The following is a 144179-nucleotide window of genomic DNA, read 5'->3' as shown; positions in this document are numbered from 1 at the left end:
GACAACATACAAAAACACAGAGTTACACATGGAGTAAAACAACATACAATCAATGATGCAGTAGAAAAAAATAAGACTATATACAATGTGAGCAAATGATGTGAGATAATGGAGGTAAAGGCAAAAAAATGCCATGGAGGCAAAGTAAATAAAGTATGGCAAGAAAAACACTGGAATGGTAGATTTGTAGTTTGAAGAAAGTTAAAAGTTAAAATATAAATAATATGGTGCAAAGGAGCAAAATAAATAAAATAAATAAATACAGTAGGGGAAAAGGTAGTAGTTTGGGCTCAATTAAAGATGGGCTATGTACAGGTGCAGAGATCTGTGAGCTGCTCTGACAGCTGGTGCTTAAAGCTAGTGAGGGAGATAAGTGTTTCCAGTTTTAGAGATTTTTGTAGTTCGTTCCAGTCATTGGCAGCTGAGAACTGGAAGGAGAGACGACCAAAGGAGGAGTTGGCTTTAGGGGTGACCAGAGAGATATACCTGCTGGAGCGCGTGCTACAGGTGGGTGCTGCTATGGTGACCAGTGAGCGGAGATAAGGGGGGACTTTACCTAGCAGGGTCTTGTAGATGACCTGGAGCCAATGTGTTTGGCGACGATTATGAAGTGAAGGCCAGCCAACGAGAGCATACAGGTCGCAGTGGTGGGTTGTATATGGGGCTTTGGTGACAAAACGGATGGCACTGTGATAGACTGCATCCAGCTTGTTGAGTAGGGTATTGGAGGCTATTTTGTAAATGACATCGCCGAAGTCGAGGATTGGTAGGATGGTCAGTTTTACGAGGGTATGTTTGGCAGCATGAGTGAAGGATGCTTTGTTGCGAAATAGGAAGCCAATTCTAGATTTCACTTTGGATTGGAGATGATTGATGTGAGTCTGGAAGGAGAGTTTACAGTCTAACCAGACACCTAGGTATTTGTAGTTGTCCACAAATTCTAAGTTAGAACCGTCCAGAGAAGTTATGCTGGATGGGCGGGCAGGTGCAGGCAGCGATCGGTTGAAGAGCATGCATTTAGTTTTACTTGTGTTTAGGAGCAGTTGGAGACCACGGAAGGAGAGTTGAATGGCATTGAAGCTTGTCTGGAGGGTTGTTAACACAGTGTCCAAAGAAGGGCCAGAAGTATACAGAATGGTGTCGTCTGCGTAGAGGTGGATCAGAGATTCACCAGCAGCAAGAGCGACATCATTTATGTATACAGAGAAAAGAGTTGGCCCAAGAATTGAACCCTGTGGTACCCCCATAGAGACTGCCAGAGGTCCAGACAGTAGGCCCTCCGATTTGACACACTGAACTCTGTCAGAGAAGTAGTTGGTGAACCAGGCGACGCAATCGTTTGAGAAACCAAGGCTACTAAGTCTGCCGATGAGGATGTGGTGATTAACAGAGTCAAAAGCTTTGGCCAGGTCAATGAATACGGCAGCACAGTAATGTTTCTTATTGATGGCGGTTACGATGTCGTTTAGGACCTTGAGCGTGGCTGAGGTGCACCCATGACCAGCTCTGAAACCAGATTGCATAGCGGAGAGGGTGCGGTGGGATTCAAAATAGTCGGTAATCTGTTTGTTGACTTGGCTTTCGAAGACCTTAGAAAGGCAGGGTAGGATGGATATAGGTCTGTAGCAATTTGGGTCAAGAGTGTCACCTCCTTTGAAGAGGGGGATGACAGCAGCTGCTTTCCAATCTATGGGAATCTCAGACGACACGAAAGAGAGGTTGAACAGGCTAGTAATAGGGATTGCAATAATTTCGGCAGATAATTTTAGAAAGAAAGGGTCCAGATTGTCAAGCCCAGCTGATTTGTAGGGGTCCAGATTTTGCAGCTCTTTCAGAACATCAGCTGAATGGATTTGGGAGAAGGAGAAATGGGGGAGGCTTGGGCGAGTAGCTGTGGGGGGTGCAGTGCTGTTGAATGCAGTAGGGGTAGTTAGGTGGAAAGCATGGCCAGCCGTAGAAAAATGCTTATTGAAATTCTCAATTATAGTGGGCTTATCGGTGGTGACAGAGTTTCCTATCCTCAGTGCAGTGGGCAGTTGGGAGGAGGTGTTCTTATTCTCCATGGACTTTACAATGTCCCAGAACTTTTTAGAGTTGGAGTTGCACGAAGCAAATTTCTGTTTGAAAAAGCTAGCCTTGGCGTTTCTAACTGCCTGTGTGTATTGGTTTCTAACTTCCCTAAAAAGTTGCATATCGCGGGGGCAGTTCGATGCTAATGCAGAACGCCACAGGATATTTTTGTGTTGGTTAAGGGCAGTCAGGTCTGGGGAGAACCAAGGGCTATATCTGTTCCTGGTTCTAAATTTCTTGAAAGGGGCATGCTTATTTAAGATGGAGAGGAAGGCATTTTAAAAAAATAACCAGGCATCCTCTACTGACGGGATGAGGTCAATATCCTTCCAGGATACCAGGGCCAGGTCGATTAGAAAGGCTTGCTCGTTGAAATGTTTCAGGGAGCGTTTGACAGTGATGAGTGGAGGTCGTTTGACCGCTGACCCATTACGGGTGCAGGCAATGAGGCAGTGATCGCTGAGATCTTGGTTGAAAACAGCAGAGGTGTAATTAGAGGGCACATTGGTTAGGATGATATCTATGAGGGTGCCAGTGTTTGCGGCTTTGGGGTTGTACCTGGTGGGTTCATTAATAATTTGTGTGAGATTGAGGGCATCAAGCTTGGATTGTAGAATGGCTGGGGTGTTAAGCATGTCCCAGTTTAGGTCGCCTAGTAGCACGAGCTCTGAAGATAGATGGGGGGCAATCAGTTCACATATGGTGTCCAGAGCACAGCTAGGGGCCGAGGGGGGTTTATAGCAGGCGGCAACGGTGAGAGACTTGTTTTTGGAGAGGTGGATTTTTAAAAGTAGAAGTTCAAATTGTTTGGGTACAGACCTGGATAGCAGGACAGAACTCTGCAAGCTATCTCTGCAGTAGATTGCAACACCGCCCCCTTTGGTCGTTCTATCTTGTCTGAAAACGTTGTAGTTAGGGATGAAGATTTCACAGTTTTTGGTGGACTTCCTAAGCCAAGATTCAGACACAGCTAGGACATCCGGGTTGGCAGAGTGTGCTAAAGCAGTGAATAAAACAAACTTAGGGAGGAGGCTTCTAATGTTAACATGCATGAAACCAAGGCTATTACGGTTACAGAAGTCATCAAAAGAGAGCGCCTGGGGAGTAGGAGTGGAGCCAGGCACTGCAGGGCCTGGATTCACCTCTACATCCCCAGCGGAGCAGAGAAGAATAAGTATGAGGGTACGGCTAAAAGCTATAAGAATTGGTCGTCTGTGACGTCCAGAATAGAGAGAAAAAGGAGCAGGTATCTGGGGGCGATAAAATAGCTTCAAGGTATAATGTACAGACAAAGGTATGGTGGGATGTGAGTACAGAGGAGGTAAACCTAGGCATTTAGTGATTATGAGAGAGATATTGTCTCTAGAAACATCATTGAAACCAGAAGATGTCATAGCATGTGTGGGTGGAGGAACTGAGAGGTTGGATAAGGTATAATGAGCAGGGCTAGAGGCTCTACAGTGAAATAAGCCAATAAACACTAACCAGAACAGCAATGGACAAGGCATATTGACATTAAGGAGAGGCATGCTTAGCCGAGTGATCAGAGGGTCCAGTGAGATTCAGACAGCTAGCCGGGCCATAGGTAGCAAGCTGGTGGAAGATGGGAGGGAGGTCTGTTTTTAGCCGCCTCGTGCGTTTCCGTCTGTGGGTTAGTGGGGTTCCGTGTGGAAGGGGGGACCTGTCCAAGTTGGCAAAATAGTTAGTTATAGTGGCCCAAGAAAAGTGTCCGACAGACCTATTCAGATCGCAGCCGAAAAGACAGCTAACGATTAGCTGGCCGCAGATGGGCGATCAGGTTACGTCGCGACGGAGGGGCCAGTTGGACAACTCCCTCGGGCAGATAACGTCGGTGATCCAGTCGTGAAGACCCAATGGGGCTCCGCATCGGCAGTAAAACGGGTCAGGATAGGTGAGTTGTAGCCCAGGAGACACTTCAGCTGGCTAGCTCAGGAATAGCCCACGAGTGGCTGACGGAACTCTTCAGCTGGCTAGCTAGCAAGCTCCGTAATAGTGTGTGTTAAATTCCGTGACCGACGTTGCCAATAGTCACTCAGGTAGCAGCTAGTTAGCTGCAAGATCCAGGTGTAAATGTCCAGAGCCTGCGGTAGAAATCGAGGAAAGGAGAGAGAATAGGTCCGATATGCTCTGGTCTGAGTCGCGCTATACAAAAACTGGCGATAGCTTTTCGAGCTAATGGATAGCTGAGGACAGCTAACCGTAGCTAGCTGAACTTCAACGTTAGCCAGTGAAAATGGCTAACCTCTGGCTAGCTTCTGTCGTGGAATTCAGATGAGGTAAATAATACTTTCTTTTTTTTTTAAATTGATGAGGCGGGTTGCAGGAGAGTGCTTTGAGGTTGAGTATTTAGAATAAAAAAAATGTAAAAAGCTAAGTGAAGAAAAAAATATGTAAATATATATATATATATACACGGGACACGACGTCTGAACTGCTACGCCATCTTGGATGTAAGTATGTATATTGCATAGTATATGTATATTGCATAGTTTTGACTTGTGGCACACGCAAAGCTGATTTTATTTTTGTATGTTTGTTTATTTTTTAAATGGGGGGGGGTTACTGCTTACATAAGCAAAGGGATAAGTGTATGGCAAAGGACAGTGTGGTTGCAGGAGTAGGGAGATAGAACAGGACTTAAGTCCGAAATGAGATGCTCAGAGATATAAGCTTTTGCGCTGGGCAGCCAAAGTATCTAATATGGGGGGGTTTACTGTAGGCTGTTGACTACTAGCCTGACAACTCATACTAAATTCTTCCGCTGCTCTGTCGTTCACTACACAGTTAGGTCTGAGACTGACAAAATTGTAGTAGTTTGTGGTGACGAGGGGCATGTGGGGTGTTGTACAAAAACAAAGTAATCAGCCAATTGGATCGTCCCTAACCAATCATAGTACCAAAGCCAATGACAAATTTTAAAACCACCACTTGTGTTACGGCTCTGGCCCTACCCATCTGGCCCAACCAATTGGTTTCTAGACCAATCAGACTGCCCCGAATGTGTTCGCATTCTGGGAAGGGTCGAAGAGGTACTCAGGTCCAGACTCATTGCGGAGAAGAAACTAATGTCCGTGGGCATAGCGTAGCATTTGGCCAGAGCAAGGAGTCTGGGTAGCCAGGCAAGTTGACTACCAGGGTGGTCTACTACAGTATGCCCTGTTATGGCTGTGCTTGTACAGCTCAACTGTTGTTCTAGCCCTGTCTGTCAGTCCCCTAATTCCACAATCCCTTGCTCTATATTAGGGTAGAAGAGGAATATGATTCATTCAATGGGAACAATATTGTATGATTTGTTATTCAAACACATACAGTGCATTCAAAAAGTATTCGGACCCATTCATTTTTTCCACATTTTGTTACGTTACAGCCTTATTCTAAAATTGATTAAATAAAAAATATACCTCATCAATCTAAACACAATACCCCATAATAACAAATTGAAAACAGGTTAAAAAATACATATATACCTTATTTCCATGTATTCAGACCCTTTGCTATGAGACTCGAAATACAGCTCAAGTGCCTTGTGTTTCCATTGATCATCCTTGAGATGTTTCTACAACTTGTTTGGAGTCCACCTGTGGTAAATTCAATTGATTGGACATGATTTGGAAAGGCACACACCTGTCAACATAAGGCCCCACAGTTGACAGTGTAAAAACCAAAAAAGAACCATGAGGTCGAAGGAATTGTCCGTGGAGCTCTGAGGCAGGATTGTATCGAGGCGCAGTTCTGGGGAAGGGTACCAAAAACATTTCTGCAGCATTGAAGGCCCCGCAAGAACACAGTGGCCTCCATCATTCTCAAATGAAAGGAGTTTGGAACCACCAAGACTCTTCCTAGAGCTGGCCGCCCGGCCAAACTGAACAATCGGGAGATTGACCAAGAACCCGATGGTCACTCTGACAGAGCTCCAGAGTTCCTCTGTGGAGGTGGGAGAACCTTCCAGAAGGACAACCATCTCTGCAGCACTCCACCAATCAGCCCTTTATGGTACAGTGGCCAGATGGAAGTCACTCCTCAGTAAAAGGCACATGACAAACCGCTTGGAGTTTGCCAAAAGGCACCTAAAGGACTCAGACCATGAGAAACAAAATTCTTTGGTCTGATGAAACCAAGATTGAACTCTTTAGCCTGAATGCCAAGTGTCACATCTGTAGGAAACCAGGCACCACTGATCATCTGGCCAATACCATCCCTACGGTGAAGCATGGTGGTGGCAGCATCATGCTGTAGGGATGTTTTTCAGGGGCAGGGACTGGGAGACAAGTCAGGATCGAGGGAAAGATGAACGGAGCAAAGTACAGAGAGATCCTTGATGAAAACCTGCTACAGAGCGCTTAGGACCTCAGACTGGGGCAAAGGTTCACCTTCAACAGGACAATGACCCTAAGCACACAGGCAAGACAATGCAGGGGTGGCTTTAGGACAGGTCTCTGAATGTCCTTGAGTTGCCCAGCCAGAGCCCGGACTTAAACCGATCGAACATCTCTGGAGAGACCTGAAAATAGATGTGCAGTGACGCTCCCCATCCAACCTGACAGAACTTGAGAGGATCTGCAGAGAAGAATGGGAGAAATTCCCCGAATACAGGTGTGCCAAGTTTGTAGCATCAAACCCAAGAAGACTCAAGGCTGTAATCGCTGCCAAAGGTGCTTCAACAAAGTGCTGAGTAAAGGGTCTGAATACTTATGTAAATGTGATATTTTAGTTTATAATTTTACATTTCATTTTGCAAAAATGTTTGCTTGGTCATTATGGGGTATTGTGTGTAGATTGATGAGCTTTTCTGAACGCTGTGTCCCCTGCTCGCCTAGCGTAGTAGTAACAATCGAACAGCACCCTGACTCACCTATTGCTGCTCTTTTGACCCTATGATCACTCGGCTACACAGCTGATGCCCCCTGGACTGTTTCAATAACATGGTACCTCATTTTGTTTACCTGCCGGTCCCAGCCTCGAACTCAGTTCCTGTATGGACCTAACTAACCCGCTCTGCCCATTCATCGCCATTTACCCGTTGTTGTCTTAGCTCTCCTGATCAACACCTGTGATTGCTTTATGCCTCTCTCTAATGTCAATATGCCTTGTCTACTGCTGTCTTGGCTAGTTTATGTTGTTTCATTTCACTGTAGAGCCCTCAGTCCCGCTCAAAATGCCTTAGATAGCTCTTTCGTCCCAACCCACACACATGTGGAGACCTCACCTAGGTTAACTAATGCCTCCAGATACTAAACCTCTCTCATCGTCACCCAACGCATAGGTTTACCTCCAACGTACTCACATTCTACCATACCCTTGTCTGTACATTATGCCTTGAATCTATTCTACCATGCCCAGAAATCTGCTCCTTTTATTCTCTGTCCCCAACGCACTAGACGACCAGTTCTTATGGACTTTAGCCGTACCCTTATCCTACTCCTCCTTTGTTCCTCTGGTGATGTAGAGGTTAAGCCAGGCCCTGTAGCCCCCAGTTCCACTCCTATTCCCCAGGCGCTATCATTTGTTGACTTCTGTAAACATAAAATAATTGGTTTCATGCATGTAACATCAGAAGCCTCCTCCCTAAGTTTTTCCCCCCAATGCTTTAGCACCTCCGCCAACCCTGATGTCCTAGCCGTGTCTGAATCCTGGCTAAGGAAGGCCACCAGAAATTCTGAACTTTCCATCCCCAACTCCAACATTTTCTGCAAAGATAGTACTGCCAAAGGGGGTGGAGTTGCAATCTACTGCAGAGAGAGCCTGCAGAGTTCTGTCATGCTATCCAGGTCTGTGCCCAAACAGTTCGAGCTTCTACTTTGAAAAATCCACCCTTCCAGAAATAAGTCTCTCACTGTTGCCGCTTGTTATAGACCCCCCCTCAGCCCCCAGCTGTGCCCTGGACACCATATGTGAATTAAATGCCCCTCATTTATCTTCAGAGTTTGTACTGTTAGGCGACCTAAACTGGGATATGCTTAACACCCCGGCCGTCCTACAATCTAAGCTAGGTGCCCTCAATCTCACACAAATGATCATGGAACTTACCAGGTACAACCCTAAATCCGTAAACACAGCCACCCTCATAGATATCACCCTGACCAACCTGCCCTCTAAATACACCTCTGCTGTCTTCAACCAGGATCTCAGCGATCACTGCCTCATTACCTGCGTCCGTAATGGGTCCGCGGTCAAATGACCACCCCTCATCACTCTCAAACGCTCCCTAAAACACTCAGCGAGCAAGCCTTTCTAAATCGACCTGGCCCGGGTATCCTGGAAGGATACTGACCTCATTCCGTCAGTAGAGGATAACTGGTTATTCTTTAAAAGTGCTTTCCTCACCATCTTAAATAAGCATGCCCCATTCAAAAAAAGACTTGACTGCCCTTGACCAGCACAAAAACATCTTGTGGCGTACTGCATCAGCATTGAATAGCCCCCGCGATATGCAACTTTTCAGCGAAGTTAGGAACAAATATACACAGGCAGTTAGGAAAGCAAAGGCTAGCTTTTACAAACAGAAATTTGCATCCTGTAGCTCAAACTCCAAAAAGTTCTGGGACACTGTAAAGTCCATGGAGAATAAGAGCACCTCCTCCCAGCTGCTAGGAAACACTGTCACCACCGATAAATCTACGATAATCGAGAATTTCAATAAGAAATTTTCTACGGCTGGCCATGCTTTCCACCTGGCTACCCCTACCCCGGTCAACAGCTCTGCACCCCGCACAACAACTTGCCCAAGCCTCCCCCATTTCTCCTTGACCCAAATCCAGATAGCTGATGTTCTGAAAGAGCTGCAAAATCTGGACCCCTACAAAACAGCTGGGCTAGACAATCTGGACCTTCTCTTTCTAAAATTATTGTTGCAATTGTTGCGACCCCTATTACTAGCCTGTTCAACCTCTCTTTTGTATCGTCTGAGATCCCCAAAGATTGGAAAGCTGCCGCGGTCATCCCCCTCTTCAAAGGGGGAGACACTCTAGACCCAAACTGTTACAGACCTATATCCATCCTACCCTGCCTTTCCAAGGTCTTCGAAAGCCAAGTTAACAGATCACCGACCGTTTCGAATCCCACGTACCTTCTCCGCTAGGCAATCTGGTGACCGAGGTGGTCATGAGTGCACCTCAGCCACGCTCAAGGTCCTAAACGATATCATAACCGCCATCGATAAAAGACAATACTGTGCAGCCGTACTCATCGACCTGGCCAAGGCTTTCGACTCTGTCAATCACCGCATTCTTATCGGCAGACTCAACAGCCTTGGTTTCTCAAATGACTGCCTCGCCTGGTTCACCAACTACTTCTCAGACAGGGTGCCACAGGGTTCAATTCTCGGGCTGACTCTTTTCTCTGTATACATCAGGGATGTCGCTCTTGCTGCTGGTGATTCTCTGATGCACTTCTACGCAGACGACATCATTCTGTATACTTCTGGCCCTTCTTTGGACACTGTGTTAACAAACCTTCAAAGCTTCAATGCCATACAACTCTCCTTCCGTGGCCTCCAACTGCTCTTAAATGCAAGTAAAACTAAATGTATGCTCTTCAACCGATCGCTACCTGCATCCGCCCGCCCGTCTTGCATCACTACTCTGGACGGTTCTGACTTAGAATACCTACAAATACCTAGGTGTCTGGTTAGACTGTAAACTCTCCTTCCAGACTCACATTAAACATCTCCAATCCAAAATTCAATCTAGAATCAGCTTCCTATTTCGCAACAAAGCAACCTTCACTCATGCTGCCAAACATACCCTCGTAAAACTGACCATCCTACCGATCCTTGACTTCGGCGATGTCATTTACAAAATAGCCTCCAACACTCTACTCGGCAAATTTGAAATCGTCTATCATAGTGCCATCTGTTTTGTCACCAAAGCCCCATATACTACCCACCACTGCGACCTCTATGCTCTAGTTGGCTGGCCCTCGCTTCATATTCGTTGCCAAACCCACTGCCTCCAGGTCATCTATAAGTCTTTGCTAGGTAAAGCCCCACCTTGTCTCAGCTCACTGGTCACCATAGCAGCACCCACCCGTAGCACGCGATCCAGCAGGTATATTTCACTGGTCACCCCCGAAGCCAACTCCTCCTTTGTCTGCCTTTCCTTCCAGTTCTCTGCTGCCAATGACTGGAATGAATTGCAAAAATCACTGAAGCTGGAGACTCATATCTCCCTCACTAACTTTAAGCATCAGCTGTCAGAGCAGCTTACAGATCATTGCACCTGTACATAGCCCATCTGTAAATAGCCCACCCACCTACCTCATCCCCATATTGTTATTCTTTTTTTTCTCCTTTGCACCCCAGTATCTCTACTTGCACATTCATCTTCTGCACATCTATCACTCCAGTGGTTAATTGCTTGCCACGCCTCTGGTCTACCTCGAAGGGTGCAATCCACCAAATGTGTTACAATTTTGGGCTTAATTACAGCAGAGCTCTCACTCTTTCCCTGGCTGATTCCTCGAAAACCTATTCAGAGTTAAATACAGTGCATTCAGAAAGTATTCAGACCCCTTCACTTTTTCCAAATGTTGTTACGTTACAGCCTTACTCTAAAATTGATTAAATTGTCCCCCCTCCCTCATTTATTTTTATTTTTATTGTATTTCACCATTATTTAACCAGGTAGGCCAGTTGAGAACAAGTTCTCATTTACAACTGCGACCTGGCCAAGATAAAGCAAAGCAGTGGAGCCACAAACACACAGAGTTACACATGGAATAAACAAACATACAGTCAATAACACAATAGAAAAGTCTATATACAGTGTGTGCAAATGTAGTAAGATTAGGGAGGATTAGGGCAATAAATAAGCCATAGTGGCAAAATAATTACAATTTAAGCACGGGTGTGAAAGAGGGAAACTAACTGTGTGTGTGTGGGTGTGTGTGTGTGTTTTTATTTAATCTAGAGTAAAAACTGTCACATTTATTCATTTAGTGATGTAGTAATATAGAGGCATTTATGTTGGATTCCATGTATGGTGTGTATGTGCATGTCTGTGTACTGAATATGTGTGTGTGTTTGTTTTAGTGCATTCAGTCCTGTGCAGAAACTGTCACACTTTTTTTTTCTTGACACGTTTTGTGGTTCAGTAGAAGAGCATTTATTTGTTTATAGTGGATTCTGTTGAGGCCCCATGTCACAAGAGTCTGTACACAATTCCTGGAAGCTGAAAATGTCCCAGTTCTTCCATGGCCTGCATACTCATCAGACATGTCACCCATTGAGTTTGTTTGGGATGCTCTGGATCGACGTGTACGACAGCATGTTGAAGTTCCCGCCAATATCCAGTAACTTTGCACAGCCATTGAAGAGGAGTGGGACCTTTTTAAAAGGTATCTGTGACCAACAGATGGATATTTGTATTTCCTCTATTATTCCTCTATATAGTTTTGCATCAAGAACAGTTCAATCCCTTTTATTGTCACTTTGACTCACCAATAATATCTACCATTATTGTCAGTATCTGTGTGGGAGAAGCACCAGCACCACCAGTATAATGATACAAGCTGTGGTGTTTGTCTATGAGGCCTCAGTGTTAAAATAGCAGGACACTGAAATACTGTATGTTCAGAAGTGGACACAGAGATAACTATACTGAACCAAAATATAAACGCAACATGTAAAGTATTGGTCCCTTCATGAGCTGAAATAAAAGATCCTCAAAAATGTCCATACGCACAAAATGCTTATTTCTCTCAAATTCTGTGCACATATTTTTTTACATCCCTGTTAGTGAGCATTTCTCATTTGCCAAGATAATCCATCCAACTGACAGGTGTGGCATATCAAGAAGCTGATTAAACAGCATAATCTTTACATTCTGTAGGTGCACCTTGTGCAGGGGACAATAAAAGGGCACTCTAAAATGTGCAGTTTTGTCACACAACACAATGCCACAGATGTCTCAAGTTGAGGGAGCAATTGGCATGCTGACTGAAGGAACGTCCACCAGAACTGTTGCCAGATAATTTAATGTTAATTTCTCTACCATAAGCCGCTTCCAGTGGCATTTTAGAGATTTTGGCTGTGCATCTAACCGGCCTCACAACCGTAGACCACGTGTAACCACGCCAGCCCAGGTCCTCCACATTCGGCTTCTTCACCTGCAGGATCATCTGAGAGCAGCCACCCGGACAGCTGATAAAACTGTGAGTTTGCACAACCAAAGAACTTCTGCACAAACTGTCTCAGGGAAGCTCATCTGCATGCTTGTCGTCTTCACCAGGGTCTTGACCTGACTGTAGTTCAGCGTTGTAGCCAACTTCAGTGGGCAAATGCTCACCTTCAATGGTCACTGGCATGCTGGAGATGTGTGCTCTTCATGGATGAATCCCAGCATCAACTGTACTGGGTAGATGACAGACAGCGATGGCATCGTGTGGGTGAGCGTTTTGCTGATGTCAACGTTGTGAACAGAGTGCCCCATGGTGGAGGTGGGGTTATGGTATGGGTAGGCATAAGCTACGGACAATGAAGACAACTGCATTTTGTCAATGGCAATTTGAATGCACACAGAGATACTGTAACAAGATCCTGAGGCCCAGTGTCGTGCCATTCATTTGCCGCCATCACCTTACATTTCAGCATGATAATGCATGGCCCCATATCGAAAGGTTCTGTACACAATTCCTGGAAGCTGAAAATATCTCAGTTCTTCCATGGCCTGCACACTCCAATTAATCATGTTTGGGATCCTATGGATCGCCGTGTACAACAGCGTGTTCCAGTTCCAGCCAATATCCAGCAACTTCTCACAGCCATTGAAGAGGAGTGGAACAACATTCCAAAGGCCATAATCAACAGCCTGATCAACTCTATGTGAAGGAGATGTGTCGTGCTGCATGAGGCAAATGGTGTTCACACCAGGTACAGTATCTGTGACCAAGAGATACATATCTGTATTCCCAGTCATGGGAAATCCATAGATTAGGGCCTAATGAATTTATTTCAATTGACTGATTTCCTTACATGAACTGTAACTCAGTAAAATCTCTGAAATTGTTGCATGTTACGTTCATATTCCTGTTCTGTATAGATTTCTTTATGTTGGATTCCATGTATGGTGTGTGTGTGCATGGCTCTGTACTGAACGTGTGTGTTTATGTTTTAGTGCATTCAAATCTGTGTAGAAACTGTCACATTTGTTTTGTTGACACATTTCATGGTTCAGTAGAGGAGCGTTTATTTGTTTATATTGGATTCTGTTGAGGTTTAACTAAGATCTTCTCACTGTCCAAAACAAATTCCACTGGGGTCATCAACACTAGCCTCCGGACTCCAGTCAAACAGCATGGCCTCTTGTCTCCCATCCCGTTATAAGTGACCTTAATACGTGAAATAAACAAGGCAAAAAAAATCTGGTTTTGGACATGGGATTTTCGACAGAATTAAAGGTTATTTTCTCAGGCCACACACTACAGTACTTATACATGTCTTAAGTGCATCCGGAAATAATTTCAGTACATCGCCTGGAAATGTCTGTCCTATCTGAATGTGTGGGTGTGTGTCTGTGTGTGTCTGTGTGTGTCTGTCTGTGTGTGTGTTATTGTATTTAATTTAGCGTAGAAATTGATGCATTTATTTAGTGATATTGTAATATACACTGAACAAAAATATAAACACAACATGTAAAGTGTTGGTCCTCTGTTTCATGAGCTGAAAAAAATATCCCAGAAATGTTTCATACGCACAAAAACGTTATCTCAAATGTTTTGTTTACAAATTTGTTTACATCCCTGTTAGTGAGCAGTTCTCCTTTACCAAGATAAGCCATCCACCTGACAGGTGTGGCATATCAAGAAGCTGATTAAACAGCATGATCATTACACAGGTGCACCTTGTGCTGGGGACAATAAAAGGCCACTCTAAAATGTGCAGTTTTGTCACACAACACAATGCCACAGATGTCTCAAGTTTTTAGGGAGCGTGTAATTGGCATGCTGACTGCAGGCATGTCCACGAAAGCTGTTTCCAGAGAATTTACCATAAGCCACCACCAACGTCGTTTTAGAGAATTTGGCAGTACGTCCAAACGGCCTCACAACGTCGTTTGGGCGAGCGGTTTACTGATGTCAATGCTGTGAACAGAGTGCACCATAGTGGCAGTGGAGTTATGGTATGGGCAGGCATAAACTATGGACAACGATAAGCTACAGAAAACAAACACAATTGCATTTTATCGATGACAATAGAGATGCACAGAGATACTGTGATGAGATCCTGAAGCCCATTGTCGTGCCATTCATCCGCCGCCATCACCTCATGTTTCAGAATGATATTGCACGGCCCCATGTCGCAAGGATCTGTACACAATTCCTGGAAGCTGCATCGCAGTGCTTGAGGCGTCACTACAGACCCGGATTCGATCCCGAGCTGTGACACAGCCGGCCGCGACTGGGAGACCCATGAGGCGGCGTATAATTGGCCCAGCGTCTTCCGGGTTAGAGGAGGGTTTGACCGGCCGGGATGTCCTTGTCCCATCGCGCTCTAGCGACTCCTGTGGCGGGTCGGGTGCATGCACACTGATACTGTCACCAGTTGTACGGTGTTTCCTCCGACACATTGGTGCGGCTGGCTTCCGGCTTAAGCGAGCAGTGTGTCAAGAAGCAGTGCGGCTTAGCAGGGTCGTGTTTCGGAGGACGCATGGCTCTCGACCTTCGCCTCTCCCGAATCTATACAGGAGTTGCAGCGATGGGACAAGACTGTAACTACCAATTGGATATCACGTAAAAATAATAAATACATTGCCTGGAAATAAAGTTTTTCACCTGAATCTTTCTGGATGACATCCTGAACTGCAATTACCACACACTAAGCATTTTATAGCTCTCTTTATTGGGAAAGTACACAGACCATGATGTGTTGAAATGCCCACCTGCTGATTAAATCTTCTCCCATCATCTCTCAGTGGAGCGGTAAGTCCTGGATCAGTCCTGGATGATGAGAACAGATACCACAAGGCTTGAACAGCTCCTCACATTCCCACACAAGCTTCCCTCACAACCTTCCCTCTCCTCCCCCATCCAGAGCATGTGCCCCTCATCTCACATGTGCTCAGCCTACTCCACATGAACCATGCTTTAACTCTCTCTCATCACCGCCTGGCCTTCTAGGATCCCATGGGCTGTGTGCTGTTGATACATTCTCCTAACCCAGAGAGACTTCAGTCTCTTTGGGTGTAATAGTAAACTGATGTGAACGACAGTACACGAAAGTGAAATGTGAAATGAAACACCTCATCAGTACAGATGGAGAGATGGATCAGATGTATTACAGTTCTGGCCCAGTAAAGATAATGTGCAGCTCATCACTGTACCCCCTACAGTGAGGCCCCAACCATTGACAGTATAAAAAGGCCCAACCCAGAGGCCCTAAGCTATCGGGATGACATCATGGGGAAGTCCAGGAAACCCCCATAGTGGGACTAGTTTCTAAATGGTGTGGAGTTAATGGGCCTACAGACAAGGACTGGCAGTGTCGGGAACATGAGCACACTACTCCTATGTCCAACGGTTCATTTCCACATTCAGACATCCCATCTCTTATTATAGCATAGCTATGGGTTTGGGGACCGAGGACTGGGTGACTCGAATGTGTAACTAGGGAAGAACTGGGACAAGGAGGCCAAAGACTGAGATGAGGTAATTGGGGATTTATTGGGATTCAGTGACTTCTGTTTCTTTACTGACATTGTTGCTCGAATAAAGAACAGAACAGTAAGCCCAAGTATGAATAATAGAGAAAACTATTAAAGAATCAATGGTTTAAAACGTTTAGTGTCCTAAGCAATCAAATACATAACTGGGTTCTGGGATATGTCTAGAGCCCAAGTTTAGGTTCATGTCAGGTAAACAAGCTTTATGGGACCCAAAAAGAAACACAGTTGGTTATAACTTCCAACATATTTTCTCCCCTGCACAGGAAAGTGTATTTTGACTCATCCAACATACCCAGTTACCAGTTTTGATAGGGCCCCACTGTCTGGAAAAATGGTGCTTGTGAAAGGGCATTGCATCCAAGATGTATTTTTTTAAGTAATGTAGAAAAGTATACCAATGTCACTGGTAACTGGTCCCTTTGGAGATGAGCTAGCTTGTCTTGGACACAGGGAGCAAACAAACATGGCTAGTGTCTGAGTGTCCATGGGGAATACCCAGTTTAGATGATGTTCTAATTTTAACCTCTGAACTTTCACAGGCCTTCCAATCATACATGGGGAGAAACAACTATAGCACACTTACTGGGGCTGGGAACTTAAGCAAAACAGGTTTTTAACATTTTCTCCATATAAGCTTAAACTAGGATCCACTGTCAGTTTTACAATGGGTGGATACACAATCAAAATAACAGACTGAAGAGACACTGGTCTCATCTGCCAATAACTATTTCAGGGGTCAGGACACACCATGGATATGGAAAAGTGGGCGTCTCAAACCTCCTGCTGCAATATTGCATATATAAATATAACATATTTTTAATTCCCCCGCATATATGTATATGCAGTATATTATAATATATTAGTTTTCCGTATGGCATAACACTGAGAAACACTTTTTACTATAAGGTGACAATGGTTTCCTCTCTCACATTACTACCTGTATGGGATGATATGATTTATATTTACAATTTGAGTCATATAGTAGAAGCTCTTATCCAGAGAAACTTGGGTTAAGTGCCTTGCTCAATGGCACATCGACAGATTTTTTACCTAGTCGGCTCGGGAATTTGAACCAGCAACCTTAACCGCTAGGCTACCTGCCACCTCATTTCACAGACTGGAGAACACATCATTGCCTAGGGCTAAGGCACTGTAGCCGTCAGTAGAAAGACAGTGTTGTCGGTACTGTACTGCAAGTTCTAGCTGCTTCTGTTCAGCAGCAGTCTTCACCTGGCCAACGTCAAAGACATAGATGGCGACAGGTGTGTAAGTGAAACCAGACAACAGGAGGTCTACCACATGAGGCCTCCTTTCCTGGAATCAGTCCAACATGCTGTTCACTGGGTGGAAAGTGGAGACAGATGAAGTCCAGATATATGAATTCTTTCTCCAACTGTCCTCCTTAAAGTCCTCAAATTAGGTACGACACAGTGATAAAAGCATCACCGAGGAGCCCCAAATCCACTCAATAATGTTAAGCTTCCTTCTCACTCACACGCATAACCTTTAACATTGTCTTGGAGGACTACTGAATTATTACCATAGGCTGCAAGACTAATGCATATATATGCAATGGTTTATTTTTGCTCTGCAGAGAATGAATGACTTCTTTTGCTCTCAACTGAGAAACTGTTCATAGACTATTAACCAGGATGTCTGTGAATCATATACACTTGTTAGTATGTTTATTTTTTGTTACTATGACAATATTGACACCTCACCAACCACAAACAAACCAAACAAACAAACCACAAACAAATCCCAGCTGCAACTTCGCTCATTGTGCCCTTGGCAAAGAGTAAAGTGGATTTAAATCATCAGCCCTGTAAATCCCTAGGTGTGGACAAAGACTAAGAGAAACCCATTAGAAAATGTGCTGACAATCAGAACACCACAGAAACATTCCCTCAAGGTCTTGGGAGAGCAGGCAAGAATGGTTTGGAAAACGTTGTTGTGCTGGAAATGCTGAAAGGCTCTGTGTTACAGAGACGCTGTCCTTAGAGTTCCTTTTTATGTCTCTATTTTGGTTTGGTCAGGGCGTGAGTCGGGGTGCGCATTCTATGCTCTATTTTCTATGTTTTGTATTTATTTGTTTTGGCCGGGTATGGTTCTCAATCAGGGACAGCTGTCTATCGTTGTCTCTGATTGGGAACCATACTTTGGCAGCTCTTTTTCCCACCTGTCCTTGTGGGTAGTTAACTTTGTTTGTGGCACTTTGCCCTGTAAGCTTCACGGTCGTTTTGTATTGTTTATTGGTTTTGCTGGCGACACTCAATAAAGAGGAAAATGTACGCTCACCACGCTGCACCTTGGTTTACTTCATCCGACGGTCGTGACAGAACTATCCACCACCAAAGGACCAAGCAGAGTGGCCAGGAGAGGCAGCGGCAAGATTTTTTTTGGGGGGGGGCACACGGGACGGTCGGCGGAGCCGAGGATGGAACCAGAGCCAGTCGGGGTGAAATTGGAGGTGAGCGAAGGGAGCGAAGCAGACAGTGAAGGAGTTGATGGGGAGATTGGAGGAGAGAGCTATGAGAGAGCTGCTGTGTTGGTGCATGAGGCACGACATTCGCCCTACGGAGCGTGTCCTCGAATTGATGTCACCTGAGTCAGCTCTCCATACTTGTCCTGAGGTGCGTGCTAGCCGTCTGGTGAAGACTGTGCCAGCCCCACGCACCAGGCCTTCTGTGCGCCTCCCCAGCCCTGCACGTCTTGGCGCTCCAGACCTCCAGTGCGCCTCCACAGCCCGGTGAGTCCTGCGCACGCTCCACGCACGGTTTCCCCAGTTCGCCTGGAGAACCCAGTTCGGCCTGAGCCAACTCCCCGTGCCTACCGTGGCGAGCATTTGACTGGTCAGGCCCCGTGCTATGGGGTGATGCGCACGGTGTCGAGGCCGAGCATCCACAGGCCGGTGTGCTCGGTGCCAGCGTCCCGCATTTGCCGGGGGGAAGCGGGCACCCAGCCAGTATGGGTGGTGCCAGTCCTGCGCTCGAGACTGCCAGTCCGCCTCCACGGCCCAGTGTATCCGGTGCCTGCTCCCAGAGCCAGGCCTCCTGCAAGTCTCCCCAGCCTGGTGAGTCCTGTGCCTGCTCCCAGAGCCAGGCCTCCTGCATGTCTCTCTAGCCGGGTGAGTCCAGTGCCTGCTCCTAGAGCCAGGTCTCCTGCAAGTCTCCCCAGCCTGGTGAGTCCTGTGCCTGCTCCCAGAGCCAGGCCTCCTGCATGTCTCCCCAGCCGGTGCGTCCTGAGCCAGAGTCGCCCGCCTGTCCGGCGCAGCCAGAGCCGCCCGCCTGTCCGGAGCTCCCAGAGTCGCCCTCCAGTCCAGGGCCCGCTGCGAGGGTCCCCAGTCCAGGGTTGGCGGCGAGGGACCCCGCTCTAGAGGCGCCACCAAAGTGGGGTGAGCCAGGGGTGGAGATGGTTCTGCGTCCCGCCCCTGAGCCGCCACCGTGGATAGATGCCCACCCGGACCCTCCCCTATAGGTTAAGGTTTTGCGGCCGGAGTCCACACCTTTGGGGGGGGGGGGGGGGGTTACTGTCATGCCCTGACCTTAGAGTTCCTTTTTATGTCTCTATTTTGGTTTGGTCAGGGTGTGAGTTGGGGTGGGCATTCTATGTTCTATTTTCTATGTTTTGTATTTCTTTGTTTTGGCCGGGTATGGTTCTCAATCAGGGACAGCTGTCTATCGTTGTCTCTGATTGGGAACCATACTTACGCAGCCCTTTTTCCCACCTGTCCTTGTGGGTAGTTAACTTTGTTTGTGGCACTTTGCCCTGTAAGCTTCACGGTCGTTTTGTACTGTTTATTGGTTTTGCTGGCGACATTCAATAAAGAGGAAAATGTACGCTCACCACGCTGCACCTTGGTCTACTTCATCCGACGGTCGTGACAGACGCTTTTATCCCAATGCACTAAAACAAAATATCATTACTGAATCCATTCCAGAATTACAAGTCTTGTATATTCATTATAATGTATTGAGATAGAAGTTAGGTTACAAGAGATTAGTTGGGGATGAATTGTTAGTTGGGGATGAATTGTTCCCAGGTTAAACTGTCCCTCTTGCATTGAAATATTCCCATCTAGTTAGATTGACACCAGAGCTCTAATCAAAGTGACAATCCAGTTCCATCCACTGTGATCCTCTAATCAGGGTCGCTCTGTAAACTCAGCTCGCAACTGGTTATGATCATCACTGAAACCTTAGCCAAACATTTACCCTTCAGGTATTAGGCCTGATTACTGCCCACTGTCATTCTCACAAACACAAAATAAAGGCAGACATAGTAGATCACAATGTATACAGTACTGCTTCCAGTGACAGGATCATGTTGTGTGATTATATGTATATGCATATACATGTGTAAATCTTTGATATATAAGTGTTGGATTGTTTCTATTATGATATTGCATTGAAATATGTTTTTAATACCTTTGCAAAGCAAAAAAGCTAAACATATTCACTTTTCTTTTTTGAATGCACTCATACATACATGTTCTCATTGTATCAGGCATTTTAACAAAATATTTTGTGTTAAAATAAAGAAAATGGTATGTGCCTAATTTGCATAATATGCTGGTTGTATTTGCATATATGAATGAATTAACATAAAGGGGTTGAACATGGCTGCAACCCCCAAACACTTGCTCTGTCTACCCTACCTGCACTCACCTGTGCGGTCTAGACTGCCTCATTAATTACTGTTGTTGTCACATTATGTTGCATAATTCAACAAGTGCCAATTGCAGGATAGCCTTGGATTAAAAATCAATACCTATTTTTTTTTTTTTATGTCACGCGCCGAATACAACAGTGAAATGCTTACTTACAAGCCCTTAACCAACAATGCAGTTTTCAGAAAAATAAGTGTTAAGAAAGTATTAACTAAAATAAAGTATGAGAAAAATTTAAAGAGCAGCAATAAAATAACAGTAGCGAGGCTATGTATAGGGGGTACTGGTACAGAGTCAATGTGAGGGGGCACCGGTTAGTCGAGGTAATTGAGGTAAAATGTACATGTAGGTAGAGGTAAAGTGGAACGGGGGGGACAATGCAAATGGTCCGGGTAGCCATTTGATTAGCTGTTCAGGAATCTTATGGCTTGGGGGGTAGAAGCTGTTAGGAAGCTAATCTTGGTGCTCCGGTATCGCTAGCCATGCAGTAGCAGAGAGAACAGTCTATGACTAAGGTGGCAGGAGTCTTTGGCAATTTTTAGGGACTTTCTCTGACACCGCCTGGTATAGAGGTCCTGGATGGCAGGAAGCTTGGCACTCCGTAGTGCCTTGCGGTCGGAGCCCGAGCAGTTGCCATACTAGGCAGTGATGCAACCAATCAGGATGCTCTCAATGGTGCAGCTGTACAGCCTTTTGAGGATCTGAGAACCCATGCAAAATCTTTTCAGTCTCCTGAGGGGGAATAGGCATTGTCGTGCCTTCACAACTGTTTTGGTGAGTTTGGACCATTATAGTTTTTTATGATGTGGACACCAAGGAACTTGAAGCTCTCAACCTGCTCCACTACAGCACATCGATGAGAATGGGGGCGTGCTCGGTCCTCCTTTTCCTGTATTTATACATACTTTACACTGTTTGCGAGATCTGACATAATATCGCTATAATCCTACTCAGTGGCAATTTTAGCATGTAAATCTTGGTGGAGCAAAAAATAAAATACAATTGGGATGCATGCTAGCAAAGCCACAACACAACATTAAACAATACATTAATTGCACTATAACGTTGACAAACGGTGCCCACAAACTGTTAGGGCCTACATAAAGGTGTCCCAACAGCAGTCCCAACATCTTACCACTGCTACACCAGGCTATCAGCGGAGCCTTGTCTGGCAGCGGAACAGCTCATTCAGCATCTGCCTTTACTGCCTTTTAAAAAAACATAGCTGATATGGCTTAAACAAATGTGGTTTCTAGTGACAATTGAGATGTACAAACTATGGCATAAGGCAGGGGTGGGCATCTCCAGTCCTCGGGGGCCTGATTGGTGTCACACTTTTCCCCCATCCCTAGCAACATCTCCATAGATACACAGCGTCAGTGTTCAGTCTGTGTATGTATTGATAGTGTTCTGACAGACATGTTCAAACATCACTATACTCAAACATCTGCATTTCCTACGTGTTTGCAGGCATGCGTGTGTAATGCTCCAGAAATGAAGTTTCATCTTCTTTTGCAGATGTTGTGTCTTGGTGATTTAGGTTTAAGGATTGTGCTGCATCTACTGTACTATGAGTCACAGCCAGCTGCACTCTAACTGTATGCATTTGATTTTAATTAGGATTTTTAATGAAATGAGCCAAAGAGAAAGGTTTAATATACTTCAGAGACCAAAGTCTGTTTCTATCAACAAATAGGAGGTACTCTGCATGGTTACCAAGGCCAACATCCTAGTTACAAAGACCAACATCCTGTTTCCAGAGGGGATCCCTCAGAGCAATACCTTCACATCCACAGCCACAAAATCAGAACACTGCATTCCTTCTGATTCAGTACTCACACAGGGGTGGGGTGGAAATTCATTTTGTGCATTAAAGCAATATCAAAACTCTGTTGGCTTTAGTTTCATTGTAAGAGCCTGTTGTTCTACCTCTGCCTGTGTTCTCTCAGCCCAGGACTACCGATGCACTCTGCAGCAGAGCTAGGGTGACTCCCAGGAACAATGCCAGCGAAGTGGGAGGGAGAGGGATGCCAGATAGCAGTTCTCTGGGTAGACTGGAGAACAGCCTGTTACTACACCTGGGGGAGGAGGAGGGAGCAGAGGTCTGGGCCATGGAGCTGAAGTCAGGTACAGGACTAGTAAACACCCTCGCCTTAGTAGAAAAATATTGAATATATTCCAACAGTCACATTTTTTCTGACATGCAAATCATATGATGTTCTTCTGTCAGGGCAATAAATTACAGGATGTGCAACTCTTTCCAGCGTAGACCTGCCATGGCTCCTCTCCTCTTACCTCCCCACCAATGTAAACATTGTTATCAGCTTCAGAACTAGATCTCCTCATTTTTCATCTGTTTCTATTCCGCTTGCTTACACAGTCCCTTAATCCACAAAGCAAACATGGAAGGCACGCTAGCTTCTTTGCGTGTAACAAATCAAACAATCTAAAGCCCAATTACTACTGCTTAAGTGGCTAACCTGACCCAGACTGCAGCATCTGCAGCTAATGTATAATCATCCCTGCCATAATGGGCGACTGAGGCTGCTGTTTACCCTCAGTGCTAACCACTCAAAATGCCCTTTGATCAGAGGGCTGTCTTGAGAGTCAACACTAGAGCTAGACACAGGCTTCCATCTGCCTCACAAATCCCCATAAACATAACCAAACAATGAACATTTTCCCTTTCTGACTTCAGTCAAAACAGCTGTGGTTCAGTTGTGGTTTCCCTAACAAATAATCAACCAATTTTATTACACTCACATTAAGTTGTCTGTGTGTGTTAGTTGTGCGGTGGTGTGGATTTTTGAGCTGCAGCTTTTGTTAATGACCTTCGAAATCTTCTATCGATAATGGTCACACTGTCTTAACACTGCTTCAGATATAGTCATGCTCAATCTCTTATACACTGACCATGCTAATTTCAAGATGTTGTATTTGGGACATCAGCCAGAAGTGAATTTCATCAAACATCTGCAGCTGTAGAGTAGCTGTTGACACTCCAAAACCACATCCCTCACATTCAGACTGATTGACTTTGAAACACATTTCTTGTAAGAATGTCCCAGAGTGCCCTGCAATGCCAAACATGACAACACTCATGGACAGCAGCAAGACACGTGGTGTGGAGAAGGCCTTTCTCAGTATCATTCACACTGCGTCTTTATCTGCCCTCGTCATCGTATTATGAGGATGAAGTGCAGGAGATAGAGATAGGGATAGAGTTGGAGAATAAGGAGGATGTGAGGTATGGTTTCAGTTATGAATGTTATTTCAGTTATGGGTGTTATTTCATACATACACATTATACGTAAGCATCTGACCATCTGCATTGTTATTATGGGTGGTTCCTCAGATAATATATTTCCCGTCATAGCTGTGCTTTTGCCCTCCTTACAGAAATAACTGCCCTGAAATAGATCTCATTAGTGATGTCGCTGAGTGGGTGGGAAGACAAAAAAGCTTTTGATAGAAACATGCAGGGAACACCACATGAACAAGTTTGCCCATAGGCCCTCAGCAGGAATTCATGAGAATGTGTCATATCTCACATGGTATCTTGTGTAGAAATACGATAACCACTGATCAAATTACAGCAGAGGAACACATATGGTGAGAAGTTTCGCAGTACATGTTAACTTAGTGAGGCCAAACTAAACATTTGTCATCCATTTACATTCTAATCATCATCTGTTTACCACAGGCCTATAGTAAAAAAACAACAGCCTACAAGACACCACAGACATCATCAGAATGCTGACCACCTCAAAAGAGTTAACTACGCAGAACCCTATTAACAACAATAGTCTACAATTGGATCATACTGAAACCGTCCAAATTCAGGAGGCCCCTACATTAAACCCCAGTCTACAGGGCCCGTCAGAGGACATCATCAGGCCACAGGTCCCTACAGAAGACATCAGCTGTATGGATCCCACTGACAACTCAGGATAAGATAATATATTGCAGAACAGCTGGCGTTGTGGTCCCAAAGCAGAGGGCACTTGGACAAGACATGGAACAGGAACAAAAATGCATCCCTCTCCAAATAATGCCTGCAGCTGTTCATTACTAGAGGGGCCCTACGTCTGTTAGGCAGCATGTGGTCAGACTCCCCAAAATAAAAACCACCAAGACCTTTTGTATGGTGCATCTCTGGACCCCTGGTGATTAAGAGTGTATCTGTTCTGCAGAGCCACTTTGGCAGATACACAACAAATCAGACATGATAACAACATTCACATCAAATCCCTTGTCAATCCATATCTTATGTTGGAATATCTTACCTGCCAGTGAGACCAAACAGATTCATTCCAACCATAAGAATGAGTCAGCTGAAAGGTTAGACCTTACATACAGAGGGAGCTGTGATGGCATAAAAACACAGTCTCACATAACCTGACCAACAGGAATGCCAGAGGCAAAAAAGATATTATGATCTTACTTCCAGTTCAAGAAAAGGCAAATATTTGTGTTGGTCTCTTTTTGGAGTGGAAGAGGGTGTAGGTTTCCTTATGATAAAGCATGTAAACACACAGTGGATTCGGAAAGAATTCAGGCCCAATTACTTTTTCCCGATTTTTTTACATTACAGTCTTATTCTAAAATGGATCAAAATAAAAAACAATCCCTCATCAATCTACTCACAATACCACATAATGACAAAGTTAAACTTATAAACATGTTTTACATAAGTATTCAGACCATCTGCTATGAGACTAGAAAATGAACTCTGGTGCATCCTGTTGCTATTGATCATCCTTGAGATGTTTCTACAACTTGATTGGAGTCCACTGGTGGTAAATTCAATTTATTGGACATGATTTGGAAAGGCACACACCTGTCTATATAAGGTCCCACAGTTGACAGTGCATGTCAGAGCAAAAGCCAAGCCATGAGGTCGAAGGAATTGTCCATAGAGCTCCGAGACAGAATTGTGTCAAGGCACAGATCTGGGAAAGGGTACCAAAACATTTCTGCAGCATTGAAGGTCCCCAAGAACACAGTGGCCTCCATCATTCTTAAATGGAAGAAGTTTGGAACCACCAAGACTCTTCCCAGAGCTTGCCCCCTGGCCAAACTGAAAAATCGGGTGAGAAGGGCTTTGGTCAGGGAGGTGACCAAGAACCAGATGGTCACTCTGACAGAGCTCCAGAGTTCCTCTGTGGAGATGGGAGAACATTCCAGAAGGACAATCATCTCTGCAGCACTCCACCAATCAGGCCTTTATGGTAAAGTGGCCAGACAGAAGCCACTCCTCAGTAAAAGGCACATGACAGCCCACTTGGAGTTTGCCAAAAGGCACCTAAAGGACTCTCCGACCATGAGAAACAAGATTCTCTGGTCTGATGAAACAAAGATTGAACTCTTTGACCTGAATTCCACGCGTCACATCTGTAGGAAACCTGCCACTATCCTACGGTGAAGCATGGTGGTGGCAGCATCATGCTGTGGAGATGTTTTTCAGTAGCAGGGACTGGGTGACTAGTCAGGATCGAGAGAAAGATGAACGGAGCAAAGTATAGAGAGACCCTTGATGAAAACCTGTTCCAGAGCACTCAGGACCTCAGATTGGGGCAAAGGTTCACCTTCCAACAGGACATTGACCCTAAGCACACAGCCAAGACAATGCTGGAGTGGCTTTAGGACAGGTCTCTGAATGTCCTTGAGTGGCCCAGCCAGAGCCCGGACTTGAACCCGATCAAACATCTCTGGAGAGACCTGAAAATAGCTGTGCAGCGACGCTCCCCATCCAACCTGATAGAGCTTGAGAGGATCTGCAGAGAAGAATGGGAGAAACTCCCCAAATACAGGTGTGCCAAGCTTGTAGCGTCATACCCAAGAAGACTTATGTAAATGTGATATTTCAGTTTATTTTTTTTTACACTTATAAAAATGTCTAAAAAACATTTTTTGCTTTGTCATTACGGGGTATTGTGTGTAGATTTATGGGGGGGGGGGACTATTTAATCAATTTTAAAATAAGGCTGTAATGTAACAAAATGTGGAAAAAGGGGTCTGAAAACTTTTCGAATGCACTGTACATATATATTACACACTTAGCTCTGGGCTAAAAGAGACCTGGCTCATGTTATCATATGAGATATCATGAAAGTATGCAAATAGATCACAAACAAAAGGGCATTGTGTCATTACTGGGTTCTTAAATTGTCCAGATCCCTTTAGACATAATATAAATAACATTAAAATAATGGTATAGCGAATACAGAACTGAAACAAGAGACGTAGGAAAATAAAAATGTCTTCCATGGAAAACAGCAAATGGATGGGAATCACATAATATTGTGTTCAATCTCACTGTTTCTGTGTGCCATGGCCAGCAGCTGAGACTTTTCCCATCACTGTATCAGCAGAGCAGTGGAAAATTCAGGCAAATCAAATTCCTTAAGCTACTGACTTAGTAATGCCTATTCCCGGAGCCCCTTATTTCAGCTTTCCTTATCCAAATGTCACACTGGCACAAATAACATTACTTACTACCTTACTTTGGTTGATACCTTACAGTAGAGTAGGCCCTATCGCCTAGTTACATCAAAGTATGTGTGGATACATTTTGCCCCCTTGTGGTGGACTATGTACATGCAGCCTAGAGTAAATCTTGGTGGGGGAAAAAAAACAAAATGTGGGATGCATGCCAGAAAAGCCACTACACAGCACAACACAAACAATACATTAATTGCACTATAACGGTGACAAACGGTTCCCACAAACTGTTAGGGCCTACATAAAGCTGTCCCAACACCTTTCCCCTGCTACACCTGGCTATCAGCGGAGCCTTGTCCGGCAGCGAAACAGTTCATTCAGCCTCATTTTAAAAAACATAGCTGATATGGCTGACTTGTAGACTTGCTTATGTACAGCGACAGAATTCAGAACATTGGCCATTCTTACAATGTGCTCCCTGTACACCAAGTCAGAACTGTAGGATAAATAAAGGGGGCATATAAGCAGACAATGAAAGCTCTTAAGCAGGTTATAGGCTATATGTGCACCACCAAGTTAGAACAGAAAACTAAGAGGTGAAAATAGACCAAATTACTATGGTGAGGGACGTTGAATGCCGTTTGGATCTTTGCATGTCAAAAAAGATACATGTCAAAAAACACTATTTGACACGTTAAATAGTTTTTGATTTGACACGTCAAATAACACAATTCTATTATAAAATGTTGTGTGTGCTGAATTTGCACGTGCTAGCCAAGCACCAGTCTTGCCAACTTAGGGACTTTGTCGCTATATTTAGCGAGTATTCAGACCCCTCTAGCGACACATTTTCAAAAAAGTGACTAGCGACAAATCTAGCAACTTTTTCTGGTGTTATTGGAGACTTTTGGAGACTCTGACGTGAAAGCACGTATCGTTCTTACTCTTCTCAATGAGCAATGGGTGCTGCCCTGGGCCCTACCCCCGTCCCAAAGCACTCACAGGCGGCCCAATCCTCGCGCAGCAGTCCCTCCCAGCTGCAGTCAGAGCAGGAGATGTTCACCCCTCCCCGTCCAGACTGCAAATGAATCGCGCACTGGCTGATCCCGCCCTGGCTTACATTCAGGACAGGATGTAAATGTAAAAAAATAAAATAAAAAAATAAAAATAAAATAAAAGACTAAGTAACTCCGCCAGAGTGTCTCTTTTGGGTCACTTTTGTCGGTCCCAAGCCTGGATAAAGGAGGAGGGTTGGAATTGTGACATAAAAAAAAAAAGAATCGACAGAAAAAAGTTCATTTGTAGTTCAATACATATTTAGGGTGTTTTTTACTCACTTTTTGTCTCTCCCACGACATTATTCCTCTCTCCTACAGCGTCCATCACAATTACATGCACATGGCCAATTATGCAAATTGGGTGATGACGTCATTTAGCGACTTCTAGCAACTTTAAGGACAGCCAATAGCTACTTTCCTTACTGAGGAGTTGGCAACACTGCCAAGCACCACCACTGTCAAAGTTGTACAAAAAAAGTCTGCAAACAAGCACACACCGGCCACAAACGATGTGTTTACAATACCGCATTGGTCAAAATAGACCAAATTATTAGGGTGAGGCACATGGACATTTTTGGACTCACCTTGTGCTGTGCTCACTTAAACAGGAAGGTGGCGCGGCGGTCCTTTGTGGGCAAATTTTTTCATCAAAGTCTGGCATTCTCTGGACACAGGCACTCCACTGAATAGCAGGCTAGTGGTTGCTTTGCAATGCTTGCAGTTAGCCACTGATTCCTTCCAAAGCACTCATTGTTGAATTTGCGATTTCCAACTTGCTGTGTAATGTTAATATCCAATAGCCGATGAGCACTGATACATTGATTGTATCGATAATTTCTCTTCATATGACAAGGATTAAAAAGGATTTGCCAGTAGATTGTCAGCTTGATTCATGATGATGACTGCTAGCTAAGATTTTGAAAGTAAGATGTTGACACGATCAGTCCAATCAAAGCTACTGTACATATAACATGATTTGACGTAATTGTATCTGTGGCCAATGGCCTTGAGCCTTCTTGGAAGGGCTCTTCTAATGTAACTCTATGGCAGGACTCAAATTGCTTAAGTGTTCGATGTCTACGCTTACTAAGGACTTACACTTGGCCTGTGACGTAGTGTCCCCATGAGTAACAGAACACTGAGCCAATCACAGCACAATGCTCCTATTTTCTGCAAACTGATATGTGACTCATATGAATGCCAAAATAACATGCAAAATGTCAAAGTGGAATTATGTTTTCCACATTTTTCCTAATTAATGAAAAGCTGAAATGTCTTGTGTTAATAATAATCCAACCCCTTTGTTATGGCAAGCCTAAATAAGTTCAGGAGGGAAAAATAGCCTAAATAGTCACATAATAGGTTGCATGGACTAACTCTGTTTGCCATAATTGTGTTTAACATGATTTTGGAATGAATACATAATCTCTGTACCCCACACACACAATTATCTGTAAGGTCCCTCTGTCGAGCAGTGAATTTTAAACACAGATTCCATCACAAAGAAGGGCACCTATTGGAAGATGGGTAAAATATTAAATAAAGCAGACGTTGAATATCCCTTTAATTATGGTGAAGTTATTAAGTACACTTTGGATGGTGTATCAATAGACCAATTCACTACAAAGATACAGGTGTCTTTCCTTACTCAGTTGCCGGAGAGGAAGGGATTTCACCATGAGGACAATGGTGAGTTTAAAGGCTGTGATTGGAGAAAACTATGGATGGATCAACAACATTGTAGTTACTACACAATACTAACCTAATTGACAGAGTGAAAAGACGGAAGCTTGTACAGAATAAAAATATTCCAAAACATGAATTCTGTTTGCAACATGGCACTAAAGTAATACTGTAAAATGTGTCAAAGCAATTCACTTTTTGTCCTGAATAAAAAGTGTTATGTTTGGTGCAAATCCAATACAACACTTCATTGAGTACCACTCTGGATATTTTCAAGCATAGTGCTGGCTGTATCATGTTATGGGTATGCTTGTAATTGTTAAGGACTGGGGTGTTTTTCAGAATAAAATAGAAACTAAATGGAGCTAAGCACAGGCAAAATCCTAGAAGAAAACCTGGTTCAGTCTGCTTTCCACCAGACACTGGGAGATAAATTCACCTTTTAGCAGGACAGTGGTAGGCCTGGCCGTGTGGTGCCAGGACAACAACCTATCCCTCAACGTGATCAAGACAAAGAAGATGATTGTGGACTACAGGAAAAAGAGGACCGAGCACGCCCCATTCTCATCGACAGGGCTGCAGTGGAGCAGGTTTAGAGCTTCAAGTTCCTTGGTGTCCACATCACCAACAAAATAACATGGTCCAAACACATCATGACAGTCGTGAAGAGGGTACGACAAAGCCTATTCCCCCTCAGGAGACTGAAAAGATTTGGCATGGGTCCTCAGATCCTCAAAAGGTTCTACAGCTGCACCATCGAGAGCATCCTGACTGGTTGCATCACTGCCTGGTATGGCAACTGCTCGGCCTCCGACCGCAAGGCCATATCTACAATGGAGTTGCTTACCAAGAAGACAGTGAATGTTCCTGAGTGGCTGAGTTACAGTTGACTTACATCTGCTTGAAAATGTATGGCAAGACCTGAAAATGCTTGTCTAGCAATGATCAACAAACAATTTGCCAAAGCTTGAAGAATTTTTTAAAGAATAATGGGCAAATGTTGCACAATCCAGGTGTGGAAAGCTCTTAGAGACTTACCCAGCAAGACTCACAGCTGTAATTGCTGCCAAAGGTGATTCTAACATGTATTGACTAAGGGGGTTGAATACTTATCTAATCAATATACACTGCTCAAAAAAATAAAGGGAACACTTAAACAACACAATGTAACTCCAAGTCAATCACACTTCTGTGAAATCAAATTGTCCACTTAGGAAGCAACACTATTGACAATAAATTGCACATGCTGTTGTGTAAATGGAATAGACAACAGGTGGAAATTATAGGCAATTAGCAAGACACCCCCAATAAAGTAGTGGTTCTGCAGGTGGGGACCACAGACCACTTCTCAGTTCCTATGCTTCCTGGCTGATGTTTTGGTCACTTTTGAATGCTGGTGGTGCTTTCACTCTAGTGGTAGCATGAGATGGAGTCTACAACCCACACAAGTGGCTCAGGTAGTGCAGCTCATCCAGGATGGCACATCAATGCGAGCTGTGGCAAGAAGGTTTGCTGTGTCTGTCAGCGTAGTGTCCAGAGCATGGAGGTGCTACCAGGAGACAGGCCAGTACATCAGGAGACGTGGAGGAGGCCGTAAGAGGGCAATAACCCAGCAGCAGGACCGCTACCTCCGCCTTTGTGCAAGGAGGAGCAGGAGAAGCACTGCCAGAGCCCTGCAAAATGACCTCCAGCAGGCCACAAATGTGCATGTGTCTGCTCAAACGGTCAGAAACAGACTCCATGAGGGTGGTATGAGGGCCTGATGTCCACAGGTGGGGGTTGTGCTTACAGCCCAACACCGTGCAGGACGTTTGGCATTTGCCAGAGAACACCAAGATTGGCAAATTCGCCATTGGCGCCCTGTGCTCTTCACAGATGAAAGAAGGTTCACACTGAGCACATGTGACAGACGTGACAGAGTCTGGAGACACCGCGGAGAACGTTCTGCTGCCTGCAACATCCTCCAGCATGACCGGTTTGGCGGTGGGTCAGTCATGGTGTAGGGTGGCATTTCTTTGGGGGGCCGCACAGCCCTCCATGTGCTCGCCAGAGGTAGCCTGACTGCCATTAGGTACCGAGATGAGATCCTCAGACCCCTTGTGAGACCATATGCTGGTGTGGTTGGCCCTGGGTTCCTCCTAATGCAAGACAATGCTAGACCTCATGTGGCTGGAGTGTGTCAGCAGTTCCTGCAAGAGGAAGGCATTGATGCTATGGACTTGCCCGCCCGTTCCCCAGACCTGAATCCAATTGAGCACATCTGGGACATCATGTCTCGCTCCATCCACCAACGCCACGTTGCACCACAGACTGTCCAGGAGTTGGCGGATGCTTTAGTCCAGGTCTGGGAGGAGATCCCTCAGGAGACCATCCACCACCTCATCAGGAGCATGCCCAGGCGTTGTAGGGAGGTCATACAGGCACGTGGAGGCCACACACACTACGGAGCCTCATTTTGACTTGTTTTAAGGACATTACATCAAAGTTGGATCAGCCTGTAGTGTGGTTTTCCACTTTAATTTTGAGTGTGACTCCAAATCCAGACCTCCATGGGTTGATAAATTGGATTTCCATTGATTATTTTTGTGTGATTTTGTTGTCAGCACATTCAACTATGTAAAGAAAAAAGTATTTAATAAGATTATTTCTTTCATTCAGATCTAGGATGTGTTGTTTAAGTGTTCCCTTTATTTTTTTGAGCAGTATATATTAGTGTTTGTTTTTCATACATTGTGTACAAATGTTAGAATATTTCTTCCACTTCGACATTACAGAGTATTTTGTGTAAGTGGTTGTCCAAACAATTAAATCAATTTTAATCGCACTTTGCAACAGAACAAAATGTGGATAAAGTCAAGGGATGTGAATACTTTCTGAAGGCACTGTATGTGTGTGGAGCTGAGCTATGTCCCTCATAACCAATGTTTTAGGTAGCCTAGTGGTTAGAGCGTTGGGCCAGTAACCGAAAGATTGCTGGATCAAATCTCTGAGCTGACAAGGTAAACATCTGTAGTTCTGCCCTGAGCAAGGCAGTTAACCCACTGTTCCCCGGGCACTGTGGATGTTGATTAAGGCAGCCCCCTGCACCTCTCTGATTCAGAGGGGTTGGGTTAAATGCAGAAGACACATTTCAGTTGAAGGTATTCAGTTGTACAACTGACTAGGTATCCCCTTTCCCCATAGTCTATGACCTACACTCTAAGTAACCTGAGGTCACTCTCCTGCTGGGACTGCCCTAGACTGTAATCACAACCCACTGTAAATATTGGCCAAATAATCATCCTACCTGACTTCCAAAGGACTATGTAGCAGGTGATCTGTAGGACTTTTTTCCACATTCAAAATAAACAATTATGTGTTGGAAAGATCTAAGTTTGTAACAGCACTTTCACACTCTCCCCTTCACAACCAGACAACCAACCATTCCACTACTTGAGTATCCCCAGCATCATTCAGGCTGAGATAACGTTCCAGTTCGTTGGCATGCAAGCTGCATCTGCTAAGTGCCTGCACACAACTGTTATTGAAACAGAAACTGATCACCACACTGCCCTGAATATCCTGCCAGTCATACAGGAAGGATACTGCCCTTGTCAATGCAGCTTGCCCAGAATGACCAGTTAGCTGTGCGACCTGTTCAGGCCCCAGAACTACAACCACTAGTGGCTACTGGTCAGGCCCCAGAACTACAACCACTACTGTCTACTGGTCAGGCCCCAGAACTACAACCACTACTGGCTACTGATCAGGCCCCAGAACTACAACCACTACTGGCTACTGATCAGGCCCCAGAACTACAACCACTACTGTCTACTGGTCAGGCCCCAGAACTACAACCACTACTGTCTACTGGTCAGGCCCCAGAACTACAACCACTACTGGCTACTGATCAGGCCCCAGAACTACAACCACTACTGTCTACTGGTCAGGCCCCAGAACTACAACCACTACTGGCTACTGATCAGGCCCCAGAACTACAACCACTACTGTCTACTGGTCAGGCCCCAGAACTACAACCACTACTGGCTACTGGTCAGGCCCCAGAACTACAACCACTACTGTCTACTGGTCAGGCCCCAGAACTACAACCACTACTGGCTACTGATCAGGCCCCAGAACTACAACCACTACTGGCTACTGGTCAGGCCCCAGTACTACAACCACTACTGGCTACTGATCAGGCCCCAGAACTACAACCACTACTGTCTACTGGTCAGGCCCCAGAACTACAACCACTACTGGCTACTGATCAGGCCTCAGAACTACAACCACTACTGTCTACTGGTCAGGCCCCAGAACTACAACCACTACTGGCTAATGGTCAGGCCCCAGAACTACAACCACTACTGGCTACTGATCAGGCCCCAGAACTACAACCACTACTGTCTACTGGTCAGGCCCCAGAACTACAACCACTACTGGCTACTGATCAGGCCCCAGAACTACAACCACTACTGTCTACTGGTCAGGCCCCAGAACTACAACCACTACTGTCTACTGGTCAGGCCCCAGAACTACAACCACTACTGGCTACTGATCAGGCCCCAGAACTACAACCACTACTGGCTACTGATCAGGCCCCAGAACTACAACCACTACTGGCTACTGATCAGGCCCCAGAACTACAACCACTACTGTCTACTGGTCAGGCCCCAGAACTACAACCACTACTGGCTACTGATCAGGCCCCAGAACTACAACCACTACTGTCTACTGGTCAGGCCCCAGAACTACAACCACTACTGTCTACTGGTCAGGCCCCAGAACTACAACCACTACTGTCTACTGGTCAGGCCCCAGAACTACAACCACCACTGGCTACTGGTCAGGCCCCAGAACTACAACCCCTACTGGCTACTTTGTCTCCTCCCCGTTAGGACACACTCATGTCCAAAGACTTTGAATCAACCTTGCACACTGTTCCAGTGGAGTAAAGAGGGGAGATGTTAGAGCTGTACATATACCCTACATGAGTGGCTGGCTGCTGCATTACTATTGCTTTCCTTTAACTTGGTTACACCCCAATGCACTTGAATTGTGAAAAACATGAACACACATTGAAAAGGTAGTTGGCTTCAACTTCAAAATCAAGAGGCATCCTAGTGTCACTCATAATCCTAGTTATACCAAGAGATCGTATGAAACCCTTTTAAAGACAGAAAAATGCAATACAAAATAAATCAGGGCAATTTATATGCAGGCGAACGTGTTTGAGTGAAATTATGTAGGCCTTATTTGATTCAGAATAAAATTGATTTACACCAAAACAGTCTTTATGGGCATGAGTGTTGTACACCATTCTGAAAAATGCCTCATCTACAAAATTCATATTTATACAGGATTTGACCACCATCAAACGGTATTATGGCAGCCATATTTTATGCTAAATTGCAAGAGTAGGGGCAAAGCTACAGAATTGTTCAAGGATGTAATTTAGATGTCTGAGCTCACTTGTTTTCCTTAGTGCAGATTACAATAGCCACAACATCTCTTCATGCACCGTGGGAAAAATGTTTTGGCATGCCAAATTCAAGCTTGACATTGGTCTGCATTGATGTCGTCGCATGCATGATCCATGGCCAGAAGGAGGGTGGCACGCTCGTGGGGATGGCGACCTTCCACCTTCATGCTGATAAAAAATTCTCAATCGTGTTGAGGAAAGGAGAGGATGGGGGCAGGTATAGGATCACGAACCAGGGATGGGCCTGAAACCTGAAATTGTCCCACACAATGACATAGGTGACCCCTTCACCTTGACAGGCCTGCTCAATTTCATTGAGAAACACAATGAGGTGTGCAGCGTTGTAGGATCCAAGTAATGGCCGACGTCCTATCGCTCCATCTTCAGAGATAGCTGCGCACATGGAGATGTTTCCCCACGTTGCCCAGGCACTTAGACGGTCACCCGTTGGCCGATGAGGTTCTGCCCACAGCGTCGAGTTTTGGCCAGATTGTAGGCCGCTTCATCAACGAAGATATACTTGTGATGGTTCACAGCAGCATCAAGCACCACCCTCTGGTTAGTTATTTTTACAGTATAGTTCCAATATGATATTGTGAAGGAGCTTGTTCATCAAATAGTAACAGTATTAAAGCATATAGTGCTGTACCTGAACATAGTCAGCCCGAATATGCTTCACCCGGTCGTTGTTTCTCTCAAAAGGCACTAGGTAAATGTGTTTCATAGATATCTGGTGCCTCTTCAAAAGGCAGGTGATTGTTGGTAGGCTGATGGATGCCACATTGGCAAAGGTGTCATCCTTCTCTTCAATGTCCTGCTTTATTTCAGACAGCCGTACGTCATTCCTGGCCCTCACCATTTCCACCACTGCCCACTCCTGCTGGTCGGTCAGCACACAGCCACGGGAACCACCATGGGGTCTTCTGTCAATTCTGAGGGTAGAACAGAGTATACTGTCAATAGATCATACTGTAAGAATACTAACATGTTTTGTGAATTTAGATGCATTACAATGTGTCATTTACTATAAATGTAATGGTAAAGCAAAGTGCATATCCTGCAGACTTACCAGTTTTCTTGGTGAAATGTTCTCATGATCGAATTGACAGTGATCTTTTCAGATTGGGGTGAACTGATCTGGCAGCCTCTGCCATGGTAAATTGGTCAACGACGATGGCCCGGACTTCATTAGACAACAGTTCCCTGCCGTCTGCCTGTCTCTCTCTGATGTCCACTTTTTTGACGGGGCCCATGCCCACATCTTTGACCTCTTTGACGGGGCCCATGCCCACCTCTTTGACGGGGCCTATGCCCACTTCTTTGACGGGGCCCTTGTCCACGAGCTCTTTGATTTCTTCCTCCCCATTGCTGTCTATCCTGCTCCATGTTCACACACACCCTTTTATATGGGGACCAATTGTGGTTACCACTATGTTAAATCAATCAGCAATAACAAGTAGTCATTATGTATGGTTATATATCATACATGTCATTTAGATGTTTATACTTTACAAACATATTATTTCTATAGTTCTCAAAATCCATATATAGTAGACAAACCAGTTTAAAATCTATAGGTTTACCAAACAGTTAAGTGATTAACCGTTAAGCACAGTTGGATTAAGTGATGGTCAAATGTATTTAAACAAATGAGAAGAGAATCATATGAAAAGTATTGAGAGCATTGCATTGTGAAAGGCAATGACTTTATATGAAAGGTATTTCTAGATGAAAAATTAATGAGGTTTGATGAAAAAGGTACGGTATGTTGTATTTAGTCAATTAAAAATCTGGTACAAGTTTTGAAAAACAGCCTTTTTGATAATCTGTTTTGTTTTTACCACATACTTGTGAAAGTACCAAAGAGATAAAAAAAATCAGTAATAGACAACTTTCTAAGTCTGATGTATTCTCATTGAGTGCTGTATGGTCCTGCACGACAAATGTATTTTGATGTTACATTTACATATTAGTCATTTAGCAGACTCTTATCCAGAGCGACTTACAGTAGTGAATGCATACATTTCATACATTTTTTCCCCTTCGTACTGGCCCGTGGGAAACGAACCCACGACCCTGGCGTTGCAAACACCATGCTCTACCAACTGAGCTACAGGGAAGGCTGCTTATTAAGAGATTTAAAATGTGTGGATCTGCAAATGTTTTCTCCTGAACACATGAAATCAGTTCCGTGTTCCCAGATGTCACATGACATTTTATGGCCAACTGTAATATCTGCTGTGTGGTCTTCATTGGACGACAGACAGGACACATTGCTCAACAGATTTACCAAAGTCAAAATGGAAAACAGTGCACTATACAAAAGACAGGTGTGGGATGCATGTTGTCCTTGCAGACGAATGTCTGACGTTTCCCCAACAAACTTCCAAGTTTTCTGGTCCCCCCCCAAAAACATTCTCCCTACTTCCAATAGAGTAGAGATATTGCACATACAATAGATAGATGTATAAGACAGGAAGTATGGTACCATGCTTGTTCATATAACCCTAGGATTTCGTTCATCATCACTTCGTACCTCAAGTACACAAACCAACCGTAACTGAAGACCCCCCCCCATTTTATAATTGGAATGTGATACAGAAATAGGCAATAGTGTGCTTTAGGACAACGCGGACGCCTCCGAGTGGTTGGGTAGGCTGTTTGGAGTGTTTATCCAACTGGATATTTTATTTTTAATGTCCCCCCACTTCTAAAACCAAAGTTGCGCCCCTGTAAATGAGTACATGCCAGATCTTTACAGTCCTGTTATGAAATACAACATTCTTCAAATCAGTATTTTAGCAAAGGCATTGCTGCTGTCCCAATAGCACAACAGGATCCTCGTCAGGATACATAACATCCATTATCAGTGCATATTAACATTGCAAAGCAGATATAAGATGTCTCACCAAATAATTACTCTAAATGTTTGCAATCAATATTCCACGTGTTCACTGAGGCAGATATATTACCACACTAATGAGTCACAATTTGGAGTGCCATCCCTTTACAGAAGACAACATACTTATTTTTAGTCAATTTATTTGTACAAGAGAAACAGCCTTAAGCCTTGACAGCAAATTTGCGAATGGAATACAGGCGGTCCTTCCTCTGCATCTTCTTGGTTCTGAGAGATTCCTCATGCTTGTTAAGTCTCCTGCGGATGGCACGGGTCTTCCTGGGTCTCAGATCCAGGGGCTTGTACTTTTTACCCTGAAATGACATTCACAATCAAATTAAAATAAACACTACATGGGCATTCAAACTAATACAAAAAAAACCAAAAAACAGAACTGTTGCTGCTATTGCATTTTGTTCAATTATGGTCTTCAGCACTTAGATGGGCTGAATAGTCAGGGTTGGCACTCATCCTAGTTCTCAAATATTGAGGTTACATGGGTCACTTTACAAACTAATCTGCAGAATGTTTAACATTTGGTCAAGGTTGACAAGACACCATAACCCGCACCAAACGCAGCAGATCCCCTGTTGGGTATTGATGAACAGTGGCGAGTCAACATGTAGAATCATTGGGAAATTAACAGAATACGACAGCCGATGTTCTGTGGTCAGACGCCTGCCCGTTGCTTTTGACTGTTCATCAGCAGGTTCTGTTTTGCTTAACGGATTTCTTAAATACGTGTGTCTGGATGGCATTGCTCTTACCTTGTAGAACTTCCTCAGGTTCTCCTTCTGCGTCTGGTTGATGACAGTCAGAACGCGGGCGATGGACTTGCGGACGACACAGCTAGAGGAAACAGAACCAAAAATAAGGGTTAATTAAAATGCAAGGATAAGAAGCCTCAACTTAAAGGGCGTTTGAGATCCGAGCAAAAAGATTTGAGATTCGAGCAAAAAGAGAAGCACATTTATTGCCCTACTATACCTAAAAACCTTGACTAATAAATACAAATTGAATACCAATTATTGGAATACTGTCAAACAAAACACTGCAAAATCGTGGAGATTTTAATTTCAAGCTTGAATATTGAATCTAATTACTGTGTGCTGTGGTACTTTAGTTGCTTGAAATTTGAGACAATATCCAATCGCCTGACATGCACAAAACCATGGTAGTATGCATGTACTTCAGTCTTGTGCACGTGTCTTCGGTCATGAGCAAACATCTCGATTGCCACACAGATCCAGTCTGAATTCTGTTCAATAATACTTTGCTGGGGATATTTAACCTCACATTTTGACCACTTGAATGACCAAAACCACAGACAATCGGCAGAGTAAGTTCAAATATAAATCTATTCAACATTCGTGACACACGGGATGTGCCGTGCTTTTTATCTCCAATGTAAATGTGCGTGGCGTTGCCTACACAATTGAAGGCATGCCATCTTCGGTGACTAAAATCTCTGCATACCAATTCAATAATATACCCATCGCCGTACTCTGATTACAACTGAGAAACCACTCAATTCTCCACCATGATGTAGCCATAGATTGTGTGACAGTGATAACTACAGCCCACTCAGAACCCAGGCTAAACTCTAACTACGACTTCTGCAGTCCAAATAATACTCACATCTTGGAGAGCTTGGAGGCAGCTCCACCAGTAACCTTGGCTACGCGGAGCTGGGACAGCTCTACCTTCAGGTCATCTAGCTGCTTGAGCAGCTCCTCCTTCTTCTTGCCCCGCAGATCTCTAGCCTTGATCTTGCCCTGTGAAGATTAAATATATTAAGTTATCTTTGAAAATGTAACGTTACTTAACTAGCGAACTAACCATTTTGTCCACAAAACGTCAACGTGGGCTGAAAATGAATATAACTATTCTGAGTGGCAACATACAACGTTAACTGCATCGAAAGCATTGTTCTGAAGTGTTTGGAAGTTAACCGACGTAACTAGTTAGTTAGCGAACAACCGTTTCATTTGCAAGTAGTATGCCTAGACACGTTTGATAGTTAGCCGACGTAGCTAACTAGACATCCATGCATTTGCTAGTAGCGGTAGCTTTTATCTTGCTCGTGTTTGGTTATTATGGTGGCAAGTGACAGATGAAGGACCTCTATCGAGCATTCACAAACAAGTGGCAAGACAAGATATTTATGCTCATGGATGTTATCAACTGTGGTCGTTTTATGTGGACTAGACAGCGCAATTTTACTGAATTGAACGACAGACGCGAGCCTCTCACCATGTTCCTCGTTGCTGCCACAGGAAAAGAAAGACCGATAACGTGTTAGCTCAGAAGCTATCTTCCGGTCCGAGGCGTTCCGTTTGTTGCGTATCGGTGAAAATGCCCACAGCGCCACTCAGTGGATTCAGTTGGGAATTATTGTTGCTTACTTTGTTCTGCTGCATCTCTGCTTAGAATCACGTGGAGTGCCCAAAAAACATGTCCCCAAGAAAAAGTAATGAAAACAAACTTTTATGCTTAACATTTATTTATTAACAAGAAATGAAGACAAAACAAAATAACTTGTAGTGGTAGCACTTGTTAAAATGAGAATTAATAGAATCTGTTGTGATTTATTAGATTGTTTGTTAAAAACCAGAGTTGAACACAGCAGAATCAAACAGAAGTGACAAAAAAAAAGTGCATAAGGTATTTTTATGGTGACCTTGCAGTAGAGTCATAGCCACCTGTGCTTATTGTAGTTCTATGGAAATATACTAAATTTGTGGTACCAGATACTATTCAATAACAGGTCACTTAACGCAGTGTGGTGTTTTGACATTGAATGTAGACCGTGTCCATTTTATGACAAAAGTTTAAAGAAGGGGAGGACCTTGTTCACACAATAGATCATTGTCTCCTTCCTCTTCGACCTCCCAGCCCCAGAGTTGACTGACCGCACAAACCCAATGAATGTGACATCAAATGCTACAGTACTGTAACATAACCAGACACATGGGTATTTCTCACATGATATGGGAGTATAATTCAGAGTGCAGACTGGTGTGTTGCTGCCTCACACCTTAGCCATTAATATGGTTCACATTCTATTCAGAATGTAAGGAGACAGGTTTTCCCTCTCTGCAGAGATCCAATGCATTCTGCTATAAGGCATGCATACTTGTATTAAAGGGTCTTTCCTCCAGTACATTGTTAATGCCCTCACATTGTAAGCACACACAAATGGTCACTTAGTTCTGACAGGATGCCAATGAACAGTGAGACAGAGCATCAAGCCAAGACTGGCTACATAGACAGGTAAAACATGGTGTAAAATACTGCAAGAAGTCAGACAAAATTATTTACACCCAGTGATTTATAAAGTTCTCAATGCATATGTACAATTATCATATATAAATAGACATGGAATGTACTGTCATTTACACAAACACAAGGCAGGTAAAGGTAGAGCACATCCTTCGATAATTGTGATTTAGATAGCTTTCAATAATTATTTAACATATTTAAAAAGTACTCTTCTGTCTACATGACATAGATTTTCTCCATTGATATCAAAGACATTGATGTATGACTCTCACCTCCCCTTCAGAGACATCTCAAGTTCTGATTTTAACATGGATTTTTCCTACATAAGCCATCTGAAGTTATATTTTTAATGGAAAGAACCAAATTAAAGACTGTTGTGAAGGGTCCATCAGAAATCTTGGGGCGTTCCATTGAAGAGGGGTTGATTGGGGTGGTAGCATTTTCTAGATTCTTGTTATCATGCACTCACAATTCAACAAAATCCCTTTCCCAAACATAGAGAAGGGATCATCAACTGGATCCAGCCGCAGGCAGATTTTTTTGGATGGTCAGGGGGCTGGAACATAATTACAAATATTTGTAGACTGCAAATTGACCGCAAGAATCCCAAACAGAAATAATATTAGACTAAAACAATCATTTCAGGAGGATATTTGTGAACAGATGTCCAAAATTAAAATAACTTGGAGCTGATTTTCTGGTGTTTTTACAGTCTTATGTCCAACAATATATAAAAAAAGAAGAAAAAAAAGTGTTTTTGCTCAGAAAACATTGGGGGCCAAATAAAACCACAAGTGGGCCAAATTCGAACCACGGGCCGCTAGTTGAGGAACCCTGCCATAGGTAGTCATCGGCAGTAAATACCGTTTTCTATGTCTAAATTAAAGAAAAAAAAACATTGGAGCAGAGACATAAATAATCTTCTCTGTCAAAAAGAGTTGTGACAATCTGGTAGGCCTGACCCATCCCACCTGGAGAATAAGACATACACCATATATACACAAAAGTATGTGGACACCCCTACAAATGAGTGGATTCGGCTATTTCAGCAACACCTGTTGCTGACACACAAACTCACAGAATAGGACCACTGAGTGCTGAAGCGCATGGCGTGTAAAAATCGCCTGTCCTTGGTTGCATCACTCACTACCAAGTTCCAAACTGCTTCTGGAATCAACATCAGCACAATAACTGTTCGTTGGAAGCGTCATGAAATGGGTTCCCATGACCGAGCAGCTGCACACAAGCCTAAGATCACTATGCGCAATGCCAAGCTTTGGCTGGAGTGGTGTACAGCTCGCCGCCATTGGACTCTGGACTAGTAGAAACGCGTTCTCTGGAGTGATGAATCACGCTACACCATCTGGCAGTCCGACGGACAAATCTGGGTTTGGTGGATGTCAGGAGTACGCTACCTGCCCGAATGGATAGTGCCAACTGTAAGTTTGGTGAAGGAGGAATAATGGTCTGGGGCTGTTTTTCATGGTTCGGGTTAGGCCCCTTAGTTCCAGTGAAGAGAAATCTTAATGCTACAGCATACAATTACATTCTAGACGATTCTGTGCTTCCAACTTTGTGGCAACAATTTGGAAAAGGCCCTTTCCTGTTTCAGCATGACAATGCCCACGTGCCCACGATGAGGTCCATACAGAACTGGTTTGTTGAGATCGGTGTGGAAGAACTTGACTGGCCTGCACAGAGCCATGACCTCAACCCCATCAAAAACCTTTGGTATGAATTGGAACGCCGACTGCGAGCCATGCCTAATCACCCAACATCAGTGCCCCACCTCACTAATGCTCTTTTAGCTGAATGTAAGCAAGTCCCCGGCATCAATGTTCCAACATCTAGTGTAAAGCCTTCCCAGAAGAGTAGAGGCTGTTATAGCAGCAAAGGGGAGGACCAACTCCATATTAATGCCCATGAATTTGGAATGAGATGTTTGACAAGCAGATGTCCACATACCTATTGGTAATGTAGTGTACTTGTACTGTGTCCATGACAGAGCTAGATCTAATGTTAACCTCATTCCAAGGGGAGGGAGGAGGGTTTCTCTTAAGGTTAACATTTATCAATTGGGTCAACACCATGTCTGCTTTAACCATTTTACTTGTAAATAAAAATCAGACCATATTAGACCATATTAACAAGACTTTGCCCCTCTTAGTCACTGTAGAGCCATTGTCTTTTCTCTTGAAGATGAAGAAAAAAACATTTTCTCAGGAAAGATTGAGGAGCTACAGTACATAGGAATCTGTGTCATGTCAGAAACCATTTTAAAGCTTGGGTTGTGTCCTCTTTACAATGTTCATTTGGTTGCCACAGTGGTGGGAGAAGTCATGCAAACACATGATAAAAGTTATGTGTGTCTGTCCCCTCTTCCTCTCTCGGGCCCCTCAGCTCCAGTGAGCAGGTGCCCCTGAAACTGATGGCCGGACAATACCTTTCGGAGAAGGCTTGGATCCAAACCAGGACATCTGAAAAACACAGCGATAGTTACAATTATATCAAATGAAATATCATTGGACTATTAAAACTAGTATTACAACTGGTGAAGGGTCTATAGGTAGCAAAACATGGGTTTGAATGTTATAGTATCCTCTATAAAAATAACAATTTCCCTCCAGATGCAGCTGAAGTCATTCTAAAAGAAACAACAGATAGCTCGCACATTTAAGAAATGACAACATTTGAGGACAAAATAGGGTCATGGCCTATTTCATGTGATACACACTGGCTGTGGTTCAGGCCATAACATCCATTCATTTGACATGCGTTTCAGGGAAACGAGGTGTGAAAGGAGAAAGCCACCTTGTACTCCAGAGTCTGCTTCAACATGTCCTCTTCCTCACCAGTGAAGTTCAGCAACACAGACACCGCTCTGATCAGCTGATAGGCCTAAGATACAGAGAGAGGGACACACAGAGAGAGAGATTTAGACTTCAGCCATGACCATAGACATCAGATACCCTCACCGGACATTTTATTAGGTACACCCATCAAGCACAGTCACTTGTCAGTTGAATCTGGCGCACCTGGCACCGACGATCATACCATGCTCGAAGTCGCTTAAGTCACTAATTTTGCCCATTCTAACGTTCAATCGAACAGTAACTGAATGCCTCGACGCCTGTCTGCCTGCTTTATATAGCAAGCCACAGCAACGTGACTCACTGTCTGTAGGAACGATCCATTTTCGTGAATGGGGTGGTGTACCTAATAAACTGTCTGGTGACTGTATACCAAACATTAGGAGCACCATCCTAATATTGAGTTGCACCCCATTTTGCCCTCAGAACAGCCGAAATTCATCAGGGCATGGACTCAACAAGGTGTTGAAAGTGTTCCACAGGGATGCTGGCCCATGTTGACTCCAATGCTTCCCACAGTTGTCTCAAATTGGCTGGATGTCCTCTGGGTGGTGGACCATTTTTGATACACACGGGAAACTGTTGAGTGTGAAAAACCCAGCAGCATTGCAGTTCTTGACACAAACTGGTACACCTGGCACCTACAACTATACCCTGTTCAAAGGCATACATATTTTGTCTAGCCCATTCACCCTTTGAATGGCACACTTACACAAACCACGTCTAAATTTATATTTTATTTAACTAGGCAAGTCAGTTAAGAACAAATTCTTATTTAAAATGACGACATACCCCGGCCAAACCCGGACGATGCTGGGCCAATTGTGCGCCGCCCTATGGGACTCCCAATCACAGCCGGATGTGATACAGCCTGGATTCGAACCAGGGACTGTAGTGATGCCTCTTGCACCGAGATACAGTGTCTTAGCCCGTAGCACCACTCAAGCATTAAAAATACTTATTTAACCTGTCTCCTCCCCTTCATCTACACAGATTAAAGTAGATTTAACAAGTGACATCAATAAGGGATCATAGCTTTCACCTGGATTCACCTGGTCAGTCTCATGGAAAAAGCAGGTGTTCTTAATGTTTTGTACACTCAGTGTATATGGCCTAGCTGTGTATATGGCCTAGCTGTGTATATGGCCTAGCTGTGTATATGGCCTAGCTGTGTATATGGCCTAGCTGTGTATATGGCCTAGCTGTGTATATGGCCTAGCTGTGTATATGGCCTAGCTGTGTATATGGCCTAGCTGTGTATATGGCCTAGCTGTGTATATGGCCTAGCTGTGTATATGGCCTAGCTGTGTATATGGCCTAGCTGTGTATATGGCCTAGCTGTGTATATGGCCTAGCTGTGTATAACAGGGACTAGGTGGACTGCTCTCACCTCAGCCTCTCTGGATGACATGAATTTTAGCACCACGTGTTTGAGGTACTCAAAGTTGATCTCTCGTGAGTCATTGAGATCAGATGTGTTGGTGACAGTGGTGTTTGGGCCCGGGGACGGTCCTGGAGTGGGCTCTGTAATGATTCTGTCTGGCCTCTCTTGCCTCTCTCCTCTCCCTTCTTGGGCCCTCTCTTTCCCATCGGACTCTGTTTCAGGTTTCAGCTTCTGCACCAGAAACACAGACACAAACCATCACAAACAGAACAATATTTTAATGAACTGAATCTTTTATTTTTTTATTTAAATATGATACCCATACTAAGTTATCGAAATGTCTCACCAGCTCCTTCTGCAAGGTCCTCTTTAGCTCTGCTAGCCTCTGCTGCAGCTGCTTAATGGTCTGTAAAGCAACAGTCATCCAATCAATAACAGCACAAAAAACACACAGGAATAATGAAATGGTCCTGCTCCAGCTATTTCAGACAAGCATTAATTATCTGACCATGCCTGTGTGGTGATCATGGTTTCTGGTTCGTCCAGTACTGACCTTGTTCTTGTCACTGAGCTGCTGCTCCAGGTCTCGGTTGGCCTTCTGCATGTGGTCCAGGTCATCCACCGTCACAGTCCCATTCTGGTCCAGTTCACACAGCTCTGGAGTCTGCTGCAACGTCAGAGTCTCTACCTCTACCTCCAGCTCCGATACCTGGGAGGGACACAGACAGAGGCAGTCAGACAACGCAGGCAAAGTCAATCAACAACAGACATGCAGACCTAACTTGATATGTAATGACAGACTTTGGACTTATGTACAGTATGTGAGTTAAAAGCTTAATGACTGTGCTCCCTGTGTGTGTTCTGACCCGTAACTGGCAGGAGTCCAACTGCTCGTTCTGGGTTAGGAGCTCCTGCCTCAAGCTGACCAGCTGGCTGTCCTTCTCCTCCTGCCTCTCCTGGGCTGCCACCTGCAGCCCCTCCGCCTCCTCTTGCAGCTGGGACAGGGAGCTCTGGGCGCTCTGCAGCTCTGCAACACAAACAGCGTGGAAGGGAACATCAGACAAACTACAACTTCTGAATTCACATAGCATGGGAGATAGAGGAAAAGGGCACCTGTCGACAGAGAACGTGTTTACCATTGCGAAGTGTTTGGAGTTCCTCTTCTTTCCGCTTCAGCTGCTCAGTGACGTGGGCCAGTTCCTGCGATGTTGTTTGAAGTGACGCCATCATCTCTCCTACCTGGAAAAGGAGACAGTAACATTATCATCTATTTACGAGCACATAATCAACACAAGCTGAATTCATGGCTTTGTAACAGATAACGCCCATTCTGCCTGAGTATGATTAAGGCAAATGCATCTGCAATTGTTTTAAACCTCGTTCCAACACAGTGTAAAGAATCTTGTTTGTTATTTCAAAGAGTACAGTAAAAATGTATGATGTGAGAGTAAGTATGTATCATGCATCTCCAGACCTGTAGTTGGAGCTCCTCCTTCTGTCTCCTGGTGTCCTCCAGAGCCATGGCTATCTCCACACTCACTGTCTGCCTGCTGCTCAGCTCTGACTGGGGACACATATAGGGACACCATTACCCCGTTTGTACAGGCAACAGGACAATTTTTGGGGAGTTGTAATGTAGGAATGCAGTTCTCACAGAAATGGTGTGGCACAGTATGCAAAACATCTGGAGTGACTGAAGAACGCAATTTAATTAAAAAAATATCTTGTTCATCAGGAAATCTGTGACTTCCTGTTTTCAACTGACTGCCTAATATAAAGCAGGAAGTGTGTCTTACCCTGGCCTGCTCCAGCTCCTCTGCCTGCCTCCTCATAGCCACATCAGCTTTATCCCTCCCCCTCAGCAGAGACACTCTCTCTTGCTCCAACTCACTCTGGGAAATACAACACAGATGGGTGAGGGAGCGAGAGAGACAGAGCGAGAGGTTGGTGAGGGAGAGAGAAGCAGAGACAAAGGGATGTTTGAGAAAGAAAAGCAGAAATTAGAATGCATAGGAACACAGTCCAATATCGATAGATATATATTTGATGGCCTTGTATGAGAGTCCAGTTTCATGCCAGCCATGTAGCAGAGATAAATTACATGGCAACCGATAATGGACAATCCACAGAGACCAATGGATAAGCTGATCAAAATCTGCATAGAAATGATCAAATACCAAAGATACAGTTGACCTTAATATTCAGGTTACAAAACTACGCAGCACATTACACTAACAGTTTTGTGAATTAAAATGTACAGAGCAAGTGAGAGCTGAGAACTGTAACTCACAATCCTGGCTTGGGCAGAGGTGTGTTCGGTGTCTCTCTCTGTCTGCAGTGCAGTGAGCTGCTCCTCCAGCCGACCTGCCCTCTCCTGGCCCTGTTGCCGCTCTGCAGACACCTGCTGCTGCAGACTGTCCCTCTCCACACTCCACTCTGCCTGCTGGGGGAGGGACCACATGGGAAAGGGCCGTCTTAGCATCACACACTCACATTAACTGTCTCTGCCATATGAGAGATGAAAGTCTACTCAGCCTATAGAAAATAAATTCAATTAAACAGCATTTGCTCCAGCCTCATGTTCAACTTAATCCATGAACAGTGGCGGTAGAGCATCTTTCACCGTAATCTGACATTTATTTACCAGTTTGTCTAGATGTGCTTGTTTGTCAGAGATCTGCTGCTCAGTGTTCTTGAGCCTCTCATTGCTCTCCTGCACCTGCTGTTCCAGACCTGCTATCTGAGAGAGACATGGGGCTGTGTGAGAGACTGAAGGTAGAGAGAGAGCACAGGTCTTAAATGCTTACATTGTTCTCTCCCACGAGTGTGCCTGTTCTCTTACCTGTGCGTCCGTTCTCTCTCTGTAGTTCTTGGAAGAGTCGTCTTTGTGTCGTAGCAGGGTCTGTAGTTCAGTCACATTGTTGTTGAGTCTGGATATCTGGGGGAGTTGAGACACAATATGCTTAACAGACGAGTTCATACAGTTTTCCATGTATTACTGTTAACTAATGGAGCATCTAAGCCAGTGGCATGTGAAGAAGTATATCATGCTGATGAAGAGGTAGAGAGAGGACTGTTTACCTGAGTCTCCAAAGAGCTAACCGTGTCTGCATGGTGTGTGCGTGCCTCCAGCAGCTCAACTCTCGTGTCCTCCAGCCTCTGCTCCAGAGTGGACTTCTATACATCAGGAAAAAGGAGCTAAGAAATGAATCACTATTCTCTGTGGTATTGTCTTTAAACTAATTCCACTGGAGTCCCTCTGTCTTTAGGATTAGCTGACTGTTTAAGTTACCTCTTTGAGCAGCTCTTGGAGGAGCTCGTCTTCACTCAAGTTACCATGCAGACGTCTCTCCAGAGAGGAGATCTTCTCCTGCAGGTCCAGCAGCACACGCTCCTTGTCCTCATCAGTCACTGCAGCCTGGGGACCACAGCAAGGATAGAGAGGATTGGGTCAATACACAGCATACTGTACCTCCCTCCACAGGGCAGGGTGAGGAGAAAGAATAGGGGGTAGATATAGGTAGTTACATGGTGGTCTGGTCTTACTTTATGTTGCTGCAGCTTTAGGGCATTGTTCTCCATTTGTAACGTATGGAGAGATTTCTCTACAGCTGCTGAGGCACTCTGCGACTAAGAACATACACAATTAGATCACTAAATCTGAAATGTTTTATAAAATATGATCACATTTAGTTTACTGTATTCATATGCTGTCATTACAGATCTGTACCATTTCAATACAGTGAAAGGATTTTGGTAAAGTATTTATCTCTGGGTTAGAGGGCTCACCTTCTGGAAGTCCTCAGATACCTGTTGGATGACCTTCTGCAGGTTCTGGCCTCTGCCCTCCAGCTCACTAATCTTCTTCTCAGCCTCCTCCCTGACCTCCAGCAGCTCCTCTCTAAAGGAGACCACAAACACCCTGTACGGTTAGACAACGACCAAAACCACAGACAACCCAGAAGAAAACAGGCAGACTTCATCAAGAGAATTGGCATACTAACTCTCCCTTATAGAAAAGAGGTGAGGGGAGCAAGCTCTACAATGAGTAAGGTCATTACTTTCAGTCATCAAGACCAGCATCTCTGCAACTACTGAATTCATGGCATTATCAAGGCAATCTCTGTGTCCTGTCCTTACCTCTCCATCTCCAGCTCCATGTTGAGCCTGCAACTTTCCTGATGCTCCTCTCCCAGAGCCCGCAGCTGCTCCTGGGCTTCGGCCATACCCTTCTTGGCCATCTGCAGCTCGGCCTCCTTCTGCTGGAGCGCTCGCTCCCGCTGGACCAGCTGCTCCTCCTTCCTCAGTAACTACCATGACATAACAGAATCAACCACAGAAAGGACTTCACTATAACAAATGTTGAAATACAATTATTATCTAGGGTAATAGGTAAACTTGTGATGGATCATTACTGACACAGCTACAGCTTGAATCAGAATAGACAGACAGATAAAGCACAAACTGACAAGTTTACGTTTGACTTTCCTCATACATGCAATGTGGTGGGTTAGAGTTAGACAATGGGACCTTGTTGTCCGTAGTGTGTACCATGTGTTTGACTTTGGCGAGCTCCTGCTGCTGGAAGCCCTCCAGCTCGTCCAGGTCATCCCTCTTCTGGAACAGAGTAAGGCTCTGCTCCATCATATCATCTAGCCTCACAGACAGAGACGCTTTCTCCTGAGAAACAGACAGGATGACCCCAGTTAGATCTCTCATCTACACATGCCAAGACTGACTGGCTGAATGAGAACCTAGAATTTTTGTTAGATGTTAGAATGCAGTTAAGATGTTAGTGTACCTGCTCCAGCGTAGATATCCTTTCCATCCATTCCTACAGACAAAGACAGGAATTAATCTAAGTATAAACACACACAAATGAATGCCTTGTGGTGCAAAGGATATGATGCTCACCTGATCCTTCTTGTCCAGGGCTAAAGCCATGCCTTCGGCCATTTTGGCTCTATTGGCCTGGTGAGTCTCATTCTGGTCCTGCAGTTTCCTCATGGAGGCTGGATAGTGAAAGAAAGACAGACAGACAAGAAAGAGGATGAACACAACAGGCTAGCCAAAGATGGCTCGGTTCAAACAGCTGGTTGTGGAATTGTCAGTGGTTAGTAGCTGCTAGCTGTGAAAGGGTGGTACAATTGACCATAGAATGTGTCCAGTATGCCAAACTAAGTGTTCCCCAGAAGCAAAGGCAAGCTGTGCATCTAAGCATGGCCAACACAGACATCCCACATGGACTTACACGGAGTATACAAAACATTAAGAACACGTGCTCTTTTCATGACAGACTGACCAGGTGAATCCAGGTGAAAGCTATGATCCCTTACTGATGTCACTTGTTAAATCCACTTCAAAATCAGTAAAGATGAAGGGGAGAAGACAAGTTAAAGACAGATTTTTAAGGCTTGAGATAATTGGAGACATGGATTGTGTATGTGTGTCATTCAGAGGGTGGATGGACAAGACAAAAGATTTAAGTGCCTTTGAACGGGATATGGTAGTAGGTGCCAGGCGCACCGGTTTGTGTCAGGAACTGTAACGCTGCTGAGTGCCACAAACATTTATAAACAATTCTATATGAACAAGCATGTAAGTCCTTGGTTTCATCAATTTATTTGTTTATATGGAAATCTATAGAAGTGACAGCATGATTCTCAACCCCTCCGCGAGCGACTGATGGTGCTTCGGGTGACCATTACCCCAGCCAGCAGACAAACAAATGAGACAGAAAGGAAGCAAAACGGGAGGAGAATAAAGGTACGTACAATCCTGATGTTTTTCTAATGCAATTTCAAGCTTGTCCTTGGTCTTCTGCATAAGTCGGAGCTGCTCAGCGTAGTCTATTGGCAGGAGGTGGGGTGATGGGATACCAACATCACAGAAACACACAAGTAAACACACACCCAGGAAAGGGGGATAGGTGGATGAGGGTAAAGGGATGGGGAGGAGGAGGAATAAAATAAATAAAGAGAGGCATACAAAAGGAAAGAAAACAATGATTTTCTTGAGAAATCCATCCTGGTTAAGATGCTGCATGAGGCCGTGCAACTTTTAACCTCTTCTAAGGGGTCACACACACACCACATCTAAGGGAGGAGTAGCTATCACACTAATCTGGGAGAGAAGACACACAGAACCCCCAAAGGTAGACTAAAAGCCATGGCATTTGCTCTTAACGTTCACCGAATGGGAACGTGGTAAAGAATAAAGAAACATTGTAAGAGTTACCCCCATCATACCTTATGAGGGTCAGTGTTCAGAACAAAAACCTTGGAGGTCTGAAACCAGACATCACCCGTTGGTTATGTGACCTTTGACCTGAGTGAACTGCTCTGGGTAGAAGTTGTCTCTAAGTACATTAGACACAGATCTAGAATCAGCTTATCCACCACCAAACCTAACCTTAACTATTGAATGGGGAAATGCAAAACTAATCTTAGATCAGTGTGTAGGCCACCTCATCCTTCTCTGATTAAACTGGCTCAATACAGACATGTTTTACCTGATAGTTTGGCCTCCAGCTTGCGAATCTGATCATTCCTTCTGAGGATCTGGGAGGAGAGGTCGTCCCTGGAGCTACTGCCATCAGAGGCCTAGAGGTCAACACAAACACACAGAACAGAGGGATCCTCATCAGCACAGCAACTCAGCAGGTCACAATGGAGCTTCCATAGTAATGGGTCAGCAGGTACTAGAAACATCTACGTTGTGGGTGTTGTAGAGTCTATGAAATATCACACTGACAAGATCTACACTGACTATACCAAACATTAGGAACACATTCCTAATATTAAGGTGCCCCCCCTCCCTTTCGCCCTCAAAACAGACTAATTTCGTCGGGGCATGGACTCTACAAGGTGTCGAAAGTGTTCCACGGGGATGCTGGCCCTTGTTGAATCCAATGCGTCGCACAGTTGGCTGGATGTCCTTTGGGTGGTGGACTATTCTTGATCTAGAAAAAATAAACGCACACCTATTCTTGATCCACACGGGAAACTATTGAGCATGAAAAACCCAGCAGCATTGCAGTTCGACACAAACTGGTGTGCCTGGAACCTAAACTCAGCAAAAAAAGAAACGTCCCTTTTTCAAGGCCCTGTCTTTCAAAGATAATTCGTAAAAATCCAAATAACTTCACAGATCTTCATTGGGTTTCACAGATCTTCATTGGGTTTCACAGGGTTTGAACACTGTTTCCCATGCTTGTTCAATTAACCATAAACAATAAACAAACATGCACCTGTGGAACGGTCGTTAAGACACTAACAGCTTACAGACGGTAGGCAATTAAGGTCACAGTTATGAAAACTTAGGACACTAAAGAAGCCTTTCTACTGACTCTGAAAAACACCCAAAGAAAGATGCCCAGGGTCCCTGCTCATCTGCGTGAACGTGCCTTAGGCATGCTGCAAGGAGGCATGAGGACTGCAGATGTGGCCAGGGCAATAAACTGCTATGTCCGTACTGTGAGACACCTAAGACAGCGCTACAGGGAGACAGGACGGACAGCTAATCGTCCTTGCAGTGGCAGACCACGTGTAACAACACCTGCACAAGATCGGTACATTCGAACATCACACCTGCGGGACAGGTACAGGTTGGCAACCTCAACTGCCCGAGTTACACCAGGAACGCACAATCCCTCCATCAGTGCTCAGACTGTCCGCAATAGGCTGAGAGAGGCTGGACTGAGGGCTTGTAGGCTAGTTGTAAGGCAGGTCCTCACCAGACATCACCGGCAACAACGTCACCTATGGGCACAAACCCACCGTCGCTGGACCTGACAGGACTGACAAAAAGTGCTATTCACTGACAAGTCGCAGTTTTGTCTCACCAGGGGTGACGGTCGGATTCGCGTTTATCGTCGAAGGAATGAGCGTTACACCGAGGCCTGTACCCTGGAGCGGGATCGATTTGGAGGTGGAGGATCCGTCATGGTCTGGGGCGGTGTGTCACACCATCATCGGACTGAGCTTGTTGTCATTGCAGGCAATCTCAACGCTGTGCGTTACAGGGAAGACATCCTCCTCCCTCATGTGGTACCCTTCCTGCAGACTCATCCTGACATGACCCTCCAGCATGACAATGCCACCAGTCGTACTGCTCATTCTGTGCATGATTTCCTGCAATACAGGAATGTCAGTGTTCTGCCATGGCCAGCGAATAGCCCGGATCTAAATCCCATTGAGAATATCTGGGACCTGTTGGATTGGAGGGTGAGGGCCATTCCCCCCAGAAACATCCGGGAACTTGCAGGTGCCTTGGTGGAAGAGTGGGGTAACATCTCACAGCAAGAACTGGAAAATCTGGTGCAGTCCATGAGGAGGAGATGCACTGCAGTACTTAATGCAGTTAGTGGCCACACCAGATACTGACCCCCCCTTTGTTCAGGGACACATTATTCAATTTCTGTTAGTCACATGTCTGTGGAACTTGTTCAGTCTATGTTTCAGTTGTTGAATCTTGTTATGTTAATACACATATTTACACATGTTCTGTTTGCTGTTTGCTGAAAATAAACACAGTTGACAGTGAGAGGACGTTTCTTTTTTGCTGAGTTTACTACCATACCCCATTCAAAGGCACTTACATTTTTTGTTTTGCCCATTCACCCTCTGAATAGCACACATACACAATCCATGTCTCATTTGTCTCAAGGCTTAAAAATCATTCTTTAACCCGTCTCCTCCCCTTCATCTACACTGATTGATGTGGATTTAACAAGTGACATCAATAAGGGATAATAGCTTTCACCTGGATTCACCTGGTCAGTCTATGACATGGGAAGAGCAGGTGTTCTTAATGTTTAGTATACTCAGTGTATATACAATATGATGTACTTTATTGTCCAATGGGAAATTTGACTTGGACAATTAAAGAGTGCTGCTGCTTCCATATAAATACATCAAATCAATTGACACAACATACATAGAATAACACCCCATCATTCACCCCCCTCTGACCCACACAAAAGTTGTGACTAGGTGACAAAAGGCTGTGACTAGGTGACATGATGTAAAGCCTACAGGCCAGGCTCCAGTTCATTATTGCTATAACAACAACATTTCACATCATCAGTGCCTAACTCATGGCTATGAGTGTGTTTACTTTAGCTTGATGTCATCCTGATTTAACTTTACTACAGATTTGACAAGGGATAGTCTACCAGGTGATTTGACCTTCTTGCAAGTCAATGACTTAAATACACATCAGCCTCAGAAGACTGGATCTGGGTAACCCTGTAAGATGAGCCACTTTATTCATAATTGTAGCCGTGGGGAAGTGTAAAATTACCACTGAACTGATTAACACTTATGATGCATTTCCAATAACATCGACAACAAATATTTTCCAGTGCCTAATACATGATATTCTGAATATAAATATGTTTAACAGTGCAATGTGGTATAACACCATCACAATGATTACTGATTAGCCTAATGAAAATGTAACCTGAATTGTCTCAACATATAGTATGGTAAGCTACCTCCTCCAAAAGAGAAAAGAAACATTGTGTGTGTGTGTGTTATACGTTTCATGTGTGGTCAAGTGAACAGAGCATTGCAGAGCTGACACCTGAGCATGGCTTCAGGTTACACAGGTTTGCGACTACAATTTTAGAATTCATGTCATCATTTACAAAAGAGCGGTCGTATCGTACTAGTATATTTACACTAAACTGTGGCATCCACTGGCTTCTGGATGCCAATCTCCAGACACACCCAACCATATAACAATAAGCTAGCTGACTCACAGACCCAACTCATAATCCAAAAGGCAATGTCATCTAAATATAGGCAGGGCTACTCGTTAATAAAGGACAATTACACCAAACTTAAAAATGCAGCAAATTACTTTAGTGCTCTTTCCCTGGCTCTGCATACTGTAAGTCTTGTACATTAGGCCTACACTTTTGCTGAAATTCATAAAGCCATTATTAGATATTGATCTCATAAAATTCAGGGCTATTTACATCACGGTACAGGGGATATCTGATATGCTCCATGTATATGGTAGTGACTTACAGCATCATGACAGTCCCAGGGGCTCCATTACATAGGAGAGAGGCACTGAAATGCTCTTACCAGGCCACAGAGAGAAACACTAATGGAGGGCCTGGGCCATTACTGTCTGGGAGGAGCCTCAGAATATCTCTAAACAATAGCCTATGTTGAATTGAATGAGTGTACAGGATAAAAATTATAATTGTGTGCGCTTCATAAGTGCAAAGTTTAAGCCTATTAAAATTAGAGGCCAAAAGTAATAATTTAAAAGAAACCTCCCTTCTCTTCCATGATGGCTCCTTTATAGAATAGCTGTGGATAACTTCTTAAGCGAAAAGAATCGTGTGTGATTGTGTTTCGTGTCATGTGACCAACTACTCTTGGTGGGTTCAAAAGATGACTGGCATGGACAGAGGCCCTCCCTCAATGAGGTAACAAAACGGGTACTTACAAAATCATCCCCTGAGTCTGCCCCCACTGACGTAATGGACTCTTTGCTGTAGGAGCGAGGCATGCGGACTCCGGTCCGGGGGGCTGTGGCTGCCTCCTCAGCAATCTTCTTTTTCAGTTTGGCAAACATCTCCACCTTGCCTTAGTGTTTCTTTACCCAAGTGTACTGCCTGCTACTCTCCCCAAAAGCTCCACAATGCAAGTCCTCTGTCACACAGGCTGTGGTCCTTCAAGGTCCCTTGTTTTGGTCACAGAACAGCTGTATTCCAGTGTAGCCTCCTCTCACAGGCAAGGGAACTGTCATTGTCATTCCTCTTTCAATCTGAAACATACAACAGAGAGAGTGTCACAGTAATCAGCATGAAGACTATTACTATTAGAGATGTGGAATGAGGATATAATGAGTGATGCATGTTTCATGGTAGTTGGTAAAACTTGCAGTTGCAGATAGTCCTTTTGTGCCTCCCTTATGATTTGTCATAACACCAGATCAGTTGACAGACACGTGACAGCAGGTTTAACTAGTAAGTTTGCTAAGAGAGACATCTAAAAGAGGCTAATGATATTTTAGCTGGATGATAAGATGAGAGACGATGTAGCTAGCTATAATAGTAGCTAGCTACTCACAGTGTTGGCAATGGCTGCTCCATCAAGTTAGCTACGGTTAGCAGTTTGCCAACTAGATAGCTAACGTTAGCTGAATAGTTCATTATCATTCTGTAAATATTTCAACATTTCGAGATTTAAGAAATCCGTCAGTTCCAGTTCAGTTAACTGTTCACGACTTGATCACGAAAAGACAGATGGTTTCAACAATGAAGATGGCTAGCTAGTATAGCTGACGCTGTTATGGTTACTGTTATACTCTAGCTAACAGTAGCTAGCTAATCAATGGAATCTCTTACCGTATGAACTTCGAGAAAGTAAAAAAATCCAAGTGAAATCCATTGTGTTAAACGTATTCTCTGCAATGAATATAAACTCTACCGTTTCCCAATGTAATAACTCTACAAATATACTGCTTTACGACAAATGTCTTTCTATGTCTGGACTGTATTTTACTAGGCTAGCTCGCTAACATCAATACGTAAACTGCTACTACACTCACTGTGCTGACGTTTCATATGGGTCCATGTTCATTTGACATATCCGATAACAGAGAGAGGGGGGGGTGGTGGTGGTGGTGGTGGTGGTGGTGGTGGTGTTCTTCTTCTTCGTTTATGGGATTTATCGGTGGTTGTTATCCAACGTTATGGAGCATTCCCGCCACCTACTGTACTGGAATGTGGGCCAGAGACAGGGAGAAAGTAAATCCTAACTGCCAGCCACCTTTCTCTTATTTAGACTGCATCTAAAAGCGAGGTGTGAAAAATATTCACTCTACTTCATGTCAGTTAACTAAAACAGGGCGATTGACACTGGGGTGATTACACCTGTGTGTGCATAAAATGGCACAGACAGATATGGCAGCTCTGCTCCTAAGCAACGTTGCAGGTTTTTTGTTGTTGTGTGTGTTATTTATTACATTATTACCCCAGAATGTTTTTTGTGTTATTACATTCAGCCGGAACTTTTGGAGGGATATCATAGCGGCAGTAACTCACCAGCATTTCGATCAGGAATACGACTTTCCCGAATAATATCCTTTGTTTATACCCCCCAGGGCAATTGAACTTATTCCAGAGGCTGCTCCAAAACCGCCAGTGGAGAAGAGGTTTTCAGAGTGGACTTATAGTACGGTAGAACTACCATCACACTGACTGTTGTACTCGCTCTGGTCAACTTTTTGAAATGCCTACAAGGCCCTCCCCCACCCTCCATTTGGCAAATCTGATCACAAATCCATTTTGCTCCTCCCTTCCTATAGGTATAAACTCAAACAAGAAGTATCCGGGCTAAGGTCTATTCAACGCTGGTCTGACCAATCTGAATCCATGCTTCAAGATTGTTTTGATCACGCGGACTGGGATATGTTCCGGGGAATAACATTGACGAATAACATTGACGAATACACGGATACGGTGACTGAGTTCATCCAGAAGTGTATAGGAGATGTTGTACCCATTGTGACTATTAAAACCTACCCAAACCAGAAACCGTGGATAGATGGCAGCATTCGCGCAAAACTGAAAACGCGAACCACCGCATTTACCAATGACAAGGTTACTGGGAATATGGCCAAATGCAAACAGTGTAGTTATTCCCTTCATAGGGCAATCAAACAGGCAAAACGTCAGTACCGAGACAAAGTTGAGTCACAATTCAATGGCTCAGACAAGAGATGTATGTGGCAGGGTCTACAGACAATCAAGGACAGCAAAGGGAAAACCAGCCACATCGCGGACACCAACGTCTTGCTCCCGGACAAGCTAAACGGCTTCTTCGCCCGCTTTGAGGATAACACAGTGCCACCGACGCGGCCCGCTATCAAGGACTGTGGCCTCTCCTTCTCCATGGCCGACATGAGTAAGACATTTAAAAGGGTTAACCCTGGCAAGAATGCCGGCCCAGACGGCATCCCTAGCCGCATCCTCAGAGCATGCCCAGACCAGCTGGCTGGAGTGTTTATGGACATATTTAATCTCTCCCTATCCTAGTCTGCTGTCCCCACTTGCTTCAAGATGTCCACCATTGTTCCTGTATCCAAGAAAGCAAAGGTAACTGAACTGAATGACTATCGCTACCCCAGTAGTACTCACTTCTGTCATCATGAACTGCTTTAAGAGGCTCTACCTTACCTGACACCCTAGACTTTCTTCAATCTGCTTACCACCCCAATAGATCCACAGACGATGCAATTGCCATCACACTGCACACTGCTCTGTCCCATCTTGAAAAGAGGAATCAATATGTAAGAATGCTGTTCATTGACTATAGCTCAGCATTCAACACCATAGTACCTTCCAAGTTCATCATTAAGCTCGGGGGCCCTGGGTGTGAACCCTGCCATGTGCAACTGGGTCCTGGACTTCCTGACGGGCCTCCCACCAGTGGTGAAGGTAGGAAACAACACCTCCACTTCGCTGATCCTCAACACAGGGGCCCCACAAGGGTGCGTCTTCAGCCCCTCCTGTACTCCCTGTTCACCCATGACTGAGTGGCCACACACGCCTCCAACTCAATCATCAAGTTCGCAGACGACACAACAGTAGTAGGCCTGATTACCAACAATGACGAGACAGCCTACAGGGAGGAGGTGAGGGAGAGTGGTGCCAGGAAAATAACCTCTCACTCAACATCAACAAAACAAAGGAGCTGATTGTGGACTTCTGGAAACAGCAGAGGGAGCACGCCCCTATCCACATCAACGGACCGCAGAGGAAAAGGTAGAAGGCTTCATGTTCCTCGGCATACATATCACTGACGATCTGAAATGGTCCACCCACACAGACAGTGTTGTGAAGAAGGTGCAACAGCGCCTCTTCAAACTCAGGAGGCTGAATAAATTTGGCTTGGCCCCTAAAACTCTCACAAACTTTTACAGATGCACAATTGAGAGCATCCTGTTGGGCTGTATCACCATATGGTACGGCAACTTAACCGCCCGCAACCGCAGGGCTCTCCAGAGGGTGGTGCGCTCTGCCCAATGCATCACCAGGGACAAACTACCTGCCCTCCAGGACACCTACAGCACTGTCACAGGAAGTCCAAAAAGATCATCAAGTACAACAACCCCACGAGCCATGGCCTGTTCACCCCGCTATCATCCAGAAGGCGAGGTCAGTACAGGTACATCAAAGCTGGGACCGAGAGACTGAAAAACAGCTTCTATCTAAAGGCCATCGGACTGTTAAATAGCTATCACTAGCCGGCTTCCACCCGGTTACGCAATCATGCACCTTAGAGGCTACTGCCCTATATCCATAGACTTGGAATCACTGGCCACTTTAATAACGGAACACTAGTCGCTTTAATAATGTTTAAATGCTGCTTACTCATCTCATATGTATATACTGTATTCTATTCTACTGTATTTTAGTCTATGCCACTCCGACATTGCTGGATCTAATATTTATATATTTCTTAATTCCATTTGTGTGTGTTGTTGTGAATTGTTTTAGATACTACTGCACTGTTTGATACTACTGCTCTGTTGGAGCTTGGAACACAAGCATTTCGCTACGCCTGCAATAACATCTGCTAAATATGTGTATGTGACCAATACATTTGATTTGAAAATGACATTTCTCTGTGAACATAAGATCCATTGATTGTATTTCCACGTATTTAATGATTTACAGTAATAGCATCATCCCTCATTTTGATAGCCTACAAGCTCACAAGCTCATTCTGTATCACAGACAGTTCACACAAATAACCACAGCTAGGCTTACTGCTGAATCAGGTTATCTACAGACATATGAACTGTTGTGGAAATTCTTACACAGGGACACTCAAAGTCAATCTTAAATGAATCATTGTTTTTTATCAGCTCACTGGAGAGGTTCCAACAAACTTGATGCACCATAGTGAACGTCTGTCAGGAGCTCTAACAGGGCAGTCCTATTAGTTCCTTTATATACTGACAAGTAGTAGTTGCATGATTTGGCTTATTCATAACTAATTAATCATTAACGTTTACTTCATTCATGTGACTGACCAATACTGGTTCATGCATGTGACAGACTAATACCTCACAAGGCTTCTTCTCACTAAGCTGAGACCTTGAAACTGAGATATCCCTTTCTCTAAACAGGGGTCTGGGCGTACTGCCAAATTGCAGACACTAATTGTAAGGATTCGTTCAATCAGTCACTTGCATGAACACAGAAATTGGTTTATAGAAAAGCACAAACACAGAACATAAAAATTGGTAAATAGAAAAGCACCAACATACAATTTTACATCAAAGAACCTATCTATATGTTTTAGATCAGTGATGTTCATTATAATAATTTCTCACCTCAATTATCAGGCTTATAGCTTTATTATAAGACTACATAAGATAACTAAGTCAAGTGCATGAGTACATTCTCATTTAAACATATTTCTAATTTGAGTGCTTTATACTGTGTATATATATATATATCTCTACACGATACATGAAATTCAATAAATATACATTACAAAAATAAAATCAAACATCTGACAAATAACATCTTCTACAGTTTATTCCTAATAGGCTGCAAATAGACCGAAGTCAAACTGAAACGGTGACCTCTCTCTGTAAAGTGGCTAAAATAAGTGTTCCTGTTTCACTTCACGTGTTCTTATTGTAATCTACCATGATTCATTAAATCTAACATGTTTTTGAATAAAACATGAAATATTGACACTGCTATCACCTAAAACGTTTGAAACAGAGTAGTGGCATTACTTAATAGAGTATTTCTGTGTGAACACACGTGTTGGCACACAGAGCTACAGCAGACACAAAAACACACAGTACTGTATATAAGTTACGTACAGTAGCCTACAGTAAAATACAGTGGAGGCTGCTGATGGGAGAACGGCTCATAAGAATGGCTGGAATGGAGCCAATGGAATGGTATCAACCACATGTGGTTTCCATGTTGTTGATACCATTCCATTGGCTCCATTCCAGCCATTCTTATGAGCCGTCCTCCCCTCAGCAGCCTCCACTGGTAAAATATGAACGACATAATCAGTGGTGTCACTTCAACGGGAGTTGTTGTTACTCCACTGTATGTGATGCATTACAAATGTGGTGCTTGATAACAGTGCGGCCAAAGATGATGATAGTTAGTGCAGTGTTTACAGGAAATATGGTGTCGTTGTTCTGGGTGGAATTACTCTCTCCGAGTCGGGAACCGCCCGGAACAGCTTGGGCTCCCTTGTATTGGCGTCTTTGAAGACCATGATGGAGGCAATGTTGCCGCAGCGATAGCAGTAGTTAGGAGCTGACCAGACCGTGACCAGCTTCTCATCAAACATGAACTTGTAACCTTCATGGACTAGTTGATGTGCCCGACAGATCAACGTCAAGTTGTTGATGTGAACAAACTGCACATCGAGTGATATATAAACAAAAAAAGAGAGTGAGATGAATGTGAAAAATAAACATGACTTACCCATTTCATATATATTGCTGTGTGAAATTGACAATGTATGTACTGCAGTGTGCATCTCTAATCAGTGGTGAACAAGACTAATCTTACCTCATTGGTGACCTTTGCACCAAACAGCCACCCAGCTCCCCTAGGGCTGATGGCCCAGGTGTCGACGTCCTCCGGGTCTGACCAGACAAGGTCACAGAATGCTCCCTTGTGGGGGATCTCCTGGTTACGCTCAATGGTTCTGATCTGGTCCAGGGTCTTTATGTCTGGGGAGAGGCCCCCATGAACACACAGAATCTGCTCATCCATCAGCTGGCACAAGAAAACAACCAAAGTACAGCATTAGAATAACTGTGATGATAGAAAATATCTTAAGACTCATGTGTAATCATTTCCATGTTGGCTTGATATGCTAAACTTGTGACATGGGGGATTTGACTGCAGGAAATCAGAACTACAAAGCAATAGAGTTGTACTCACCGCTGCAACTGTTAACATATCAAACACTTTGGTACAGTAGCGCCAGGCATTGGCATTTCCATATTTGGTTTGGCATTCATCTGAAAAGAAAAATAGACCGGGGACATCCCATTTACAACCAGTCCACCTGGAGTCAATGGTTTGGATTGAACGATAACTACTAATGTAGCCTATTATTGCAACATTTGGTTGGGCTGGATATGGCGAAGTAATGAAAATCTCACCATAAAAGCCATATACTTGGGTTATTTGTCTGCTTTCGTGGTTTCCTCTTAAAAGCGTGATGCGGTCAGGCCATTTGGCTTTTAACACCAACAGGTATGTGAATGTCTCCAAGCTGTAATATCCCCGGTCAACAAAGTCACCCTGTAGAGACACAGACACCAAATCATGATGGTGTGATTCTTGATGGACGTTGTAAACAACATGAAAAAACAATAACAGTCAAATCAATGAAGATAAATGGGAGTGGACAAGGGGAGAATAGTTGAGTTTTAGCCAACCATGAAAATATAGTTTGTGTCTGGGACCTGTCCTCCAGTTCTGAAGAGTTCACACAGATCATAAAACTGAAAGAAGAAGAAGCAACCAAGTTAACTTCATAACTACTGGAAAGAAATGTATAATCCATCAGCTTCAAACACAAATATCTAGCAATGTTGCTGTAAAGCTGTGATGGTCAATAAAGTAGCCTACCTGTCCATGTATATCTCCACACACAGTCACAGGGGTGGACACAGGCTGGACATTGGATTCCTCCAGCAATAGGTCACATACATAATCACATAACCTCTGAGGAAAAACCCACACTTGGTAAGAATAACAAGCATAATGTAACAGTTTCAGAGACTTCAATGTGATGTGTCATGCAATCGTTTAATGAATGAATGGTTAACTAGCCATTTCACATCGGTTACAATGGCATAGTAGAGAAATTCACCAGTGACCAATCATTTCGTCAAGCATGATGATGGCATCCGTTGAATTATAATTCTAGGCTATGGCATCACAGTCTGTGATTTCAGGTCAGGATGCTTCGATATGATTAGAAGTGATACTGATTTTGCTGTTGCTTATGTCTGATAAGTAGGCTTCTATGCGTGCTGCTCATCAGGCTTATTTCTAGAGGTGATTGCCATTGCGAAGGCATTGATTCTCACCTTGAGGTCGTTTTCAGGTAAATATTTACACTGCTTGGCAATCTCCGCGTATTTATCCAGGTCCAGTGGCGCCATTGTATCAGCTGTTCGCTAATGTTTCTACTACTGTGCATGTTCGGTTCCGTCAGGCAGATTTACTGAACAGTTTGCGTTGTGCTGCCATCTGCTGTGTAGGATACGCACATACATACTATAGGCCTTAGAATTTGGTTTTATATCCTCCGGACCCGGACAGTGCATATTGTGAGCTCTTTAAGTCTTGTCAAATCATAGTCAAATGAGTAATTATTGGATGTAACAGTTCTGTAGCTCTTGGCTTCATAACTAGCCTCTGGTATCATGTTGTGCAGCTCATGTCACTCCTGATCAATGTAAATACTGCTGACGACAGGTGTTAAGGACTGTAGCCGCACAGCGGCGCTCGCACACTGTAGATACAATGGGTGATTAGGCTACTGAGCGCACATATCCTGCCTAGGCCTAATAAATATCACAATCATATTTGTTTCATTTAACCCTCATTATAGCCTACTACCAACATATTTTACATGAATGGATTACCAATTGGGGTCATGTTGCCCCCTATAAGAAATGATTGGGAAAAGCAACTATATAAACTTAACTATTATCAAAACATCATTAGAAATGTAAATAATGTTATCTGAAAAAGTATATATTCAAAACAGACTATTATTTAAGAAAAATTAAAGCAATTTGCATATTCTGTCAAATGAACATATAAATGTTTCCCTTATATAATGTGCAGCGTTTTTCCAAAGTACAATCCAGATTAGTACTAAAACGCTCATTTGCCATCATTTGATTGTAGTATCATTTAGTTCTTCAAATTTATAAGTAAATATTAATTTTGTCATATTTATGTGGCAAAAATGACTTCCATTTAAAGGCGAAGTACACCAAAATGTGAAATATACTTAATTTTTTTGACAAAAAGTGATTCATCCATTTATTCTGAGAGCCAATGACAAAAAAATATGTCTACGCTTTCATCATTTACTAACCCCACAGCCAGCATTAGCATCACTGGAAGTGAAACAATGTGGTAGGGCCTATGGCAGGATGCTTCTAAAAGCATGCACAAATCCTCAAAGTCACTTCAAACCACATGGTATAGCAACCAAAATATCACAAGTTGCACATATTGAATGTTGGACAATATTGTATGAGCCAGCACTGCTAATACACACCAATACAGCACTATGTACACATTCAGAGGGTAGCTGGTTTCTGTATTACAGTTCTACCTAGTATTCATACCACAGACAGACTTTTATGAGCTGTTTTGACTGTAACTAAGCATATATCTACGGTAATTTTAGATTTTGTACACATTCATACATAGTTATAACCATAGGCAAGTACATTAGGTTCTCTATATCTGCAGGTGATCTGTCTATAAGGCCAAGATCACTGCAACAGGTCCCCCTCCACCCTCTGAGGATATGTATAACTTAATATTATGTCTCCAGAGAAACCAGAAGGCACAAAAAGGTTGTTTTTGGTTTTGTACACAGCCATACGATGTTGTATAGAAAAGTACAATCGTAGGCAAGTACATGGAGACCTATATCTCTACAGATTATCTGTCTATCTGGTCAAAATAACTGATACAGGTCCCCCTCCACCCTCTGGTGGTATGGATAACTTGTTATTTTGTCTCCAGAGAAACCTAAATTCAAATAAAGGTAATATCTATCAAACTAGTGTTTTGGGCTGGGGTCAAAATTACCCCAGAGGATTATATTTTTTTAAAGTACAGAAACATTAAATAATGATTTAGATCAAGTTGGTTGACAAAGTCATTAAAAATCAGAAGAATAAAAAAAAACATTTGGGTTATGATTAAAAAAAACATCCCCTATGGGGACCCTAGTCGGTAGTATGGGGGTTAAATGTACCTTGTTTGGCCTACACTCACTTTTTAAACATGTTGTTGCTTATATGTGGAAATCGTTAAAGAGCGGCATATGTTATTTATTGAGTAGCCTAGCCTAGGCCGAATGTCCCAGAATCGAATTGATGTAGGCTCGCAGCCTAGGAACATAAAGTAATGTAATCTTACAATGTAATATTATTATTTGTTTAAATGTATCCAATGATGTGATCTTTGGACTAATAAGGAAAAGTAAAACAGACTTCTCAATGCACTCAACGTGTACTCGCTCAGATGAGGCTACGCATTGAACCAATCAAATGCCTTTACGAAAGGAAAACAAACGCACCTTAACATACCACGTGACCTCCCATCAATGTCTTCATTGGCTGAAGAGTGTAACAATTTAGAGCGTTTCATTGCGCTGTGCTAGGTTGAACGGAAAGTGAAGCCAAGAAACTGCGGGTAGTTCGGTTCACAATCACTGAGAACGTCAATGGTGGAGTACGCGAGCTAGTCCATTCAGGGAAAGGTCTGAGACAGACCCTTACTAGGTAGGGCTTTACATGGAGAGCTGAAATTTAATATGAGGTTAACGACCTTAATGATGTACATATCCCCAGCTTTGCTATTTATTTTGTATATTGGATGTTCTGATGCTGCACCTCGCGTCAACTCCTACGATGCTTCGCCTATCTCCAGGAAGCCTCGCTCAGCCTCCGAGAGCTTGGAACCGCTCTACACAACCTTGCCTAATCGTTTACCTGAGGGCAGGTTTGTGCTCGGCCAACTAACTGGGCTCACGCCGTCCCCTACTATTGGTTTCACCGGAGTGGCCAGCAAAACGATACGGGTCTCCACGACTCCTGTCTCGCCAACTGCAACCACCGTTCAGCCACCAACAACTGACCCTACAACCCCAAGGCCAAGCACAGAAATGCTTTTCAACACTAGAAAAAAAAATACGTTTTTGAGCTCCAGAACATCAAATTCAAGCAAAATATCTACTGATGGGCAAGCATCAGTTTTTCCTCCAGAAAAAACCAACATGGTCTCCATGGTTTCTCAGCGGACGACTAATGATGCATGGTCTTCAGATAACATCGATGCATCGATTTCCTCCTCCGAGAATGGTCAAGGTGAGTAGCCTATGTTTGCTCTTGGGTGTGATAATAAAATATACAATGTTCTAAGGAGCATGCAATTGTCATTTTATCTTGTGTATTGTACAGAATATCCTTAGACTGCCACACCTGGTTACACGTAATTATAAATAGACTGATATATGAACGGATTGAGTCTCTGGACTTTAATTAATCACCTCACACATTCACCTAGGTTTGCAGAAATTGCCCTTTTGATGCAGAAACTTAATTCATATGTGGCCAAAGGCACAGTCAAAACAATGTCGGTATTATGGCTTTTGACGCAGAGCACAGGCGGGCTAAGAAACTGACAGCTTGTAGAAACAATAGATCACGGACCTCAAATCATGGACGGCAGTCTCCTTGTAAAATGATCAAATAACCGAATGATCCATATTAATTATAACATATCGGTTCAATATTTACCAATTGCGCAATATGAATGGGCTATAGGCTACGTTTTGCGCTCACAGAGATGGGGGCCCTTATTCTGAGGTAGGCTATGTGACAAGTGTGTCAGATATTATAGTGATTGGATCGGAGGGGGGACGGCATTTAAGCCATGTTTTTAGTTATCCATTCCCAGACTTCTCCATGTCCGCATAAAACCATGCGATTGTATTTTTCATACAAGCAGACAATAACACATGTCCGTTTGATCCCTTTGTGTCTATTCAACATCCTTAGACCACGGAAGAGGGATAGGGGAATGTGCTACTCCGCATCCAATCAAAACGACCAGACCAAGACATGAATGAGCCAGCACTGCTATATGCTCAGCGGCTTGTCTCTCACCTCCGCTGCTCCGCTATTCGTATTGTAACGACCCGGTATTGTGTTCTGTGTTCGTGGGTGTGTTATGGTTCTCATGGCTACTAGCAGGGGTTGAATGTGTCAGGACAGAGGGAAAGGGTGGGGGGTATGATGGGTAATCCCGCGGGATTTGGAAATGCATAAATAGGGATTACTGTCTCATCTCTTTCTCTCTTTCTGTTCGGGCCTTGATCTCTTCTTATGGGGGTGACCCTTAACCCGACATGGTGTAATTGTGTACGTTCAGTATTTAGCGGCGTGGGCTGTGGCCACAACAATAGCCCAGTTTAGGAATAAACCTGTGTTCTAACCTGCACACCTGAAGTCCGTCTCTTTTCCTTTTATGACCCAGCCGGGTCATTACATTGGTGTCAGAAGTGCTTTCGAACTACGGGATCGAGACTAGGCGAGTTAGCTGTTCAGTATAGGCCGGGTTGGATTTAGCGTAACTCGCATCTACGGTCATGATGCTTGGGGCGAGGCAGAAAATTAAGGAAGAGTCGGACAAAGTGTCCGTTGTGGGCTCGGGGGTACCCGGTCGGGAGGGTCGGGCGGCGACAGCCATAGATGAGCTGGAGAGCCACATGGCGGGAGTTAAATTGTCAGTCAGCAAGATGGCAGAACTGGCGGGTTTTCCTTCACTCCGCTCGAGAGCAGACGTCACGGCGACGGGGATATCGACGTCACCGGGTGCGGAAATGGCGGGGCCTGCGTATGTAAACAGAGATGGCGGCGGCCTATTGCCATTAGCCACGGTAGCGGCTAAACTACCAAAGTTCAATGGACAAGGTAAATGGGAAGTTTTTTTCACTCAATTCGAGTTGTTGGCTGCAGCCGGGAGGTGGTCTGACGAGACGAAAGCGTTACAGCTTGCCCTGAGCCTGGCAGAGGAGGCGTCGGAATGCCTGTTAACGCTAGCCCCGGACGAGAGGGGCGACTACGGTGCGCTAGTGGAGGCATTGGGGGGCCGTTTCGGCAGCGACGCGCAGCCCAACATGCTGCGGATTGAACTGAGTAACAAAAAGAGACTTCAGGGGGAATCATTAAAGGCGTTGGCAAGTGGTATTCTGAGCCTGACCAGGCGGGCTTATGCAACTATGCCGATTGGGGTGCAAGACGAGCTGGCACGGGACAGTTTTATTAGAGCGCTCTCTTCCACCGAACTGGGTAAGCATGTTCAGATGGCGGACCCACCATCTCTGCGGGCTGCAGTGGAGATAGCCAGGAAGAGGGAGCTGATCTGGGGGGAGGGAGTGAGAGTGGAAGTCGCCAGTCAACCAGAGGTGAGAGCAGCGGTGGCTGGGGTGCCAGGGGTCACGAAACCAGAGTGGGCCGACGAGTTGTGCGGGCTAGTCAAGACTGCTTCGCTTGTCATGGAGAGGGGCTCCAGGCAGCGTCGCAGTGTCAGCTCAACTCCTATTGTATGCTGGGGTTGTGGCCAGCCTGGCCACATTCAGCGGGAGTGTGGCAGATTACCCCGTCACCAGGGAAACGACGGCGGGTTCTCGCGCAGGGGGCAGCGCGGACCCACCCCCCCGCCCCCAAACCCACTGTAAGCAAAAGAGGTACCCAGCAGCGCAGACAAGAGGGTGGGGACCTGCTCCCCCAGGGTGTAGCTGCCGCCGTGTTTCCTAGTCCGGTAGTTGTGGTGGGACGTACCACCGTTGGGGACTTCTGTAATGTCATCGTCAAGGTGGAGGGGGTGGAATGTTTGGCCCTGGTCGACACGGGCTCTACAGTAACCCTGGTGAGACCAGACATACTACCTGTTGGGGTGCGGGTGGAGCCGACCCTTGTCCAGCTACGGACTGTCACGGGGGAGCTAGCCCCCATGTTAGGGAAGTGTCAGCTATCTGTGACTGTGGGGGGGAGAACTGTGGGGTGTCCGGCATGGGTAGCAGCGGTGCAGGACCCCTGTATACTGGGAATGGACTTTTTGAAAAACTGTGGGGCTCAGTTGGACTTAGCGTCGGGCACTTTGAGGCTGTCGGGGGGGCCCACAGTGGGAATGTCGACTTCGGGAGGGCCAGCAGGGGGCAGGGCTGTCCCTCCGTCTTCCTCCAAGCTTGCAGAAACTCCACCGGTCATCCCGGCTGCTCCCTTGGTCGTTGTGCCATTCCAGCAGCTGTCTCCGGCGGCGACGGCCTTCACTCCCCATCATGGTGCAAGCACAGGCAGCTCAGTAGCCCAAAACACACTGGCTCCTTCACCCCATCAGCCCGACGGGGGGAAGGAGGAAGCTATAGACGCCGTTGAGGCTGTGTGGCTGAAGAACTGTCAGGGTCTGGATGAGGGACAACAGAGACAGTTAAAGCAGCTGCTGTTGGACTTTAAAGATAGCTTCGCTTGGGGGGAAGATGAGGTAGGACAAACGCACCTAGTTCAGCACGAAATAGACACTGGGGACGCCCGACCCATTAAAATTCGGCCCCGTCGTATTCCCCTTGCCAGGAGGGAAGCAGCAGACACAGCTATTGTTGACATGTTGCGGGCTGATTTCATTGAGCCATCAGATAGCCCATGGTCCGCGCCGGTCGTCATGGTGCCTAAGAAAGGGGGTAAACTTAGGTTTTGTGTTGACTACAGGGGCCTAAATTCTATCACCACTAAAGACTCTTATCCCCTACCGAGGATTGATGAGTCGCTAGACCACGTGAGAGGGTCCTCGTGGTTCTCCTGCCTTGATCTGCGCAGTGGCTACTGGCAGGTGCCCCTCTCGCCAGGGGCACGTGAAAAAACGGCCTTCTCCACAGATAGGGGCCATTGGCAGTTCAAGGTGCTGTGCTTCGGGCTCTGTAATGCTCCTGCCACCTTTGAGAGGCTCATGGACAGAGTGCTGGCGGGGGTTCCGAGAGACGAGTGTGTTGTGTACCTAGACGACATATTGGTGCACGGCACATCGTTTGAGGGGGCACTGGGGGCAATTCGGCGAGTGTTGGAGAGGATCTCGGGGGCAGGGCTAAAATTGCATCCGGGAAAGTGCCATTTTATGCAAAGGGAGGTGGCGTTCCTGGGGCATCAGCTGGGTGGTGAGGGCATCAGTACGATGCCAGACAAGGTAGAGGCTGTGAGGGGGTGGCCAGTTCCAGGGGGGAAAAAAGAGGTTAAGAGCTTCCTGGGGCTGGCATCCTACTATCGTAGGTTTGTGAAGGGGTTTGCGGGGGTGGCGGCTCCTTTGAACCACCTTCTCAAGGAGGACACTGTTTTTCAGTGGACCGAAGAGCACCAGCGGGCGTTTGAGGCCCTCAAACGTGCCCTGATGGAGGCTCCTGTCCTGGCCTCACCAGACCCGAACCGTCCGTTCATCCTGGACACCGACGCAAGCAATGAGGGTTTGGGGGCTGTGCTGGCTCAGCGTGGTCCTGATGGGGAACACGTAGTAGCTTATTACAGCAGAACTTTTGATAAGGCTGAGAAACGCTACTGCGTGACAAGGAGAGAGCTTTTGGCTGTCGTGGCAGCAGTACGCCATTTCAAGTACTACCTGGGGGGCCTGCCGTTTGTGGTCCGGACGGATCACTCCGCCCTGCAGTGGCTTCTCTCCTTCAAGGAGCCAGAGGGTCAGATTGCCCGCTGGCTGGAGGAGCTGCAACCCTACGACTTCCAGGTGGAGCACAGAGCCGGCCTTCGCCACAGCAATGCAGACGCCTTGTCCCGCCGCCCGTGTGCTGAGGATGGCTGTGGGTACTGCGCCAAACGGGTGGAGCGAGAGAGAGAACTGTGCAGGGAGGAGGGAGTCACCGCCACGGTGAGTCAACTGAGGGTGACAGAGTGCCGAGAGCTTGAGGCTGTGGACGTTGGGGAGTGGAGGCGTCGCCAGGAGGAGGACGCAGAGCTGCGTCCTGTGCTGCGGTGGGTGGAAGAGAGAAGACGACCGCCGTGGGGGGAAGTAGCCCCTCTATCACCAGTCACCAAGGGTCTGTGGGCTAAATTCACAGTCCTTAGAGTGGCTGAGGGAGTCCTCCAGAGGGGGTGGAAAAAGCCAGCGACTGGAGAAATTACGTGGCAGGTAGTGGTGCCCAAAAGGCTGCAGGGGAGCGTGTTACAGCAGCTTCACGGGGGAGTTGGCGCAGGGCATTTTGGGGTCTCCAAAACGTTAAAGCGCGTGCGTAAAGGCTTCTATTGGGCCAGGCACAGGAGGGATGTTGAGGACTTTTGTAGGCAGTGCGACGAGTGTGCTGCTAAAAAAGGACCTCCAGGTCAGTCACACGCCCTCCTACAACAATTCCCAGTAGGGGAGCCCATGGAGAGACTGGGGGTAGACATAGTGGGGCCGTTTCCAACCACAGACAGCGGTAACAGGTGGATTCTAACCGCTATGGACTACTTCACCAAGTGGCCGGAGGCTTACGCTCTCCCAGACCAGGAGGCAGCGACAGTAGCTGATGCGTTGGTGGGGGGAATAATCAGTCGGTTTGGGGTGCCACAGTCTATTCACAGCGACCAGGGGAGAAACTTCGAGTCACGGGTGTTCTCAGAGTTGTGTAGACGGTTAGGCGCGGAGAAGACGCGCACTACGCCACTTCACCCCCAGAGTGATGGGCTGGTGGAAAGATTTAACAGAACGTTAGCACAGCAGCTGGCCATCGTTACCTCAAAACACCAGAGAGATTGGGACACCCACTTACCGTTTATTCTTATGGCATGTAGGTCGGCTGTTCAAGAATCGACTGCGTGCTCCCCAGCGCTACTAATGTTAGGTCGTGAGTTGCGCACCCCAGCCGAACTGACGTTTGGTCACCCTCCTGATAATGACGACGGGGTTTTGCCTGGCCCGAACTATGTGTGTCGTCTGCAGAACCGGTTAGAAGCGGCTCACACCTTCGCAAGAGAGCAACTCGAGAACGCAGGGGTCCGCCAAAAGCGCCACTACGACTCGCGCGCTAGGGGGAGGCACTTTGGAGCGGGAGAATGTGTGTGGCTTCACAACCCCACGCGCAAGAAGGGGCGGTGCCCAAAGCTGGACAGTGCATGGGTGGGGCCGTGTCTGGTGATAGAGAGAGTGGGGGAGGTGACGTACCGGGTGGAGGTCCCCCCACGGAGCAGGAAGGTGGTGGTCCACCGGGACCGATTGGCACCCTACAGAGGGAGGAAAACGATAGGAAATGGGAGTGAGGTCTCTGATGTGAGCCCACGGGAACAGTCTAACGAGGAGACTCTAGCGCAACCTGAGCCTGGGATGGGGGCTGCTTCTTCAGAGGGCGCTGGAAATGACATTGGGGCAGATGAGTGTTCTGGGGGTTCACCGGTGAGAGCCACGGGGAGGCCCAAGAGACTGATGCGACCTCCGGGTCGTTTTAAGGATTTTGTTGTGTAACCCTAGGGGCTAGGGTTTAGAAAGGGGGGGGCTATGTAACGACCCGGTATTGTGTTCTGTGTTCGTGGGTGTGTTATGGTTCTCATGGCTACTAGCAGGGGTTGAATGTGTCAGGACAGAGGGAAAGGGTGGGGGGTATGATGGGTAATCCCGCGGGATTTGGAAATGCATAAATAGGGATTACTGTCTCATCTCTTTCTCTCTTTCTGTTCGGGCCTTGATCTCTTCTTATGGGGGTGACCCTTAACCCGACATGGTGTAATTGTGTACGTTCAGTATTTAGCGGCGTGGGCTGTGGCCACAACAATAGCCCAGTTTAGGAATAAACCTGTGTTCTAACCTGCACACCTGAAGTCCGTCTCTTTTCCTTTTATGACCCAGCCGGGTCATTACAGTATGCATCGCAGACGATAAAACGTCCCGACAGAGCCTCTGTGGAGGTTGGGGTGGGCAACACTTGTGAAACAGCTATTTGTCTGTCACTGTATAAAATGGCCTCCCAGGTGAGTATCAGGGGACCATGAAATTATGCGCAGCCACCAGTCCGATTTGGGGGTAGTTAGCTAGTCAGCGATACTACAACCTTGTCGAGGCTCCGTTGTTCTCGGGTAAAGGTCACTCTGATATCAACAACCTGGGTTAATGCCTCACCTCACTGACACAAATTCTCTGCCTGATGGAACACATTTCTGGTGTGTCACTGTGTTAGTGTGTTGACATATAATGTCTTTCTTTTTATCCCTCCCAATCATTCAATGCAAATCATGGTGATAAAATATCACGTTCTATGCTTCCGCATGTTCTGGAGTTTAAAGCACAGTAGCCTACAGTTGGAGAGGTGGTACCACCCTCCCATGGTTTTTGTTAGTAGCATAAACACTGTCATAGGAGGGTGTGTAACTTCAGACAGAGGTCATTTTACAGCAGCAGGTTGTTTTCAATCACCTCTGTCACATGTGTCCTTCTGCATACTTGAACCATGCCGCCACACTGCTTCACTTTGCTGGAACTAATTACTATGAGGAAGATGGACATTTCCTCATCTCCTTTTTTCACTGTGCTTACATTTCCCCTCAAACCAATTTTCTGCTGCTTTGAAATTTAACACAGACATCAGTCATGTGCACATTTCCTCTGCACACACAATGCATGGGTTTTTGATCCTCCATTCTTATACTATGTGGTTTGTACCTGTACTTAACCTTGGAACCAAATGATGCAATAATAACTTCTCTTCCTCCGTGCTTTGTGCCCAGATAGGAAGTGACGAGTAACTTGATGTGATGGATCCTACAGTAGCTCAGTGCTATTTATTTGTGTGTAACATGGTTATAATTGTGTGTGTGAGAGAGATTGTGAGATCTTGGGCCGTGCAGCTCCCTGAGTCTGGGGGGTGATCTTGGGGGGGGAAGATGTGCAGGGAAGATGACTTCAGTGATCAAATGGAAAGTTGACAGTGCTCTCCATGCTTGCATAACCGTGCCCTTTCCCTGTTACATAAAGCTGGAACAGTGGCCAGAGATGGAGAGGGCTAATCTGAGGAGGAGGCGACTGTTTCAGAAAATGACATTAAGTCCTCTCGAATGGCCAAGCCGATGTCTGAGAAGATGGCACAACAATAGAGTACAGTGTTCTGAAAGTTTAAAGGTGTTTACAGACGTTCTGCGGTAAACTGCGATTGAACCGCGAGAAAATCCGCCTACCGTGTGTAGAGACCAGCGGTCCCGGTTTTTGTCAGCTCGAATTATGTCATTAAAACATTGTTTGATTGGTTGTCAAGATGGACTCTGCTCATTGGTCAACCATGCGCGGCGGCCGCTCAAGACTTCAGCAAATTTCATCTTTTGGTGCCTCGAGCTTCGAGCCAGTGGCACCACCAACCGTGCCGCTTGTAAAACAGTACCCTGTTGGATCATAGGACACACTTCTATTTCAAACCCATCATTCTTCGTTCGAATCTCATACATGGACCTTGCAAGGACAAGCAACCTAGTCAACACACTATCAATGTCCAACTGTTCATTTTCTCTAGTCATGTGTATAATATGATGACACATTCAACAATTAACATCATTTCCACAATCCTCTGTTTTGTTCTCAGCTTTCAATGTACAGTATTGTATAATGGTTTACAGTATGTCAGATTGCAGCAGTCCTGCCTGCTTCCCACATCATTCCTGTAAATTAGGCTGTGTGAGTTAACAGCAACCTGTCTCCTCTCCTGTAAGAACAGCCCACATGTGCTCAACAAAACACCAATGGCAGCCTGGTATTTCCTCTGCATGTCATGACTGTTGTCTCCTGGAAAAAAACAGTAATCTCATACTCCAGCAGCAGTCTGTATCCTACCTCCTCATCCTCTGCATCCTCCTCCTTACCCTCCGTCTCTCTCTTAGAAACAGACGGGAGAGAAACACTCAGACTCCATGCTCCTCATGCCTGAGCTCAAATAAATAATACATGCCCACTCAGCAGAGTCTACACGGTCATGCAGATGTCTGGCAGATGTCTGGCACCTCTCATTGTGTGTGTGTATTTACAGAATATCCTAGTGGTGGTGTATTATAACAGTCTCTCCCTCTTTCTTGCTCTGTCCCTGCAGAGTCTCTGTGTAACTGCAGCAGTGAGGGGGCTCTAGACGTGGATGACTGTGACAAGAAGACAGGTCAGTGTGTCTGCATGTCAGGGTACACTGGGCTGCTGTGTGAGGACTGTGAGGAAGGACACTTCACCAATGGCACCACTGGCTGCTTACCCTGTGGCTGTGACTCCTACGGAGCTGTCAACCACCTCTGTGACAGGTAAGAGCTTTCGCTTCCCATGGGCACTAATGGCACTGAGAATGAAACACTAGACACCTATTTTTATTTTATTTAACTAGGCAAGTCAGTTAAGAACAAATTCTTATTTACTATGACGGCCTGGCAAAAGGCCTCCTGCGGGGACGGGGGTCTGGGATTAAAAATAAATACATGATAAATATTGGACAAAACACACATCACAAGAGACAACACTACATAACGAGAGACCTAAGACAACATAGCAAGGCAGCAACACAACATGACAACAACATGGTAGCAGCACAAAATATGGTACAAACATTTATTTGGCACAGACAACAGCACAAAGGGCAAGAAGGTAGAGACAACAATACATCATACATAGCAGCCACACATGTCAATAGGAGTGTCCATGATTGAGTATTTGAATGAAGAGATTGAGATAAAACTGTCCAGTTTGAGTGTTGGTTGCAGCTCGTTCCATTCGCTACCTGCAGCCAACTGAAAAGAGGAGCGACCCAGGGATGTGTATGCTTTGGTGACCTTTAACAGAATGTGACTGGCAGAACGGATGTTGTATGTGGAGGATGAGGGCTGCAGTAGATAACTCAGACAGGAGGGAGTGAGGCCTAAAGAGTTTTATAAATAGGCATCAACCAGTGGGTCTTGCGACAGGCATATAGAGATAACCAGTTTACAGAGGAGTATAGAGTGCAGTAATGTGTCCTATAAGGAGCATTGGTGGCAAATCTGATGGTCGAATGGTAAAGAACATCTATCCGCTCGAGAGCAACCTTACCTGCCGATCTATAAATTATGTCTCCGTAATCTAGCATGGGTAGGATGGTCATCTGAATCAGGGTTAGTTTGACAGCTGGGGTGAAAGATTACGATAGAAGAAACCAAGTCTACATGTAACTTTAGCCTGCAGCTTTGATATGTGCTGAGAGAAGGACAGTGTACCGTCTAGCCATACTCCCAAGTACTTGTATGAGGTGACTACCTCAAGCTCTAAACTCGCAGAGGTAGTAATCACACCTTTGGGAAGATGGGCATTCTTCTTACCAAACCACATGACCTTTGTTTTGGAGGTGTTCAGAACAAGGTTAAGGGCAGAGAAAGCTTGTTGGACACTAATATCTTTGTTGTAGAGCATTTAACACAAAATCCAGGGAGGGGCCAGCTGAGTATAAGACTATCATCTGCATATATATGGATGAGAGAGCTTCCTACTGCCTGAGCTATGTTGTTGATATAAATTAAGAAGAGCGTGGAGCCTAGGACCGAGCCTTGGGGTACTCACTTGACAGGCAGTGGCTGAGACAGCAGATTCTGACTTTATACACTGCACTCTTTGAGGTAGTTAGCGAACCAGGCCAAAGACCCCTCAGAGACACCAATACTCCATAGCCGGCCCACAAGAATGGAATGGTCTACCGTATCAAAAAAGCAGCACAATATTGCTTAGAACCAAGGGCAATGGTGACATCATTGAGGACCTTTAAGGTTGCAGTGACACATCCGTAATCTTAGCGGAAACCAGATTGCATACCCGAGAGAATACTATAGACATCAAGAAAGCCAGTTAGTTGATTATTGCCAAGTTTTTCCATCACTTTTTTGATAAACAGGGCAAAATAGAAATTGGCCTATAACAGTTAGGATCAGCTTCATCTCCCCCTTTAAATATTGGATGAACTGTGGCTGGCTTCCAAGCAATGGGAACCTCCCTAGAGAGGAGAGACATAGGCTTAGCGATGATAGGGGCAGCAACCTTAAAGAAGAAAGGGTCTAAACCATTTTTTGGGGTCAAGTTTAAGGAGCTCCTTTAGCACCACGGACTCAGTGACTGCCTGCAGGGGGAAAAGAGGGAGACGCATCGGGGATAGTCACATTAGAAGGGGTGGGAGATGAGGAAATGTTGGACGGGCAAGGAGGCATGGCTGAGTCAAATAGGAATCCTGACTTAATGAAGTGGTAATTTAAAGAGCTCAGCCATGTGCTTCTTGTCAGTAACAACCACATCATCAACATTAAGGAACATGGGCAGCTGTGAGGAGGGTTTATTCTCCAGGTCTTTAACTGTTTTACAGAACTTCTTGGGGTTAGACCCACAGAGAGAGAACTGCTCCTTAAAGTAACTAACTTTGGCCTTCCGGATAGCCTGAGTGCACTTATTTGTCATTTGCCTGAACGATAGCCAGTCGTCCTGAGTATGCATGTGCCGAGCCTTTCGGCAAAAATAATTCTTGAGGTGAAGAAACTCAAGATCACGGTCGAACCAGGGGCTGAACCTGTTTTTAATTCTCATGTTCTTTATGGGGGCGTGTTTGTTAACAATACCACTGAAAATATCAAAAAAGAGTGTCTTTGACAGAGGGGCTCAAGCTGATTCTATACCATTTTACAGAGGCGACTTCATAAAGGAAGGCTTGCTCATTCAAGTTTTTTTATCAAGCGTCTATGACAAATCAGGACAGGTTGAGCACCCATTACGAACACAGGCTGTAAAACAGTGATCACTAAGGTCATTACAGAAAACACCAGACTGATACCTATCAGGATTATTTGTGAGGATAACATCGAGGAGAGTAGCCTTTTCTGGGTGTTTTGGAGTCATACCTTGTGGGATTGGTAATAATCTGAGGAAGATTTAGGGAGTCCCATTGCTTTAGGACTTGGTCATGTGGTTTAAGCGCGTCCCAGTTTAGGTCACCTAGCAGGACAAATTCAGACTTAGTGTAAGAGGCCAGGAGAGAGCTTAGGGCAGGTAGGGTACAGGCCGGTGCTGATGGAGGACGAAAGCACCAAGCAACAGTCAACAAAGAGCTATTTGAAAGGATATTTCTAGCTACCAAGCCAGAATTAATTTACACTTGAGTCCATATATACTGCATCTTTGGCAAAAACTCAGGGAGATGTAGTTTAGAAGTCAAACTTGTTTGAATAACTGATTTAGCAGACGCTGTTGTGCATAAAGATACTGCTCTGAAATGTACATTTAACTTGTCACACAGGAAGTTGTAAAGTTAGAGCTGCTCCAAATAGCTAGTGTTTATGATATACCGGATCCATCTTGTGGAGTCATTATCCTCCTGGTCTTGTTCAGCAGCCTGGCCGGCCTGGCCACCATACCCCTGGTCTTTGTAGTGAGAGACAGTGGGGCTGCCGTACCTCGGTTGGTTCTCATATCTTGAGCAAAACAACACACTGCCCCAGATGCAGCCTTTGTTTGTGGGAAAGAGTGTGACTTGGAGAGAACCAGCGTGTGTAGCTTAGGAACACGGTAAAAATAGCTGTCGTATTTTTAATTTTAAACCGTTGAAAGGAATGTGTCTGGTCAGAAAGCTGAGTAAACATCCTTGAAATCCTTGTGATGTTTCTAATGCCTAGTGGCAGTGATTCAGCTGTCAGAATATACAGCAGGTTGTTTCTAATGCCTAGTGGCAGTGATTCAGAAAATACAGCAGGTTGGGCCTCCCAAGTGGCGCAGTGGTCTAAGGTGTCACTACAGACCCGGGTATAATCCCAGGCTGTGTCAAAATTGGCTGTGACCGGGAGTCCCATATGGTGGCTCACAATTGGCCTAGCGTCCGGGTTAAGGGAGGGTTTGGCAGGGGGGCTTTACTTGGCTCATTGTGCTCTAGCGACTCCTTGTGGCGGGCCAGGGAGTCTGCAGACTGACTTCGTTCGTCAGTTGAACGGTGTTTCCTCCGACACATTGGTGCAGCTGGCTTCCAGGTTAAGCGAGCGGGTGTTAAGTATGGTTTGGCATGGCATGTTTCGGAGGACGCATGACTCAACGCCTCTCCCAAGCCCGTTGGGGAGTTGCAGCGTTGAGACAAGATTGTAATTGGATATCATGAAATTGGGGAGAAAGAGGGTAAAATACAAAATACAGTTGAAGTCAGAAGTTTACATACACCTTAGCCAAATACATTTAAACTTAGTTTTTCACAATTCCTGACATTTAATCTGAGTAAAAATTCCCTGTCTTAGGTCAGTTAGGATCACCACTTTAGTTTAACAATGTGAAATGTCAGAAAATTAGTAGAGAGAATGATTGATTTATTTCAGCTTTTATTTCTTTCATCACATTCCCAGTGGGTCAGAAGTTTACATACACTCAATTAGTATTTGGTAGCATTGCCTTTAAATTGTTTAACTTGGGTCAAATGTTTCAGGTAGCCTTCCACAAGCTTCCCACAATAAGTTGGGTGAATTTTGGCCCATTCCTCCTGACAGAGCTGGTGTAACTGAGTCAGGATTGTCGGCCTCATTGCTCCCACACGCTTTTTCAGTTCTGCCCACAAATTTTCTATAGGATTGAGGTCAGGGCTTTGTGATGGCCACTCCAATACCTTGACTTTGTTGTCCTTAAGCCATTTTGCCACAACTTTGGAAGTGTGCTTGGGGTCATTGTTCATTTGGAAGACCCATTTGCGACCAAGCTTTAACTTCCTGACTGATGTCTTGAGATGTTGCTTCAATATGTCCACATCATTTTCTTACCTCATGATGCCATCTATTTTGTGAAGTGCACCAGTCCCTCCTGCAGCAAAGCACCCCCACAACATGATGCTGCCACCCCCATGCTTCATAGTTGGGATGGTGTTCTTCGGCTTGCAAGCATCCCCCTTTTTCCTCCAAACATAACGATGGTCATTATGACCAAACAGTTCTATTTTTGTTTCATCAGACCAGAGGACATTTCTCCAAAAAGTACGATCTTTGTCCCCATGTGCAGTTGCAAACCTTAGTCTGGCTTTTTTTAATGGAGGTTTTGGAACAGTGGCTTCTTCCTTGTTCAGCGGCCTGTCAGGTTATGTCGATATAGGACTTGTTTAATGTGGATATAGATACTTTTGTACCCGTTTCCTCCAGCATCTTCACAAGGTCTTTTGCTGTTGTTCTGGGATTGATTTGCACTTTTCGCACCAAAGTACGTTCATCTCTAGGAGACATAATGCGTCTCCTTCCTGAGCGGTATGACGGCTGTGTGGTCCCAAGGTGTTTATACTTGCGTACTATTGTTTGTACAGGTGAACGTGGTACCTTCAGGCGTTTGGAAATTGCTCCCAAGGATGAACCAGACTTGTGGAGGTCTTGGCTGATTTCTTTTGATTTTTCCCATGATGTCAAGCAAAGAGGCACTGAGTTTGAAGGTAGGCCTTGAAATACATCCACAGGTACATCTCCAATTGACTCAAATTATGTCAATTAGCCTATCAGAAGCTTCTAAAGCCATGACATCATTTTCTGGAATTTTCCAAGCTGTTTAAAGGCACAGTCAACTTACTGTATGTCAACTTCTGACCCACTGCAATTGTGATACAGTGAACGATAAGTGAAATAATCTGTCTGTAAACAATTGTTGGAAAAAGGACTTGTGTCATGCACAAAGTAGATGTCCTAACCGACTTGCCAAAACTATAGTTTGTTAACAAGAAATTTGTGGAGTGGTTGAAAAACAAGTTAATGACTCCAACCTAAGTGTATGTAAACTTCTGACTTCAACTGTATATATATTTTTTTAATATACAGCAGGTCGACAACCTATAGCTTTTATTTTTTTGTGCTAAAGTAAGTCTATGACAAACATTCAGAACATTCAAAATGTATGTTGCTGTTTTATACATGAATGTAAGGATACACGGTACATAGGACTCACGTTGTAGGATTACAAAGGGAGGGTATATTAGTAGAAACTTTCAAAGTTTACCTGTAAACTACCAGACTTTTGGTAACTTTCAAGTTTTTATTTTATCAGATGACATCTAGTGGCCTTTTTGATTACCTCAAATTATCACAGGTGTCTGATTTTCTCTGGCCCTCTGTGTGGCCTTATCACATGTAAAATATATAAAATACTAAAATATGATTTGAAAATAATAAATAGAATGACAAAGCTGTGAAACATTATCCTAAGTAAAAAACAACTTAGTGAGTACCAAATGAGGGTTTCAGCATGAAATATCCTTAACATTTTTTAATGTACTTTTTAATTTATTTTACCTTGTTTTGGCACAAAGCTGGTGGCAGTTGTGAACACAGTCAATAGTTGGAAGAGTTGCAGACTTCATTGAAGATAATTCCATTGTTGATTAGATGCTTTTTTCAATAAGGCTATTTTCTTTTGAACCATATGGTCTATCCGCTAGAAACAATATGGACACAGATATAAAAAAATAAATACTATGAATAACTTAAGTTATTCAAGTATAAAATACCAAAGTTACCATAGTTACCATGGTCTGTTAATTACGAAAATTACAGAAGATTCCAGTAAATTTGGTAAATTACCGGTAGCTTTGCAACCCTATATAGGATTAAAAAAAAATGTCCACCTGTTGCCTCATTCTCTCATTTACCACAAAAAATGAATCAATAGAGCAGGGATCACCAACTAGATTCAGCCTCTGGACCATCTTTTCCTTGAGCAGATGGTCAGGGGGCTGGAACATAATTACAAATAATTTGTAGACTGCAGATTGACCACAAGAAGCCCAAACATATTGACTAAAACATAATCATTTCAAACCATCTCTCTAATATGCATGGGAATACTTTGGAAAATAATACTTTGGAACAGATTTCCATAATTACAAATCACTTAGAGCTGATTTGCTGGTGTTTTTACTGTCTTATGTCCAACAATAAAAAATAAAAACGGTATTTATTAAAAAAATAGTGCTGTTAAAAATAAATCACTGCGGGCAGCCAGTTGGGGAACCCTGCAGTATAGATAGATCAAGTGAGAAGTGGGTGAAAGGGCAACTAGGCCAGGGGGTTATTCTGAGGGCAGGGACATATGGGGCTAGTCCTGCCCGCACACAATAATACTACCACACATAATATGATCCTGCTCAGACAGTCTGAGCCAACAGTGCTAACCCAGCTAATGTAGCAGTGGTCTAACCTAGGCCAGGCCAGCTCTCTCCCAGCTGGTAAGCACTGTGATTTACACAGATTAGCTGGCTCCCAGACCCCCCAGCCTCACGCTTTAGGGGATTTCTCTCATATACTGATGGACCGTCCAGCCTTTCTGTATTACAGTTCTAGTCCTACTCATATTTAACTTTGGCATTCTATCACATTTGCTATTGGAACTTTGTCAGTGTGTCTGTGTGTTGTTCTCACTTAGGTCTATTTAATTGCATGGCCAGGAACAGAGGGCTTGGATTACATTTATAACCTATTGGTTCCAGATCACAGCATACTGACCTGATCCAGCCTGGAACCTGGGGGAGGACCAGGATGTAATAGGCTTGCAGACGTCTGGATCAGAGCTGCCTGCCTGGGATTTCTTCGCATTTCCTCAAGGACATATGAGCTGATCGGATCTAGGATGAGCATATTTCTGATCTGTAAAGTGTCTCTAGTAGTGCCACAGTTCTCTTCATAAAGACCAAAATGGGGTCAATCAAATGAAAAGATTTCGCATGGGTCCTCAGATCCTTAAAAGGTTCTACAGCTGCACCATCGAGAGCATCCTGACTGGTTGCATCACTGCCTGGTATGGCAACTGCTCGGCCTCCGACCGCATGGCACTACAGAGGGTAGTGTGAACGGCCCAGTACATCACTGGGGCCTAGCTTCCTGCCATTTAGGACCTCTATACCAGGTGGTGTCAGAGGAAGGCCCTAAAAATGGTCAAAGACTCCAGCCACCCTAGTCATAGACTGTTCTCTCTGCTACCACACGGCAAGCGGTACCGGAGTGCCAAGTCTAGGTCCAAGAGGCTTCTAAACAGCTTCTACCCCCAAGCCATAAGACTCCTGAACATCTAATCAAATGGCTACCCAGACTATTTGTATTGCCTCTCCACATCACTGCCACTCTCTGTCATCTATTCATAGTCACTTTAAATAACTCAACCTACATGTACATACTACCTCAACTAACTGGTGCCCCCGCACATTGACTCCCCTGTATATATGATTTTTTACTGCTGCTCTTTAATTACTTGTTACTTTTCTCTTATTCTTATCCATATTTTTTGAAACTGCACTGTTCTTTAGAGGCACGTGAGTAAGCATTTCACTGGAAGGTCTACACCTGTTGTATTCGGTGCATGTGACTAATAAAATTGGATTTGAAAGTAGTTGAGGATGAGGTACTCTATGTGGATATAGTACGGTATGAGATGTACTGTTTCAGTTGTTATCTTGCATAGGAAGGATGAGCTCCTCTTGGTAGCGCCACTATATTGCAATAAGAATCTGCTTGGCTCCCAGACCATGTTGGTAGGAAGTTGCTACTTTTTAATTCACTCGTCTGTAAGAAGCTATATTTTACTGCGTCCCCGCTGTGCTCTTTACCAAAATAAATCCACAGGGGTCCAACAACAACAAACGGGGAATATATCCTTGGCCACAGGGCTCATCAGTCAAAACAAAAGCTACTGAGCTGTGAGCTCGTGTTTTCAGGCATGATGATTAGTGATCATGACTTGACCTGTACCCATTAGGCTGACAATATGCTCATTAGCACATACAGTATGTGCACACTGCACATATACAGACAGCCGAATGCAGGAGGTGAAACATGCATGAACCTGGCCAGTCTTTTCTTTAACACTTTTCTAAATCATGATGTGCGTTAGCAACTGGTCAATTCCATGCTAACGGAATTATGCTGAAATCTATACCAAACAAAAACCATTGAAATCAAATACTGAATCCCACCATAATTCCATTACCATGGAATTGCCCAACCTTAACATGTGAACGTGATTTGATGCCAATCCTCAGCCAAACAGGATGGGTTTTATACCAGTTCGTACTCCCGACTAGCTCTTGTACTCTGATTCATCTTGGGCCTCAATCAGTGGCGATTTGAGCATGTACATCTTGGTGGGGCAAACTCCCCAAGCAAAGCCACTACATAAGACTAAACAATACATTAATTGCACTATAATGGTGACAAATGGTGCACACAAACTGTTAGGGCCTACATAAATCTGTCCCAAAAGCAGAGCTTTCTTTTCAGCACCATGGAATGAATCCTTACCACTGCTACACATGGCTTTCAGCGGAGCCTTGTCTGGCAGCGAAACAGTTTACTGCCTTTCAAAAAAACATAGCTGATATGGCTGTCACACCCTGATCTGTTTCACCTGTCGTTGTGCTTGTCTCCACCCCACCACCAGGTGCCGCTCATCTTCCCCATTATCACCTGGGTTCTCTGTTTGTCTGTTGCCAGCTCGTCTTGTTTGTCAAGTCAACCAACGTTTTTGTCTCAGTTCCTGTTTTTCCCCAGTCTCCCTTTTTCTCGCCCTCCTGGTTTTGACCCTTGCCTGTCCTGACTCTGAGCCTGCCTGCCATCCTGTGCCTTTGCCCCTACTCTGGATTACTAACCTCTGCCTGACCTGACCCTGGTCCTGCCTGCCGTCCTGTACCTTGGTCCCACTACTATGGATTATTGACCCCTGCCTGCCTTGACCTGTCATTTGCCTGCCCCTGCTGTTGCAATACACATTGTTACTTCAACACAGTCTGCACTTGGGTCTTACCTGATAGTACGACTGACCCAGCAGACTTGGACCAGCTCCGCAACGCCATCACCTCCCAAGGAGCCACCATTGGTAGGCACGAGGAGTTGCTTCGCGGTCTGATGGAAGAGTTCCATGCCATGGCCGAACGTCACAACCTAGCATTGGATGAATTGCGGGAGAAATTCCATGGGTTGCCTACTAGGCAGCTAACCACGACGGTAATCTTCCAGCCCCTCAGTAACCCGGCGGGTAGCCGTTCCCCTCGGACCGCTCGAGGATAGCGTACATCATTATGCTGATGTCCGGGAGGGCACTCACCTGGGCCACGGCGGTGTGGGAGAAACAATCCACCGTCTGCCTCAGTCTGGAGGAATTTGTGGCGGAGGTGGAAAAAATTTGAGGTTCCAGTGTCCGGGGGAGAGGCTGCCCGGAAGTTACTCCAGCTTCGGCAGGACTCCCTCAGTGTGGCAGACTATGCAGTCGATTTCCACACGCTAGCAGCAGAGAACCCGGAAGCGCTGTTCGACACCTTCCTGCACGGATTATCGGAGGAAGTAAAGGACGAGCTTCCAGCCCAGGAACTACCAACGGATCTCACTCACTCATCGCTTTAACCATCCGGATTGATGGTCGCTATGGGAACGTAGGAAGGAGAAGAGGTCTGATAGCGGTCCCAATTGCTCACTCAAGGGTCCCACCTTGCATCTGATGAACTCCGGAAGTCCCCAGCGTCTATGTCCCCGAGAGGATCCGAGCTACCCCGAGTTTTTCCAAGAGCCTCCGAAGACAGCCGATTTGCCTCTTCCCGAGCCGATGCAGCTCGGCAGGGCTAGGCTGTCTCCAGCCGAACGCGGACGCAGACTTAACACCCAGAGTTGTCTGTATTGCAGTACTGCCAGTCATTATGTGTCTACCTGTCCCTTCAAGAGACCTAGCTCATTGGTAGGAATGTGCTCTGGTGGGTCTTAAGGATAATTTTGCTTCTCCCCTTACTCGGCCCCTTCTCCATACCACCCTGCTGTGGGGGCGACCAGTCCAAGTCTCTCCAGATACTCATCGACTCGTGGGCCGATAAGTCTTATGGATGTTATCCTGGCGTCCGAGCTGGGCATCCCCACTCAAACCCTCTCCATTCCCATAGATGTTAGAGCGCTGGACGGGCACTCTATAGGCCGGGTCACCCATTATACCACCCCCATCAACCTACAAGTGTCAGGGAACCACAGCTAGACGATCCAATTCCTGTTAATTGAGTCTCTGCAGTTCCCGTGGTAGTGGGATTCTCTTGGCTTCAGCGACACAATCCCTCGATTGACTGGTCTACTGGTGCCATCGTGGGCTGGAGCCCGTTCTGCCACACTCATTGCCTGAAGTCAGCTCTGCCTGCCCGGGACGTCTTCCTGGGGGCTTTGAAATTTTCCCGGACCTCTCCGCCATTCCCGCGGAGTACCAGGACATCTGGGAGGGGTTCAGTAAGACCCGGGCCACTTTGCTTCCGCAGCACCGACCGGTATCCAACAAGGTCAAGCCAGATGCGCCGGCACCTTTCCTGTGTCTAGAATTAAAACCATGTCTCACAGCCCTGTGTCTCCTGTTTCCACGTGATAGACTTGCTTAACCTCACTAGGGTAGGGGGCAGCATTCGGAATTTTGGATGAAAAGCGTGCCCAAAGTAAACTGCCTGCTACTCAGGCCCAGAAGCTAGGATATGCATATAATTGGTAGATTTGGATAGAAAACACAAGTTTCAAACTGTTAAAATAATATTGAGTATAACAGAACTGATATGGCAACAACAAAAAAATCTGTCCAAGTGCTATTATTTTGAAATGTCTGTTTTTCCATTGAAAGCCTATCCACCATACAAAGACTTATGACCCAGTTCACAATCCCTATGGCTTCCACAACATGTGGCCAGTCTTTAGGCATTGTTTCAGGCTTTTACTCTGAAAAATGAGGGAGAAACACCACTTTCAATGAGAGGACAGTGGAAATTTCCAGACATGAGTCCTGCGCATGACCGGGAGTGCGCCTTTCTTGTTTTGCCTTTTCTATTGACGAAGCTATTGTCCGGTTGAAATATGATTGATTATTTATACCGAAATCAACCTGAGGATTGATTATAAACATCGTTTGACATGTTTCTACAAACTTTTATGGTACTTTTTAGATTTTTCGTCTGCCTGCTGTGACTACGCTTTGTTCCAATGGATTACTGAACAAAATGAACCATCGTATAAAGAGGGACTTTATCGAACAAAACAAACATTTGTGTAACATGGAGTCTTGGGAGTGCAACCATATGAACATCATCAAAGGCAAGTGATCAATATTATTGTTATTTCTGACTTTTGTTACTCCTACTTGGCTGGTTACTGTTTGTAATGATTTGTCTGCTGGGCGCTGTTCTCAGATAATCGCATGGTTTTCTTTCGCCGTAAAGTCTTTTGAAATCTGACACGGCGGCTGGATTAACAACAAGATAAGCTTTATTTTGATGTATTGCACTTGGGATTTTATGAAAGTTAAATATTTATAGTAATTTAATTTGAATTTGGCGCTCTGCAATTTCACCGGATGTTGGCCAGGTGGGACTGTAGCGTCCCACACCCCCTAGAGAGGTTAAAGAAATGTGGTTTCTACTGACAATTGAGATGTACAAATTAGGCTATCCCTAATTTTGATTAAGGCATTAATGACCGAGCTAGGACAGACGTAGTCAATATAATTAGTTGTTCAGCACTTTTGAAATGTACAGCAACAGAATTCAGAACATGGGCCGTTCTTACAGTATTCTCCCTGTTCACCAACTCAGAACCGTAGAATAAATAAAGGGGGAATATAAGCACACAAAGAAAGCTCTTACAATATTCAATGATGACATTTCTCTAAAACAGGCTATAGGCTACATGTGTACCACCAAGTCAGAACAGTAGGCTAAGTTATGAGGGGGAAAGGGACCAAAAGGGGGCATATTACATAATTTATGTAGCAGCATAAGACATTTTTTGACTCGCCTTGTTGTGCTTTGCTCACTGGAACAGGAAGATGGCGCGGCAGTCATTGTGGGCAAATTCTGGCAAAAAGGTCTGTCATTCTCTGGATTTATGGTGCTTTCAAGACAACTGGGGAAAAAAAGAAAAGAAGGTTAACATGACGTTAGTGATCTTTCAGGTTTCAGGAAACACCCAAGTGCAAAATGTGTGAAGTAACAATGTTTATTGTAACAACAGGGGCAGGCAAACGACAGGTCAAGGCAGGCAGGGGTCGATAATCCAGAGTAGTGGGGACAAGGTACAGGACGGCAGTCTCAGGGTCAGGTCAGGCAGAGGTTGGTAATCCAGAGTAGGGGCACAGGACGGCAGGCAGGCTCAGTCGGAATAGGGCAGGGTCAAAACCAGGAGGACGAGAAAAAGAGTGGGTAAAAGCAGGAGCTGAGACAAAACGCTGGTTGACTTGAACAAAGAAGACGAACTGACCCAGACAGACAGAAAACACAGGTATAAATACCCAGGGGATAAGTGGGGAAGATGAGTGACACCTGGAGGTGAGGTGGAGACAAGCACAAGGACAGCTGAAACAGATCAGGCCATGACAGAACTTCAGGTTGGAGCTCTAGAAAGAGTTGGATGACCGTTCAAAACTTATTTTCCCAGTCGGAGCTAGTTTTTTTTTCTTCCCTGAGTTACGAGTTGTCTTGAACTCACTGAAGTCTGAGATTTCCCAGTTCTGAGTTTGCAGTTGTTTTGAACATGACATACAGTTGGAAGTTTACATACACCTTAGCCAAATACATTTTAAACTCAGTTTCACAATTCCTGACATTTAATCCTAGTAGAAATTCCCTGTTTTAGGTCAGTTAGGATCACCACTTTATTTTAAGAATGTGAAATATCAGAATAATATAAGAGTGATTTATTTCAGCTTTTATTTCTTTCATCAGATTACCAGTGGGTCAGAAGTTTACATATACTCAATTAGTATTTGGTAGCATTGCCTTTAAATTGTTTAACTTAGGTGCAAAGTTTTGGGTAGCCTTCCACAAGCTTCCCACAATAAGTTGGGTGAATTTTGAACCATTTCTCCTGACAGAGCTGGTGTAACTAAGTCAGGTTTGTAGGCCTCCTTGCTCGCACACGCTTTTTCAGTTCTGCCCACAAATGTTCTATAGGATTGAGGTCAGGGCTTTGTGATGGCCACTCCAACACCTTGACTCTGCCATTTTGCCACAACTTTGGAAGTATGCTTGGGGTCATTGTTCATTTGGAAGACGCATTTGCGACCAAGCTTTAACTTCCTGACTGTCTTGAGCTGTTCCATCTATTTTGTGAAGTGCACACGTCCCTCCAGCAGCAAAGCACCCCCACAACATGATGCTGCCACCCCCGTGCTTCACAGTTGGGATGGTGTTCTTCGGCTTGCAAGCCTCCCCCTTTTTCTTCCAAACATAACGATGGTCATTTTGGCCAAACAGTTCTATTTTTGTTTCATCAGACCAGAGGACATTTCTCCAAAAAGTATGATCTTTGTCCCCATGTGCAGTTGCAAACTGTAGACTGGGTTTTTTTATGGCGGTTTTGGAGCAGTGGCTTCTTCCTTGCTGAGCGGCCTTTCAGGTTATGTCGATATAGGACTCGTTTTACTGTGGATATAGATACTTTTGTACCTGTTTCCTCCAGCATCTTCACAAGGTCCTTTGCTGTTGTTCTGGGATTGATTTGCACTTTTCGCACCAAAGTACGTTCATCTCTAGGAGACAGAACGCGTCTCCTTCCTGAGCGGTATGACGGCTGCGTGGTCCCATGGTGTTTATACTTGCGTACTATTGTTTGTACAGATGAACGTGGTACCTTCAGGCGTTTTGGAAATTGCTCCCAAGGATGAACCAGACTTGTGGAGGTCTACAACTTCTTTTCTGAGATCTTGGCTGATTTATTTTGATTTTCACATGATGTCAAGTAAAGAGGCACCGAGTTTGAAGGTAGGCCTTGGAATACATCCACAGGTACACCTCCAATTGACTCAAATGATGTCAATTAGCCTATTAGAAGCTTCTATAGTCATCACATCATTTTCTGGAATTTTCCAAGCTGTTTAAAGGCAGTCAACTAAGTATGTAAACTTCTGACCCACTGGAATTGTGATACAGTGAATTCTAAGTGAAATAATCTGTCCGTAAACAATTGTTGGAAAAATGACTTGTGTCATGCACAAAGTAGATCTCCTAACCGACTTGCCAAAACTATAGTTTGTTAACAAGAAATTTGTGGAGTGGTTGAAAAACGAGTTTTAATGACTCCAACCTAAGTGTATATAAACTTCTGACTTCAACTGTAAGTCATGCTCGATTGACTGCATGGCCAATGTATTCAACCTTTTCTGGCTCATGGTTTTAAAAGTTGATCCTTTTAACCTTGGAAAAGAAACCCTTAAACCCAGACTTGGATCACACACCCACTCCACTGAATAGCAGGCTAGTGATTGCTTTGCAATGCTTGCAGTTAGCCACTGATTCCTTCCAAATCACTCATTGTTGAATTTGCGATTTCTAACTTGTTGTGTAATGTTTATATCCAATGGCCAATGACTACCGATACGTTTTATCTATAGTTTATCTTCATATGACAAGGATCGAAATGATTTTCCAGTCGATTGTCGACGTGATTCAAATCAAATTGTATTTGTCACATGCGCCGAATACAACCGGTGTAGACCTTATTGTGAAATGCTTACTTACAAGCCCTTAACCAACAATGCAGTTCGAGAAAGAGTTAAGAAAATATTTACAAAATAAACTAAAATAAAAAATTTGCAATAAAATAACGATACTATATACAGGGAGTACCGGTACCGAGTCAATGTGCGGAGGTACAGGTTAGTCAAGGTAATTTGTACATGTAGGTAGGGGTAAAGTGACTATGCATAGATAATGAACAGTGAGTAGCAGCAGTGTAAAAACAAAGGTGTTGGTGTCAATGTAAATAGTCCGGCTGGCCATTTGATTAATTGTTCAGCAGTTTTATGGCTTGGGGGATGAAGCTGTTAACCTCTAGAGGATAAAATCCCGTTAACGGGATTGGTTGGACAACAACCAGTGAGATAGCACGGCGCAAAATAAAAATAAAAAAAATCGAAAAATGTAAATTCAAGTATTATACGGCATTTTAAAGATACTCTACTCATTAATACAATCACATTGTCCGATTTCAAAAAAGCTTTACGGTGAAAGCAAAACTGATTATTTTAGCATAGCACATTAGCAAAAAAAAAAAAAAACATTTTCCAAGCACGGATAGCTGTCACAAAACCAGATATACAGCTAAAATTAAGCACTAACCTTTGACAATCTTCATCAGATGACACTCCTAGGACATCATGTTAGACAATGCATGCATTTTTTGTTCGATCAAGTTCATATTTATATCCAAAAACCCAATTTTTACATTGGCGCGTGACGTTCAGAAAATGTTTTCTCCCCTTAACTACCAGTGAATAGGCACACAAATTTTGTCAACGTTTATGAGTTCTGTAAAAGTATAACAATTATTTAAAGAATTAGAGATAATCTACTCCTTTATGGAACCACTTTGTCAGATTTCAAAATAACTTTACGGAAAAAGCACATTGTTCAATATTCTGAGTATAGAACTTAGCCTTCAATGCTAAGCTACAGTTAGCCTACAACCACGGCATCGACAAATCTCTAAAAATATGTTCAAAATATTTTCTTACCTTTGCTGATCTTCGGCGGAATGTACTCGGAAGGGCACCCACTTCCACAAGAAATGTTCATTTGTTCTGCAAAGTCCATCATTTATGTCCAAATACGTCCATTTTGTTGACCCATCCAGAACAGAAGACGAAATGGTCAAAAGTTCCACTACCATTTGTAGAAACGCGTCAAACGATGTTTACAATCAACCCTTTAGGGTATTTAACGTAAAATTGTGATAATTTTACAACCGGGGAATAGGTATTCATCCCAGAAGAAAAATAAAAAACAACGAAGTCACGTGCATGCGCGTCATAAGACACCTGTCCTCAGACTGGCCAGTGATTGACTGAGCCACAATTTTCTGCCCGGTAACAGGTGACGGATGAACCCAGTTCCTAAAGATTGTTGACAGCCAATGGAAGAGTTTCTCCCACTTCCTGATTCAATTTTTCTCAGGTTTTTTGCCTGCCATATGAGTTCTGTTATACACAGACACCATTCAAACAGTTTTAGAAACTTCAGAGTGTTTTCTATCCAAATCTACTAATAATATGCATATTCTATTTTCTGGGCCAGAGTAGTAACCTGTTTTAAATTGGGTACGTTTTTCATCCGGCCGTGAAAATACTGCCCCCTAGCCCCAACAGGTTAAGGAGCCTTTTGGCGCTCCGGTACTGCTTGTCGTGCGGTTGGAGAGAAAACAGTCTATGACTTGAGTGACTGGAGTCTTTGACCATTTTTTGGGCCTTCCTCTGACACCGCCTATTATATAGGTCCTGGATAGCAGGAAGCTTGGCCCCAGTGATGTACTGGTCCATATGCACTACCCTCTGTAGCGCCTTGTGGTCAGATGTCATGCAATTGCCATACCAGGCGGTGATGCAACCAGTCAGGATGCTCTCAATGGTGCAGCTGTAGAACGTTTTGAGGACCTGGGGACCCATGTCAAATCTTTTCAGTCTCCTGAGAGGGAAAAGATGTTGTCGTGCCCTCTTCACGACTGTCTTGGTGTGTTTGGACCATGATAGTTTGTTGGTGATTTGGACACCAAGGAACTTGAAACTCTCGACCCGCTCCACTACAGCCTTGTCAATGTTAATTACAGCCTCGTTGATGTTAATGGGGGCCTGTTCGGCCCTCCTTTTCCTGTAGTCCACGATCAGCTCCTTTGTCTTGCTCACATTGAGGGAGAGGTTGTTTTCCTGACACCAGACTGCTAGGTATCTGACCTCCTCCCTATAGGCTGTCTCATCGTTGTCTGTGATCAGGCTTACCACTGTTGTGTCGTCAGCAAACTTAATGATGGTGTTAGAGTAGTGCTTGGCCATGCATTCGTGGGTGAACAGGGAGTACAGGAGGGGACTAAGCACGGGCCCCAGTGTTGAGGATCAGCATGACAGATGTGTTGTTGCCTACCCTTAACACCTGGGGGCGGCCCGTCAGGAAGTCCAGGATCCAGTTGCAGAGAGAGGTTTTTAGTCCCAGGGTCCTTAGCTTAGTGATGAGCTTTGTGGGCACTATGGTGTTGAACGCTGAGCTATAGTCAGAGTGCATTCTCACAAGTGTTCCTTTTGTCCAGGTGGCTAACTTCTTGCGGATTAGTGGGACGCTAGCTGTGAAATTGCACAGCACCAAATTCAAATTAAATTACTATAAATATTACACTTTCATTAAATCACAACTGCAATACATCAAAATAAAGCTTAACTTGTTGTTAATCCAGCCGCCATGTCAGATTTCAAAAAGGCTTTACGGCGAAAGCAAACCATGAGATTATCTGAGAACAGCGCCCAGCACACAAATGCATAACAAATCATTTTCAACCAGGGAGTTGCGACACGAAAGTCAGAAATAGCGATATAATATATGCTTTACCTTTGAAGATCTTCTGTTGGCACTCCAAAATGTCCCAGTTACATTACAAATGGTCCTTTTTGTTCGATAAAGTCCTTCTTTATATCCATAAAAACTCAGTTTAGCTGGTGCACTTCAGTCAATAATCCACTCGGTTTCCCTCCTTCAAAATGCATACAAAATGAATCCCAAACATTACCAATAAACTTATCCAAACAAGTCAATCAACGTTTATAATCAAACAATAGGTACCCTAATACGCAAATAAACAATAAAATTTAAGACGGAGAATCGTTATTGTCTTTACCGGAGAAAAATACCAAAGAACACGCTCTCATTCACGCGCTTGGAAACACTACAGCCAAAATGGGAGCCACCCAGAAAAATTATATTTCTGGCTCATTTTTCCAAAAACCAGCCTGAAACCCTTTCTAAAGACTGTTGACATCTAGTGGAAGCCCTAGGAACTGCAATCGGGCATGATTTCGCCCTATTATAACAGTGGTAGGATGATTTGTGTTTTGGTGTTGGATGGTTTGTCTTCGGGGTTTCGCCTGCCATTTGAGTTCTGTTATACTCAGACATTATTTTAACAGTTTTAGAAATTTTAGAGTTTTCTATCCATATCTACCAATTATATGCATATCCTAGCTTCTGGGCCTGAGTAGCAGGCAGTTTACTTTGGGCACGCTTTTCATCCGGATGTCAAAATACCGTTTTCTATCCCAAAGAAGTTAAGGGCAGTGTGGAGTGCAATTGCGTCATCTGTGGATTTTTGGGGGGCGGAATGCGAATTGGAGTGGGTCTAGGGTTTCCGGGATGATGGTGTTAATGTGAGTCAAAGCACTTCATGGCTACCGACGTTTAGGCATGTTACCTTCGCTTTCTTGGGCACAGGGACTATTGTGGTCTGCTTGAAACGTGGTATTACTATGGTTGCAAAGGGTCGAAAACTTTAGGTAAACCTTTTTACGGGATACACATAAGGCAATTCTAGGTCTTGTGGCATATTTTGGTTAAACTATCCCCAATTCAATGGAATTGGAACCCTCTGCATGCACAGTCCATTCTTCCATCACATGTGCAGTGTACTCTTCCATCACATGTCCAGCTGATTCTCAAGATCTTGCACACTAATGAGATGCTATTGAGCCCACACTACTACACTGTCTGAGCCAAGGACTACATGCTTTCTGGTAAGTTTTGATTACAATACTGGGTGGGGTGAATATATTTTATATGAAGTACATGCTGTTTTGTTAACTAGTAAATAGTAGCCTACAGCAAAGTGTGTTTAAATCATTTCTAACTTAACAATTTCTGCTAGTTAGTTTTTGCTACCGTGTGGGTTTTAGCTTGCTTGAGCCTGCTAACTGAGTGTTAATTCACCTGTTTCTATACATGTTTCATTTTAAAACATTTATCTTACAAAGGAGTTGTTTAATCTAACTACTTACCTATTTATCTGTACATGGAATTGTATTTGTTTAAAAAAAAAAAAATCTAATCTTTACAGGAAAATGCCACGGGCACTATCTGATGTGTGGAAACATTTCACTGCAGCTAATGTAGAAGGAAAAGCTGTGTACATTTGCAAAAACTGTGCCAAATCATATGTGAAGAATGCAACAAAGATGCAGAATCATCTGGGCAAGTACATAAAGTTCCCTCAGTGCTCACAACAAGCAACCTCTGACAAAGGTCCCTCTACTTCTATTCGAGGTGAAAATTATGAATCAGACACCTTATCGATAGCAACAGCTCATGGTCCTGGAATCAGAATCAGAAGTTGTTTTGACTCAAATGGAGGAACGTAGTCAGAGAAATATTGTTGAATGTCTTGCTCAAGCTGTGTATGCAACTGGTTCACCTCTGATGCTCACAGGCAATGTGTATTGGAAGATATTTCTGAATGTTCTTCGCCCAGCATACACCCCTCCAACCAGACATGCTTTATCTACTCATTTGCTGGATGCAGAGTTCAACAGAGTACAAGTGAAGGTCAAGCAAATCATAGAGAAAGCAGACTGTATTGCAATCATCTCTGATGGGTGGTCAAATGTTTGTGGGCAAGGAATAATTAACTACATCTCCACACCTCAACCAGTATTCTACAAGAGCACAGACACAAGGGACAACAGACACACCGGTCTCTACATTGCAGATGAGCAGTCATCAATGACCTTGGACCACAGAGGGTATTTCCACAGGTGACAGACAATGCTGTGAACATGAAGGCTGCTGGGTTAAAGTGAAGGAGTCCTTCCCTCACATCACACCCATTGGCTGTGCTGCTCATGCATTGAATCTGCTCCTCAAGGACATCATGGCACTGAAAGCAATGGATACACTCTACAAGAGAGTCAAGGAAATGGTTAGGTATGTGAAGGGTCATCAAGTTACAGCAGCAATCTACCTCACCAAGGAAAGTGAAAAGAATAAGAGCACCACATTGAAGCTGCCCAGCAACACCCGTTGGGGTTGAGTTGTCATCATGTTTGACAGTCTCCTGGAGGGGAAGGAGTCTCTCCAAGAAATGGCCATATCACAGTCTGCCGATATGAACAGCCCCATCAAGAGGATCCTCCTGGGTGATGTATTTTGGGAGAGAGTGGTAAGCAGCCTGAAACCTATAGCAGTAGCTATTGCATGGATTGAGGGAGACAATGCCATCCTGTCTGATGTTCAGACTCTGCTTGCAGATGTAAGAGAAGAAATCCGTACTGCCCTCCCCACTTCACTGTTGCTCCAAGCAGATGAAACTGCAGTTCTGAAATACATCAAAAAGCATGAAGACTTCTGCCTGAAGCCCATCCACGCCGCAGCGTACATGTTGGACCCCAAGTATGCTGGCAAGAGCATCCTGTCTGGTGCAGAGATCAACAAGGCCTATGGTGTCGTCACTACCGTGTCTCGCCACCTTGGCCTGGATGAGGGCAAGGTTCTTGGCAGTCTGGCAAAGTACACTTCCAAGCAAGGGCTTTGGGATGGAGATGCAATATGGCAGTCGTGCCAACATATCTCATCAGCCCCTGGTGGAAGGGACTTTGTGGATCTGAGGCTCTTTCCCCTGTTGCCTCCATTATCCTCCAAATCCTACCAACATCAGCCGCCTCAGAGCGCAACTGGTCCTTGTTTGGGAGCACACACACCAAAGCACACAACAGGCTGACCAATACAAGGGTTGAAAAATTGGTGGCCATCCGGGCAAATTTGAGGCTTTTTGAGCCTGACAACGAGCCATCCTCAACAAGGTTGGAAAGTGACAGTAAAGATGAGGCCTCAGAGTCTGATGTTCAAGAGTTGGACATTGAGGAAGTCCTGAGAGAAAGACAACCAAAGCTTTAGTTTCTAGACTATCATTTTACAGATGTATGTTGAAAACGTTTTTGGGAGATGCGATGGATCATTGGGGAATCATTCAATATTCCCTTTTGTTGTTCAGTGAAATCATCCCATATGAAGAGTCAACTCATTTAATTAAAGTTCAATTCGTAACTAAATCGTTTTTTTGATTTCTATTGCAAGGTTTAATCATTTGCAATTATGTCTACTTATGATAAGGTAAAATGTTTGTTTCTGTCTCCATATGATATGGTAAATATAACCAATGCAAAAACATCTACATTTAAATGTATTAATATTGCATGTATTTCAGTTAATTCCCATGTATTCCCATTAATTCCCACGGAAAGTTTCCACCTCTGAATATTCCCCAAGATGTGCAACCCCAGGTATTACAGACTCGGTCAGGGAGAGGTTGAAAATGTCAGTGAAGACACTTGCCAGTTGGTCCACGCATGCTTTGAGTACACGTCGTGGTAATCCGCCTGGCCCCGCGGCCTTGTGAATGTTGACCTGTTTAAAGCTCTTGCTCACATCGGCTACGGAGAGACGTGATCACCCCGTCGTCTGGAAAAGCTGGTGCTCTCATGCATGCGAGCATAAAAGGCATTTAGCTCATCTGGTAGGCTCACGTCACTGGGTAGCTCGGGCCTGGGTTTCCCTTTTGTAGTCCATAATAGTTTGCAAGCCCTTTAGTAGGATTAAATCTTAGTCCTGTATTGACGTTTTGCCTGTTTAATGGTTCGTCTGAGGGCATAGCGGGATTTCCTATAAGAGTCCAGATTAGTGTCCCACTCCTTGAAAGTGGCAGCTCTAGCCTTTAACTCGGTGTGGATGTTGCCTGTTTTCCATGGCTTCTGGTTGGGATATGTACGCACGGTCACTGTGGGGATGATGTCGTCGATGCACTTATTGATGAAGCCGGTGACAGGTGGTATACTCCTCAATGTCATTGGATGAATCCCGGAACTTATTCCAGTCTGTGCTAACAAAACAGTCCTGTAGCGTAGCATCCGCATCATCTGACCACTTCTGTATTGAGCGAGTCACTGGTACTTCCTTCCTTAGTTTTTGCTTATAAACAGGAATCAGGAGGATAGAATTATGGTCAGATTTACCAAATGGAGGACGAGGGAGAGCTTTGTATGCGTCTCTGTGTGTGGAGTAAAGGTGGTCCAGAGTTGTTTTTCCTCTGGTTGCACATGTGACATGCTGGGAGAAATGACATAAAATGGATTTAAGTTTGCCTGCATTAAAGTCCCCACTTGGAGCACTGCTTCTGGATGAGCATGTTCTTGTTTGATTATGACCATACACAGCTCATTGAGTGCAGTCTTAGTGCCAGCATACAGCTTATCATGAGGTACTCTACCTCAGGTGAGCATAACCTCGAGACTTATTTAATATTAGACATCGTGCACCAGCTGTTATTGACATAGACACACACCCCCACCCCTCATCTTACCAAACATAGCTGTTCTGTCCTGCCAATGCACGGAAAACCCAGCCAGCTTTATATTATCCATGTCGTTGTTCAGCCATGCCTCGGTGAAACATAAGATATTACAGTTTTCAATGTCCCGTTGGTCGGATAGTCTCAAAAGTAGAATCATCCAGTTTATTTTCCAGTGATTGCACGTTGGCCAATAGAACGGATGCTAGTGGCGAGTTACCCACTCATCGACAAATTCTCTTAAGGCACCCCGATCTCCGCCCCCTGTATTTCCATATTTTCTTCACGCGAATGACAGAGATTTGGGCCTGGTCTCGGAGAAGCAGTACATCCTTCGCGTCGGAATCATTAAAGAAAAAAATCTTCATCCAGTTCGAGGTGAGTAATCGCTGTTCTGATATCCAGAAGCTATTTTCGATCATAAGAGACGGTAGCAGCAACATTATGTACAAAATAAGTTCTAACAATGCGAAAAAACTAACAAAATAGCACAATTGGTTAGGAGTCTGTAAAATGTCAGCCATTCCCTCTAGCGCCATTATCTTCTTGATCATTCATGATGATGACTGCTTGTCTAGCATGCTAGCTAACATTTTGAAAGTATGTGGTTGACATGATCAGCCCAATCAAAGCTACGGTAGATATGACGTGATTTGACATAATTTTATCTGTGGCCAATGACCTAGTGCCTTCTTGTATGGGCACTTCCAAGGTAACTCTATGGCAACACCCAAGGGGCTTGAATTTTCGATCTCTTTCCATAGATTTTGCAGTGACGTAGTGTCCCTATGAATGACAGAACACTGAGCCAATCACGGCGCAACTAGAGAACATTACCAACCCCTACGTTCCGTATTTTCCGCTGGCTGCCCCACCACCACAGAAAGCACTAAGCTAGGCTGAAACACCTGCATTTTGGAGCTGCCTTACTCAAGAAAGCAAAAAAGAGACCATGTTTGAATGCAGATATTTTTTTTTACATTGTTTCCAAACTGATATGTGACATGTATTAATGCCAAAATGTCTTCCTAAACAGGTGGGGCTATCACGGATCAGGCTAAGACCCAGAAGCAGATACAGGAGGCGGATAGTACAAGTCTCAGAGTTTATTATAGTACAAGAGGCAGGCAAAGAGTCGTAATCCAAATCAGAGTCAGGCAGGTACAGAACGGCAGGCAAGATCAGGGTCAGGGCAGGCAGAAAGGTCAAAACTGGGAAGACTAGGAAAAACAAAAACTAGAGCACAGGAACATGCTGGTAGGACTTGACCGGGACGAACTAGCAATAGACAAGCAAAAAACGCAGGTATAAATACACAGGGGAAGATGGGAGACAACCGAGTGGCGCAACGGTCTAAGGCACTGCATCTCAGTAGGCCGTCATTGTAAATAAGAATTTGTTCTTAACTGACTCGCCTAGTTAAATTTTTTTTATTTTTTTTTTAACACCTGGTGGTGGGTGGAGACAAGCACAAGACAGGTGAAACAGATCAGGGTGTGACAGGGGCTCTAAACAGGTGGTCCACCTGCCCTAAATTAATACTAAATAATAAGGAGTGTAGCATTGGAAACAGTGCCGACTGCACTTTCTTTCTCCGTTTGTATAGGCTGGGGGCTTGATGAACAGGTAAACTGTACAAGGACAGTAGGATGTCTGATAAATGTGTTTTTATTACCATTTTCATTATTTTATTTCACCTAGTCCTGCATGTTTTCACTGTACCCTGCAATCACACCTGCAACCTTGTACATGTGACTATTAAGCACTCCGAATCTGAATCTAAAAATGAGACTAATCTCAAGCCTGTAGAAAACTAGCTGTTGCTAAGAGACAGTAGTATTGCGCCCCGGAAGATATTATAGGGGGCTTCATAATGCTGTATCTTAGCAACTTAGTTAATGATTGTATTCTGATATGAAATGGTACAGCTCTGTAATCGCACTACCATTATTTAGCTCCACAGTTCAGTCAATATACTACCAAAAACAATAATGTTCTACCTCAGATTAATTCCTTTTGCCATAAATATCAATAGTTTATTTGGGTGAATTCTTAGGGGCACTGTTTTCAAAGTTGCACATTTATTTTTCACCTTCGTCCTCTATGGAATGGGAACAGTCTAATTAAATATTGATTTGGGTGCAGCTGTTTCCGTCTATTCCTTTAGTCTCACGCTCTCATACAGTGGATTAAGCAAATTACAATAACAATTTGTTTGCATATTTCTTGTCAGGAAGGAATTGAGAGATTGTGAGCCATTTTGAAAGAATGCAAAACACGCCTTGGTGTAAATGTGTTTCAGGTGCTTGAATTTCTTTATTTTGGGATATTCTGTTGAAAAAGCTCTCTGTTTTCAAGGATCACAAAGCAAATATCTCCCTTTTCCTGTAGGTTTGATTGAACAAGTTAGAATTACTGGGGCTATCAATGGAAACCTGGGGAGCTCACTCTCAATATCCTCCCTTCCCTGTGATGGGGTCATGTCATCATGAACCAGCTTAGCAGAGCACAGTGGGGGAGCCGAGGTGGTTGGCACCAAAGTGATGCATCAGTTCACGCAGTGACGTCCTTTACTCAGACCTGAAATAAACTGTTATTCTTTCCACCAGAGTGACAAGCTAGTCTCTTGATCTAGTGGTGCATGCAGTTCGCTCTGGAGTGCAGGTTGTAGGTAGGTGCATGGTATCCAAACCTGACATCTGGTATATGCTAGACCGGCCCAGCTGTGTGCTTTCTTTGACGGGGAGGAAGAAAGGAGAGAGTGCTGTGTAGTAAGAAGCCTAGTGACAGGGCATTGCAGACGACCCCACACTCACATTAGCAAGTGGCAGGCCGCATCCCAGGCTGTATTAGTGTAAGGGACTCAGTGGGGAGGCTTTGTTGCTCTAATGGCTAGAGTGCAGTGCAGTGGCCATGACTGTCAACACATTCTGTCTGGCTTTACTCTGAGCTCAGTTACATAACTGGCCCAGTGTGTGATCCTGAGCCAGGGGCACTGCGGAATGGATCACAACTCTTGACCCTTGTTGTTGAACATTCTCTCTCTGAAGATCTGACAGAGTGAGCACTGAATCTAAAACCTGCTTGGTATAAAACGGTGTGTGTTTGTCCTGACTTACGACCCTGCTCCCACCCCGCATGGTCATATACACCCTGTGGCTAAAGAGTATGCAGTCAGTGCTGCTGCATCACAGATATGTGCTCAGTCTATTGTGATTCCCCAGGCATACACGAGCAACGTATTGGAGGCATCGCCACGGCAGCAGCAGAACGGGGTTAAGCTAAGCCTGGTTGCCGTGTAATACTGACCTAGTTAGTATGCGGCTGTAACGCGGAACTTAGCGGCTGGGCTACCCTACCACAGCACAGCCTGCAGCCCAGTGAAACCACTCCAAAAACAATAATAAGCCCCCCCCCCCTTCCCCTTTCCCCCTAGCCACACTGTCTCACTGGAGAAAACACAGCCTGGTCTATGGGACCATGAGCTGTAACCTGGGCCTGGAGTAAAACTGCTCAATGACAAACTAGGTAGGTGGTCATTGTGAGTGTGACTAGCTGTTCAGCCATATCCTGGTCGTAGGAGGCATTTCCATAGAGGCCCCAGCCTTGCTCCCCATACCAACCTTGCTAATCTAAGGTCTGTTTTGCCCTAAATGTCTGTTTGAATGGATCCTGTGGTTTTTATTTCCTCGAGTCATAACTACTCACAGAATGCCTTTCCCAGCTACATATAAAATATTTGTCATATCATCATCTATATATTAGATTCAATTTGAAAGAGTTTCATTGTGATCAATAGATGTCATCACAGATGGTGGCTTCTAGGGTGTGTGTCATCGCAGGTTGGTTTGGGGGTGATATCAGTCAGGGAGAATTGGGCCACCAAGGATGAGATCAGTGCTGTAGTATAACACTGATTACGTCCTGTCAAACATATAAAACTCAGATTTTTTCACCATCTGCTCTCTTTGGCGAGAAAAGAAAAGCCTCTTACATCAGAGAGACTGAATCACTGACAGTGACGCTGGGAACCTGCCTCCATATTTCCTATGTGATTTCTACCAAATAAGAGGGCTGTCAGGAATCGAAGCAGCGCCCCAACGTGTTATATTTTATAGCGAAGGCTGCAGCAGAAGTCAACTCCTTTGTCTGTGAATCTTACGTCCGCCCGTGTGTGCACAATTGGCTGGGGAACAACGTGTGTGTGTGTGTGCTGGTGGCTCCATGGCACTGTGGGGAAACTCGTTTAAACCTGTCTGAAGGCTCTCATATATTGGTTCATTTATGTCCTAAAATAAATGTGTTCATATGTGCAGAATATTGTATATACATTTGTTCATATGAGCAGAATATTGTGTAAAATGAATAGATAAAAATGCGCTGCAATCGTTGCCTTCCTTTTAGACAGAATAAATAAAACAAGGTTGGGCGAATAACTTGACAAATGTAATCTATAAATCTAATAATACATTCATTAATCAATAAAAAAATCCTCATATCAAAAAAATCTATTTCAACCTTGTAATAATTCATTTTCTTTGAATTTGCTTGATTTCTAATTATCAATATTAAATAAGAGTAATAAAATAATACTTTTCAGAACATTGAGTTTTTTAGGATAGGCTAATTATTAGAGATTCTGCACTGCTGTTTGGGGCTCCCGAGTGGCGCACCGGTCTAAGGCACTCCATCTCAGTGCAAGAGATGTCACTACAGTCCCTGGTTCGAATCCAGGCTGTTTCACATCCAAACGTGATTGGGAATCCCATAGGGTGGCGCAAAATTGGCCCAGTGTCATCTGGGGGTAGGCCATCATTGTAAATAAGATTTTGTTTTTATTAACTGACTTGCCTGGTTAAATAAATAAATAAACTTTTTTTAGTTTGTCAGCAGCACACTAAAGCTTGGAAGAGTATTCTATATGAAAAGGAGAGGGAATTATGAATGACCTGCACTGCACATAGGAAAGTGTCCAGACTAGATGGTGAAATTAACGGCAGCACCACTATTTGAGGCTACACCATGAAAACTGTTTTAATGGGCACACAAACCCAAAATGATGTATGCAATTACAAAATGTAAATCTTCTAACCAAAAGCGTCACCTAACTTGTGTGGTTCTTCAATAGGCTTTGTGTAGGCTAATATACATATTTGTTGGGTGCGCATTTTGTATCCAGCTGTTTAGTTAGGCCTAGTGATATTGTCGACCATCATCAGCTGGTCCAGGAAATTATTTTCTGAATGACAGTCAAGTGACAGCTGTTGTGATAGGCCTATAGCACCCGATACAAAATCAGCTAGTGCGTAAAATACTGTTCGGAAGAATGTCCAGAATATTATGACGTCTCGTTTGTTGTGCCAGTGAAGACTGTTCCAATGACCCTACAGTTATGTTCATTATCTACTATTGTCTACTTGAATCACAGCAGGGTCTGGCAACTTGGATGGAAAATTACTGAGGATAATAGCAGACGATATTGCCACTCCTATTTGCCATGTCTTCAATCTAAGCCTACAAGAAAGTGTGTGCCCTCAGGCCTGGAGGGGAGCTAAAGTCTTTCTGCTACCCAAGAATAGTAAAGCCCCCTTTACTGGCTCAAATAGCCGACCAATCAGCCTGTTACCAACCCTTAGTAAACTTTTGGAAAGAATAGTGCTTGACCAGATACAATGCTATTTTACTGTAAACAAATTGACAACAGACTTTCAGCACACTTATAGGGAAAGACATTCAACATGCACAGCACTTACACAAATTACTGATGATTGGCTGAGAGAAATGTATGCAAAAAAATATTGTGGGAGCTGTTTTTTTAGACATCAGTGCGGCTTTTGACATTATCGATCATAGTCTGCTGCTGGAAAATGTATCTGTTATGATTTTACAACCCCTGCTATATTGTGGATCAAGAGTTAGACAGGTAACAGAACACAGAGGGTGTTCTTTAATGGAAGCCTCTCCAACATAATCCAGATAAAATCAGGAATTCTCAAGGGCAGCTGTTTTTTTTTCAATCTTTACTAATGACCTGCCACTGGCTTTGAGTAATGCCAGTGTGTCTATGTAACAGTTTACACGTCAGCTAGTACAGCAAGGGAAATTATTGCAACACTTACCAAAGAGCTTTCCGAGAGTTTCAGAATGGGTGGCAAGAAATGAGTTAGTCCTAAATATTTCCAAAACTAAAAGCATTGTATTTGGGACAAATCATTCACTAAACCCTAACCCTCAACTAAATCTTGTAATGAATAATGTGGAAATTGAGAAAGTTGAGGTGACTACACAGCTTGGAGTAACCCTGGATTGTAAACTGTCAAAACATGTTGATGCAACAGTAGATAAGATGGGGAGAAGTCTGTCCATAATAAAGCACTGCTCTGCCTTCTTAACAGCAGGTCCTACAGGCCCTAGTTTTGTCGCACCTGGACTACTGTCCAGTCGTGGTCAGGTGCATAAAAGAGGGACTTTGTTGTATGCCCCATTTTAATCTCAGCTCTGTAGATGCGAAGAGACAGAATCACTAGATCATTGATTCTGGTAATGCGCCTATGTAGCTTGTTTCTGGTCACAGGTTCAGGAATTGTAAAAAATCACAACATTCACTTAAAATGAACCATACAAATAGCTGTGTTGGGGGATTTGGAAAGCCATTGTCAGTCAATAAATAATATAGTAATACTCGTAGGAAAGGTTTTCATCTTTAGTTCACAATCTGTGAATACTATGCGATTTAGAAAGGTTAAAGATGTATGTAAAACTTCACAGCACAATTGAAAAATGTATGGCACATGGAAACCAAACAAGGGTGGTCTATGGTGATACAGTAGGTGGGATGGGCTGAGAGTGGCTGAGGGTTGAGATTAAAGAGCTTATGTTTGGTCATGTTTATTGTTATGTGATTGCTTTAAATAAAAGTACCGTGTATGTAAAATGTATGTATATGTAGGAAAAAAGCTGTAAAAACTCCAAAAGATGTGTCCACCGAAGAGTGGCGGTGGTGGATGGGTTAAAAATAAAAAATAAAATTTAAAAGAGGGACTTTAGAAAATTAGAATAGGCTCAGAATAGGGCAGCACGGCTGGCCCTTAAATGTGCACGGAGAGCTAACATTAATAATTTACATGTCAATCTCTCATGGCTCAAAGTGGAGGAGAGATTGACTTTGTCACTACTTGTTTTGGTAAGAAGTATTGACATGCTGAACGTACCAAGCTGTCTGTTTAAACTACTAGCACACAGTTCGGACACCCATGTATATCCCACAAGACATGCCACCAGAGGTCTCTTCACAATCTCCAAGTCAAGAACAGACTATGGGAGGCGCAAAGTACTACATAGAGCCATGGCTACATGGAACTCTATTCCACATCAGGTAAAAACAGATAAAAACACACCTTATGGGACTGTGAAGAGACGCGTACACAGACACACACATACACATGATCACACATGCACTCTACACACACACGTGTATATATGTAGTTTGTATTGTAGATACACTATATATAGAACAGTATGTGGACACTCCTTCAAATTAGTGGATTCGGCTATTTCAGCCACACCAGTTGCTGACAGGTGTATAAAATCGAGGACACAGCCATGAAATCTCCATAGACAAACATTAGAATAGAAGTAGAATGGCCTTACTGAAGAACTCGGTGACTCTCAACATGGCACCGTCATAGGATGCCACCTTTCCAACAAGTCAGTTCGTCAAATTTCTGCCCTGCTAGAGCTGCCCTGGTCAACTGTAAGTTCTGTTATTGTGAAGTGGAAACGTCTAGGAGCAACAACGGCTCAGCCGCGAAGTGGTAGGCCACACAAGCACACAGAACGGGACCGCAGAGTGCTGAAGCACATAGCACTTAAAAATCGTCTGTCCTCGGTTGCAACACTCACTACCAAGTTCCAAACTGCCTCTGGAAGCAATGTCAGCACAATAACTGTTCTTTGGGAGCTTCATGAAATGGGTTTCCATGGTCGAGCAGCCGACACAAGCCTAAGATCACCATGCGCAATGCCAAGTGTCGGCTGAAGTGGTGTAAAGCTCACCGCCATTGGACTCTGGAGCAGTGGAAACGTGTTCTCTGGAGTGATGAATCTTGCTTCACCATCTGGCAGTCCGACGGACAAATCTGGGTTTGGTGGATGCCAGGTGAACGCTACCTGCCCAAATGCATAGTGTCAACTGTAATGTTTGGTGGAGGAGGAATAATGGTCTGGGGCTGTTTTTCATTTTTCGAGCTAGGCCCCTTTGGAAATCTTAACACTACAGCATACAATGACATTCTAGCCCTGACCTCAACCCCATCAAACACCTTGGGATGAATTGGAACGCCGACTGCAAGCCAAGCCTAATCGCCCAACATCAGTGCCTTACCTCACTAATGCTCTTGTGGCTGAATGGAAGCAAGGTCTGTACACAGTGTAGTACTTTCCACAAAGTTTTGCTCATCAGATGGAAGCGTCAGGAATAGCCCTACGGTATTAGCAGTGCTGTTGATTCTGAAACACTTTAACAGAAATAGCTGTCACTTCCCTACTGTGTCACATCCCTATTGCTCACTGCCCCAGTCTACTGCTACTGTAGCATTCTCTTCTCCGCCTCCACTCCCATGGAGTCATATGATTGTACAGTGTGTTCTCCGTGTTTAAAAAAAATATATATATTTATTTTTATTACACACGCCACACTAAGCATTACCATCAACATCAGAATTGCAATGAAGAGCAGTGTTTTAACAAAGCCTCATTTGAATAAGGCCCACGCACTCATGGGAAGGCATTGCGGCAACTCTCCGTCACTTCTTGGGAGCTGGATTGCTATTTGCTTGTTGTAGTCCACAGATATATTTGTTGATTGTTTTGATGAAAGGGAGTGATTCAGGCGTGACTCATCGCTGTGTGTTTTTCCTTTGAGACTCTGGGATCAGCACACAGGATGATTGGAATCAGAGAGCGTGTGTGTACGTAGCCTGTAGATGTGCAGCCTTCAGTCTGTTTTTCTTTTTTTTCTTAAACATTTTTAAATGTTTTAAATTTATTTTCTGTTAATGAACAACCCCCTTTCTTTTCCTCCGGTCTGTCTAATGTATGATTCAATAGGAGCATCAACTTGTATGTTTGGCAGGCTGACCACGCAGCAGTATGTGGAATGTGCAGGTGAAATGCAGTGGAGTGTGTTGGCATTAGCGAATGAAATAAGTGATGTTCAAAGCTCGAAGGGGTGCTAAAGAGCTCAAGTTTAATTGGATTTAATTGGGCAAGAGCAAGACTGGATAATCAAACAGAAAGCACCCTCTACTGAGAGCTTAGTTCCAGCTGTCAGCAATCATACACAGCTAGTATAGGCATCATCATCAGCAGCACACTAATTAATTGTTTAGTTTTAGTCCGCCATTTTATTATCTCAGAGATTTAGATTGACATAAACATGATAAACAGTATTTATTCTTCTATTTAATGTGTAGTCATTTTTCTCTTTTATCTCCTTCCAAAAGGGATTGTGCTGTAATCAAAACCACAGTGAATTCTTTGTCATGAATGACTTGTTTTTTTTTAGATCATAGCCCAACCCTGCAGAGCCCCACGGTACAGTTCAGGGTTAGTTATAAACTGCATGTCAGTCCATGATGACCAGAGGAAACTGGGTGTGAATTAGTTAATGCTCGAGACAGATCTTTCTTCTCTTTAGGAGGGGGTTTGTGTAGGAGGGGGTTTGTCCTTTTGTGTCTTGCTGAGGGCCCTTGAGACAGGCTGAATTCCTGAAAGTGTCCCACAGGTACCCTGACCCATTCACTCCAGGTCACTCTCTAATAGTCTATAACCACGTTTCCATCCATCCACAGTTAGTGAGAGAAAAAAGTATTTGATCCCCTGCTGATTTTGTACGTTTGCCCACTGACAAAGAAATGATCAGTCTATCATTTTAATGGTAGGTTTATTTTAACAGTGAGACAGAATAACAAAAATATTCAGAAAAACGCATGTCAAAAATGTTAGAAATTGATTTGCATTTTAATGAGGGAAATAAGTATTTGACCCCCTCTCAATCAGGAAGATTTCTGGCACCCAGATGTCTTTTATACAGGTAACGAGCTGAGATTAGGAGCACACTCTTAAAGGGAGTGCTCCTAATCTCAGCTTGTTACCTGTATAAAAGACACCTGTCCACAGAAGCAATCAATCAGATTCCAAACTCTCCACCGTGGCCAAGACCAAAGAGCTCTCCAAGGATGTCAGGAACAAGATTGTAGACTTACACAAGGCTGGAATGGGCTACAAGACCATCGCCAAGCAGCTTGGTGAGAAGGTGACAACAGTTGGTGCGATTATTCGCAAATGGAAGAAACACAAAAGAACTGTCAATCTCCCTCTGCCTGGGGCTCCATGCAAGATCTCACCTCGTGGAGTTGCAATGATCATGAGAACGGTGAGGAATCAGCCCAGAACTACACGGGAGGATCTTGTCAATGATCTCAAGGCAGCTGGGACCATAGTCACCAAGAAAACAATTGGTAACACACTGAGCCGTGAAGGACTGAAATCCTGCAGCGCCCGCAAGGTACCCCTGCTCAAAAAAGCACATATACATGCCTGTCTGAAGTTGCCAATGAACATCTCAATGATTCAGAGGACAACTGGGTGAAAGTGTTGTGGTCAGATGAGACCAAAATGGAGCTCTTTGGCATCAACTCAACTCACAGTGTTTAGAGAAGGAGGAATGCTGCCTATGACCCCAAGAACACCATCCCCGCCTTCAAACATGGAGGTGGAAACATTATGCTTTGGGGGTGTTTTTCTACTAAGGGGACAGGACAACTTCACCGCATCAAAGGGACGATGGACGGGGCCATGTACCGTCAAATCTTGGGTGAGAACCTCCTTCCCTCAGCCAGGGCATTGAAAATGGGTTGTGGATGGGTATTCCAGCATGACAACGACCCAAAACACACGGCCAAGGCAACACAGGAGTGGCTCAAGAAGAAGCACATTAAGGTCCTGGAGTGGCCTAGCCAGTCTCCAGACCTTAATCCCATAGAAAATCTGTGGCGGGAGCTGAAGGTTCGAGTTGCCAAACGTCAGCCTCGAAACCTTAATGACTTGGAGAAGATCTGCAAAGAGGAGTGGGACAAAATCCCTCCTGAGATGTGTGCAAACCTGGTGGCCAACTACAAGAAACGTCTGACCTCTGTGATTGCCAACAAGGGTTTTGCCACCAAGTACTAAGTCATGTTTTGCAGAGGGGTCAAATACTTATTTCCCTCATTAAAATGCAATATAACATTTTTAACATGCGTTTTTCTGGATTTTTTGTTGTTGTTATTCTGTCTCTCACTGTTCAAATAAACCTACCATTTAAAATTATTGACTGATCATTTCTTTGTCAGTGGGCAAACATACAAAATCAGCAGGGGATCAAATACTTTTTTCCCCCTCACTGTATATGCAAGTAAAGTCATACCGTATTTAAAAAAAATCACGTCAGCTGTGATGGAAAAAGGACGTTTCGATACAATTTATAAATGTCGACAGATAATATTTCCTTTGACATGGTGGGATCTAAAATGTATTATGCAAGAAATGGCAACGACACGTCTTTATGAAATATTGATATTGAAAAACAAAGTATATTTATCGAGTCACGCGATGATATGTTGCGTGGTCCTCCCACTACGACTCAGGAAACCATGCCGTCGATTAGGTTACAGATTAAATAAATGATAAACTTCACAGGGCATTGAAAGTGCACACTGATGAGCTTGATGCTCAGTTCCAATAAATATTTAGGGTCTTATTCTGGTGACATGTTGATCAATGCTTGACTGCTGTTTGACAAATTCAAATATTCTCGCTCTTATCCATAATAATCTCATCATGTAGACTAGCCTATCCACACAGCCTACCCGCACTGTATCTGCAAGCTGTTGGCTAAAGCCCACGTACTTTAAAACACACAGTCCCCAAATCCAGAACAAATTCAAGAAAGCGTACAGTATAATATAGAGCCATTATTGCATGGAACTCCCTTCCATCTCATATTGCTCAAATAAACAGCAAACCTGGTTTCAAAAAACAGATAAAGCAACACCTCACAGCACAATGCCTCTCCCCTATTTCACCTAGATAGTTTGTGTGTACTGATATGTAGACTGTGTGTGCTGTTTTTAAATGTTTGTAGTTCTGTCCTTGAGCTCTTCTTGTCTATTAATGTTCTGTGTTATGTCATGTTTTATGTTCTGTGTGGACCCCAGGGAAAGTAGCTGCGGCTTTCGCAGCAATTAATGGGGATCCTCATAAAATACCAAATGCCAAGACCAGAGTCTTTTTGGTTTTTGTGACAACTATTGGTAGAGTTGAAAATGCAATGGAAACACATTGTCTCCACCAAGATGTTACCCATCTTCCCCATTATCCCCTGTGTATTTATACCTGTGTTTTCTGTATGTCTGTTGCCAGTTTGTCTTGTTTGTTCAAGCCTACCAGCGTTTTGTGTCTCAGATCCGGCTTTTTCCAGTTTCTGTTTTTCTCGTCCTCCTGGTTTTTGACTCTTGCCTGTCCGGACCCTGTACCCGCCCGCCTGACCACTCTACCTGTCCCTGTCCCTGAGCCTGCCTGCCGTCCTGTACCTTGGCCACTACTCTGGATTATCGACCCCTGCCTGCCTTGACCTGTCGTTTGCCTGCCCCTGTTGTTGCAATAAACATTGTTACTTCACACATTTTGCACTTGGGTCTTACCTTGGTACCTGATACACATTGAACTTTAGATTTTTGTATTCGGTACATTAAAACTTACGCGAAAACGTACATTTTGTGTGCACTGTCATCATACACTGATTTTTATCTGCAACAAGTCTGTTTGGTGGAAACACCACTGGTGGTAAAATGTGCATATTTTCTTTATGCAGATTTTAGATTTTTGCATTAAACTGCCGCCAAGTGGATGGCAACCTAGCTTGTGATGAGAACCTGGCAGAAAGAGACTGCTAGGCTGAGTATAATCATACCTGGCCTGTAGGCTGTGTAATCCAGGCAGCTACTGTCTCCAGCCTTGGACCAGATGTCCCTGGAGTGCTCCAGTTTGTGGTCCAGACTCTACCGTGCTGCTCTGCCCCCAGAACATGCCAAACATGTTAGTAGAATTATATATGAAAGGTCTAGACAGCTTAGAACTGTGGAGGATGAGGGGCTAGGCTATCCCATGTTATTGAATCTGACTGGAGTAGCTGTGTTCTGTTCACCACAGACAGAGTGAAGGATCTGGTTAACCAGGGCAGGGATTGTGATGGGAGTTATGGGTAGCAGATGGATTGATGGAGGAGAAACCCTCAGGGGGAACTTGTAGGATGTCATGCGTGAAACCACAGAATGTCATGGCTAGTACAATCCTGCCATCAGAAGAGTCTCTAACCGAATAGAGCAGTTCCACCATTACAGCAGTACAGTTTAGCTGTTACAGAACCTAAAGGCTGGATAATCAAATCGAAAAAAGTCAAAGTATGTGACCGTGTGCTGACTGTGTGCTCCTGTTCTTTCAGCTCAGGAACATGTGTGTGTAAGACGGGAGTGTACGGGCCCAAGTGTGACGAGTGCCACCCAGGCTTCTTCCGTTTCAGCAGCACGGGGTGCCAACCCTGCCAGTGCAACAACCTTACTAACTACTGCCACCCACAATCTGGTGAGTAATCCACTACACCACACCTTCTATCTACAAACCACAACAATCACACTTTCTTGTTTCTGCTACACATGAATCCTGTTCGTTTCCGTCCCCGTCTCCACAGCTGTGTATTGTTGTGTGAGTGTACACTAAAAGATATTGAGAGGCTTGAAGGGGTTGAAGTTGGATGGAATTGTAGAAACCATCTGTTTTCTATTGTGATACATAGCCAGATGGCGCAGTAGTCTTTCCTGGGATCAATGGAGGAATGCCGTATATTTACTTCCTTAGCTCAGGTCTGATATCAACTAGAATGACCCTCTCAGTCAGCCAGGAAGCGTTACATAAGAAACCTGAGGGCATGTTAAAAAACAAACAGACTCTCTGTCTCTTCCAGATTAACATGGCAGTAACCTGTTCCATTTCAATCAGAAAACTGGAAAATCAAGATGATTGTTCCTACCTCTGTAGGGTCATTGTTTTTAGACAGAGAACACCACTATCACTCCTATCGAGAAGGACAGAGAAAACAACAGTGTTTAGTGTATTCCTTCATTATAGAGAACGTCTGCAATGTCCCACTATACAGAATAATTTATATTCCACAAAAAAACACTCAACAACTCCATTACTATGTAATTACCAATGGAATAGTCCATTTGAATGTAAGCATATAAACAGTATATTAATACAATAGTGTTAGAGTAATTACAGCGTTATTAAACAGGTATAGAGTAACAGAAGAAGTTTACCATCCAGCCCAGGCAGAGTGAAGACCCAAGAACAGGTAACTCAACAACCTGAGGCTCAAATTCAAATCAACAGGATAGCAGTATTTGCTGCTCTAACATGTACAAACAAAACCACCATATGGTTTAGGTGTGGTTAACAAATGGCATGTACCATATTTCTGACAGTTTTCAAAACATGTATTGGCATAACTTTTAACCATAATATTCTCTCCTTTTCCACACAGGCGTCTGTCTGAACTGCCAGGGCAACACTCAAGGACCCAACTGTGAGGAATGCAAGCCCAGATTCTACCGCAGCTCTGGTGCTGCCACCACCGATGCCTGTGTCGCCTGCCCCTGCTCCAACACCACCTCCACTGGCACCTGTCACACCGGTGAGTAGCCACTACCCCCTGCCTCAGTAGTGCCCTTAGTTAGGTCGCCTTATTAGAACCCTTGCCAGTCTGGTTGCTACTACTATTTTTTATTTATTTAACCTTTATTTAACTAGGCATGTCAGTTAAGAACAAATTCTTATTTACAATGACAGCCTACCGAAAGGCCTCCTGCGTTGATAGGGTCTGGGAATAAAAAATGAATAAAAAAAATATAGAAATATAGGACAAAACACGACAAGAGAGACACCAAAACACTACATGAAGAGAGACCTAAGACAAGAACATAGCAAGGCAAATACATGACAACACAGCATGTTAGCAACACAACTTTGTAGCAACAAAACATGGTAGCAGCACAAAACATGGTACAAACATTATTGGGCATAGTCAACAGCACAAAGGGCAAGAAGGTAGAGACAATACCTCACACGAAGGAGCCACAACAGTCAGTAAGAGTGTCCATGATTGAGTCTTTGAATGAAGAGATGGAGATAAAACTATCCAATTTGAGTGTTTTTTGCAGCTCGTTCCAGTCGCTAGGTGCAGTGAACTGAAAAGAGGAGCGACCCAGGGATGTGTATGCTTTGGGAACCTTTAACAGAATGTGACTGGCAGAATGGGTGTTGTATGTGGAGGATGAGGGCTGCAGTAGATATCTCAGACAGGAGGGAATGAGGCCTAAAGAGTTTTATAAATAGGCATCAACCAGTGGGTCTTGCGACAGGTATATAGAGATGACCAGTTTACAGAGGAGTATAGAGAGCAGTGATGTGTCCTATAAGGAGCATTGGTGGCAAATCTGATGGTCGAATGGTAAAGAACATCTATCCGCTCGAGAGCACCCTTACCTGCCGATCTATAAATTATGTCTCCGTAATCTAGCATGGGTAGGATGGTCATCTGAATCAGGGTAGTTTGGCAGCTGGGGTGGAAAAAGGAGCGATTACGATATAAGAAACCAAGTCTACATGTAACTTTAGTCTGCAGCTTTGATATGTGCTGAGAGAAGGACAGTGTACCGTCTAGCCATACTCCCAAGTACTTGTATGAGGTGACTACCTCAAGCTCTAAACCCTCAGAGGCAGTAATCACACTGGTGGGGAGAGGGGCATTCTTCTTACCAAACCACATGACCTTTTGTTTTGGAGGTGTTCAGAACAAGGTTAAGGGCAGAGAAAGCTTGTTGGACACTAATATCTTTGTTGTAGAGCGTTTAACACAAAATCCGGGGAGGGGCCAGCTGAGTATAAGACTATCATCTGCATATAAATGGATGAGAGCGCTTCCTACTGCCTGAGCTATGTTGTTGATGTACATTGAGAAGAGCGTGGCGCCTAGGACCGAGCCTTGGGTACTCCCTTGGTGACAGACAGTGGCTGAGACAGCAGATGTTCTGACTTTATACACTGCACCCTTTGAGGTAGTTAGCAAACCAGGCCAAAGACCCCCCAGAGACACCAATACTCCTTAGCCAGCCCACAAGAATGGAATGGTCTACTGTATCAAAAGCTTTGGCCAAGTCAATAAAAATAGCAGCACAACATTGCTTAGAATTTAAGGCAATGGTGACATCATTTAGGACCTTTAAGGTTGCAGTGACACATCCATAACTTGAGCGGAAACCAGATTGCATACCAGAGAGAATACTATAGACATCAAGAAAGCCAGTTAGTTTTTCCAACACTTTTGATAAACAGGGCAAAATAGAAATAGGCTTATAACAATTAGGATCAGCTTGATCTCCCCCTTTAATTATAACAATTAGGATCAGCTTGATCTCCCCCTTTAAATAAAGGATGCACCATGGCTGCCTTCCAGGAGACAGGTTAAAAAGGTCAGAGAGAGGCTTGGCGATGATAGGGGCAGCAACCTTAAAAAAGAATGCCGCTCGCTCATCCGTAAACTTACATGTACATATTCTCATTCACCCCTTTAGATTTGTGTGTGTTAAGTAGTTGTTGGGGAATTGTTAGATTACTTGTTAGATATTACTGCACTGTCGGAACTAGAAGCACAAGCATTTTGCTACACTCGCATTAACACCTGCTTACCATGTGCATGTGATAAATAACATTTGAATTGAGTAAGGGTATAAACCGTCTGACCCAGATGGTTTTTTGGGGTCAAGTTTAAGGAGCTCCTTTAGCACCTCATACTCAGTGACCGCCTGTAGGGAGAAACTTTGTAGCAGGACAGGGGAAAAAGAGGGAGGTGCATCGGAGCTAGTCGCATTAGAAGGAGTGGGAGATGAGGAAAGGTGGCATGGCTGAGTCAAATAGGAATCCTGACTTAATGAAGTGGTGATTAAAGAGCTCAGCCATGTGCTTCTTGTCAGTAACAACCACATCATCAACATTAAGGAACATGGGCATCTGTGAGGAGGAGGCTTTATTCTCCAGGTCTTTAACCGTTTTCCAGAACTTCTTAGGGTTAGACCCACAGAGAGAGAACTGCTTCTTAAAGTAACTAACTTTGGCCTTCCGGATAGCCTGAGTGCACTTATTTCTCATTTACCTGAACGAGAGCCAGTCGTCCTGAGTATGCATGTGCCGAGCCTTTCGCCAAATGGAATTCTTGAGGTGGAGTAACTCTGCCAGATCACAGTCGAACCAGGGGCTGAACCTGTTTTTAATTGTCATTTTCTTTATGGGGGCATGTTTGTTAACAATACCACTGAAAATATCAAAAAAGAAGGTCCAAGCATCTTCGACAGAGCTGATTCTATACCAATTTACAGAGGCCTGGTCATGAAGGAAGACTTGCTCATAAAAGTTTTTTAGCAAGCGTCTATGACAAGTCAGGTCATTACAGAAAACACCAGACTGATACCTATCAGGATTATTTGTGAGGATAACATCGAGGAGAGTAGCCTTTTCTGGGTGTTTGGAGTCATACCTTGTGGGATTAGTAATAATACGAGAAAGATTTAGGGTGTCTCATTGCTTTAGGACTTGGTCATGTGGTTTAAGCATGTCCCAGTTTAGGTCACCTAGCAGGACAAATTCAGACTTCGTGTAAGGGGCCAGGAGAGAGGGCAGGTAGGGTACAGGCCGGTGCTGATGGAGGACGATAACACCCAGCAACAGTCAACAAAGAGCTATTTGAAAGTTGAATGCTTAAAACCAGCAAATCGAATTGTTTCGGGACAAAGAGAGCACTGGAGGTGTTCCTTGGTAAAGATTGCCACTCCACCACCTTTGGAAAATCTGTCTTGCCGAAAAAGGTTATAACCAGAAAGGTTAACATCAGTGTTCAAAACACTCTCTTAACCACGTCTCAGTAATGACCAACAGATCTGGATTGGAGCTGTGAACCCACACTTTCAATGGATACATTTTAGGTAATAAGCTTCTAGTGTTAACGTGCAGGAAACCCAGGCTTTTACGAGAGCAGAAATCAGTGAAGCAGATATCAGAGCACAAGTCAGAATTGGGGCTAGCAACAGTAGATGGGCCAGGCTGTACATGCACATTTCCAGATATCATCTACAGTAGTACAATCAAGGCACGGCAGAGGACAGTGAGAGCTCTGCAGTGTTGATGTATGACATTTGAATGTGCATTAGATGGCAACAAGATAATATTGTACAGCAATTTCATCAGGTAACATGAATACAAAGCCAGCAAGAGGTGGTTAGAATAGGATGGGAGGCCAAGAGTCTGTGTAACCAATAGAGAATCAGAGTCCCGAGTGTGGGAACAAACACAGTCTGTCCTACGGTTGGGTTAACAAGCAAGTTTATAGTCAACAAAGCACGCAGGAGTCATGAGGCAAGTAGCATAAAGCACAATAAAAATAATTATGACTTGGGGCTAGCCATTGTAAGTTCAGAGTCACTCGCCCCAACAGTGCGTGTGTGCTGGAGGCGAGCGAAAGCTTGGGAAAGAGGGAGAGAGGGGGAGTGTGGCGGAGGTACCTGTACCAGACGGGGAGACAGGCCATGGCAGAGTGATCAGATTGCCAGGTGGAATCCAAGCAGCAGTGCAGCAGGCAACAGGAGTAGGTGTCACACCCACTTGGGAGAAGCTTTTTTCGTGTGGCAGATTCCTTGTAGAAAATCCCAGCTAGTTAGCTAACATAGATAGCAAGTCTCTGTCCACCATATTTTTTCCACATGGAAAAGGAGGTCGTTAGCTAGCTATATCTCTTCCGTTTCAGTTTCGGCGAATGGTCCTTTACGACGTCCAAAAAAAGTTGTCCTGTTGTGGCTGTTATGTTTTGGAGATTGCAAGGAAGATATCTTTACAGTTCCAGGTTGGATGGTGTTTTCAGGTGGTTCTTTTACTAGGCTGGTGTATCTGTCATTATGTCTTGGTGTGCCCTGCCTGGCAGAGCGAGTGTGACCACAGAAGGTAGTGGCCCAGGAGTGCTCTTAATGTTCCAACAGCAAAACAACATCAACAGTCACTGCCAGGGATGAAGGCTCTGGTCCCCATTACCAGGGGTGCAACTTTGGTTTTAGAAGTGGGGGGGCATCTCTAAACAGCTAACCCAACTGCTAGGAGGCATCCGCAAAATCCTAAAGCACACCGTTGCCTCATTTTTATATCACATTCCAATGATAAAACTGGGGGGAGACAAAAATGCAATTTCAGAATGTGGGGCCCCTGTCCCCAGTGAAAGTTGCACCCCTGCCAATTATTATAGCCCATCCGCAAGGATACTTCTAATCTTTCACATATAATTGCAATTTACTTGTGATGGTTTGTCAAAGAATCAATATCTGGACCCTCTGGTTGATGATGTTTAATCCCACCTATCTGTCTTATCCCTGCTGGTCAAGTTATGCTTCATCACCGAGCATGGGTCTGCTCACATCAGCTTCATCACAAAAGTCTAAGTCACAGTGTATGTCTGTGCTCATGTAGACACGTATTTGATATTAAGCATGTTTTAACCAGGCAAGCCAGCAATAGTTTGTACCCATACTACACTGATACCTCAGCAGCTGAGGCTTGGCGACACAGACATACATAGAGTCCCTGTCTGTCTGTCTTTCTCTCTCACCTCCTCCCTACCTCTGATCTGACCAATCAGCCGCAGCCATGTGACTGCTGACAGCCTCCCATTGGGTCCCAGCAGCCTGGCAACAGCCATGTGGAGAGGGTTCTGAAGCCTGTCAGGTTGTTTGCCCAGCCAGGGCTGAGTGCTGAGGGGGGCTGAGCTGAGCAGCTACATCACTGCACTGCGAGGGGAAGGGACACACACACACACACACACACACACAACATGATCCTCCTATTGCTGCCTTGTCAATGGAGTGTGGTGCCCACCCCCCTCTGTTCTGTTGCTGCCTGACTAGCTTGCTGTGAAGTGGCCCAGCTGTGCCCATGATGTTCAGTGTGCTCTATGTTCAGCTCAAACTCTGCCTTTTGTGTGTGGGTGGGTGCGTGTGTGTGCGTGCGTGTGTGTGTGTGGGTGCGTGTGTGAGGGGGAGAGGGAGAACTGGAGTGAAAATGATGTTCAGGCCTGTAAGTGACTGAGCTGGCTGTATTGCAGTAGACAGGGAGGATGGTAAAGGTATTGGGTAAACATCCAGGTCAGGTTGTACAGTATCATCATGTGAAGGTTTGCCCCCCCAGCCGTCACCGTGCCGACTGGGTCATGTTCTCTCCTGGTGAAATAACACATCAGCTCACTCTGACTGAAGCGTTTCCACTGCCAACAGTCCGGGGTTAAAACAGACCAATCAGAAACTGCCTATAGATAAGAGTTCTTATCGCTCTTACACTTTATTGGTCTAACTCTTTTCTAGAATTTTTATTGTGGCTTTAAAAGTGTGTCTGTTGTGGGCACAAATATTGTTCCCGTAAGTCTGAAAGAGTTAGATATGATTTAGAGATGAATGATCTTGAGCAGACTAAAGCCTGCAGCACAAATTTGAGGTACCATTAAATGTGTGGCTATTTTCTTGATTAACTTGTTTAGTAGGAGGGGATCAACACTTACACTAATGACATGCAGCAAGCCTAATTACTGTGCTCAATAATATTTGGTGTCAGAGCTCTTGGCCCTTAATGGATGTGACAACATCAACAGGGGATATATCACAGTTAGTGAAGCCATTAGGAGAGAAGGAAGGCGCTGTATAGTAGCATCATATTACTAAGGTCCAGAGGCTGGAGGAGAAAGCTGACTCCTGATAATGAGGAGTGATGATGATGCTCTGATACAAGGGATCAGTCTTTAAAAACAGTTCAACTGAATTTGATTCCGGGCTGTGGAGATGTGTGTTTGTAAGTCGCTTTTGATAAAAGTGTCTGCTAAATGGCATGTTATTATTATATTATCGTTGAATATTTTTGCTGAGTCTTTTGGGGAAGTTAAAAAATGTCTCATTCTTCAACAGAAAATCTTATTATAACCCAGATGTAGCCCATATGTAGCCTGTATGTAGCCCGTAGACTACTAGACACTGCCAAAGGGCTTACCCTCTGTGTTGTACAGTATTAGAAATCAATCTCTTTGGCATTCTGGTGCCATCTAGTGGTGGTGCATCAGCCAAGTCTATTTTATGATTTATGACTGACATGTATTAGTGTGTGTTTTTGTTTCCCTAGACTCTGATGGGTTCCCAGTGTGTGACCAGTGCCTGTCTGAGTACAGCGGTCAGCAGTGTGACCGGTGCAAGGCTGGCTTCTACAGTGCCAATGGTGTGTGTGTCCCCTGCGACTGCAGTGGGAACGCAGACCCTACGGGGCCGGCCCAGCTCTGCCACCCTGACACTGGCCACTGCCTGAGCTGCACCGTCAACACCACGGGGCCTCAATGCCAGCTCTGTGCCCCCGGCTTCACAGGGGACGCCCTTGCCCACAACTGCACCCGCCCAGGTAAGCGTCATCCAATAATTTGGTGCAGAGGAGTATTAGTAGTTGTGAAGTTATTGAATGAGCCATGAGTAGCTCAATTCATTCCCCTTCACATTGTGAATAATTTGTTTTCTAGCAGCACGGATCGTTCTTACCCCAGAGCCTGCTACAACAACAGAGACCCCTAAAACCACCACTACAACTTCTGCTCCAACCCCCAGCAGCAAGGGCCTGACTGCCACAGTGCCCACCAGTGCTCCCCCTTCCACCACTAACTCCAGCATCCTACTGAGCATAGCCACCACCCAGGCCCTGCTCACCAGCCTGGGCAGCCCCACAGTCAATACCACGGCCACTCTCACAGAGGTCTCCTGGACCCAGTTCAACATCATCGTCCTGGCCGTCATCATCCTAGTAGTGGTGCTGCTGCTGGGCTTCGTGGGAGGAGTGTACACCTACAGAGAGTACCAGAACCGCAAGCTCAACGCTCCTTTCTGGACCATTGAGCTGAAGGAGGACAACATCAGCTTCAGCAGTTACCATGACAGCATTCCCAACGCTGACGTGTCTGGCCTGCTGGAAGACGAGGCCAACGAGGTGGCGCCCAACGGCCAGCTGGCTCTCACCAACCAGGGCAACTGCTACAAGGCCTAGCCCACAGGGCAGACAGACAGCACACTGCGGACAGACTGGACACACACAGAGAGGCTTCCGGCCTGGCTGCCTGCTTCACAGGACAGAGACATGAAGTGGATAAAGACTTTCAAAGCTGCTGGACACCAAACCCAAAGCTCAATGCGTAACTTGACTCCTTCTACCCAGCTCCTCTCTCCTTCTGTGGAGCAGAAGGACACCAACAGACTGACAGATGTTTGCAAAGAGAAAAGGAATGGTATGTTTCTGTTTGTCCTTACGTTTGGGCTCCATTTCAGATTTGAGTGATTCACGTAAAAGAAGAAGTCGATGAAGGGTCCAAAGAAGAGTAGACTTTTTCAATTCAGTTGTGCCTGCAGAGGGCACTATTGCAGATGTGGATGGTTGTGGTAATGGGGAGTTTGCCCATGCAAGAGTAGAGGACCATGGGAGAATCTCAATTGCAAACTCCTCGTGTTATCTCTCCTCGCCTCCTTCTCCAAACCGATTGGATGAGAGCGAAAGTCAGAGGACCCTCCCCTCTGTAGGAAGTGAGGAGAGCGGACACGAGGAGTGTGCAATTGAGATTTTTCCCATGTCTCTGTTGTATGGCACACTGTTCCTTATGCAGCTCAATGGACATCAGACTACACTAGGAACCCTAGCATTTCAGAACCTTTTAAATCGAACTAACAGTTTAACTTATAACTTGAACAGAGATCTATGATTGTTATTCCATTTATTTTTTATTCATTTCTTATTTATTTTCACATTTTCTTTTTGGGATAAATGTTGCACATGTAAGATGTGATTTTCATGGTGTTTTAACTTGTGTGCTATATTGGATGCAAATTGAAAAGGGCAACATGTTTTCGTATGTCTTTTTTGTGAGTGATATTAGGAAATGGGAAGGCTGCTGGCTTAATGACATCCTCTTTTGTTTTCAGTTGTATCCTGTATAAAGAATTTCCAGGTCCTTACCTTGAGTATTAACGAGGGGTGTTTAGATGATAAAACAAACATACATTGTATCCTCGCTCTACTCACTACTGTTCACTGCAGGGCAGTAGGTCCTATTGTTCGTTATGATTATCACTTTGAACTATTTACTGATGGTGTGCTAATCTGCTGGTTTGAGAAATGCCTACCTCAATGGAAGTTGCTGAACAAATTCTTGCAAACAAAAAGTAGTACTAGTCCATTTAGGCTGGTTCATTTAAGTAATCCACTTCTAGGACACAATGATGCCAGCCACAATTTCTTATGTAAGTCTTAACAGTACAAAATAGAAACAGATCTTGGTGATGTGTTGCTGGCAGCATCACCGTTAATCCCGCTCAAGTGTTTTTAATAAACTACAATTGATATCCTGGATTTGTTTCTGGTAAAAGTATCATGAGTGGGTTAAGCTAGTAAGGGAACTCACTCCTCAGGGAATGCCTCTTTCCCCAGTGTGATCGCTGTAAATAAGAGTAGGACATTGTACAGATGAATGTGAATAGGATCATTATTATTGTACAGGTAGAGTGCAGTTTACGCTCAGAACAGTCAGTACCCTTACACTGAAAGACTCAAATATGGGCTCGGCACAGTCCACACAGGAAATGAACTATCAATAGACCTACCCTCTGTGTTGTTGCAGGATATGCTACATGCCATCATCCCTAACTACTGTTTTCAATTAAATAATTAATGGAAAAAACTGTAAATAGTACAAACTGAAAATGTCACACAATGCTAAATAAAATTGGGTTTATTGGTTAGTCTGTAACTGTGTTTAACTACCTGGAGTTTTCTTTTGTTATATTGTTTATACAGTGGCAGCATTTCTGTGAATTCTAGGCTTAACGACACATCAACTAAATAATGATACAAATCGTTTGAGTCACTCACCAGTGCTAATGAAATGTAGCGTAATTTCAACAGGGAAGACTGGGCTGATTTGTTTTAATTTGTTTGTTGTTTCATATTGCAAAATGGTCTTGAGTGGCAACAAAACTGCCCAATAGCTGATTTCCATACACCCACTTCTGTTGATCCTCCCACTTCTGTTGACAAGCCCACTTTCAGACACACTCCATGTATGCAGTTACCTATGACTCTCTCATTGGCAGAATTGTCTCCCACACAGCTCCAGGCGGTCACTTCAGTTACTTGTCAATCGTTTGAACTGATGCGAAGCAAGGTGCCAGGACACTAAAACAATTGCGGGGTTCAGTCGGCTATCTACATTTTAGACGTTTTCTTATTATTTTCACTTAAATCTATACATTTGCATAATAACTTCAGAAATGCCAGCTGCTGATTACGACCAGGCCCCTCTACTGGACCTATTGCCCCTCTACTACCGCCGACTTTTCCCTTTCTCTCAATTTTACCGGTGGCTGAAATATGGAAGAGTGACAAAGAACTATTCACATTGAAGGATGACATATACGTACGATATCAGTCATTCAGCACTCTGAACGAGAAGGTGATGCAGAAGATAAATCTGTACAAGATTGACGTTGGAGCGGTCTATAGTCACAGGCCTAATCAGTATAACACAGTCAAGTCTGGATCCTTCCAGGCTCTGGAAAAGGAGCTGGTGTTTGATGTTGATATGACAGACTATGACAATATCAGAAGCTGTTGCAGTGCTGCAGACATCTGCCCAAAGTGCTGTACTCTGATGACTATTGTCATCCGTATCCTGGATAGAGCCCTTGGAGATGTCTTTGGTTTCCGGCACTGCCTGTGAGTGTACTCGGGCAGGAGAGGGGGGCTTTCTGTAGCGTTGCGCTCCGCTCCGCTGTGTCTGAGTACCTGAGTCTGGTCAAGGATGAAGACAAGACGGTGAGGAAAGTAGTGCTGTCAGACCCAATTCATCCATTCATCGAAGAATCCCTGACGGTGGTGGAGCACCACTTTCCACAGTACCTTCAAGTGGGACAGGACATACTAGGCAACAAAGAGGTTGCAGACAAAGTGCTGGCTCTCGTGCCCAAAGATGTCAGAAAGGAGCTTCTGCAGTGCTTCCAGACAGAGAAAAACCCTGAGAAGCGCTGGGGAAGACTTAAGACTCTGGTCCAAAACAAACGTACAACTACCAAGGACCACTACTGTGAGAAGGAGGTCATGCTGCAGTACTTTTACCCTCGGCTCGATGTGAACATCAATAAAGGAGTCAACCATTCAGCATCCATCCCAAAACCAGGGGGATTTCTGGTCCTATTGACCTGAGAAAACTGGATCGCTTTGACCCCTTTGATGTGCCCACCATCAGTCTGATCTGTGAGGAGTTGGATCGGCCCAAGACAGCGGAGGAGGAGGGCACCAAGGAGAATGAGAATGAGAGAGAAGCAGGAGAGCGATAGAAGATAAGAGACTACAAACGAACAAGCTTGGCAAAGTATGTGAAACTATTTGATCAATTCCTGTAAGGGATGGCTCTCTCAAGGAAAGGGGGCATCTTAAAAAGAGTGATCTTCAAAAGGACTTCTAACCCTGAGCAGTGTCCAACGGAACACTGTCTGTTGCTGGGGTTGGTACCTACAATGGTTGGCTAATCTTAACAAGCCCATCATATCAGTTGTTCATAATCTGACAGTTAAAGATGGAGAACACACATTACAGATACACTGTAAACAAATGGTCTCAGTTTGAGAATTGTCATGCAAATATTTTAGTCTTTATCAATGATTGAAAATCACAGTTGTGCAAAACTTTGTACTACAAAAAACAAAACAAAAAAGTGCCAGGACATGTAGGAAATGTTTGCTTTGATCACATCAGAAGCTCTATTTTCATGTGGGCTGTTATTCTTTCATCTGTGTTGCCGCTCTCGCGCCGCAGTCTGCATGTCATGTCAAATTAAATGTACATTAGTCTCACGTGGAATTCTCGTCTCGTCACATTTTCGTTGACTAAAATGAAAAGTAATTTGTAATAGTTATCGTTTTTTTATGATAGTCGTCTCCTCCCTTGGCCAGAGGCCAAGGCCTACGACTCACAATGGGACTGCCTTTCGCAACGTGGTTGTGTTTTGGCGCGCGATGTGGATGTATGCCAGATCCCTCTGAGCCCATGTCTGTTGAGCTGTTCTTGCAACCACATCTACACTCTGTGCCCTGTGTTGGAGGTGAAAAGCAAGCAGAGAGCAACTGGCAAACGTTGTCAAGGCCGGTGTGGTGATACTAATGATTTCTCGGAACTGATTGCTTGATTGGCTTCTATGGTTGTGGCTAGATGGAGTACAGCTACGGACAGAAATTACTTTTAGCAGGTTAGGAGGATTAGTGTAGCAGGTTAGGAAAGGGGTTAGGTTGGGCTGAGCTGAGCTGAGCTAAAATGTTAGTTGGCCCTGACGCAACAACTAAATGGAGCTCTACTACATCTAGCCACAACTGTAGAAACCATCAGTTCATGGAGAAAACATCAGCAAGGTTAGCGGCACTAGGTTGACGGAATATTTGGAGGTGTGGTCTACACACATTTCTTTTTGCACAACCGTGAGTGAATGTCATGCCAGTTGATGTGTTATGACGATAGAGCATGTCCACAACCAGTTATGGTCAAAGAGCTGTAACTCGAATCCATTGTTGTTGAATCACGATATTTGCTACAATATCTTGCTTGGTAAGAGTAAGGCTAGGTTCCCATTAGCTCTCGAGAACCCAAGAGGGGTACAGTGGCTTCAGAAAGTATTCAGACCCCTTGACTTTTTCCACATTCTGTTACGTTACAGCCTTATTCTAAAATTGATTAAATAAAGCATTTTCCTCATCAATCTACACACAATACCCCATAGTGAAAACATGTTTTTAGGAATTTTAGCACATTTATAAAAAACTGAAATACCTTATTTACATAAGTATTCAGACCCTTTGCTATGAGACTCGAAGTTGAGCTCAGGTGCATCCTGTTGCTATCGATCATCCTTGAGATGTTTCTACAAATTGACTGGAGTCCACCTGTGGTAAATTCAATTGATTGGACATGATCTGGAAATGCACACACCTTTCTATATAAGGTCCCACTGTTGACAGTGCATGTCAGAGCAAAAACCAAGCCATGAGGTTGTAGGAATTGTCCATAGAGCTCCAAGACAGAATTGTGTCAAGGCACAAATCTGGGGAACAGTACCAAGACATTTCTGCAGAATTGAAGGTTCCCAAGAACACAGTGGCCTCCGTCATTCTTAAATGGAAAAAGTTTGGAACTACCAAGACTTCCTAGAGCTGGCCTCCTGGCCAAACTGAGCAATCGGGAAGAAGGGCCTTGGTCAGGGAGGTGACCATGAACCCGAAGGTCAGAGATCCCCTGTGGAGATGGGAGAACCTTCCAGAAAGACAACCATCTCTGCAGCATTTCACCAATCAGGCCTTCATGGTAGAGTGGCCAGACGAATGCCACTCCTCAGTAAAAGGCACATGACAGCCCACTTAGATGTTGCCAAAAGGCACCTAAAGGACTCTGGTCTGATGAAACCAAGATTGAACTCTTTGGCCTGAATGCCAAGGGCCTCGTCTTTACGAAACCTTGCACCATCCCTACGGTGAAGCATGGTGGTGGCAGAATCATGCTGTGTGGATGTTTTTCAGCGGCAGGGACTGGGAGATTAGTCAGGATCGAGGAAAAGATTAACTGAGCAAAGTACAGAGAGATCCTTGATGAAAACCTGCTCCAGAGTGCTCAGGACCTCAGACTGGGGTGAAGGTTCACCTTCCAACAGGACAATGACCCTAAGCACACAGCCAAGACAACGCAGGAGTGGCTTAGGGTCAAGTCTCTGATTGTCCTTGAGTGGCCCAGCCAGAGCCCGGACCTGAAAATAGCTGTGCAGTTACGCTCCCCATCCGACAGAGCTTGAGAGGATCTGCAGAGAAAAATAGGAGAAACTCCCAAAAACAGGTGTGCCAAGCTTGTAGCGTCATACCCAAGAAGACTTGAGGCTGTAATCGCTGCCGAAGGTGCTTCAACAAAGTACTGAGTAAAGGGTCTGAATACGTATGTAAATGTGATATTTCAGTTTTATTTTCTAAATTTGCTAAAAATTCTAAATACCTGTTTTTGATTTGTCATAATGGGGTATTGTGTGTAGATTGATGAGGAAACAAATACAATTTTATCAATTTTAGAATAAGGCTGTAATGTAACAAAATGTGGAAAAAGTCAAGGGGTCTGAATATTTTCCGAATGCACTGTATATGAAGTATATACAGTGGAGAGAACAAGTATTTGATACACTGCCGATTTTGCAGGTTTTCCTACTTACAAAGCATGTAGAGGTCTGTAATTTTATCATAGGTACACTTCAACTGTGAGAGACAAAAATCCAGAAAATCACATTGTTTGATTTAAGTAATTAATATGCATTTTATTGCATGACATAAGTATTTGATCACCTACCAACCAGTAAGAATTCCGGCTCTCACAGACCTGTGAGTTTTTCTTTAAGAAGCCCTCCTGTTCTCTACTCATTATCTGTATTAACTGCACCTGTTTGAACTCGTTACCTGTATAAAAGACACCTGTCTACACACTCAATCAAACAGACTCCAACCTCTCCACAATGGCCAAGACCAGAGAGCTGTGTAAGGACATCAGGGATAAAATTGTAGACCTGCACAAGGCTGGGATGGGCTACAGGACAATAGGCAAGCAGCTTGGTGAGAAGGCATCAACTGTTGGCGCAATTATTAGAAAATGGAAGAAGTTCAAGATGACGGTCAATCACCCTCGGTCTGGGGCTCCATGCAAGATCTCACCTCGTGGGGCATCAATGATCATGAGGAAGGTGAGGGATCAGCCCAGAACTACACGGCAGGACCTGGTCAGTGACCTGAAGAGAGCTGGGACCACAGTCTCAAAGAAAACCATTAGTAACACACTACGCCGTCATGGATTCAAATCCTGCAGCGCACGCAAGGTCCCCCTGCTCAAGCCAGCGCATGTCCAGGCCCGTCTGAAGTTTGCCAATGACCATCTGGATGATCCAGAGGAGGAATGGGAGAAGGTCATGTGGTTTGATGAGACAAAAATAGAGCTTTTTGGTCTAAACTCCACTCGCCGTGTTTGGAGGAAGAAGAAGGATGAGTACAACCCCAAGAACACCATCCCAACTGTGAAGCATGGAGGTGAAAACATCATTCTTTCGGGATGCTTTTCTGCAAAGGGGACAGGACGACTGCACCGTATTGAGGGGAGGATGGATGGGGCCATGTATCGCGAGATCTTGGCCAACAACCTCCTTCCCTCCGTAAGAGCATTGAAGATGGGTCGTGGCTGGGTCTTCCAGCATGACAACGACCCGAAACACACAGCCAGGGCAACTAAGGAGTGGCTCCGTAAGAAGCATCTCAAGGTCCTGGAGTGACCTAGCCAGGCTCCAGACCTGAACCCAATAGAAAATCTTTGGAGGGAGCTGAAAGTCCGTATTGCCCAGCGACAGCCCTGAAACCTGAAGGATCTGGAGAAGGTCTGTATGGAGGAGTGGGCCAAAATCCCTGCTGCAGTGTGTGCAAACCTGGTCAAGAACTACAGGAAATGTATGATCTCTGTAATTGCAAACAAAGGTTTCTGTACCAAATATTAAGTTCTGCTTTTCTGATGTATCAAATACTTATGTCATGCAATAAAATGCAAATTAATTACTTAAAAATCATACAATGTGATTTTCTGGATTTTTGATTCCGTCTCTCACAGTTGAAGTGTACCTATGATAAAAAATTACAGACCTCTACATGCTTTGTAAGTAGGAAACACTGCTGATTTTGCAGGTTATCAAATACTTGTTCTCCCCACTGTATAGTTTTTTTTTACTGTGGAGGTGTGATAAAAGTCACGGATTTACACGGTTATAATGCCAGGATAAGCCTACACAAAACACAGTCCTTATTTTAAGTGTTTCTAAAATCCCCTATGGGAAAAATGAATGGGGAAAAAACGTTTTGAACCATTTCCCTGTTTGACCGCTAGGTTTTATGGCTATTATGACTCATACTGTGGTACTCTATTCAGGAGCCCGCTCTCAATGAGTGTAGACAGTCTGCTGCTGCCGCTCTGCTAATCGTCAGATGGGGCAAGGAGAGGAGGTAGGGGGCCCACGTTGGTAACTTGGGGGCTCTGTCTTGATTGGGTAATTACTGGTCAATTGTGTGAGTCAGGGGCTGGACCCAAGTCCATAGGAGTCCAAGAGGCAAAACATTTATAATATAAATAAATATATATATATATATACAGTTGAAGTCACTCCATAAATTTCTTGTTAACAAACTATAGTTTTGGCAAGTCGGTTAGGACATCTACTTTGTGCATGACACAAGTAATTTTTCCAACAATTGTTTACAGACAGATTATTTCACTTATAATTCACTGTATCACAATTCCAGTGGGTCAGAAGTTTACATACAATAAGTTGGCTGTGCCTTTAAACAGCTTGAAAAATTCCAGAAAATGATGTCACAAGTTACCTGTGGTATCTAGATATAATTTGCCTTCTACACCATCAAAAGGAAAATCAAACTCAACATCCCAATTAGGATCTGTCAAAAAATACTTCACTCAGTTATAGAACCCATTGCCCTCAATGGTTGTGAGATCTGGGGACCACTCGCCAACCAAGAATTCACAAAATGGGACAAACACCCAGTTGAGACTCCGCATGAAAAAATGTACTTTCTGTGCAACGCAAAACCGCAAACAATGCATGCAAAATTAGGACCAGACCCGTTAGTTATCAAAATCCAGAAAAGAGCTGTTAAATTCTACAACCACCTAAAAGGAAGTGATGCCTACACATTCCATCACAAAGCCCTCACCTACAGTGAGATGAGTCCCCTCAGCCAGCTGGTTCTGAGGCTCTGTTCACGAACACAAACAGAGCCCCAGGACAGATACACAATTAGACCAAACTAAATTATGAGAAAGCAAAAAGATAACTATTTGACACTGGAAAGAATCAGCCAAAAAACTGAGTGAATTGGAGAATGCTATCTGTCTCTAAACAGAGAGTACACAGTGGCAGATGCCAAGCGTTGGCTGGAGTTCTGTAAAGCTCGCCGCCATTGGACTCTGGAGCAGTCGAATCGCACTTCACCATCTGGGAGTTCGACGGACGAATCTGTGTTTGGCAGATGCCAGGAGAATGCTACCTGCCCCAATGCATAGTGCCAAATGTAAAGTTTGGAACAATGGTCTGTGGCTTTCTTTGATGGTTCGGGCCAGGAACTTTAGTTCCAGTGAAGGGAAATCTTAATGCTACAGCCTACATTCTAGATGATTCTGTGCTTCCAACTTTCTGGCAATAGTTTGGGAAAGGCCCTTTCCTGTTTCAGCATGACAATGCCCCCCATGCACAAAGCAAGGTCCATACGGATATGGTTTGGCGAGATCGGTGTGGAAGAACTTGACTGGCCTGCACAGTGCCCAGACCTCAACTCCATCAAACACCTTTGGGATGAATTGGAATGCCGACTGCTTGCAAGGCCTAATCAACCAATATCAATGTACAGTGAACTTCTCCATGTTTCGCCCTTTGTTTTTCTTCTTTCTCTCTCTCTCTTCAGCTTTGTTTTTCCACTCAAACCACCATGTCTGCTCACCAGCATCAAAGTCAGATGTTTAAGCTCTTTTTCTTGGCAAAGGGAGCACTCTGTCTACATGCACTCTTTCTTCAGGTTCTCACAGCACAAAGACTCAATAAGGATCTCAATGTTGCTGCAGCTGATCACTTTGTGATACTGTAGTTCGTCAGCCATGAACTGGAGGTTAGCGTGGGTTTTGCAGAGGCATGTGTCCCATATCTTGGATTGTTGGCTTCCAACCTTTTTCCTTCCAGCCAGTATTCGACTTCTCATTCCTGTTGCAGACAGACGATGAGGAATGTTCTGGCTGCTATTCATCTGGTGACGAAAGGGGTGTGTTGCCTGATAAGTAGGTCTACATTGCAACTGTTCTCTTTAAAGTCTGTCTTCTTTTCCGTTGGTTGCATTTCTATTGCCTTCTCTTGCTTCTTTGTTCTCGCTTTGTAAGCTCAGAGATAGATTTTATTTCTCCCTTCTCTTTTCTCTTCCAGTATCTCTCCCTGTCTTTTTGCAGATGTTCCTGGTATTTCTATGTGTGTGACCTCTGTGCTGTTTCATGTGACATCGTCTAATTAAATTCATTTAAAACATGATTAAATAAGCCTAAAATAACAGGAAGTACATTCTGTCATTACCACAACAGTTCAAGTTTGTGATGGAAATGACTGTGATCTAAATTACGCTTCTACAGTTTTTGGAGAACAATTACAGACTACTTAGCATGCTATGGCTAGTATTACAGCTAGCATATAGTTAGCTAGCATACACTTAATACATAAAATATATTTTTTTCATTTTATTATTCTACCACAAATTAAAGAAATTAAAGCCTGTTTGGAAATGACTGACAATAAAAATATTCTCGACAAAAGCAATATTTACCTACATTTTTCCATGTTAACTAAATTAACATTCTCTTGACAAAACTTTATTAATGAGGAATAGGTTCTCAGTGTGGAAATGACACCACTAACAAAGGACGGGTATATCTTGTGTAAATAACAATATAAAGGGCATACTCACAATAAATATTGATATAGATTTTATTTAATAGACTCTTTCTCTAGTAGATAACATTATATAATTAAGCAATAAGGCCCGAGGGGGTGTGGTATATGGCCAATATACCACGGCTATGGGCTGTTCTTAAGCACGACGCAACGCAGAGTTCCTGGACACAGCCCTTAGCCGTAGTATATTAGACATATATCACAAAACCCCGAGGTGCCTTATTGCTATTATAAACTGGTTACCAACGTAATTAGAGCAGTAAAAATAAGAGTTTGTCATACCCGTGGTATTGCTGTCAGCCAATCAGCATTCAGGGCTCAAACCACCCAGTTTATAATGTGTAATTATTCATGTTTTCTCCTAGAAGAACTCAAAAGTCTGGGTCAGGGACAGGGAAATGGAGGTATAAAATGCATCTGAAATGTTACTAAAATAATTAGTGTTAAAAAATCTGGGGTGATTGTAGTGTGAACTGAACACATAAAGTCCAAAAAATTGACCCTGAGGACATATAATTGCCCGTAGTTGCAGAATCACCCTAATACTGCTGAAGAATGAATTGCGGCCAGCGGGTCAAACAAACAACTAAAATGAATGAGTAACTCAGAAAAACAAATTGTTTGTCTTGGAATTCCCCCCAGGTGTCAGGTGACAGACAGCTTCATGAATAGATGGTATAATGTTTTGGTCTATTGAATGGTCTAGTCTAGGTTCCCATACATGATCAATGTTTAAACAGGAAGTTAATGTATCAATGGCCACTAACTACACTGAAACTCACAGATTGGGACAACACCTTCACATGAAACCCTGAATGTAGGTGGAACCGGCATCATTAAGCCTGGGCTTCCAGGGCTTCAGCCCCTGATATTTTTCGTCCAGCCCAGAACATTTTTTTTCCAGTCTGGTATGAGTTTCCATAACCACACATCACTTGCGCTATGCAGTATTTAAAAAATATATGTTTTACTGACATTTTTACTAGTATTATGATTTTTCTTCTTCTGCTAATTATGGCTAAACCCATGCCTATAATTTATTTTCTTAAAATCTGATTTTAAACCTAACCCTAACCTTAGCCCTATTCTTAACCCCACTACTAACCCTAATATTTTTGTAGCCAATTTTGTCTGTGGAATCTGACTTTGGGGATGTGTTATCTAGCGGGAACCCAGTAGTAGGCACTGCAAGAAGCCCCTTGAGTGGCACGGTAGCTGCTGTGATTGGCCAAGATTTCACAATGCAGTGGACTGCTCATGTCCCTTGACCCCTCCCCCACACATAAAGCACCGGTAAAATGTCAATAGGCAGTTCATTTTGCATCACCCGGTGGCCCAGGTGAGCGGAGTTTACACATTGTAAACCATTCAATTGGTCTTTAAGTGAAATCTCCACCCACCTGGTGCACTGGGCAATCCAAAACGAACTCGCCCTATGTCATCATTCAGCAAAATGCCTATCACTCAGAGTCTATAGTATAGCACTGAGCAAAGTGTGATAAGTTAAATTTTTGTCTTAATCTGTTGTTGTCTAGTACTGTATTTTTGCTAGCTAAAGCCATCTACTTTAAGTGCTGCCTGTCTTCCCAGTAGCCTACTTGGTGTGTGAACTTCTGACTGCTCATAACATGCAGATGATTGTTGACACATCAACCAGGATTAAAGGGCAGGGCAATTTGAGACTGTTGTTGTTTTTGTAATCAGTGGCTGTATTGGAGGGGAGTGATTTCTCCTGTCCTATTAGTACTTTAGTCTCCTCTGTTTTCGCAGCAGCAGTTGTGACGGTGGTCTCGTTGCCGAAGCAAAGGCAGTTCTGCCGAGTTGTTCTGCAGGGTTATTGGAGGAAGGAAAGAGAGGAAGGCTCCACACCACTCTCTCACTTGTGTATCTTACCTAGTTATTTTCAAATGATCTAACTTTGCTCTTTGGTAGCTCTGGTAACTATGTGTATGTTTTCTATCCCAGTTTGCTCCTCTCCCTGTAGGTTTTACAGACGCTCCCCACCCCTTGGCTGCAACCCTTCTAAGTTAGTGTACCCTGTGCACACAACCCATGTGGAATTCCTGGTCTCTGGCAGCGTTTGGAACTGCCGATCTACGGTCAAGAACGCTGAGTTCATCTCAGCCTATGCTGCCCTTCAGTCCCTTGACTTTTTGGCCCTGACAGAGACATGGATCACCCCAGAGAACAGGGCTACTCAAGCTTCTCTCACTTCATCTGACGATTGTATGTTTTCTCTAATGGTCTGAGAGCATCTATTCTCTGCGGTGGTGGCACAGGACTATTAATTTCTCCTAAGTGGAGAATTTCTAATTTCTCCCTCACACACCTGTCCATCTCCTCATTTCAACTCCATGCGGTCACTGTCAATGGTCCACTCAAGCTTAACATTGTAGTCATCTATCACCCACCAGGTGCCCTTAGAGAGTTCCTCAATGAGCTTGACACCTTGACACCTTGATAAGCACAACACTCTCTTTTGCATCCTTACCTCTTTTGACCTAACCCTTTCCCAGTCCCCTCCCACTAACAAGGCAGGAAATACACTTGACTTCATCTTTACTAGAGGCTGATCGCCTACTAATCTTACTGCAACCCCCCTCCAGGTCTCGTCTCTGATCACTACTTTGTTTCCTGTTCTGTCTCCCTTTCCTCCAATCCTTCTCCCCCAGGTCTTTTGAGTCTACCTCTTCGACCCTATTCTCCTCTCTTTCTGCATCCTATGACTCGTCTCCTTTCCTCCCGGCCAGCTCGGCCCTCCCTTCCTCTTCCGTGACTGAGTGACTTATTGCGAGCTTACAGAACAGGGCTATGGGCAGCTGAGCGAAAATGAAGGAAAACAAAACTTCCGGAGGACATGTCATCCTTTCACTCCTTCCTCTCAACCTTCTCTTCCTCTGTATCTGCTGCTAAAGCCACTTTCTATCATTCTAAATTTCGAGCTTCTGCCTCTAACCCTAGGAAACAATTTTCCTCCTTCTCCTCCACCCCTTCCCCCTCTTTTCTTCCTCTCTGCGGATAACTTTGCCAACTACTTTGAAAAGAAGGTGGACAACATCCACTCCTCACTCACTCAGCCTAGAGTCACTGTTCCCACTCACACAGAACTACCCTATGCCTTGAACTCTTTCTCCCCTCTCTCTCCAGATGAAATCCTGCAACTAGTGAGGACCGGCCGACCGATAACCTGCCCGCTCGACCCCATCCTCTGGTCTGGGGAGTTGCCTTCTCCCAGTTCTTACTCCCTCACCAACTCATACCTGACCACTGGCTGTGTCCACTCTGACTTTCAAATTGGCCCAAGTTTCTCTCTTCCTCAAGAAATCAACACTCGACAACTCTGACGTTAAAAACTACAGACCGTATCCCTTCTTTCTTTTCTTGCTGTCTCTGACCAACTCTCTCGCTATCTCTCTCAGAACGCTCTTCTTGACCCTAACCAGTCAGTCTTCAAGACGGGTCACTCAACCAAGACTGCTCTTTTCTGTGTCACGGAGGTTCTCCACCCTGCCAAAGCTGACACTCTCCTCTGTTCTTATCCTCCTAGCTCTATCAGTTGCCTTCGACACCGTGAACCATCAGATACTCCTCTCCACCTTCTTTAGGCTGGGCGTCTCAGGCTCTGCACACTCTTGGATTGCATCCTACCTGGCAGGCCGCTCCTACCAGGTGACATGGAGAGGATCTGTGTCTGCACCACATACTCTCATTACTGGTGTCCCCCAGGGCTCTGTTCTAGCCCCTCTTCTCTCTATACACCAAGTCACTCGGCTCTGTCACATCCTCACCTGGTCTCTTCTATCATTGCTATGTGGATGACACTCAACTACTTTTCTCCTTCCCCCCTTCTGACACCCAGGTGGCGAAACACATCTCTGTGTGACTGGCAGATATCTCAGCGTAGATGTCAACCCACCACCTCAAGCTCAACCTTGGCAAGACGAAGCTGCTCTTCCTCATGGGGAAGACCTGCCTGCTCCAAGACCTCTCTGATGGTTGACAACTCCACGGTGTCTCCCTCCCAGAGTGCAAAGAACCTTGGCGTGACCCTGGACAACAACATGTCATTCTATCCAAACATCAAAGCAGTGACTCATTCCTGCAGGGTTATGCTCTACAACATCCGTAGAGTACGACCCTACCTCACACAGAACGCTGCAGCCCGGTTGGTGTTCAACTTTCCCAAGTTCTCCCATGTCACCCCACTCCTCCGCACACTCCACTGGCTTCCAGTCGAAGCTCACAGCCACTACAAGACCATGGTATTTGCCTATGGAGCAGGAAGAGGAACGGCCCCTCCCTACATTCAGGCTTTGCTCAAACCCTACACCCCAACCCGAACACTCCGTTATGCCACCTCTGGTCTCTTGGCCCTCCCACCCCTGGGGCAGCTCCCACTCAGCCCAGTCCAAGCTCTACTCTGTCCTTGCACCCCAATGGTGAACCAGCTTCCCCCTGAAGCTAGAACAGCAGAGTCCCTGCACATCTTCCAAAAACACCTGAAACCCTACCTCTTCAAAGAGTTTCTTAATTAATCCAACAGCACCCCCTCCTTACCCCGACAAAATATGGACACCCCTTCAAATGAATGGATTTGCCTATTTCAGCCACACCCGTTGCTGGAAGCAATGTCAGCAGAAGAACTGCTTGTCGGGAGCTTCATGAAATGGGTTTCCATGGCTGAGCAGCCACACACAAGCCTAAGATTATCATGTGCAATCCCAAGCGTTTGTTGGATTGGTGTAAAGCTTGCTGCCATTGGACTCTGGAGCAGTGGAAACGCGTTCTCTGGAGAGATGAATCACGCTTCTTCATTTGACAGTCCGACGGACAAATCTAGGTTTGGCGGATGCCAGGAGAACGCTACCTGCCCGAATGCATAGTGCCAACTGTAAAGTTTGGTGAAGGAGGAATAATGGTCTGGGGCTGTTTTTCATAATTCTGGCTAGGCCCCTTAGTTCCAGTGAAGGGAAATCTTAACGCTACAGCATACAATGACATTCTAGACAATTCTGTTGCTTTCAACTTTATGGCAACAGTTTGGGGAAGGCCCTTTTTCCTGTTTCAGCATAACAATTCCTCCATGCACAAAGCAAGGTCCATACAGAAATAGTTTGTTTAGATCGGTGTGAAAGAACTTGACAGGCCTGCACAGAGCCCTGACCTTAACCCTATCAAAAACCTTTGGGATGAATTGGAACGTTGACTGCAAGCTGGCAGAGGGGGGGCGCAACTACGTATTAATGCCCATGATTTTGGAATGAGATGTTCGACGAGCAGGTGTCCACATACTTTTCAAAAGGTTAACCTGCAAGTAACGGAAAGGGGAGACCTAGTCAGTTGCACAACTGAACGCAGCGAAATGTGTCTTCCGCACTTAACCCCTCCCCTCTGAATCAGAGGTGCACTAGGGGGCCTGCCTTAATCGACATCATCGGCGCCCGGGGAGCAGTTGTTGTTGGAGGTTAACTGCCTTGGTCAAGGGCAGAACGGCAGATTTTTCCACCTTGCCGGCTAGGGATTCAAACCAACGGCCTTTCGGTTACTGGTTTAACGTTCTTAACCAATAGGCTACCTGCTGCTCCGATAAGCATTTTAATGCACTGTGTACTTCATGTATATACACGTGACAAATAAACTGTGTACTTCTTGTATATACACGTGACAAATAAACAAACTTGAACTTAGAAGGGAAGGGGGTGGGCATCCAGAAAGGGGGGGGGATAGGGCCAGCTTTGTGGTTAAATTGTGAAAAATATTGAAAATACATAGGCCCTTAAATTGTGTCCTCAAATGTTATGTAATCTAAAAATCTCACATTAGCTGGTAGACTGACAAAATGAAATAAATCATAGAGGTCTTATAACTTATTCAATTCTACAGGTAATTTTTTGGGGGCTCATGTTTCTTTATATTCATGTAGCTTCTTATCTGCCATGTTTGGAGTTGTGTTGCTCTGTTACGCAGACACTTGAATATATTTTTACAGTCGAGTTGCCCTGGTCATGTCAGTATACAGTACTGACTGTATACTGTTTTCTAAACTTCTCATTTAGAAAACAGCCTATGTGGCATCGATATGAGTCAAACCGTCAAAATTGACTACAAAGTGTAAATGGGATAATTTTGGTCATAAGTCTGTCTTGTCCAAAATTGAGTTTTGTGAGACTTGTGTAAATGAAGGTTGGGTTTGTTACAATCCTGCCCACAGCTGGCAGCACACAAGTAATCATCCATTTGGAGTGTAGCTGCACGCAACCCTATCTTAATGTCTGTGGTAAATTTGGGGTGACTTTGGGTATCCCTATGGGGCTAGTTATGGACCATTGGTAAATTACACAATGTACTTGGGACATGTTAAAATTCCAATAGCTCCAAATTTCAATGACTTAACCTCAAACCAACTATATATTGTTGAAATGCATATACAAATATTGAAAGCATTTAATGAGACAACTAAAAGATGTTCAACATGAAAATATTGTCCTATTTACATTATGTAATTTATTGACAGTCCCCAAATAGTCCGGTTGTGTAACGTTCGGCGTCAGGTAATGAGGAAGCGGACCAAAACGCAGCTGGGAGCGAACACATGTTTATTCTTTTACACCGAAATAAACACGTACACAAAATCAAGAAAATACCGATACGTTAGCTGCTCAAAATCAAAGAGACAACAACCCACAAACATCGTGGGGGGAAAAGGAACTTAAATATGATTCCCCAATCAGAGGCAACTAGCGACAGCTGTCTCTGATTGGGAATCGACATAACCCAACATAGAAATACGCCCCAAAGCAAGGCTATACCAAAACATAGAAAATAAACTATAGAAATGCCACACCCTGACCAAAATAGAAGAGTTCACCTGGTCAGGGCGTGACAGTACCCCCCCTCCAACGGTGCGTACTCCCGGCGCACCAACCTAAAGTCTATTAGGGGGGGGACCCGGGTGGGCGCCTCACCCTCGGTGGAGGCTCTGGCCCCGGGCGTGTTTCTCCCCCTGCCTCCACCCTAGCCCTACCCCTCTGGCCCGGACTGGACCACGGTGGAGCGGCATGCTCAGGCTCCGGAGCGGAGCCGCCGACCGGAACAGGACTGGTCACCGGTGGACCGGACACAGGCCGTGCCGGACTGTGGACACGCGCCGTGGGCCTGGTGCTGGGGACAGGGACGGGCCGGACAGGACCGGGGACACGCACCACCAACCTGGTGCGGGGAGCAGGGACGGGCTGGACTGGCCTGGGGACACGCACCACCAACCTGCTGCGGGGAGCAGGGACGGGCCGGACTGGACTGGGGACACGCACCACCGGCTTGGTGCGGGGAGCCGGGATGGGCCGGACAGGACTGGGGACACGCACCACTAACCTGGTGCGGGGAGCAGGAATGGGCCGGACAGGACTGGGGACACGCACCACTAACCTGGTGCGGGGAGCAGGGACGGGCCGGACTGGACTGGGGACACGCACCACTGGCTTGGTGCGGGGAGCAGGGACGGGCCGGACTGGACTGGGGACACGCACCACTAACCTGGTGCGGGGAGCAGGGACGGGCCGGACTGGACTGGGGACACGCACCACTGGCTTGGTGCGGGGAGCAGGGACGGGCCGGACTGGACTGCGGACAAGCACCACTGGCTTGGTGCGGGGAGCAGGGACGGGCCGGACTGGACTGGGGACGTCTGGCAGCTCGGGACAGTCTGGGCAGTCTGGCCACTCCGGCAGTTCAGGGCAGTCTGGCCACTCCGGCAGTTCAGCGCAGTCTGGCCACTCCGGTAGTTCAGCGCAGTCTGACCACTCCGGCAGTTCAGCGCAGTCTGACCACTCCGGCAGTTCAGCGCAGTCTGACCACTCCGGCAGTTCAGCGCAGTCTGACCACTCCGGCGACTGTTGACTGGCGGGCAGCTCCGACGACTGTTGACTGACGGGCAGCTCCGACGACTGTTGACTGACGGGCAGCTCCGACGACTGTTGACTGGCGGGCAGCTCCGACGACTGTTGACTGGCGGGCAGCTCCGACGACTGTTGACTGGCGGGCAGCTCCGACGACTGTTGACTGGCGGGCAGCTCCGACGACTGTTGACTGGCGGGCAGCTCTGGTGACTGTTGACTGGCGGGCAGCTCCTGCCCCGTCAAACAGCCCTTGTGCCCCCCCCTAAAAAATTCTTGGGGATGCCTCTCGGTCTCCCTAAACTCTTCCATCGCCCTGGAAATGCTCCTCCTTAACTCGGCCCATGTCCATCCTTCCTCTTCGTTCCTCTGCTGCTTGGTCCTGGTTTGGTGGGTTGTTCTGTATCGATTGGCGTCGGGTGATGAAGAAGCGGACCAAAACGCAGCTGGGAGCGAACACATGTTTATTCTTACACTGAATAAAACACGTACACAAAATCAAGAAAATACCGATACGTTAGCTGCTCAAAATCAAAGAGACAACAACCCACAAACATCGTGGGGGGAAAAGGAACTTAAATATGATTCCCCAATCAGAGGCAACTAGCGACAGCTGTCTCTGATTGGGAATCGACATAACCCAACATAGAAATACGCCCCAAAGCAAGGCTATACCAAAACATAGAAAATAAACTATAGAAATGCCACACCCTGACCAAAATAGAAGAGTTCACCTGGTCAGGGCGTGACAGGTTGAAGGTAATTGGCTAAATAACTCTTCCCACCTGTGAACACACACGAGACACCCACATCAAACCACACCCTGAAACCACCTCACGTTTGAATTCAGTCATGGCCGCTAGCATTTCTTAATGAACCATATCCAAAACGGGGCCAAATCAGGAAGTGCAGTCACCGTTTAAAACAAACTAATGACATGTTGTTCCTCTACATTGCTACCTTGCAGATTAACCAAGGAGGAGGACAGATGAGAACAGCAGGCCACTGGAGCACTTAGAACAGCAGTAGCCAGGGGAAATTGGTAGGGAAGAGGATGATTTAGGTGACCAAGACACAGGCCCAAAACAAGTTAAGCTACCCCAGTATCCCCTTGACCGTTTTGGATTGCAAAACTAAAAAGACACACCAGACAAGACACAGAGATAGCAACAGAAGAGTAGGATATGATGGAGAAAGACACACCAGACAAGACACAGAGATAGCAACAGAAGAATAGGATATGATGGAGAAAGACACACCAGACAAGACACAGAGATAAGAACAGAAGAATAGGATATGATGGAGAAAGACACACCAGAGAAGACACAGAGATAACAGAAGAATAGGATATGATGGAGAAAGACACACCAGACAAGACACAGAGATAACAGAAGAATAGGATATGATGGAGAAAGACACACCAGACAAGACACAGAGATAACAACAGAAGAGTAGGATATGATGGAGAAAGACACACCAGACAAGACACAGAGACCGTAACAGAAGAATAGGATATGATGGAGAAAGACACACCAGACAAGACACAGAGACCGTAACAGAAGAATAGGATATGATGGAGAGGGACACCAGAAGAACAGAACAGGCCATAAAAACAGAAGAGGATAGACAAAGGAGACAGTAACAAACAAGAACCTGAGACAGGAAACAGATGAAAAGACAGCAACAGACAAGAGACAGAGAAAGTGACAGAAGAGATGGAGAAAGAACAGAGTTTAGATGAGCACACAGTAGACAATATCACTACAAGCTGCTCTATAGATTATAATTAGTTTGATTTATTTGCAAAAAATGATAACAGGTGAAATGCAGACAGTGAAAAACTAAAACATGGTTTCCAAAGAATTTTCAGGTGAGGTGAAAAGGCCTGTAAAATTACCATTAAACAATTGTTTACTTTTACAGTTTTTACAACCAGGGCAGGGTAAGAGAGGAGGGTAGACAAGAGACAGCAATACAGAAGTGTCACGTCCTGACCAGTAAAGGGGTTATTTGTTATTGTAGTTTGGTCAGGACGTGGCAGGGGGTGTTTGTTTTATGTGGTTCGGGGTTTGTTGGGCTATGTTCTATGTTAGTGTAATTCTATGTTCAGTCTAGTCTATCTATTTCTATGTTTAGTTCATTGGATTGACCTTCAATTGGAGGCAGCTGTCTTTATCAAGCACAACCCGGGAGTTTTTCTCCTGCACTGCGTATGAGAGAATGGCTTAAGATACGGCTGCATTGGAAGAGCAAGTGTGCGGGCGCAATGATTTGAAAGTCATAAGGATCTCTTTAATGGCTTATAGCCCCGACTCCAAAGTGACAATTTTAGCATGTGAACAATTTGATAGTACAAATGCGATGAAGTCTGTTAGTTCATATGTATTTTCCAAAGCCTGCAAGGATGTCAACTTTTTTATGCCTATGTTTAGCTTTAAATGGAGGGATTACCCTATATTCATAACCCTGATGAATAAGCTGGACAGTCTTTTCCAAAATCGTGAACAATTACGTCGCTGGCCGCTTCTACCCTTAAGACATACACAGAGTCTACATGCAAGACGTTTGATCTATCCATGGAGTGAAAACTTACGGAGTCTTGACACGGGAGAATGGGAAACAGACAGTGGTTGGGGTCAGTGACAACCCCATACCATAGCATGCCTTTATCTGTAAGAAAGGAACAGTAAAAAAATATATATATATTTAAAAGGTCGGTACTAAATATTAGGAATTAAATAAATGGTTTTAAAGCTACCCCTTAACGAACGGGAATCTGTCATTTCTCTCTCGCCCGGGTCTGTCGCGGAGAAATGCAATGTCTTATTTTATACGAATAGTCTTTCCTACATTACATGTGTGTAACGGCTGTCGTGAGAGAGAGTAGACCAAGGTGCAGCAGAGTTAATGTTCATCATTGAATTTAATAATAGAAAGAACACTACACAAAACAAAAAAACCGACAGCCAAACAGTCCTGTCAGGTGCAAACACTAAACAGAAACAATTACCCACAAAACCCAAAGGAAAAACATGCTCCTTATGTGTGACTCCCAATCAACAACAACGAACTTCAGCTGTGCCTGATTGGGAGCCACACACGGCCCAAAACACAGAAATACAAAAACCTAGAAAAAGAACATAGAACGCCCACCCAATGTAACACCCTGGCCTAACCAAAATAAAGAACAAAAACCCCTCTCTATGGCCAGGGCGTTACAATGTGCCAGGTAATGGTGGCTGACCTGCTGTACAAACGTTGTTTATACATAAAAAACATTAATGCATGTTTCAATATTGCACAGTAAAAATGTTTAAGTGATTACAAGCTGTATTTAAAAAGGTCTGTACTAAATATTATGAATTAAATAAATGGTTTTAAAGCTGTATCTCCCCTTTAACGAAGGGACTCTGCATTTTCGAGCTATCCGCATGCATGGCCCGGAGAAAAATGGATTCCGGAAAGACGTGTGCGTGCGCGGGGGGTGTGTGTGCGTGCGCGGGAGTGTAGGTGTGTGTGTTTCAAAACAAAAAGGGGGTGGGGGGTGTGTCTCTGCATGGGTGGCTTTTGAAGCCAAAAGGCTAGGGCTGTTGTTTAGGATTGTGTGCGTCTCTTCAATTGGGCTTGGCACTTTCGATTTTATTACCACACAAGCCTTTCAAATACGTATTTATCTCACCCCCAAGGATGTGGGGCTAAAAAGTCAAAAAAGCCCAGGCTGAATATAGCATGTCTAGACAACCTCCTACGGTTTTAAAACATATGTTATTTTCTAATCAGCGCCCCCAAGCTGTGCTATGAAGCATAAATACAATATCGGCAGACCGAATATGTCGAGACACCCGCCTGTGGTTTTTGGGTCTCTAGACATTCGGGGGTATTTTATATGACCCTTTTAGGCATACAGGATGTCACCCGAAAAAACGGCACCCCCAGCTCTGTAAACTCATTACAGAATATTTCTCATTAGAGACACAACCTCGGAGCGAGGCTAGGGAAACAGATACTAGCCAGACAGACTAAAGCGCAACATCAGGCCAACAGCCAGAAGAGTTATCCGCCCATAACAGCTAAAAGATAATCGATGAATCCGTCCAAATGGAGCTTTCTGAAGGTGAGTTAGTGAAAATAATATATTCGATTTGGAGAGGGATTTTCAGGGAATTGTATGGATATAAAAAAATGTATATCGATATTCTAAAACGGATGGACAACGATTTATTAGGTAATATGTCAAATGCACGTATTCTTATATTTAAAAAATGTGTATATAGTATAAATACCTGTTAATATTAGTTTAACGTATGCAAGATCTCAGTCCTTTACACAGCTGCTCTGGGGAATAGATGATTTGTAACAGCCCTCATTAGAGGGGGTTTCAGTGGAGCAAAACGTGTGCAGCCAGTCCCCATCACACTATTGTCGACGTAAGGCCAATAATAAAATCCATAAGAATATTTACACATTAAAAAAAAGTGTGAACCCTATATTAAAAGCTATTTTTGTGTTTACAGCTGACAGACCCCAAAGAAGGATCACTGATGCTTCATGTACTCTGAACGATGACATAGATGCTATTCTCCCGTTCTGTTCGAACGGCTTTACCCTAACTCCCCCAGGAACCAAGCTCCATATTTCCGACCCAAACAAACAACGCACAACTTGTGCGCAAGTACATTGCGCAGAATCACCCCGGCCCGAAAAGGTAGTTCTTCAAGAAACGGCGCTACATGGACAAGGTATGAAGCCAATATATATGTTATTAATAATACATCTTTTATTATAATTTATACATTTTTTATGATTGAATATGTTAAAATCTGTATGCGGAAGTGCGCACGATCTCGCCCGTGCGCACGCACAGTCCAGTGCGAGCGATCCCAGCCCCTCGCAAGTGCCGTGCTAGAGTGGGCATCCAGCCTGGGAAGAGGATGCCTGCGCAGCACATCTGGCCACCAGTGCGCCTCCTAGGCCCAGGCTACCCTACGCCTGCTCTACGCACGGCAACCATCAGGCCTCTGCACAGCCCAGTTCGCCCTGTGTC

General features: G+C 44.6%; 4 protein-coding genes, 1 long non-coding RNA gene and 1 pseudogene across 8 annotated transcripts in view; 3 read left to right on the top strand and 3 right to left on the bottom strand.

The window, feature by feature from the left end:
* Nucleotides 1-38089: 38089 nt before the first annotated feature.
* Nucleotides 38090-40335, bottom strand: LOC115164699 (60S ribosomal protein L35). The gene is made up of 4 exons (XM_029717446.1): nucleotides 40217-40335; nucleotides 39602-39738; nucleotides 38731-38812; nucleotides 38090-38277 (listed from the first exon to the last, which is right to left on the bottom strand). The coding sequence occupies exons 1-4, from the start codon at nucleotides 40217-40219 to the stop codon at nucleotides 38128-38130; spliced, it is 372 nt and encodes a 123-aa protein (XP_029573306.1). The 5' UTR covers nucleotides 40220-40335; the 3' UTR covers nucleotides 38090-38127.
* Nucleotides 40336-43336: 3001 nt separating this feature from the next.
* Nucleotides 43337-57140, bottom strand: golga1 (golgin A1). Of its 3 annotated transcripts, none has more exons than XM_029717444.1 (24): nucleotides 56868-57140; nucleotides 55964-56284; nucleotides 52011-52101; nucleotides 51274-51348; nucleotides 50414-50511; nucleotides 50301-50333; nucleotides 50051-50179; nucleotides 49640-49809; nucleotides 49289-49400; nucleotides 49046-49129; nucleotides 48792-48917; nucleotides 48581-48676; nucleotides 48342-48437; nucleotides 48144-48239; nucleotides 47790-47939; nucleotides 47296-47391; nucleotides 46974-47063; nucleotides 46636-46738; nucleotides 46366-46526; nucleotides 46053-46208; nucleotides 45846-45905; nucleotides 45506-45730; nucleotides 44057-44143; nucleotides 43337-43722 (listed from the first exon to the last, which is right to left on the bottom strand). In XM_029717444.1, exons 2-24 carry the CDS (start codon nucleotides 56090-56092, stop codon nucleotides 43642-43644), a joined length of 2544 nt encoding a protein of 847 aa, XP_029573304.1. In that variant the 5' UTR covers nucleotides 56093-56284; nucleotides 56868-57140; the 3' UTR covers nucleotides 43337-43641. The 3 variants fall into 3 exon arrangements, with proteins under 3 accessions (XP_029573304.1, XP_029573303.1, XP_029573305.1); XM_029717443.1 differs by having other exon boundaries at nucleotides 47790-47942; nucleotides 56868-57139; XM_029717445.1 differs by lacking the exon at nucleotides 51274-51348 and having other exon boundaries at nucleotides 47790-47942; nucleotides 56868-57139.
* A 4350-nt stretch (nucleotides 57141-61490) lies between these two features.
* On the bottom strand, nucleotides 61491-63770 carry LOC115164696 (serine/threonine-protein phosphatase 6 catalytic subunit-like). Its single transcript, XM_029717442.1, has 7 exons — nucleotides 63620-63770; nucleotides 63156-63251; nucleotides 62963-63028; nucleotides 62684-62825; nucleotides 62460-62539; nucleotides 62082-62291; nucleotides 61491-61926 (listed from the first exon to the last, which is right to left on the bottom strand). Exons 1-7 carry the CDS (start codon nucleotides 63692-63694, stop codon nucleotides 61678-61680), a joined length of 918 nt encoding a protein of 305 aa, XP_029573302.1. The 5' UTR covers nucleotides 63695-63770; the 3' UTR covers nucleotides 61491-61677.
* A 2178-nt stretch (nucleotides 63771-65948) lies between these two features.
* On the top strand, nucleotides 65949-122438 carry LOC115164695 (multiple epidermal growth factor-like domains protein 9). Of its 2 annotated transcripts, none has more exons than XM_029717441.1 (6): nucleotides 65949-66652; nucleotides 75391-75589; nucleotides 111975-112114; nucleotides 113073-113222; nucleotides 119786-120055; nucleotides 120174-122438. In XM_029717441.1, the coding sequence occupies exons 1-6, from the start codon at nucleotides 66100-66102 to the stop codon at nucleotides 120686-120688; spliced, it is 1827 nt and encodes a 608-aa protein (XP_029573301.1). In that variant the 5' UTR covers nucleotides 65949-66099; the 3' UTR covers nucleotides 120689-122438. The 2 variants fall into 2 exon arrangements, with proteins under 2 accessions (XP_029573301.1, XP_029573300.1); XM_029717440.1 differs by having other exon boundaries at nucleotides 65950-66652; nucleotides 120171-122438.
* Nucleotides 122439-122958: 520 nt separating this feature from the next.
* Nucleotides 122959-124151, top strand: LOC115165184 (DNA primase small subunit pseudogene; annotated as a pseudogene).
* Nucleotides 124152-142942: 18791 nt separating this feature from the next.
* Nucleotides 142943-144179, top strand: part of LOC115165183 (uncharacterized) — a 3123-nt gene continuing 1886 nt past the window's right edge. Inside the window, exons 1-3 of the long non-coding RNA XR_003870094.1 lie at nucleotides 142943-143249; nucleotides 143454-143562; nucleotides 143650-143874. This is a non-coding gene — a long non-coding RNA (uncharacterized LOC115165183). The remainder of the gene's footprint in view (nucleotides 143250-143453; nucleotides 143563-143649; nucleotides 143875-144179) is intronic.

Source organism: Salmo trutta, chromosome 27 (genome assembly GCF_901001165.1).
Source record: "Salmo trutta chromosome 27, fSalTru1.1, whole genome shotgun sequence".
In the NCBI taxonomy this organism is placed as follows: domain Eukaryota; kingdom Metazoa; phylum Chordata; class Actinopteri; order Salmoniformes; family Salmonidae; genus Salmo; species Salmo trutta.
The sequence above is the reverse complement of the archived record's forward strand: the minus strand, read 5'-3'. Positions and strand labels throughout refer to the sequence as shown.

Excerpts from the sequence above, each read along its gene's own strand:
- LOC115164695 (XM_029717440.1), top strand. The coding sequence starts at position 66,100 with ATGAGGTTAACGACCTTAATGATGTACATATCCCCAGCTTTGCTATTT. Across the intron at positions 75,590-111,974 it reads GTCAACCACCTCTGTGACAG|CTCAGGAACATGTGTGTGTA; the intron begins GTAAGAGCTTTC and ends CTGTTCTTTCAG. Across the intron at positions 120,056-120,170 it reads CCACAACTGCACCCGCCCAG|CAGCACGGATCGTTCTTACC; the intron begins GTAAGCGTCATC and ends TTTGTTTTCTAG.
- LOC115164696 (XM_029717442.1), bottom strand. The coding sequence starts at position 63,694 with ATGGCGCCACTGGACCTGGATAAATACGCGGAGATTGCCAAGCAGTGT. Across the intron at positions 62,540-62,683 it reads CCAAGTATATGGCTTTTATG|ATGAATGCCAAACCAAATAT; the intron begins GTGAGATTTTCA and ends TTTTCTTTTCAG. Across the intron at positions 61,927-62,081 it reads GTGCAAAGGTCACCAATGAG|TTTGTTCACATCAACAACTT; the intron begins GTAAGATTAGTC and ends CTCGATGTGCAG.
- golga1 (XM_029717443.1), bottom strand. The coding sequence starts at position 56,092 with ATGTTTGCCAAACTGAAAAAGAAGATTGCTGAGGAGGCAGCCACAGCC. Across the intron at positions 49,810-50,050 it reads TCGCCAAAGTCAAACACATG|TTACTGAGGAAGGAGGAGCA; the intron begins GTACACACTACG and ends ATGTCATGGTAG. Across the intron at positions 48,677-48,791 it reads TCCAAGAGCTGCTCAAAGAG|AAGTCCACTCTGGAGCAGAG; the intron begins GTAACTTAAACA and ends CCTGATGTATAG.
- LOC115164699 (XM_029717446.1), bottom strand. Across the intron at positions 38,813-39,601 it reads GCCTCCAAGCTCTCCAAGAT|CTGTGTCGTCCGCAAGTCCA; the intron begins GTGAGTATTATT and ends TGTTTCCTCTAG. Across the intron at positions 38,278-38,730 it reads ACCTGAGGAAGTTCTACAAG|GGTAAAAAGTACAAGCCCCT; the intron begins GTAAGAGCAATG and ends ATGTCATTTCAG.